This window comes from Clarias gariepinus, chromosome 9, assembly GCF_024256425.1.
Source record: "Clarias gariepinus isolate MV-2021 ecotype Netherlands chromosome 9, CGAR_prim_01v2, whole genome shotgun sequence".
Taxonomy (NCBI): Eukaryota; Metazoa; Chordata; class Actinopteri; order Siluriformes; family Clariidae; genus Clarias; species Clarias gariepinus.
Window position 1 is genome coordinate 7,452,247 of NC_071108.1, and position 121,896 is coordinate 7,574,142.

At 39.1% G+C, this 121,896-nt stretch overlaps 1 protein-coding gene across 1 annotated transcript; it reads left to right on the top strand.

The window, feature by feature from the left end:
* Positions 1 to 2,520: 2,520 nt before the first annotated feature.
* On the top strand, positions 2,521 to 114,858 carry LOC128529807 (fibrinogen C domain-containing protein 1-like). The gene is made up of 7 exons (XM_053503337.1): positions 2,521 to 3,115; positions 37,120 to 37,599; positions 52,779 to 52,950; positions 53,190 to 53,326; positions 87,470 to 87,566; positions 104,948 to 105,127; positions 112,639 to 114,858. The coding sequence occupies exons 1-7, from the start codon at positions 3,068 to 3,070 to the stop codon at positions 112,896 to 112,898; spliced, it is 1,374 nt and encodes a 457-aa protein (XP_053359312.1). The 5' UTR covers positions 2,521 to 3,067; the 3' UTR covers positions 112,899 to 114,858.
* The last annotated feature ends 7,038 nt before the right edge of the window (positions 114,859 to 121,896 follow it).

Here is a 121,896-nt window from a genome sequence, read left to right on the forward strand (position 1 = left end):
TAAATTGATTATTTACCCATTTTGTCAAGTCAAAGCAGGTTTTGCTTTTAATTTAGTTTGATTGAACATGAAAGCAGCCTCAGTTTAACATAGCAAAGGCACACATAAGTTTGTTTTAGGGAGGTGTGAGGAAACTCAAAAATCTGGGGGAACGCATATGGACAGAGGGAAAACGAACCTGAGGTAAATCGAACCTCAGGTTTGAACCAGGAAACATAAAACCGTGAGAAGGAATTGCTTTCACAGCGTGCTATAGTTGGATTATAGCATGTTTCTGAAATAAATCTGCACTGAGGAGGTCTATGGACTTTATTTTTCAAATAAAGGAGACAGTAAAAATCTTGCATCCCTGACTTAATCATAAGTGATATGCCTTATTTTAATTCCTACTTGCATTTAATTTGACTCATAATGTATTTAAACAAAAAAAAAAATTATAAAATAAAAATGTCGCAGTTACATTCAAAATCCTGTTTAATAGCTCAGTGTAGAGGATTGTAGGCTATAATGACCACCTTAAGCTTTAAAATCAGTTTTATTAGTTCATGATAAAATGCCTTAGTCAGTGTCTTAAACGTTTTCAGTAATTTTCAGGAAATGGTTTATTATAACCCTAAACAAAAAAAGTACTCATACTTTATACATCATTAACATGGTTTTAAACCTTTGATGCTGTTTTGTCCCATATGTTGTAAAACTTTTAGTAAAATAAACAGTTTTGAAAAGGTTCTGACAGTTTTGTTATGGGTAAATAATTTTTTTTATTTTACTAATGGGCCTTCCTTCCTTTTTATATAAAACGGTCAAATGTTGTACAAATGCGACCTTTCCTTATTACCTTATGCCCTTATTCTTGTTAGGTTTAGCCTGTTGTGTAATAAAATGGTATGTTGAATAACCATTCAATGACAAAATTTAAAGATAGAAAATTATGGATGGGCCATTTGAACAGAGTGGGCTATTATATTCCATAATTCCTTTCATTCTCTGTAAAAAAAAAAAAGGAGACATTTATTTAGTTTTTTGCCTTTAGTTGTGTTTTTAAAGATTTCTTTTAGTGGTCCCTCAGCATACAAATTTAATTAATTATGAATTAGTTATTAAGGAAAATTCATATTGTGATGTATTTTTTTTTTAATAAGAAATAATGTACAGTAAATGCAGATCATCTGTTGCAGGCACAAAAAAACTATTACCAATATTACTAATTTCCAACACTATAATCATATTGCTATGCTTTGCTACAAGCAAAATGCTAAAACTAGTAGGCTCCCTGCCTTAAGAATTTTCACCTGAACTGAAAATTTTACAAGAAATTTGCTTTGGCATACGAAGCATTTTGAACATATGAGCGAACGAACTGAGCCAAAGAAAATGCTAAGTTAAGCATACACCCGGGAGCCGTTTAAAACTTGTTTGCCAAGTGAAGCAAGTTTACATATTTAAACATTTCCCGCTGTCCATACATAAACACAAAAAAAACGAACAAAAAATCGGTTTCATATATATAGATAGATGGTTCTTAGGTTTTTTTAAAGGTTTAAAAGATGTACCCGACCAAAACATGGTAAAAATTGTGCTAAAAAGTGTCTAATCCAAAGTGAAAAGATTCATTTTTTAGATAGGATCATACTGTATAACACCATTTTTTCTCAATACTATAATTCTTCTTATCTCCTGATCATTTTTTATATGCATACACATTTATATTTTATGTAGTTTCTGTAATTTTTTTATTTGAATATTTTTTAATAATTTTAAAAAATTCTTCTTATCTCCTGATCATTTTTTATATGCATACACATTTATATTTTATGTAGTTTCTGTAATTTTTTTATTTGAATATTTTTTAATGATTTTAATTGTTATTCAGATTTCAGATGAAAAAGTATAGCCCAATATTCTAAAATGTAAAATTGTTAAAATATTGTAACATGAATTTAACATGGTTACGGACACTACACTGCTTTATAATCTTTTACCAAAAACCAATTAAAGCAACCATTTTACAGGTCATATGCTTCTAGAATTGTAAACCAATTTTAATATCAATACTTATAAAGAAATATGAGTCGCATTTTAAATTATTATTGTTATTGAAGTGAGACCGTATAACACTGAAAAATGGCAATTTTTTTGGGTTACGTATAAAATCTTGTCTCCAAAACGGCTGAAGTTAGCAACTTGAAAAAAATTTTAGGGAGGAAAGATTGGTCACTTCCATGTAGCATAAACTTCAGAATTTGTATTTTGCCAAACACGTTTACTAAAGTATACGTATAACATAAAAAAGTACAAATAAATAAACAAATCAACACCAATATTGTGTTTTGGCCGACTTTGAAATTGTTCCATCCTAGCGACATGAGTAGAGTTTGTTTAACACCCTGACTGAGGCGGTACAATCTGGCAACCCAGTTGAGGAGCCGGGCTGCTGCTGTGTGTCGGCTCGGCGCTTCACTCAGCGCGCGCGCACACACACTACAGAGACGCCGAGTGTGATGAGAGAGCGAGACACACACAGAGAGAGAGAGACATTTTAATGAATACACACGCTCTCTCATGGATGCTACAGGATGAATACGAACTGAAACACTGCTGTGGACACATATCTGAACCAGAATGTCGACATTTTCGTCTGTTTTTTGGTTTAAATCTGTTTGATCTTCTCACACAGAGGAAGTTTCATTCCTCACAGGAATATTTGTTTGAGAAGAAGCGGCGCGCGCATCGCTCGAACGTTTTAATCTTTAATCTTCAATCATTTTTCAAACAATGTATATAGTGTTCATCTTTTGAAGTCCGCTTTCCCCCCTTCTTTTAAACGAGTGTGCCAGATCTTCAGCAGGTGCAGGAGATTCTCTCTGGTGGACCTGTGTGTGTGTGTCTGTGTGTGTGAGAGAGAGAGAGAGAGATAGCTGCTGAAGTGGAAAGAAATTTAAATAAAAGTTGGGAATAAAGAATATTTTTGACAGTCCGTGAGGATTTATTTTTTCTTTAGGTTTGTTTGTTTTTTATTTGTTCCGTTATCTCGGAGAATTTTGCTGAAGGAGCTTTGAAGGGAATCATGAACAGCGTCACGGAGCTTGAGGACGGACCGCAGCACAAGGCTCAGGTACAGTAAATGAGCCACAGTCTCACTGTCTTATTTCAACTGCATTATTATTATTGTTATTATTATTATTATTATTTCAACAGTTGTATGGATCTCTTGTTTTAGGGGTACAGAGTGTGAGGTTGGTGACTAAGAGTGCTTGAATGCTTGTGTCACTTCTCCTTTCCATCCTGTGTTAGGCTGCAGCCTCATTGCCAGGGAGAAAAGAAATCGAATCACAAAAATTCAATTATTCCATGATTTTGACTTCATAGTAAGGTCTATCTATCTATCTATCTATCTATCTATCTATCTATCTATCTATCTAATTCAGCATTGTCTGCTTATCTTTTCAGGGGAAAGTAGCACACTCATCATGCAAAGTGATGTCACAGACTAATTTATCCATATCATTCATCATCATGATCATTTGAGTATCTAAACGTCTGGCACAACTCCATAGCAGTGCCGTCTCGCTCCCATTGGGTTGGCGGTTTAAATCTCGCATCCTCTTTACGAGTTGTCCTTGTGCTTGGTGGGTTTCCTCTGGTTCCCTCCACCACCCTCACAGTTCTACACACATGCGCTGTAGTTGATTGGCATTTTCAGATCACCCACGGTGTATTAATGTGTGTCTGTTCCTGTGAGTTGCAAGAAGGTTGGGGTTCTCAGCAATGACCTTTTGCATCGACCACTGTTAGCTGTAATGGCTTGAATGCATGGAGAGATGGATGGTGGTCAAGGACTTTTTTATAAAGCCAACAAGTGAAACCGAATGGCATAAAATTATATTATGGCTTAAAGGATAGCCCTGTTACTGTACGTATCACTTTCTGGGTTGGAGGTTTGAATCTTGCCTAGTGTGTGCTTGGAGTTTGCATGTTCTCCCTGTGCTTGGTTGGTTTATACTGGTTTCCCCCCCAGCAGTCCAACACACGTGCATTGTATGTAGCCTGATTGGCATTTTCAGATTTTAATGTGTGTTGTTCCTAAATATAGCAAGAAGGTTGGGGTCCTCAGCAATGACCTTTGGCATGAAAACATAGGTCATTGCATCAACAATTGTTCAATATAATGGCTTAAATGGATAGATATATGGATAGTGATCAAGGACATTGGAAGCTATTAATGCCAATTACAACAATGGCAAAAAAAAAAAATCTAATGGCTTAAAGGATAGGACGATGCCTCATCTGTGTCTGTGGAGTTTGCATGTTCTCCTTGTGCTTGATGGGTTTCCACTGGTTCCCCCTCCCAACGGTCCAACACACATGCTTTGTAGTCTGATTGGCATTTCCAGATATTACTGTGTGCCTGTTCCTGTATGTGGCAAGAAGGTTGGAGTCCTCAGAAATGACCTTTTGCATCAACCACTGTTCGCTATAATGGCTTGAATGGGGGGATGGATGGTGATCGAGGACATTTTCATGAAGGCAATTACAACAGAATGGCATACATGACAATTTTATAATGGCTTAATGGATAGCACTGTTGCCTAGCACCTCCATGGTTGGGGGTTCGAATCTAACCCTACAGTCTGTGTGCATAGAGTTTGTATGTTCTCCCCTTGCTTTGTGAGTTTCCCCTACAGTTAAATGACTTTGCATTTAAGGCTGATTGGCATTTCAAAATTCAAAACATTCTGTTTGCCCTTGTGATGGGTTGGCATGAAATTAAAGCTGTACCCTGCTTTGTGCCCCACATTCCCAGGGAAAGGCTACAGCCAACGCGATCCGACAGAGAATAAGAAATATAGATAATGGATAATTATCATACTGTATATTTATAGTGTATAATTTATATAATTTCATACTCAATTGTCTATGTCTTTATATGGTCCTCCAATGTTCTCCTATGCCAGTTAGATAATTTGATGCCTCTAAATGTCTCCTTATGTGAACAGAGAATAGTGGCTTGTGATAACCCGCCATCTGATCTAATTGTATTTCCAGTATTCCCAGGATAAACTCTGGAGCTGAAGCATCCCTGACCTGGATAAAGAGGTTACTGAAGATAGATGCATGAATGACTATTTCCCCATCAGTGCAGAGGCTGTGTCTTAGATTATAACAACTCTTTCTCTAAGAGCGTGAAAAACATAATGCAGTGTTTCACTTCTCAGTAAATGCCAAGCATCACATCTATTGTATACACAAAACCAGGCACATGTGGAGTAGAATCAGCAGTTAGACTAGACATAATCATGTTTCTAGGACATGCCTGCTGTACGAGCTGTATTACTGTCTGAAATATCCCTTTCTTTATGTGTCTCTTTCAGCTGCTTTGATATTGTTTCTCTCTGTCCTCTTTATTGATAACCCTAGTTGGGAAATAACATTTCGCTCTTGTCAGTGTTTATTTCAGCCCGGTCTTTGACAGAGTGTTGAGCTGAGGATGCATTTTCTTTGCATAGTGACGGCTACATATGGTGGCTTGGGTTTGCCATTTACAGAATAGAGAGGGCAGTGCCTAATGCATCAATAAAATGGATGAATTGTTACACCCATCTGTTTCTGTAAAAATGATTATTTAATCTGCACCATTTAGAACACTATTTTGAGCAAGTAGAGTTAAGAGAATCACCCTTGGCCTGTAGCTTACGAGGATAAAAGTAATATGTTTTTTATATCATTTTGCCTGATACACTCAAGGTTCAAACATTTTTTTTTAGCTTCTAGAGTTCTGCTTAGGAAGAGCTTATTTCCTCAGGTGGATAAAATAATAATATTTCATATAAATACTATAAAATAGGAAATGGCATTAGATTTATTCTGTTTATCTGTTTTATTTGGTCTTGAAAATAATACCCCACCCTGTTTTGACTATCCTACCCTGCAATACTACCCTGTTTGGGTTACCCTATCCTTGTTAGGCTAAATATGAAATGATAAAATCCGAGTCCACTTGTCTACTATGACAGTAATGGAAATTAAGGGCAGCCAAAGGTTAAATGCATGTTTTAACTTCAGGATTTAAATTTCTGCCTCCAAGACATTTAATTAATTATCTGATGCCAAAGATTAATCTTCTAAGTATTGCTATAGTTGTTCTGTGTGTAAAACACAATTTAAATCAGATTCTTTAAAATTGGATTAATTGTCTTTCCGGCATCAATTAATAGTGATTTGTAAATGTCACTAGGTCCAACTTCGCTGGTGCTCCTTTACGGAAATGTGAGCAGAGTCCTCATTTACATGTAGATATAAAGCTGACACGTTCAAAAAAAGTGAGTGTCTAATAAGAGTTTTATTTGAGCTTTTTTAGAGGACACTATCAAATGTGATCTACATATAAAATATTTGGCTAAAAAACTATTTACAGTAACCATGCGAATCATGCACAAATCAAGTATAATATAAAAAAGTGTTTATCATACAAAGGGCAAATACACAAGTCAATACTACTGTACCTTGTATTGACTATCGGACCCTGTAACACAACCCTATTTTAATTATCTCAATCAATGTCCTACCCTGTGACCGTACCCTGTTTTGACTGTCCTACCCTGTGACCCTGTTTTGACTTTTCTACCCTGTTGCTACTATTCTTACCTGTGATCCTACCTTATTTTAACTATCCTACTATCTGAACCTACAGTACATTGTTTAGACTATTAAAGCCTATGAGCCTACCCTGCTTTGACTATTCAAACCTGTGACCCAACCCTGTTTGGACTATTCTACCCTCTACATTTACTGTACATTTAGGCATTTGGCAGATGCTCTTATCCAGAGCGACTAACATTTTTTATCTCATTATACATCTGAGCAGTTGAGGGTTAAGGGCCTTGCTCAAGGGCCCAAAAGTGGCAACATGGTGGTTGTGGGGTTTGAACCTGGGATCTTCCGAACCGTAGTCCAATGCCTAAACCACTGGGCTACCCGTGGCCTAAACCTATCTTAATCAGACTTTTCCACCATGTGACCCTAACCCTAATTTGGATTAACCCACCCAAAACCCCTTGTTTGACTTTTCTACGCTGTGACATCAACCTATTTTGACTATTTAACCCTGTGACCCTACCGACCCTACCTTGTTTTTGACTATTCTCCCACATGATCCTACACTGTTCTTACTATCTGTACACTATTACAAAACAGATCCTTGCAGACAAATGCAACTGTGTGACTGCAGTCAGATGTTTAAACCAAAGCAACTTTAACTTTGAAGCAACATAGATTAAAGTGTCAGAAACATTTAAAATAGGTTCCAAGTGCAAAAGAAATGACACTGTGTGCAAATTGTTGCTTGTGAACCTAAACGGCTCCAGCTTTTAACATTAAAAAGTGTTTTAAGAGAAATTTTAACAAAATAATAGCTTTCATTGATTGATTTTTATATCTAAACATACTAAACAAGCAAGTTTGTAAAATAATAAGTTTATTTGTTTTGATGCCTAAATAATCCACTTACTTCAGAGGTCACAACTGACATTAAAGGACAACACTACAAGACACTGTGATTTTAAATTGATTTTGAAATTATATGACGTCCTAAGGGGCCATTCACATGTCACGTCTAAAAACGTGGAAGACGCCAGCCATGCTGCTTTCTCCTTCTTTCCAAAGCTCTCTGGAGCTTGTGCTTCTGTGGCATCTACTATTGCTAAGCAGCCATGAGCAGCATGCAGCATGATGATGAGGAAGTTGCAGAATATAATTGGATTTCCAGCACCGAAACTCTCTTGTAGTAGCTCTGCTACTGAATTTATTTGTGGACAAGATGGGAAAGAAACCTTAATGTGCTTAAGGTGCTTCCCATCCTTTAAGCATGAAAAAAACATGGAGACGGAGGTCATACACCTTTCCTTTGCATATTTGTATCAGGACATCCTCACCGCACAGGGGACGTAATGTTCACTGACGGAAGATGCTAAATTTAGGCTGTACGTGCCCACGTTACAGAATGTAAAAGCCTGTTAGTCTTTAGGTAAGTAGGTCTTTGAACAGGCACTTGTTAGCTAACCCACGAACTCTCTCATGTACTTGCCGGCTGTCAACGTTGCCATGACAATGATTACATTTAGGCTTAATCTCAGGCCAGGGTGGCCTTAATGATCTAACTTTAACTAACATTTTATTACGTTTAACACCCTGGGGTTTTGATTTTACAGTAGGAAACATAGATCACATTATATTATTGAACTACTAATTTGAGGTGTGTGGCACAGTGGCTTAGTGGTTAGCACTGGCGCCTTGCATGTCCAGACTCCGGGTTTGATTCCCGCCTAGAGGTCTGTGTTTATGTAGTTTGCATGTTTCCCCTGTGCTTGATGGGTTTCCCCCGAGTTAATTGCAGATTACAAATTGCTTGTAGTGTGTGAATGTGCCCTGTAATGGATTGCCACCCCATCCAGGGTGTACCCCGCCTTGTACCCTAAGTCTCCTGGGATAGGCTCCAGGCCCCTGTGACCATGAATCGTATAAAGCGGTATAGACGAGTGAGTGAGTAAGTGAGTGTAGTTTCAGGTGTGGGCTGCGTCTGGATTGAATTGCAATGCAGTTAAGATCAAGACTGAAGTCTGGACTTTGAGAAGCCCATATATCGTGTGTATATATATATATATATATTTTTTTTTTTTCCCCGACCATGAAACGTACACCTGATCAGATGCTGTCAGTGAGTTACACACAATCTCTCATTGTTTCCTCAAGGTTTCTCTCCTCCTAAATTAAATTGGATTTGTGACTCTAAGATGCCCCAGATGTGAACGATTGTGCTCCGGATCCACTGCAACCCTACTACAGTGGTGATTTTGCTGTGTGTATCTTTTTGTAGATTTTTGTCAGCCGTAGATGAAATGCTTTACATACTATCGAGCTCTGCTTGCCATCCAATGATGAGCTAAAGTAAGAGGAAACGATATTATGCATCCTATGCTTATCAACAATCATTAAACCAGAGTGTTGCAATTTTTTTGGCTTTGATTGCTCAGAGCATGCTGATGTTTTTTTTTTAAAGCAGCTAAGAAAAACAGTATGGCTCTTGAGTTTTTTTTTTGTTTTTTTTTTTTCAAAAATAATGTGTTCAAGTGTCAGCACTTTGCTCCCTTTTTCTTAATAAGAGAGTGTCCACCAGAGGAGTTTGCACTTTCCAGGGTTCTCTATATACCATGACAAGTTGTAATTGTTCTTTTATTAAATTTAAAAGAGAGGTAAGGGAGTGACTGTGTACAGTTATTATAAGGTAAGTGGTAACAGAACTGTTTTATTTCTTATTTCTGATGGTGGATAACAGAAAAGTATGTCCATAAAGGGTTTACACAGGAGATATAAAGCCTATGAGTATACGTTGCACTTTTCGTCCATCAGGAAATTCACTTGCAGCTGTTTCGTGACAGACGCCGTCACGCCGAGGAGGAAGTGAGGGATGATATTTCATTGCTAAGTGAGCGACTGAAGTGTAACAGCAACGTCCTTTTGTTTCACTCAGTGTAAAGTGATGGAAGTTGAATTAATATGCTTGAAGCCATGTACGATATAAGCCCTTCGAGGCCTAAACTCTCATTTTATTCAACGTGAATATTTCAGGCTGTCATTTTAACTGACATTTCAATACTATTTGAGGTCATTAAAAAACAAATACTACTATTTACTCACCTGTGTTCTGAATCCTAATGCCATGCCATACACAGGCAGCTTTGTGCTGGCTCATGCCACATCCTGCTCCTGTTGTACGCATCATAAGTTATTTCAGGGTTTGCCAATTAATCAGCGTGAATTCATCTGGCTGCCTGGTGTTTATTAATAAATTCCTCTCCCACTGGAGACAAAGGGACTCTCATGGGATCAATAACACTTTCCCGGAGTGGAGAAGTAGAACAGATCGGCTTAGTGTTTGATGAATACGTCCTTTACGTCCGTCTGTTAGAATTTTCCAGTTAGTTGCAAAGGGACAAACACGACTCTGACAGCATTTTATAGAAAATATATGGCCAGTTGTTGGTATTTCAACGCAGGCATTCCAGTACAGGCACACACTTATTTTGATCTATACGCTAATAGGCTTTTTTTATAAGCAGATGTTTATTAAAAAAAAAAAAAAAAGTCATTTGTTTAATTATCTGTTTTCCAACTGGTGACATGTTTACATGAAGAAAAAAAAATTCTCATTAAAAGACATTTGGTGTAGTGTGAAGGACATGAGCCAAAACAATTCAGAGTATACGACTTGGATAATGGTAGAACATTTTTACTAGGTGGATTAATTAGCATGAACAGCATGATAGACAATTTTCCAGAATCAGGGACATAGAATTAAAGTCAGTTGTTATACTATCATATGCTGCCTGGTGCGGCACAGTGGCTCAGTGGTTAGCAGGGTCACTTTGCACCACCAGGGTCTGGGTTCATCTCTCAGTCCAAAGACATGCAGAATAGGCTAATTGGCATTCCAAAATTGCCTGTAAATGAGTGTGTGTGTGTTTGCCCTGAATTGGCTCCCTGTCCGGGGTGTACCCTGCCTTGTGGTCTCCTGGGATAGGTTCCAGGTCTCCGCCACCCTGTATACAGGATAAAGCGGTATGGATGATAAATGAGTGTGTGAGTGAGAATATGTCTGTGCCATCAGGTAGGAAAGACTCCATAGATGTAATAACCTGGTCATTAAGTACAGGTCGTCAGTTGATTCTCACTGATTAAAATGAAGAAGACATAGGTTCATAATTTAATCGTTCTCGGGAAATGATCCCAGGACCCTAATGTGAAAACACCCAAAAAAAAAAAAAAAAAAAAGCACATCCCAAAGACATTATTTTTATGGTCAGGATTCTGCCACAAAACAATGCTGAGTCTAGACCTGACCAACTAAAGCAACCCCAGATCATAACACTGCCTCCAGAGGCTTGTACAGTGGACAGTATGCATGGGATGTGCATCTCTTCATGCGCGTCCCGTCTTACCCTGATGTGCCTATCTCTCTGGAATAGGGTCAATCAGCACTCATCAGGCTGTGATGTTTTTCCGTTGTTTCAAAGGCCAATCTTTATGCTCTGTAGCAAATGAAGCCTTTTTTCCCTGATGAGTCTCAATAACAATTGATTGTCTTATGACCACACATGCCTTTAGTCCCAGTCCTTTGAGTTCTTGCATGTCACACCATGTGTATTTAAATGCTTTTATTTTTCCTATTACAAATACTGTAGCTGTGATTCCCACTGTCTGATTGTCAAGGCTAACTAATAAAAATGATCTCCGCAATCACAAATTTGATTCACAAATGAGGAAACAAACCACCCCTTGTTGTTTGAGGAGTCTGAGAATCGAAGTGGATTTTATTGATTCATTTCCTTCTTATCTTTGAAGCCTTTATGCTTAAAGCTACTATAAACGGTTTTAAGACACAGTGCATGGTGCGACATTCTTTTCTTTGCATCAGGATAGCCATCAATAAACAGATGCTTACAAGAACACTAGTCAGCGTCAAAAAATGCAAGGAGGCTGAAATTCCTTCTTATCTTTTCTTTTTTTTTTCTTTTTTATTGCATTTCTTTAAAAGAGTAATCTACAGTATAAAAACAGGGTGTAAAACAATAGCTTGATGGCATACAGGACATGTATCAATTAAACATTGGAGTATGGTGAAGGTAGAGGTTTATGCATGTTATGGACTTAGTATCAAGGCCAAACCTGTCAGATTCATGCTAGTTTTAGCGTTGAATGGTATAGTTATAGCTTTACTGCAAATAGATGGCAGACTTGTAATTTAATTACGCTCATTCTAAGACATTAGACATTATTCCTACAATAAAAACCAGAACCTGGATGGTGAACGTTCAGAGTCCGGGTTCTTTATACCAAAACAATCTGTGGGAGACTGATAAGGAAACAATTGTTTAGGTTCGGCTATAGCATCAATGGTAACAGGAAGTAGATCCTTTGTGCAGTGGGTCATACTTGAACGTAGCTACTTGTCTGGTTCCTATCAAGGTTTCCTCTTGCCACCTTAGCTGGTGTCCTGCTCAGGAGGGATTAACTGATAACGTTAAAATAAATTGCACATTTCGCAATATATATCCAGAATTTTTATTTCTGTCAAGGTGCTATGCAACCACGTCTATCATTAAAATGTCTATAGAAATAGAATTGAATTGAAATCTGAATTTCAACTGACTTTTTATTAAGTCAAGCAATTAATTTCATAAATGTAGTCAATGATTATTAAGATTTTTTATTTAATCATGTAGCATGAAAGAAAAGCACTGCAGTTGCCCTCCACTATCCTTCCCTACCATGACTCTGTTATTGGTTATCTATTTGAAAGCAAAGCATTTTTTTTATATAATTTAGAATTTTATAATGGTTTCTATTAAACATGGAAAAATGGGTAAAAGAAACCATCTAACCAGGACTGATTAGGATGTGTATCCTGGTGAAACGTGGTTAATTATAGAAAACAGCCTCTTTTATTGGTTAAGTTTGGTAGATGTTAAGAATATCACTCACATCAGATTAAATTGTGGCAGCTTTTAGCGTTTAGAAATTGAACCAGGGGTGTAAACGGCCCCAGAGGCGAAATAGCTTTCGTAATGAAGTGACTTTTAAAGCTCTGGCTCAAGACAATGTCTGTGCTTTCTATTCATCAGCCTCCTACAACCATCTACAAATAATGCTCTGGGCTTAATTCACTCTTTTAGCTTAGTGGACAAAAAAAAAAAAAAAATCCAACCATTTGTGTGAAAATGTCCAGGCAGTGGTTGGAGTGAAAACCAAATTTAATCCAATTAATTATCCTACTGTGCAGTAAAAGTAAGCTTGATTGCATGGCTGGGCATCATGTTGCATGGGCTCTGTTTCCTGGTGTGCTCTAGTGTGATATATTGTGATTAAAAATCTTTCTTTTTTTTATTTTATATGTAAGCAAAATCTTTTGCTAAACGAACATGACAGTATGTTCAAATCTTACCTTCGTGCTCTAGGATTGTAATTCGCCAGCTGGAAAACATCAATTTCCAGGACCAGTTTTTACATATGGTGCACATTTTTTAAAGAAATATATGATGATATATTACATGCATTTAAAGTTAATACATAAGCAATATCAAGCTTGAGGTCATCCTGTTGTACTGAATATCAGTATGGAAGGCATCACAGCCCTGCTGATATACAGAACAACAGCAGAACCTGAAGGTGGAGGATAATCCTGATAAGCGATTTACTTTATATTTTCACTTATTTCGCTTTAGAATATCAGCTAACTTCTGGGGTCCTGGGGTAAATCCCAAACAGTGTAAAATGGAAAGATAGTCCCTTATTCCCCATACTAAGTAGTGCCCTTGATCCGAGGTTGTATTCAGATTTGTTTTAAACATCCCAGTGCTGTTATACTCTCTATATCATCACTTGTGGAATGCCTGTCGTCCCATCAGACGGAAACTAACTGTTAACCTGTAAATGCCCATATGATACATTTATGCATTTTGGACAATCATGTTAATATGGGTGTAATGGTCAGATGTTTGCATATCTTTGGTAATATAGGGTATATCCACTGCGAGCATAACCGAGATGAATTATGAACTAGAGGCCATCTGGCCAGACGGGTCCTCGACAAGCATTTATATAAAGTCTGATAGGCCATTGTTCTGCTACACGCAGCATAATGGATAAAACATAATGCAGTGAATGTAAAGTCACAGAATCTGAATTAAACTCGAAAAAAGCTAATTTGTGCCTGAATGTCCAATCAATGTGTGGTCGTCTGGGTCCCAACTGTTTTTAACTTAACGTGCCATAAACCCAAACTCAAACTGTGCTGATGAAAAGAAAATCTAAAAACAAAGCAGAAACCAGATACACTTTATTTTGTTTCCTGTGTGTAAAGTAGTAACGTGTGCATTTGATTTAGCATTTGTTGGTTCATTTGGCGGTCAGCACTTTTTGCATGAATCACTGGAGCCCTGATCCTAATCTTTCTCTGTAGCATGAATCTCAGGCCTCATTGGGGCTCAGACGGATGGCTCTAAAACAAGACCTGCGTGTATAATTAAGTCTTACGGTCTTGGTTTCAGCTGACTGATTATAGAGGAGTGTGAAATCTGGCTGAGTCTTGAGTCTCCAGCTGATGGAAGGCTTTTGCTCCTCTGTTGCTGTGTGTTAAATATCCATCATAGGAGCATGATGAAAGGGAGGGCGGAGAAAATCCGACTGAGCACACAAAGCAGAAGTCACAGGAGAATGACTGCAGGACATAAACAACTCTCAGGCGGTGATTGATTATCAGAACGGTATCAGTCTATTTCTCTCCACTAAGCATCTGATGTCATGTGTCAGGTAAATGATAAACTGTTCAGGGACGGGATGTTGTTTAGCTCATTAAACTGATGCACTATTTGATGTTTATTTTTAAACAAAATCACATTAATAACTACATTAACACCGTTAATAAGATTTGTTATTCATTTTGATTATTATACATAGTGAATATGTTTTTTTTTTAAGTCTATATTCAAAGCCATACTACATCAATTTAAATTCTTGAATCTGATTGGTCAGAAGTTGCTGGGTAACTTTGTACAACACCATGACCATGACATAATGTCAATAAGGCAAATGACGGGATTATAATAACATTCTCGTTCTAACCCGTTTTCAGGATAATTACAACTTGCACTGAGCCTTCTATTCACACTAATGGATTACAAAAAAATGTGTAGGTTTAATTAAAAAAATAAAAAAAAAAAAATATATATATATATATATATATATATATATATATATATATAATTATTTTAATCAGGGGTAACTCAGTGGTTAAGGCATTGGCCTATGGTTCTGAAGGTTCCTGGATCAAACCCCACCACCACCAAGTTACCACTGTTGGGCCCCACAGTAAGGCCCCTAACCCTTAACTGCTCAGATGTATACAGTAATAAGATAAAAATGTAAGTTGCTCTAGATAAGGGTGGTCACCAAATGCTGTAAAAGTAAGAAATTTATTTAACATTTAAAAAAAAAGTCTCCAACATTGGTACACTGTGTACCAGTTAGAACTGTGCGTCCTACTGTAGGTAGACTGTCTATTCGATACAATTCGCTTTTTCGGGTATCAACTGTGCTTTGTCACAATGAAGGATGTTAGAATTTGCAGTTTTTCTGTTCCATGGCAAGACAGGCTAGTAAAAGAATCACTATACACCAATCAGCAGTAATATGGGGGCCAGGGGAAGCTCAGTGGATAAGGCAGTGGACTACGGTTCGGAAGAACCCCAGGTTCAAACCCCACAACCACCAAGTTGCCGCTGTTGGGCCCTTGAGCAAGGCCGTTAACCCTCAACTGCTCTGATGTGTTATGAGATTTTTAAAAAATAAATAAATAAATTGTAAGTCGCTCTGGATAAGAGCGTCTGCCAAATGCCTAAATGTAAATGAACACCAAAAACCATTAACATATCTGTATAGGGACTACCTGTATAGTGCGTTTAAGAATGGTCATTGTCGCAAAGCAGATTTATAGAATCTAAACATTATGTAAATTATGTAATAACAGGAGCAATTATTATTATTATTATTATTATTATTATTATTATACTGTATAATAATAATAATCGGCATAATAACCCAGCCAGAAAAAAAAATATGCCTCATGTTTTTTCATGCATCGGCCATGAATCATGCATCAATCAGAACAGTCTGGTTTGAGCCGGCCTAATTTTAATAGCCATTTAAACACTTGATCTGATTGTTTCTTTCTTGTTAGAATAGATATACTCTTTCTGCTGGCCCATGTGATGGTAGCAGTAGGTGACATGAGTTGCCATGAAGGAAACTGATGATGCATCATCCAATTATACATACGACTGCATTCTTGACCTGACCTAAATAAACATTCTTCTGTTATATTTATTTAAAATATAACAAGAAAAAAATTTACAATAAAAAAAATTATATATATATAAAGAGATTAAACGCTTTGATCATGTAAATGTAAATTTTAACTGCAATAAATAACTATTTTCCATGTACACGTAGCTGTTGGTTATGTTTCTATGACAGCATCCCCATGTGCCCTATTTCTCACATGGTATATTCCTTCCCCTTATTCAACTGGTATGACAAATTACAATGTGTTAAACTACTTGTAAAAGAATTACAGGAGTCACCAATGGAGCCAGTCCTTTTCCCGTAGTGTTTTAAGAAGGTAAATATATTGAATAAATTCATAGTCTGAGTAAATCAAATTGACCCCAAACCTAGTAGAAGTGCTGTTCCTGAAATCCAGCAACCTGATCCTGAATTAGAGTTCCAAATTTAAGCTTCTTTATTTATCCAGAGCCAGAACCTTTCCCGAAGGAGACTCGGTGAAAGTATCTGTCTTTCAGGACCAATCAATGCGAGCAGGAGCTTGAGAGGGTGTTGGATCTGATTTCCATCTGTAAGCACCACTTTATCTCTCAAGCAGTGATGGAGAGCAGCATGTGGTTCCTTCAAGAGTGAATGCAGTAGAGGAGAGCAGGCGTGTCTAAACCGGCGTCTTCATTACAGAGTGCCACACATGTGTGCCGTACACCGCAGGGGAGCATAAACACAGCTGGAACCTGCTCCACAGCAGTTCGCCCTCTGTAATGGGGCTCAGTCTGTTGGCTCTGAAGGATTTGCTCATTAGGGCGTTTATATACTGTACCATGGCTCACACATGCACACGATAGTTCCCTTACACACTGCACCAGATCTTGTGCCAAGAATGAAATGAGTTAACCTTAATTCACACTTGATAGCAAACTGTCTATCTTTTGGAGTGAAGATTATGAAGATTTATGGCTACGGAGTACAAATACAGTATGTTGCAGAAATCCTGCCAGGCAAGGTAATGCTTAGAGCCGTCCAATTAAATGGACCACATGTTTTGTTGGTCAAATCGGAAATGGGCAGAAATCAAATTGAATCGACAGTTTGTCTTTATACGAGTCACGGCTCCACCAATGTTAGCTGGCTAACTGGTGCATGAAGGTATTAAAAAAGTGAAATATTGGCAGTAACATTGTAGGAAAAACTTGAATAATTTAAGGCGTTTTCATATTAGGGCCCATTATTGTTTCCGAGAACACTTGACCCCAAACTCTGGTTCATTTTAACCGGTGAGAACACGATTGCTTTACTCTCAAGAATTGTTGCCACTTTGAAAAAGGTGGTTGTGACAACGGTACAGTGTACTAAGGCATGGATCGAATCAGATATGGGAGAACAGAAGTACAGTCTCTGTTTAGCGTGTAGCTCATGACCATTTCATCCTCTGACCTACAAAGCCATAGCTGATGACGTAAAAGCCAGAGCATTGCTTTTGACTTTTTTTGGGGGGAAAAATATTATAATTGCACTGACTTCAACTTGACTAATATTCGGCATAACGCAAAGGTTAACTTCCTTGTTCTCTTCTTTTCGTGTTTAAAGTCGGTTCACAACGCTTCTCCAGTAGGTGCATGCTGTCACCTGCTGTTGTATCAGAATGTGTATTCTCCTGACTTTTACCAACTAATTAAATATTTAAATCCAGATATTAGTGGCCACTAAAGAGATGATGGTGTAAATAATAAGCTATGACTGGCACATTCACCAGATCTTAACGCCTTCTGTATTAAATACTTATGGACATTGTCCAGAGGCTTCATTTGCCACACGCATTTGCACACAGCAGCTGTGTAAACTTAACGTCCAAACACACACTTAGCCAACAAGCCTGTAGTTAGCCATTACTGGCAATTTATGCCAAGTATCGCATCTTCAACCCTCAGTTTATTTAAATGGTACCATCTTGTGCCACCTACATCTTATTTCTCTTCGAAAATAAGGATCAGAACATGCCGTTTCTGTTTTTCCTCATGATCGTGCAAGCCTGTAAAGCTGCAAAGCCGATCCCTTCTTTGCACAGCCATGGGCTCCTAGTTGAGTATGCTGAAGTCTTCAGACATGGCTCTCCACCACCATCGAAACTTCTTTTGAAAAAGTCCCGTTCATCTCGTTATGCACCAGGACGTATTGAAGCTGTTCACGTGGCCTTAGACATGCTATGTTTTTTTTTTCCTTCTTCTTTTGAATCTTGCCTGACTTGAAATGATTATCAATGGACCGTGACTACCATGGCTCTCCCTTATCTACAAATGTTGTACATTTAAATCTTACTGAAGCTGCAGAGAAAACAGACAGGCTTATGCTCGCACACTGCGTTTCACTTGGTTGCTGTAGAATTCTTCTACATTGAATGATTTTTCTGATTAAAAAAGAAAAACGCCTAGATGAAAAGCAGATAATCAAAAGTTTGTTTGAACTCTGTTTAACTGGAGGTTTTTTTATTTTTTCAGTTTGATTCACAAGTTTGATTGGCAGCACTTTTGTTTAATGCATGTTGCCATTTTTCAGTGCAATTTCCCGATAAGGCATCAAACAGATCCGTCTGCTGTGTTGCCAAGACAACCAATGAATTCCAAACTGATCAGAAAGTCTGAATTTTTACTGAGGCTCAATAAAGTGTACGGACCATTTGAGTCAAGCCAGGACGTATGATCGGAGCTAGAAATATCGCACATTGATTAATCCAACACAGTATTCGCAGATTCGCTCTAATTAAAGCCTCTGATTAGAATCGGTTATTGGTGTATGATATACTGTAGCACCCCAACTTTCAGTCATAGTGTAATGATTGTCTAAATTTCCAGTGGCCTGATTTTGGTGACTGTGGCACAGTTTTTTCATGCATTTGATTATTTCTGAATTACATAACATTAACATAAACATCTGAGATGTTCTAGATCTTGAGCTGCAAATATTAAAAAGAGCTTTTCAGCCTTAAATTTAAATTGTTACCAACATCATACATGTTTAATAAGGCTATGGTTCCCAACATCCAAACACGCCCACGCCCCCTCAAGGTGCACCAAAGATCAAAGTTGGTACGTGAGCCTGCTCTAAGGCTGTAAGATTGTTGGAATTATGTAGATTTGCCCATGTTAAAAATAAGATCATAATCAAACATGTACAGTATAATTAAAACTTTGCAGAGAAAACAATTTATAAGATCAATTTCTTCCTTGTTTTGTGTAAATCCCTGGGCTGGGCTGAGGTAGGTTGTTGTAAGAGGTCTCAGGTTTTCTTACATGCAAGCCAAGGTAAAAAGGTTGTAAACCCCTGCAGTAAGGTGTTGTCAAGAATGTCAAGAGGCAGTGAGTATTCCTGAAAAGATATGAAATGGTTAAGGATTGAACTGGTTTTCAGCATGGATATAATTTATTCTGTGCATATTGCACAAGTGCTTCCAAGTAGTGCAATTAGAAATGCATTCACTCCATCATCCAGAAATTGCGAGTTCTAATTCCCCTGCAACCATCTGTATCCGTGCGCTGTCATGGGAAGGGGTGCACTCTCATCTCAGTTTTAGTAGACAGTCACATGTGTCTTTGCTTATATTCTACATCATATATACAGTAGGGGGGGGTCGCAGCATTTTACAAATCTTCTATCTTGATAACCTTCACCGTCCCTGTTGATTTTTCTGTTGGACTTTATTTGAAAGGAAATGCTTTGAATGGTAACCTGGAGAAAGTTCTGTAACCTTGTGTCAAGTTTATAACAAAATGTAGCTATTTAATAGTCCCTGTTTGATTATATACTGTACACATAATTGAATTTTTTTATTAAAAGTTAGAAATGTTTGTATGCTGTCAGTCGTAGTTTTTTTTTTCAAAAAAAGAAAAAGAAAGAAAGAAAATTGCAATTAGCACGTCTTTTGCAGTTGCAATTAGCGTGATGTAAAGAGAAAGAAGAAAGAAATCAAACAAGTTTGTAGATGAAGTTTATAGACAAACTACAGTGATTAGTGTTTGGTTGTTGGAACAAACAATGATCAGTAATTGGTCATTGAGAACATTGGTAATTAGTGATTGTTCATTAAAAACAAAAGTAACTAATGACTCGTCATGGTAACAGTGCTCATTAGTGATTAGTCATTATAAAAAATAATGATCAATAATTGGACATGAGGCGGCATGGACACCCTGCACCTTCAGGGACCGTGTTTTAGCCCTGCCTCGGTGTACCAGGTACTCTGCTTTCCTCCCACAGTCCAAAGACATGCAGATTAGGCTGATTGTGTTCCCAAATTTCCCATAGTGTGTGAACGAGCGTGTAAATATGTGTGTGTGTGTATTTCGTAATGGGTTGGCACCTCATCCAGGGTGTACCCCACCCTGCGCCATAAGTACATGGGATATGCTCCAGGCCCCCATGACCCTGTATACAGGATGAAGCGCTATAGACGATGAGTGAGTGTGGGATGAGTGAGATTGGACATAAGGAATGATGTTAAGAAGTTGCGATGGACAAAATGTTGCCTTTCCGCAATAATCCCACAGGTGCAATCTAAACTATTCATGCACTGGCAGGCAGCACAGCACCTTGTGTGAAAGGAGTCAATTATTATTAAGTTTGTTTACAACGTTAACCAAATGCCCCGCAAAAATGATAGAATTTGGGATATTTATAAAATGGTGATACTAACAGAATCTCAAAACAAATTGAACTCGGAGACAGGAGAGCTGTCCCTGTACAACACAGTCACCAACGCAAATAACATCAATATTTAAAATAATAATAATAATATTAATTTTTAATTGGTCACCAAATGGAAGCATAAACACAGAGTTGTAATTTTCTCCTGCACTTGTTTACAGTTGTGCCCCTGAGTTTTGTGTAATTGAGTAAGGTGAAATAGAAATAGGTGTATTAATTTTATTACCTGATTTCATAATGGGAAATTGGTGTTTATCACTAATACATTTTTTGCTGGGAAAGTGAACATATCAATAAACAGGGCAGAATTATGAAAGTTTATTGCTATTTACTAGGTACTTATTGTGCTATTTGATGAAGCATGACGTTTCCAATGAACGACCCATTTGCACAATTACAGCTTCATCCAACTGTCAGGCCCAGGAGGCGAAAAAGCAGTGAAAAGTTAAAGGGTAATAATATCCAGACATTCCTGTAGTCATTAAACCAGGGCCAGTGGATTAATGAAATCTATTATTGAGCTCATCCATATCAGACTCTAAGGCACAATTGTAAACAAGTGCAGGAGAAAATCACAACTACTCTTTGTGTTTCTCTCCCACGAAACCTTGGAGCTGAATCTGGAGTCCTGATGTGCCTTTTATTCTTAGTTCTTTGTACACAGTGGTGGGAGTTCTTAAGTACATATTTCATAGATTTTTGGATTTGTAATTCACTTGAGTAGTTTTATTAGAGGATACTCCTTACGTTTACTCCACCACATCGTATAGCAAATATCTGTACTTCTACTTAGGTATATTTCTGCATGGTGTTGCGTTATATAACTACACTGGTAGTATTTGAAGCAGGAGTTTTTATTAACTATTAACTGTAATTGACGTAACAGGTGTTTAAAAATCAGAAGTGGACCTGGTTATAAACAATGACAAAAACAGTTCATTCTGTAGAGAGAGAGAGAGAGAGAGAATTGTTTTACTGTGAAAAAACCTACAGTGAGCTTATAAAAGCTCTCTACTATAGATACTTAATCAAATTTCAAGATGAGGATTTTATACTTTTACTCAAGTACACATGCAAATGGAGGTCTTGCACTTGTACTTTTACTTGAGTCATATTTGCCCTGGAGCACTGAAGAAAATACAGGAGACAGAGTTGGAGGTAGCAGAGCTGAAGATGTTGAGGTTCTCCTTGGGAGTGACAAGGATGGATAGGATCAAGAATGAGTTCATCAGAGGGACGACCCATGTTAGATGTTTTGGAGATAAAGTCAGAGAGGCCAGATTGAGGTGGTTTGGACATGTTCAGAGGAGAGATGGTGAATATATCGGTAGAAGGATGCTGAGGTTGGAACTGCCAGGCAGGAGGTCTAAAGGAAGACCAAAGAGGAGATTTATGGATGCAGTGAGAGAGGACATGAAGTTAGTTGGTGTGAGAGAAGAGGATGCAGAGGATAGGGTTAGATGGAGGCAGATGATTCGCTGTGGCGACCCCTGAAAGGACAGAGCTGAAAGACAAAGAAGAAGAAGAATACTTGCCCTGAGGAATCTCACAAAACGTGTGTACTTTGCCCACCTCTGGTAAATACAGTGTGATGTCTTGATTCCCCTCACATGGGTCTTAGAAATTGATATGATTCTTTTCAAAGCAGTTGGCATTGCGTTGTCTTTTCTGACATTCAAAAATTTGTACATCGAACACTGGAGATGAAGGCCGGAGCTCATATTTATTGCCGAAAAGGACAAAGAAAGGGAAGGAAAAGTGCTCACAGAGTTTCATACCACTGAATGACCTTGACAGCTGTCATCTGAGATTATAGACTCCTAGATAGAAATCAGGTGTGGACAAACCAATTAGTGGCAGCGTTCTACGGTCATAACGAGATGTCATTTCATCAGCCTGGGAAATACTAGTCCAAACCCAGCATCTTATTCAAGGACACAGGGAGCGCTGCTTCTATACCACTCGCTTCACTCTGCCTCTGTCAGATGTAAAACACTCATCAGTTTTCTTGGAAAATGAAGTAAATCTCCCGAGGCATCCACTTTATGTGGGAAAATAAAAAAAGTCTCAAATGGGTTTCCAAGTGGTTGTTTTCTTTAAACCAGAGTCCATAGGCAAGACCGCTTGCATTCAAGTCATGTAGGAAGATGATTACACAAGAATGCACACAAATGCACGAGACACATGAGGATATTGGGGTCTTGGTTCTCAGTGGAGCCAGCATATTTATGATGGAGATATGTATGCACGTGTGCCTTGCTAAGCTCAGATTGAATATGTATGAGATATTTTATCATTTATATAAATTCATTTTTTTTTGGTATTGCATTGCTTGGCTCTGTTGAGTGAAGAGCCCACATAATGTCACATGCTGTGGCGTGAGGGTGGCTCATAACTTCACTTCTACTCAACATTTTGATTTCATTTATGGCGCAGGTAAAACTTTAGGCAATTAAATTGTGTTGAGCCAGTTTGCGTGACCCAAAATCTGGTTGGACAGACATACAGACATGCAGACATGAAATTTCAGGTCCTTCAGCATATAAAATGAAAAGGTTTTATTGAATGAACAAATTCTGACCAATGTACACACAAAATCTTTGTTTTATTTAGATAGAAATTGTCCGCCTAAGCCACCTGAGATCCTAGCTTACTCTATTCTCCCTTAAACATGCTCAGAAGATTTACGTTAACCTACAGATAGACAAAAACCATCAAGAACAAAGCCTATTCTATAAGAAAGTATCAGATATATTAAGTCGTTTATAGAAAGCTGGAGTAAAAGTAATAAAACGAGTGATTGTGGTGTAAAACCTCCGTAGAAGATTGTGGAGGAAGACTCAGGAGGGAGGTGAAACTTTAGCCGTGCTTGTTTTTATACAGTGCACACAAAGAAAGGAAGAAATGAAAAACTTAACAGAAACAATATAGCAACAGGGAACGGGTCCATCCTGGACCTGCAGCTTTCGTTCTGTGTGTGTGTGTGTGTGTGAAAACTTCACATGTTCTGCCAAGCAGTCTCTTTTTATCTCTCTCTTTCACAACTGAAAGCATGAACAGACAAATAAGTAAACTTTCTGGAATACGGCACGGGTGAGCACCATCACCTTTTTGATGATTAAATGGTTCAACCTGCCTCTTGTCTGTCCATAGCTTAAATGTTTTAAGCCGTTATGCCTGTCTGATTTAGAAATAGACCAAATGAGGAAAACAGATTTGAATTGCAGTTAGTGCTCCTCTGTACATACTGTACAGTACAATATGTCTAAATGGGGATGTGATGTACCCAAAGCTTTTGAATCAGACATCCTGCACAGATACAACGTGTTTTGGGAAAAGGATGTCTACTTTTTAGAATATTTAACAAAGTACTGATGAAAATCATTTCAGGTTACTATGAACATGAAAATACTGACCCAGCTAAACTAAAAAGAAAAAAAAAAAGGAAATTCACCTAGCAAAGAAACTAAGGTGTGGGGGGTGCAAACATCTGCACTTAGCTGTATAGCATATCTCTAATCTCCCATTTGGCTGGAAGATGATGACAGAAGAAAAATAGAAGACAGCCTGAAGCATGAAAAAGAGCTCCCTGTGCTCACTTTAGTCAGCGTTTATCATCTCAAACCTGATGAAGTTGTGCTCCACAAGCTTTTCCTTACTGTCCTAAACTGTGTTTGTGGTGGGGTTTCTGCACACAGAACTAGCACTCACTGGCCGTAGGGTTATAGTATCACTATAGGCATCACTAAATGGCAGAAAATGGTCCAGATCCAGACCGAGTGACAGGTTCTTTCGGAATAATTAATATACCAGTAATCTAGTATATGCGTACATCACCTGAAGGTTTTTTTCTTATACACATTACGCAACAGAGCCTATCAAGGCAAAACCTAACCTTATATACTGTAGATAGATGTACAGTATAGACATAAGAAACAGATACAAAACCAAGACACAGCATGGCTTACACACACACAAAAAGGAAAGTAGACTATGAAAACCAACCCATCAGTGATGAAAGGAAAGATCTGTGTGTGTGTGTGTGTGTGTGTGTGTGTTCTTCCTGTTTGAAGTTTAAAGCCAGTTTGTGTCATACGTTCTGAACCTGTGGCGATAATAAAAAAAACAGTAATGTTAAGCGGCACTATGAAATAAAACACGCATCATTTGAGCAAGAGAACTCAAGGGATTGGGACTAAACAGCTGTGTATGCTTAAGAAAATCACTTAACGGTAAAGAGCTAATCTGAAAAACAGCTTACATTTTCTATATTCACAGCTTAAATTTTCTATATTCACAGCTTAAATGTTCTATATTCTATATTCATAAAATAATTTCACATCAATTTACAGTTCAGCAGCGTGCAAATAAAGAGTCACTGAAGATTTCTTAAAGATTGTTGTTTGTATTCTGTACAAATACAAGGAAATACACAGGGACATCAAAGACCAAACTTGTCAACATGCTTAAAAAAAACATTAAAATGTTCAGTAAATATTATTGAAATTTTAAATTGCTGACTTTTTTATAAACTTACAATGAATGCATGTACAGAGATTCTAACACAACCATAATATTCAGAACTTGGCTGAAAGAAACATTTATTGCCCAAAATTGTAAACTCAGTACCCCAGGTACGGTACAGTATATACTGTACAGGACTAAACTGCTTATACGGTATAGTAGGTCTGGGCGATAAAACAATCTTGAATTGGGATTGTGATCGAATTTACATGAATAATGACTATATGCTTTTGACATTCCACTCGATATAGAGAGATCTAAAAGACAGCAGACATAAAGGAATAACAGTCAATCAGCTTGCAGTATTTGGTTTGCACTTCAAAGTACATGCCTGCTTCATACCTCAAAGAGATACATTTAAAGAACTCTTTTCACAGAAATGGTTTTTCCCTCGTTTTCGCTGTCTTAAAATTTTTTACTGTTTTGCTGCCTTTTCTGGTTTATTAGTTAACATTAGCTGGCAAAACAACTATATTCAGAGTGATGCATATTTTTTTGCATGTTATGTTCAGCGTATGAGCTAAATTAACTAATACACCATTAAATAATGATATGAGAACATAGACCTTTCTACCTTCCAGCCAAAAGTAAGTCACCACCTAAATTTAACTGAGCGAATAGTTACGAGCCTTCTGTTGGATAATTACTGCTGTCATTAATATGGCCCAGTCTATAAAAAGTTATTTAACTTTAACTGAGGCAGTGAGTGGCTTCTCGTTTCTTGAACAACCATGTCAGAAGAAATATCTTGTGGTCGTAGTAAATTTGTTACTCTGTTTCAGAAGGGTCAAATTATTGCCTTGCATCAAGCAATGAAAAGAACTAAGGAGATTGCTGAAACTTCTAAAGTGGTCTTCAACCTGTCCAAGGCATTATTAAAACCAAAAAGCAAAGTGGTAAACCATTATTTTCCAGGATGAAATGTGGTCTAAAGTAAATTTTTGAAAATAAGAGAATGTCCCTACTCGCAATGCAAAGAGAGCGCAAGGGATTGGGACTAAACAGCTGTGTAGCCTTAAGAAAATCACATAACAGTAAAGCTAATCTGAAAGAAGGGTTTCGGGTTTATAGACTGTAAACAATTTACTGTGAAGCTTTGAAAAAAAATCATGTGGTCTAATGAGTTTAGATTTACTCTGTTCCTGTAAGATGGAAGCATAATGGTAAGAAGTCAGGTGGATGAAGTGAAGCACACATCATGCCTAGTGCCTACTGCATAAGCTTAAACAGTGTTATGATCTGGGGTTGCTTTGGTGGGTTGTACAAAGCAGAAGCACTGAATTGTGGTGGGCTCAATCGGTTCTGGGTTACTGGGTTGCTGGGTTGCTGATCAGAAGGTCAGGGGTTCAAGCCCCTGCACTGCCAAGTTGCCATTGTTGAGCCCTTAAGCAAGGCCTTTAACCCTATCTGCTCCAAGGGTGATGTATCCTGGCTGACCCTGTGCTCTGACTCCAGTTTTCTAACTGGGGTTTGTAAAAAAAAAAAAATACTATAAAGTACAAAGAACTGAATTTATTTATTTATTTTATACATTCAGGTGAGGTTATCTGGAAATGATAGTCATGTCAACTGAATTTCTTCTGTGTGATAATGGCACTTTAGCACAGATAATAAGATGACTGAGGGAACATTACCAGGTTTGCTGAACAGCAAGTTTCCAAAGCCTCTGGATGGAAGTTTGGATAAAGCCAAAGTTGTGCGGTTGAGCGATCTTTAAGAGGAACTAATTTTACAAGAATACGTTAAACATAAGATGTGGTGGTGGTTAAGGTTTTTGGTTGTTGACTTTCGGATCTTAGGGTCCGGGTTGAAGCCCCGCCGGCGGTGAGTTGTCACACTCCATAGAATCCAGCCACTGCATGCAGTGCCGTTCCTCTTCATAAGATTTTAATTTAACATTTGTTAACTGTTAATGTTTAAGATATTATAAAACGACATAATCTGTTTCCTCTAACTAACCTCTTGACATGGTTTTCTTTATTTTAACATTTAAGGTTTATAATGCGAATAAATCAGAGTATAACTGAGATTAACTGGATTAACATTTTTAATTGATTGACAGCACTAGTTTCAACCTAAAAAAAATGTTACAGTGTAAAACTTACAGTGGGGGGGGGTAGTGTGCGTCTCATTAATTATTGATGATTAATTGATTATTGATTGTTAACATGTTTGAGTATGGGATAAAGAAAAGTGTACAGAAACTTTGCAATCCTAACACTGAATTTTAATGTACTATATGCATTCTTGACCTGGATCTGCATAAATTCATGCAGTGCACCAGTCACACGATTGGCTGATTGAAGAATTGCATGAATGTACCAGTGTCCCTGTATAAGCATCTATAATATTTCTGAAAACTTAAGCATTTTACTAAACGAGAATGTTACCCTTTGGCATTGCAAGAATGTTACCTAGAAGTAAAGCTCTGATTACAGTTTGTTATTCCATGTAGCTATAATTATATGATTTACAGCATAAGAAATCGAAGTAAAGTTAAAAACTAACTTTATTTTTAAAAGACAAATAATAATGGCGAAAAATAGTACACATTGGTTGGTAATAGTATTAGATGATGGAGAGTTACGTCACTGTGATGTTTCTTTGTTTCTTATTACTATTCACAGCTATTCACAGAAAGCTATTTTCCACACCACAGCTAATCCATTCCAACTGTCCATATTCTTGTATGTATTATTATAAGAACCATATTACAATAAATGTCATAAATGAATTTGTGTGTGTGTGTGTGTTTTCAGAGATAGAGTGTAGACCTTTGGGTAATGCAGGAATGAGTGGCCTTACACTGGAGTCACCATAATCCAGGGCGACTCATGTTGCTTTTAGGGATTTGATCCCTGCCCAGGTCTAATTTACAGAGCAGCTGGAGCTTGACAATGTATTTTTATTTTTTCTCTTTGCCTTGGTTTTCAAGCACCGTCGGTGAGTCTGGATGACGCTTTGCTTTCTTTCTGAGTTTCGGAGCTTGTTCGGTATTTATAGCACATCCGATGCATTTCACAGATAGCTTAAGATTTCAGCTTTTATCAGTGCCAGTGCCATGCTACCTGCCAGATGCTGTTATCATATCAGTGTGCAGTAGAGCTTGGGTTTCAAGAACGCAAGAGGTCACTCCTCAAGCTCGGAGTTGCACTGCAGTTATAATTACATCACTTTTTTTTTTTGGCAACACTTTCTGACCTGCTTTTGTAAACTTGATGTCATGTAAATCCGTACGCCAGAGAGAAGAAAACACCTGCTGCATATGTTACCTCTCCCATCGCCCATCCCCCAACACGAGCACGTCTGAGAAAGCAGCTGGGGTGTGTGTTACGGCCTGATAAGACAAATACGCTGGAAATATAAAGCCTACATCATCCTAAGATGAACAGCACTCCAGAAGCTCTCCAGTTTTATCTGATGAAGAGGCGCTCTATCTTTAAGGTTTTTGTATTATATCATACATTAAAAACTTGGATACCAGTATATCACTGCGCTCTTTGAAAAATTGTTTTATCTGCCTGCTATTCATACATCTATTTTGTTCATGCTCGAATAAATGAAGGTTATTTCTCCTACGAGTCATCCGCCCACACGGTCATCTCCATTGCTGGCGAAACAATCCATTATCCAAATTCAGGAACATGAGTGCTAGCGTGAAAAAGAAAAAAATCCACAGCATTTTATTTTATGAGCAGGCATATAATTCGTCTTGTCTCTCCATAGTTTGGTGTTTGTTCTTCTGTGTTTTAACACGTACATTCATTCATTCATTCATTCTATTCGTACCACCATTGGTTTAACTGTTACGCTTTCTTTGTTGTTTTATACATTACTAGCGTAAATAGTTTGTAGAAATAGTTAAAATGTTACAGTTAAAAACAAGCTGATCAACATCTGGCACATAACTGCTTATAACTTCCCAAGGTTTAGCTTTACGTACCTTTTATTTTTTATTTTTTGGAGCAAGCCATGATGAGTCACACTTTCATGCCTGTGTATTGAGGATTTTGGCAGCTAGTAGGTGCCTTACGGTCATTTGTGTGCCTTCAGCGTACTCGGTCTATACACGGCAAAGTATCGTGTTGATTGTCTCTGTTGAGTGACGCGTATAGCTTCGATGGAAAAAGCACTATATTCATCCAAAAAAGCGTGATGTAATCTGGCACCAAATTGCTCATAACTTCAGTTGTACAGTAGTTAACATTTTGATTTCATTTATGGCACAGGTTTAACTTCAGGCAAAATTTCAATACATTCTGTCTAGCCAGCTTTGCGTGATGCTTTGACAAATTTGGGCTGGACAGACTTACAGATAGATATACTGTAAAGACATACAAGCATACAGACAATTTTTTTTCCGAGACTGGTTTTGAGTCCTTCAACGAACCACAAAGATATCATTGAAAATAACAAGTTCTGACCAAAGTACAGACAAAACCTTTCTTTTAATTATATTGAGTTGTTAATAGATCATGCACATACCATGCATACCACAGAAAAAGTAGTTTCAGCATGCAATACCATAAGGCCTTGCAGCATGTTCTACTATATCATTGTATGCCTGAACCTTATTTCTGGTCTTCCACTTATATCATCTGTAAGGGCGATGATTCCTTGATGATGCTGATGGTGGAAACATCAAAGTTTTTTATCAGATAGGGGAAAATAACCTCCTTGTCATTTGCTGATAATGACAAGGACAAAAGTGGATTGAGAAACAGAACACCAACCGAAAATATGCAATTATCAGCTGTCCTGTGGCTAGAAATGACACAGATAAAAGGCTAGATAATGATCTTGCCATGATAAAAAGTAAAGACATGTCATTGTCTGTTCCTGTTTACCAACATGATGGTGTATCTAATCGTTGCAAATTCCCTTCCTCAGCATTACGGTTCTCTCATTTTACATCATGTGTTTTGTTAACATGTGTTTCAGCTTCTGCTTTAGACCTGCCATTGCCTCTGGTTTGTCAGTGTTTCACCTGATTGCATTCACATTGAGTTTCATCCTTGATTAGGTTGTTTATTCATACCCTGCTGTGCTATAGTACCATTGTGAAATCTTATTGTGCATTCAAGGCATTAAGTCCAGGCCTTGTTGCTCTAATGCCTTGTTTTTTAGGTCAGTGTTTTCTGATTTGAACTCCTGCCCAGTTACTGATTATACTGATCATCTTTCCTTAATGCCTTGCATTAGGGTTGCAAACTTTTCTTAACCCATAGTTGGACATGTCAACGATCAATAATTGATTAATCATAAATTAGTAATGATGATGGGACTTTTTTCTTGTTTTAGATTTATTCCATCCATCCATCCATCCATCCATCCATCCATCCATCCATCTAGGAATATCTGTAGTCCAACTAGGGACTATGGAGGCTAATGGTGACCTTAGTATTTATTCCCATTTGTATGGCCTTGGTAGGACCTATTAATCACTATAATTTGGAAACGCCAATTAGCCTAATCTTCCCCACAGTAAATGTAAACTCTACTAGTTTTTATTTAAGGAAATGAACATCACTGTGTGTTCAGGCACCTTGCAGTATATTGAAGATCTATTGATTAGATAATGTATGTGTACATAGCAAATACATAATATACAGTATATAAAAAAATAAACATATCCAACTGGTCTGGAGTGAGTCATGTAAGTCCAGCTGCAGAAAACACTCGGTTTGATGTACCATTGTCCCTGAGATGCACAAATATTGCTTAGCCAGCCTCAGGGATCTTTCCATGCTTGCGTTCTACCATTTTTATTACAGGGATGACATCCAAAGGAGCACATTTCTTTTTTAGTATTTAATTCACTTGAGGAGTTCTGGTCCCCAAGGATCAGTAGCATAGCTGTAGAGGTCGCCACATCACTTAATGAAACGGCTGCTAGCAATTGTACCATGTGCTTAGCATTGGCATGTCATTTCTTCCCTAAAAGAAAAAAATCCAAGGTGTTTGTGGCAAGGGTCTAACATTGATGATACCAAGTTGAGGAATTGAATCTTACTGAACCAGCAAAACAGCTAAATAATTATTAACTCACAACCGGTTGGGTGATGGACCAAAATGTATATCTCAGCATTGTTGATACACAATATGTATCTTTGTATTTTCTACGAAATAATCAGTTGTAAGTCAAAGCCACATGCGATATAGCATTCAAAATATATGCAATAAGGATATCAAGAGCTATTAGTGGTGACACACTTGAGGGCTTCCCAAATTGGCGTTATACCCTCCATAAGCTTTCGATATTTATCCCTCTGTTTCCAAACTCTCCTGTCTTATACTGTGATTACTGAGCCATTAGAGATCACTGGGGCAATTGCCCAATGCTGCTCCAACAGTCTGTAAAACATCTCGCATCCCAAGTTCCATTTCGTTTTGCATGGTGGTATTCATAACCTGGCTTAATGTAGTTTACGACCTTATAATAGCCTGCACCATCTAGCATGTACAGTATAAAGGCATCAAGTCCTTTTCAATCATCAAGCAAAGCCCATGATTAATAGCTTCAGCATGCACATCGTCACAGCCCCTCCTACTGTAGCTAACAAAGACAGGATAGTTGGCTGAGAACACAGTGCTCCCTTTTCGTCTTGCAGTACAACAGTCGAGTGCTGGGTTTTTAGATGGCACAGCATTGATGTAGTATTTGAGTTTTACTTGAGTGAGCACTTTCCTCTTTTACTGTGTAATATTCCCACACCTGACTTCGTTCGGTCCACGGGTCACTTCTTCCTGCGATGCACACAGTGCCAGTAATTTATCTGAACTGCAAGCTCTCCCTCTTTGCGGTACAAGTTAATACAAATATAAGCCACTGGTAAAACATTATGCAAAACAAACATTACCAACACTACCTTGGTATTTGTTACTGATGGTAGTCTCTTTACACTGATGGTTGGATTATAGTGTATAAGACATTGTGTGCATAGCAGCAAAAGAGCTCCAAACTACAAACTGACCTAATAAGCTGACTGTAATAAGAACATTACAGCGTATCTGAGCTCATACATAAAGGTTGTAATCTTACGATCTCCTTTGTGAATTGTGATTCAGGTTGTCATGATGTAATTAAACTGGCTGACCCCTTTTTGTCTTAAAAGCATAAAGTATAATAGTGTACCTGCAGTGATTGAAACTGAGTGAAAACCTGCATTTTTGACAATGGCACAGGGCATCAATTCTTTTGCGGTTGAAAGTAATTCACTTGACCTTTGACCCTGAACTATGTGGAAGCTTTGCGACTTGCTTGAGCATTCTCAGTTGAGCAGAGGAGCGAGGCCCTCGATACTGTATATGGAAGCTTAGTTTTACTATCCTGCTGCATGTGGATCACGATGTGAAGAGTCAAGTAGCACATGATGGACAAAGGGTAATGTTTAAAGGGAAACTTAGCAACCGCTGACCCATAATTCAAGCTCACACAATGAATCTGCTTTTTCTGATAGGAAAGGAATTGAGGACACGGAGCAGCATGGGAGGTACAAAGGAAAGCTAAGGCTCTTTACCACAGCTATCCATCTCCTCAATGAACCCTTTTTTCTTCAAAGTGCACCACACTTTATTTAACTTCACATCAAAAAGCCAAGGTGAGGTGAATCTATGACTCGAGGCGTCTCTCTGTACTTCTACTCTTCTTGTGAACCTGATACTCTTACCTTTACCTCCCAGAATAAGTAATCATGACCACCGTAGTCTAGTCCTTACTCATGCGTCAGTGCAGTTGGCCTTCACTCTCATTATGGTTCTCCTACTTTCTGTGTCTTTCATAAGGTTTTATCGTTCCTGCTGACACATGAAGGTTCTTATAATCTTTAAAAGTTTGCGTAAAATAAAACATTGACAATACGTGCTCGAGCGCCAAACAGTCACCATTATTCGGGCCAACAGGAAGAACATACACAGTGTGTATTCATTGAATTTCTTTTGAATGCAACTTTGAGTTTGTTAGTAATTTGCATAAGATGCTAAAAATTTAAGTTAAGCTTTTATTTGTCACATATACATTCCAGCATAGTGAAATACCTTCTTCACATATTCCAGCATAACTAGAGTCAGGGAGCAGGGTCAGCCATGATACAATGCCCCTGGAACAGACAGGGTTAAGGGCCTTGCTCAAGAACCTGACAGTGGCAACATGGTGGAGCTGGGGATCGAAGTGCTGACCTTCCGATCCGTAACTCAGTTCCTTTGCCATCTAAGCCACCACTCCCCCCTTTCAAAATGTATGCAAACTAAAAGACTGAAGTCTAAATCAATTCTTCATATTAGATTAGATTAGATTAGATTAGGGCGGCATGGTAGTGTAGTGGTTAGCACTGTCGCCTTGCACCTCCAGGGTCCGGGTTCGATTCCTGGCCAGACTCGATTCCCTTCTCTTTGTCCATGGAGTTTGCAAGTTTTCCCCGTGCTTGGTTTCCTCCGGATACTCCAGTTTCTTCCCACAGTCCAAAGATATGCAGGTTAGGCTAACTGGCATTTCCAAATTGCTCGTAGTGTTTAAGTGTATGTGTGTGTGTGCCCTGCGATAAATTGGCACGCTGTCCAGGGTGTACCCTGCCTCGTGCCTTAAGCCTCCTGGGATAGGCTTCAGGTGACTCTGAATACAGGATAAAGCGGTATAGAAGATGAGTGAGCGAGATTAGATTAAACTTTAATGTCATTGTGCAAAATACATGTCCATAGCAAATAAAATGTAACACCAAACATTATGCCCAACTTTGACTCCCCATGATCTCTCGAGGGTGTGCTGTTGTGTCTGTCACCAGGAGGTTAGCAGAGGACCCTGTGGATGTTGTGGGTTGTGACTCCGTTCATTAGACTGGTTTGTCCATGTGTGCTCATTCAGATTGTGAGATCTGTGGGGTTCAGAGGCCAGGTTAGCGATTGAGGCAGGGTTAGGGTTAGCGTTAGGGTTAGGTTACAGTATGGTGCACTGAATATTCTCTTGCCTTTCGATCATGGCCAGCATTGATTTTTTTTTCCCCCAGTAATTTGTGCTGTTCTGGCATTTTTGTGGATTTGGCCCACCAGACAGGTCGACCTTTGGTCCCTAGAGGTCTTGTGGAATCAGATGCTGTAACCAGTTTCCTGGTATATGATTGATTGATAATCTATGTTAATGTATTAATGTTACAGTATGTGGTGGTAATGTTTGGTGGATTGGTGTATATTTTTTTTAGTGAATATGTGCATTTTGGGAATTCAGTCTTTTTTTTCTCCTCTTATCTAATATGTACACTTGATGTCATCACTCATACAACAAGCACAAAGGAAGACAAGCTATTTCTGACAGAAACTGCTTTTATTCCTCTTACAGAGACCCAGTGGGACTCTGCTTCTATTGAGTCGATCCTGAAGGTAGACATTCAGCTCGGCTGCTCTCAGCTCTTTCCTCTTCTAATCATTGCTTTTATCTGTGTTGAGAATTTCCTTATGCATTACTTGCAATCTAAAATCCTGCACATAATAATTGCTGCAATCAACATTCTTGCAGGTCATAAACCTCGAATTTACTTGATTTCTACAGTTTGAAAAACCTGTTGTATCAAAAGCCAATACATAGAGACGTACAAGTTCATGACCTTGATCTCTGAGCACTATAAGAAATGACATGCCATAATGAGTCCATGTAACCATTGTTTCCTCTTGTGGGCCTTCTACCCACAGTGTCTGCTGGGATATGTAATGATTTTGGCAGCCATTTCGTGGAAATCATTAGGTTCAGTGATTGATTCACGTGATCATATTATAGCCAACAAACATGAGGAAAATTTACATAACCAAGTGCACATTACAACAAACACTCTTTTCTAATTATGTTTTCATATTTTGGAAAAACACTATTCATCCTGCTTAGATTATTTAAGAGTGGCCTTTTAAACAATATGATGATAATGTTCACCAGTACCCACCAGGGTTGCTCAGTATTTTTCACATGTTTTCCCATGCACTCATGTCTTTTGGACTTGTGAATATGTGCGATAGCATGGTTAAGTGTAATGGTAATCCTTGTAAAGACACTATATATAAAAAAAAAAGGTATTTGGCCAAACCTGTTAATTATTGAATTCAGGTGTTTCAGTCGGGGCCCTTTTCCCCAGTGAAGTCCCCTTTTCTTAATGTTTCAGTGTATCAAGACATCTTGGGCAATGCCATGCTTTCAACTTTTTGGCAACTGTTAGAGCCCTTTTCTATTCCAACATGACACCAGTAAACAAACCATAAATACATGCTTTGATGAGTTCAGAGTGGATGAACCTGACTGGCTTGACAGACCTTCTCGTCTAATCTTGTCCAGTGCCTGACCTCCTAAATGCTCTACAGAATGAATGGGCACGAGTTTCCATAGAAACACTCAAAAATCTTGTGGTCAGCCTTCCACAAAGAGTGGAAGCTGCAAAAGGGGACTTGCACGTATTTGGATATACAATGTGTTTTCAGGTTTGGCCAAATACAAATGTCCATATAGTGTATGTTATAACACATTTATAGGTAAGTAGGTTTACTTGGTTTATTTCCAGTACTGTTTGCAGACATGTTGAAGTTTTGCATCTTTCCTCGGAGTGGTCGGTTTCTTGGTGAGTTTACTCCGGGTTTCTCCCATAGTCCAAAGACACGCAGATCAGGTTTATTGGCATTCTCAAATTGCTTGTAGTGTGTGCCCTGCAATAGATTGGCACCCTGACCAGTTAAATTCATAATACTGTACATTTTTTAAAGTATGTTTTTTTAAACTGCCCTCTACTTAAGCCTAAATTCAAAACCAAGGTACGTTCCAAACCATGATTATAGAGTATTGTTACACTTCTAATAGACTATAGTGATCAAAAATCTGTTATTAGAATACATTATGATCCAGGTAATTAAAATAAGGGGGTCTGTTTTATTACTGTATTTTCCAGCTACAGTGCTGGATTCACAACCCAACATTATCAAAGCTGTTAGGACTAATATGAGTTCTTAATAGCCAATTTAACTGTCTACTTACATTACAGCGTTTGGCAGATGCCCTTATCCAGAACGATTTACGTTTTTATCTTATTATTCATTTAAGCAGTTGAGGGTTTAGGGAGTTGCTCAAGGGCCCAATAGTGGCAACTATTTACCATTTACCTTTACCACTGAGCTAACCCTGACCCAGTTGAGTTGAATATACTTAACTCAACCCCCCATACTTGAAAACAAGTAGTCATTAACTTTATTATCTTATTTGGGGAATAAACGTCTGTATGGCGTAAGTAAAAAGGCAGAAAAGGATTGAAAAATGAGTAGGATTATACAGTACTCACAAGATAAATCTATACTGACAGGGTCAATGGAATTCGTTTGCTTGTTGAAGAGGTCTCTCGGAATTTCCTTTACAGATGAAGTTTGAGAACCCCTGCCGTAAACAATACTGCTGTGTGAATCTACAGAAATATAGGAACTGCTACGTACACCTCAGGAAGTTATGAAATGAGTTGTGCAGAACTTTAAACTAAATAAATAAATAAACAAACAGATCACAGATTTTTTTTTTTTTTTTTTGGCCATTTCGTTCTCCCTGAGCTTCGACGTTTGACATCAAATCTCTTTTCTCTTCATTTGTGACAGGCTGCCATTGTTTGTGTATGTACACACTGAGAAAAGAGTTGTCAACTCCAGGCACTTTACTGAAACGGAACGGATTGAGCCGCAGGCGTTGTATTAGTATCTTCCCTACTTCTCTCACATACTTTCGCCCTGGGGGATTTTTCCCTTACTGGAGGAGCTGCACAGACAAAGCATTTCGTGTAGTTTATTATTGGAGCCAAACTCTCACAGGCCCAGAGCAATCACAGAAATTAGCTTAAAGTCTTCCCTGAAGTCAGTAGTGAACCCGCCCGAGCTCATATATTAGCTTGCACCTGCGGCACATTTTACAGCATGCTATATGCAATTTTTGCATGTATGTATATACACATATGTAATAATTGGATCTCTTGGCTTTATCTTTTCTCTCTCTCACAGAGGAGGAGTTGTAGTTACCTCCTGTGCACCATCCTGCTCTTTATTGCCGTGCTCCTGGCTCTTACTGTAACAGGCACCATCCTCCTAATGAACCACTCCCAGGCATCTCCAGGTCCCGATGCTCCACCCCTCATCACTACTAATCAAGACGAAGGCAACGCCCTGGTGACTGTAGAAAGAGGCGATGGCTCCCGCATTAATATATTCATTGAACCCAACTGCCCCGACTACAACAGCAACTTCCTTCGACTGGAGGGGGTCCAGACATCCCTGCTGCACTCGCTCACCCACCACGATACTGACCTGAAGTCCGTGAAGGGACAGGAGCGTGGGCTTCTCGTCCAACTGGCAGAGGAGATCTCCAAGCTGTCGGCCCACATTAACCAGCTGAAGGCGGAGTACAGCGCTCTGAGGCAGGGCCAGAGCAGCATCAGTCAGGAGATCAGCATGCTGCAGTCTGAGCAGGCCAGACTCCTCCAGGTGAGACACTTGTGGAATAAGAGATGACACACAATGGTGTGTCTTTACCTTTAAACAAGTATCCAAATGTAAAGCAGGATCAATCAGGCCATGTGTAACCAAGGCTCGTCTTAAAATAGGCAAAGACATGAAAAGAAGCGTAGTCATGACCATGAGCACTACAGCAGAATAACAAAAGGTTTGCTATCAGGGGTACGGAATACAGAGCGCATACTTCACAATTAATGGGATTGCTTCGAGTCCTTTTGTAATGTGGAGTGTGATTGAGTAATTGAGGCTAGGTGTTTGCATTCAGAATGAAGATGAAGGTGAACTTGAGAGAGTCTGGGATGACTGTTGGGTGCGGTGTTCATAGGCTGCTATATCATAATACTGTATATGATAATATTATATGAGGTGGTCCCTATGTTGTAAGCGATTTCATTTCATTTAAAATCAAATAGGTTACATTATAAAAGGATGTGCATGAACACACACACACACACACACACACACACACACATGATAGGGTGTTTGTGTGCTTGTTCAATTTGATGGGTCGGCATCTCATCCAGCTTATGCCTTAGGTTCCCTGGAATAAGCTCCAGGCCTCCAGGCTACCCTACACAGGATAAGTGGTTTTGATAATGGATGGATGAAAGTTTAAGACCGAGGAACACAAGCGTTAACCTACAGATGTGTCTTGGGGTGGTTTCCGTTTTTGCTGTTTATATTCTTTAATTTAAAGAGAAGCGATACCTTGGCAAGAGCTCATATGCTAAACAGTCTATCATGATGTTAAAAATTAAAATACACCATACAATTTTCAGCTCATATTATTTCCTGATAAGACTCTCTGCATGTTTTTTTTTTTTTTTGTCTATTTATTTAGTCTAGAGGAAATTCACATGCTTTTTCTACCACCTGCTTCATAACTTGGGTTACTAGGAACAGCTTGAATAAGCATCATTGAACTTTATGTGTTGTGGGCTTTAAGATATGACCACAAACACACTGTGGGTACACTAATGATGCTCGATTAAAGATGCCAGGTCTCATGTCTGTTCGTCAATACGCTCATGGTGTTCTTTATTCTGTTTTCAATATTAAGGGAGACGAATTGTTCAAAAATTCATTTTTTAATCGTTTTTCGCCATTCAGATAGGGCTGTTGATTAAAGTAAGTGTTTATCTAAAGTATTTATTTCTCTTAGTTATACCAGTACGATGCATCCTCTGCTGAAGCATTTGTTAAGCACTTGCAGAATCGTAGAGTCAAGTGTTTTTCCCAGCTCCGAAACATCTGGTTGTCTCTTTACACTTCACAAACAAGTCCTCCAAATTCTGAAAACTTATTCCTCTAGAATTTATTTTGGGATTTCGGCTGGGCAAGGTGATGATTTCGAGAGCACAAATATAACCTGTAATAGCGTTATTTGAGGGCTGGAACAAGACACTGCTGGCAGACTGAGAGACAGATGGGACCAGCTGCCCGATCATTTAGATCAGCATTTTATGAATTCAGCCAGTGAAGTAGGATCATGCCTTCATTAGATTTCCTCAGACAGGCAATAAACACCAGGCTCTATCAGTTATCAGCCTGGATGAACTGTCACCCCTAAACCCATGTGGAGCGCTTGGTTATTGTTTGTCATGTTCTCTTAGGTTACTTTTATAATAAGCTGTAGATTCTTGTTTGAAGGACAGCTGAGCTGTATGGGTTTACATAAGATGTTTTTCTCACCTTGAAAAAAAAAAAGCTGACACAGGTTGTGCTACTGTAGGTATGAAGCAGTGACAGGATGTAAAAAAAAAATAAACAGTGCAATATAAACAGCTTTAAATCTGGCAGTCTTAATACCGTACTCTGCGCTAATCCCCATTCGAACCTTTAGCACGGGTCAGCTTGACATAGCATTCCGTCAAAAACGTGACCCTTCTCTTTAATGGTGTTCCTTTGGATGTCAAAACAGCTGAGTCACTGGGAGTCTGGAAAAAACTGATTTAAGACCATGCTGTTTAAAAAGCACTAAAATGGGTACATTTAAAATGTTAGGTTTAACATGCATTTCAGATTTTGTAAGGTTTATTCTTATCATAGGTATATTTTAAAGGATATAAGGACAAAAATCAAGAAAAGACGTTTTATAAAGGTTAAAGATTGATTTGCATTTCAAAAAGGAAAAGAAGTATTTGAACCTCAAGCAAAACATGACTTAGTACAGTACTTGGTGGAGTGGTTGGTTACCAGATTTGCACACATCTCAGGAGGGATTTTGGTCCACTCTTCTTTACAGATCTTTGAAAAATAATTAAGGTGTTTTGCTTGTCGTCTGGCAACTCTGGGCTTTTCAGCTCTCCACTTACACATCTCCTACAGGATTAGATCTGGAGACTGCCTAGGCAACTCCATGACCTTAATGTGCTTATTTTTTAGGCCACTACATTGTTGCCTAGCTGGTATTTTGGGGAAATTGTCATGCTGAAAGACCCATCCACGACCCATCTTCAGTATTCTGGCTAAAGGATGGAAGTTCTCATCTAAGATTTTACAATACATGGCCCCCTTAATAAGACAAAGTCGGCTTGTACCTTTAGGAGCTTCTCAGCATTATGTTTTTACCTCCATGCTTCACTGTAGAGATGGTGCTCTTAGGGTTATACAGTAGTCAGCATTTTTCTTCCTCCAAACACAGCGACTTAAAGAGCTCAATTATGGTCTTATCTGACCACCTCACTTTTTTCCAATCCTTCCTTGTTTATTGACAAACTTCAGACGGGCCTCAACATGAGCCTTCTTGAGTAGAGGGACATTTCAGGGTTTGCAGAATTTCAGTCTATGGCGTATTGTGTTAACAGTGGTTTGTTTGGTGACTGTGGTTCCAGTGGTGACTGTGGTTCCACTGCCTTAAGATCATTCACAAGCTCCTCTCGTGTTGTCCTGGACTTTGCTCTCACTTTTTTCATGATTATCCTTACCTCATTAGGTCAAATCCAGCATGGAGCTTCAGAATGAGGGCGATTAAAGGTTATTTTTTATTTTTTACTAAGCTCCTTGCTGATGGTCTTGTAGCCCATTCCAGCCTTGTGCAGGTCTACAATCTTGTCTCTGACATCATTTGACAGCTCTTTGGTCTTGCCTATGGTGGCGAGCAGTATTGTCAAGTGCATTTGCAAAAACCATCATGTACCATGATGAAACTGGTTCTTATGAAGACTATCCCAGGAAAGCAAGACCAAAATATACCTCTGCTGCAGAGCAGAAGTTCACTTAGAGTCACCACCCTCAGGAATCACTAATTGATAGCACTTCAGTTTAAAGCCATCAGGAAGGCTTTATAGAGGAGACACATCTTAATATCAACTATTCAGAGGAGATGATTGCATATTTTGGATCCTTTTAACATTGGTTTACAATGTAGAACATACACACAGAAAGACAGGTTCATAAATATTGGGGAAAAAAAAAAAAAAAAAAAAAAAAATATATATATATATATATATATATATATATATATATATATATATTATATGTGTTTGGCATCAAAATGTAAAGGCATGCACACACTCCCCTGTTGAGTATAATATAATATTTTTTTTTAGTAACTTCTTTATTTGTGATGACTTCTTTATACAGTAGGCAGGCCCATAGTTCTTGGAACAAATATAAGTATTTAGGGATTTGGCCAGTGAACAGTACACAACCACATTGACTTTGAACAACATTTGAATAAAAAAAAAAACTTAAGATTTGAGCGAATTCAAGACTAATTACAGCCAATTAGTAATTTTTAAACACGCATCAGAGTTTGGGTGGGTTTTCAGTAACTTTTTTGTGGCTTAGCACACACATTTTCTTTATGACATCTCCTTCTGTCTTTATAATCGTTAATAATTACAGAGGTTTTATTTGAAAAGTTGTTCTAAAAATTAATGTTAGTTGATTCCATCTTTTTCTTTGTTTTTAGATCATGCTTCATATAAAGAAACAGACTTAATAGTCAATTATCACCAGCATTCCATTTTTGTTACATTCTCTATCCTACTTTAAAAATGTCAATCCATAACACCCTTAATGAGACCTAAACCAAAAGAATGTTTCATGATCGTAAATGTAATAAGCTGTCCATGAAGACCAAAAGTGCAAAAACTCATCCCGAACCTTTTCTGTCCTCATCCTTCTTTTTCCCTTCTGGCAGCAGCCTTTAAAGCATTGAATCTCCAGATCCTCATATCCACTGTTGCTAGCTTGGACTTCAGAAGCTACATTCTGACCTGGCTTTTTCATCATAGCCATAAGATCGATCCTTCCCCAAAGCGCGTAGGTTTCGTTTCATCACCTCACAGCATTACTTCAGTAGTTGCTCAGGGCTTAGCTCTTGGTCCACTCTTGTTGTTTATACACACTAAATCACTGGGCAGAATAAACAGACTTTATGGTTACTCTTACTGCTTACTTCTTACAGGTTGCCTTCAAAAAATATTACATAGATTGAACATTCCAAAATCAATATGTTTGGTTCACTTGCTGTTTCAGTGGTTTGATTTTCTTACAGTACAGTATATGTGACCTGTCTTATTACATTACATTACATTTTTGATGATTAAAATTTTCAAAAACCTGGGTAAATAAGCTCCCTTTTGATGTTAGTGCATCATGTCTATTTACTGAGATAAGGCCAGTGTTGGTTTGTCATCCAAATTAAAATCCTGTTTTAAAAAATAAACAAATGAAGATTCTGTGTTGTAGTTAAAGACACCGGGATATCCCAGGTTCTCCTTAAACTAGCTTAGCCAGCAGTGCAGTTTTATAATAAATAATGCATGTTTACTATCACAACTGGAATAACCAGCTTGGATAGAGTTCATGGTGGTTGTTGGTCTTTTGGCCGCTACCGGCAAGGGGGCGCCACAGCGGACTGTTCGGTCCACACATACATGCTTGGCACAGGTTTTATGCCATTCCTCCCAACCCTCCCATTTTACCTGGGCTTGGGACCGACTCTGCAGCCAGTGGTTGTGGTTTGGGCACTGGCTATAAATCAAGCCCAGGCCTTACGCACTGAGCCACACCTACCACTGAGCCACCATTGCCTTTCTTGGAAAGTGTTCATTAAAGTGCTTTAAAACAATGTCTAGGATTAAAAATCTTATCAATTCCTGTTAAAGGATTTGGAAGATAAAGTATTTATCAAATTGCAGATTGGATACGTTTCACCTACCGCACAATATTGGCCATAGCGCAAAACTAACCAGTGCGACTTAATATCTGACTTCATATGACGGATCACATGTAAGTAAATAAGGCAAAATACTTTAGTTTTCTATTGTCTATCTATCTTTGGTCTTAATATATATATATATATATATATATATATATATACTGTATATATATATATATATATATATATATATATATATATACTGTATATATATACAGTATATATATATATATATATATATATATATATATATATATATATATATATTCAAAACAAAATGCCTGCAACACAAAACAGACGATATTATTTTTTCAGGTGATGCATTTGGATTAATTCAGTGTCACATCATATTCTCGCTGCAGTCCAACCACGCTCCAGTTACTAGTTTAGATTCTGTTGGATATGTTCTTCTTGGTCTGGGTACAGTGCTCTCACTTGCCCAAATGAATCACACTGAAGCAGAAAATGTATGAGGGTATGTATGATTCAGACAGACTGCATATGTAAAAGCACTGTTAGAAACTCTAGCACTGCCTGTCTGACAACACTTGGTCCAGAATATAAAAGCATCCAATATCACCAGAATCACAACCTTGGCGAACAGATTTGATCCAATTACCAGCTCAGAGCCCACCCATCTCCAACCTCTTAATCACCACCAACAGTCCATCCAGCCCACAAAGCTTGAAATATTCACATGATTTTAGAAAGCAAATCAACCACTAGGTCATACAGATTCCTCTTCACACAACAGATTGCTGAGCCTGCTCAAAGTCTCATACGAGCTCCGGCTATTTCCACACTTCACGACTTTCCATTTGCTGGCCAATTTCATATAATAAATCCCTTCTATGGAGCATTGTGGATTCTGCTTCCCTGCTTAATCACATACCCTCCCATGTGATCTCTAATTTATCCCTTTACTGCGGTTACTTGACTCACTTCATGTAAAACACGCATTAAATTAAGGATATTTTTGTAGGATTTTTTTTATACACTCATCAGCCATGGCATTGAAAAAAAACCATTATAACCACCTACAGTAGGTTTCGGGTTCCCCCTGTACAAATTTAAGTCAAAGGGGATTCCACAATCTTATGATAGCAACACGATATACAGTCATACCCATAATTCTAGAAACAAATATAAGTATTTGAGGATTTGGCCTGTGCATGAAGTCAAGACTTTATGCTTTATTTCAAGGGGTTTGACAAAAGTCTGGGACGCTAAGATGGCTTTGGGTCATCGCGGCACGGCTCTGATGGGGGTGCTACAGTACGAGTTGCTGGTGTCGAGGTGCTGTGGGTTGCGGAGTGAGTTTCCTTTTCGAGCTCATGGCTATAGTCCAGTAGTTTTAGACAGATTGTTTGCAGCTCTGGTTCATGTTCAGAAACCTGATCTACAGTCCATTATTTTGTTAGAGAAGTTTACTGGCTTTGCTACAGTCATTTTTGAGTGCTTTGTTCAATCTGCTGCAATAATAAATGGGTTCCCCGGTCTTCCTCTTGACAACTTGTTATATATATGCTGGCTGAGGGTAGTAACCTCATAACAAAGCGCAGAGGTTTGAACATGCACACACAAGAAAAGACCGCAACTAAATATCATATGATGAACAACATTCTTAGCAATGCATAATATTCCTTATAGAGAGAAAATATCATTCTCGCACTGTATTTCAAACTCTACTCAGACTTGTGCTATTAGTGACTAGTGACTGCTGTTGTAAATGTAGGATTTCCAAAAAAATTGGTTCCAAAGTATAAGGAATTTAATCAGCATTTCCTTATGCAAATGTTTCTTCTTATGCAGAGTAATTTGCATTCTGCTGTGCACATACTTAAGCCGGCAGTAAGATTTTCAAAAGTATTTAACTACACTGTCTGGCCCCAAAAAATAAAAAATAAATTAAAAACCTTGTCAGTTTCAGAATGGTCAAAAGATTACTGTAGCTCGCACCCAGCGAAGATAATATTACAATTACTGGATTTAAGTTAAGAATCTTCACGGATAAAATGACATCATCGTCAATTGTTAACAAATCTACAGTAGAAATCAAAACTCTATTTCTATAATAGTGAAAGTAAGAGCACTTGTTTATGCATAGAAAGTGATGAGAAATCAACGGATAGGGATGAAACAGCTGTGTGGCCTCAAGAAAGATCCAAACATGGGTAAGTTAGTAGCTAATCAGCGGAACCTCGGATTTTGTTTTAAAAAAGGAATATAATATGTTCGGAAATCTTTACCACAGCAAATTACAGGTTGGATTTGGGATCCGTCCTGTAAGACTGATTAATGCTAGTTAATTATGAGAGCGGCCTCATTAGAAAAAAACACCACGGGTTTCCCCCTGCCGACTCAGTCACCGTGCAGCGCTCTGTCACCTGGGGAGAAACCTTTTCTCTCAAACTCCACCCTTTTGCGCTGTCACTTTGGCACCTCCAGGCACTTGATATTAATGACAAATAAATTAAGTCTGCACTGAATTTTTGTTCATAAATAAACCAACGTTACAATTTTCATACTGTATTCGTCTGTTTTAATTGGAAATGTTTGAATTTTTTAGGATTGCTGCATATTTCTTTTTCCCTTCAGCTTTCTGTTTCACTCTTTGGTCTGCTTTGACAGCAAAATGAGATTCTGCAATTCTGCACTTTCGAGGATTTTTTTTTCATTTTTTTTTTCAAGTGAAGCAGTAAGTGTTGCAAGAGAATATTTTGTGCATGTCAAAATTATTTGGGTTACATACTGTAAGTGTGAATTTTCTGTGTTTTTTTAAAACAGCTATAACTCCAATAAATCTCCCACAGTTTTGGCACAATGGGTAAATCAGCCTGCAGTTCTATTTGTGAAATATATATATCATGTGTATATATAGCAAACTTGTGATTTTGTAGTGAGTCAAACTGAAAGTAACGGCAGCAAATTAGGTCGAGGAATAAGTGGGGAGTTTTTGTTGCACACAAAACCTTGTTAATTATAACGATGGTCAAAGATCATTGATGGAAACCAGTGTTTCCCACACATAGAGTTTACGTGGCCGAGCTGCCAAAGTATATTTTGGTGGCCGCACAGGTATATTTGCCCAACCTTTTTAAAAATCTGTTCAGGAGAACGATGCCATCCGCAATCTATGAATTAGTAGCGATCAGTTTCCTCTCATGCTACCGCTCTCGTACCTACAGGATTTATTCTTCTACCACAAAGGCACACTAAGAGCCAGTAAATGTAACGGATGCCAGCTGCCATAAAAAGAATAAGGAGGGCGTACTGACTGGTTGCGCATGCTGTTGCGAGACGATTAACCCTAAAAATACAAGTGGCACAGATTTGTGCGTGAAACACAGCATTGGTCAGTGACCAATAAAAAATAAATAAAATGAATAAAATAAAATAAAAACGCTTATTAGGAAGTCCTGCCAGAGTGTCTTGACGGAGGAGGCTGTAGATCGCAAAATCTGCATCTGGGTTTTTAATGTCATGTAGGACCAAATTTACCATTAGCTGTAAGTTTTACTGATACGGGAAAATATGAATGATGTCACAAAAATGCCCGTAGTGTGTGAATGAGAGTGTGACTGTGTGTGTATGTGTTTGTGCCCTCTTACCCCATCCAGGGTGTTCCCCACCTCGTGCCCTACTGTAAGTTTGTTTAAATAAGCTCCAGGGCCCATGTAACCCTGCATACAAGATAAAATGGTATAAATGATGAGGGATTGCATGAGGAGAAAACAACCGAAAACAACCACCAAAAAATGTGATCTTAGGAATCGGTGCTATTTCTTTGATTGTGTGGCACACTTTTTTTATAACTTGCTCAATTATGAAATAAAATTCAGTTCATCATATTGTATACTGTTAGTTGTGCTGAAAAAAAAGATATATTGCTATATCTTGACTTCATATATATTAATTAAAACACAGTAATGCAAAAAATGGCAAAAAAATGTTTTTTAAGGGCTATGTGCTCTGACAAACAGTACCATAATTTTTTTTCCCAAATTTTTTACATACATGTACAGTATATCAATATGGAGGGCAGTGTCTGTGTGTCAAATCTCTAAAATGTGAAATAATAAAATATTGTGTTAAAAGGTGTATTGTGTTAATTGTTGTGTGCGTGCATTTTTTCAGGAAGCAATGCCGCCCAGTTTGGTTGTCCACAACCACAAGTATACTTCAGACCTTTACACATAGTTATATTAAGTATATAACATGTTGTTCAATCAACATTTAAATCACACAGGCTACATTCACATTACAAGCCACATTGTTTTTCACATAATTTTTTCCTGATCAGATGAGATTTGCCTGTCATGACGGTTCACATTCATAATCACTAGTGATTTTTATCTGACTCCAATATGCACACATCACACCTGTCCTAAAAAACTGAAATCAAAATGTTTTCCCCGCAACATCTGGGTTAAAACACGTGATGAGTTCATGTGACCACTCGTTCATTTCGAACAATGGATGATGCTTTAGCAAAAATATACTCTGGGTTTTGCTCTAGAGGATGGCAAGCAGTTTGTTGAGGTCCAAAAGAAGAAAGAAATCCATCAAGCGCCCTATGCATGCGCAGGGGCAAAAGGTCACATAAATTCCTACAGTATCTGCCAATTCTCATTCAAGTTTGCATGATCACGTCTCGGATCTACAGTAGGATCTACAGTAGGACTACATATGAAAGTGGCTCAGATCCGAACTAAAAAACGTTCAGATAATCTGATCTGGGTCACTTCAGGCCGATAATGTAAACGAGGCCATAATGTCAGAGCCAGAACGTATTGCAGACATTATGTGGCACATATCTGTAGTAATTTTTTTTTTAAATAATAATTATATATTAATGTTTAAATGCTGAAGTATGTGTCTGTTTTAGCAGATAGAGAAGACTGTATGAAGTTGTTCTTTTGCCAGTGAAACATGCTTTGTATATGATGCCAGGGACGCATCATATTTTTCGGGATGCATAAAAATGATTCATTCTGTACTAAAATATACTTATATATTCATAGACTGTTGAAGTAACATTATATGTACAATTAAAGTGAAAATATAAATCACACAAACATGAAAAAATAAGCATTTTATACTAACCGCAAGATCGTAGACTAAACGCATGATCCCACTAGTAGCAGCATGGATTTATGGGTGTTCCGCAAAATATGAGAAAGATGCGGTTTGCGCATGCGCAGTGAGCGTGTATACGACGAATTCACAGGTTGATTTATAGAACATTGTCTGAAGACCAGATTGGTCAAACGGAGTCATGTGATTATTGTTGCTACGTTTGATTGGTGAAACACAGTCATGTGGTAAAAAGTATGCTGCAGTAAAACTACAAAAAGTTACTAAAATAAATGTAACAAAGTAAATGTAACTTGTTACTACGCAACTCTGGCTTCAACATTCTCCGAAGACTTTTTAAACACATTTAAACATACATGCAGCAGCCGCTGTGTCGCACAGTAAGTGCACGTGATTATTCTTCACTGATCACATGACAGAAAGAAGCATCATCATATAACAGTTTTCAAATTAAATATTTTATTATAGACAACCTTGTGAGTTAGAGAATAACAACTTGGGAAAAGTCTGAAAATGGCGTTTATCAAGTTCTTTTGTCAGACAAGAATGCACTAAAAGTTCAGCCAAAATAATGTATTCATATTTGATAACATCACTGCAACAGGAGCATGATAAGGTCATGATATCAGCACGGATGGAGAGGAAGTGCTTTAATATCTGAGAACTATGCCGTGTTAAAATAAAAACATCTACCACATCCTCTCGTGCTTTGTCTCAGTAATGACTTCAAATGTCATCTATTAATCCTGGACATTTCCTGTTTTAAAATGACATTTGGTAATAAGAGTAAGGCCTAATAGACTGTAGAGTTCACATCAGAGGCTTACGATCACTCATGCTTGAAAGTTTGAAAGTTTTGATAGATTTATTCCATTTCCACCGATGCTGTTGTGTTCATTAATCTTCCCTTCTCCGGCAAGCATCAGCTTTTTTCTTTTTTTTTTTTTTTTTCTTGTGTAAGTGGGCACCATGTTCCACACTCAGATGCCCACTACGTAAAGACGATTATTGATGATATGGAAGTCTGCAGGAAAATAGCACTGAATTTGTCGATGATTAATGGAGACAACTCGGTCAGCGAGCCAGCGTGTTTTAAATAATGTTCACGCAGCAGGCATCAGCGTCCTGCTCGATGCAGCTGATCGTCCATTTAAAGAGCAGACTGGGCAGCAGAAATCAAAGCAGGCTTTATCTAGCAGCAGAGCGCCGGCTGAGTGTTCAGGCCTGAATTATAAGTGAAATGTCTGAATCCTGCTCCAGTTATTTATGCAGCATTTGAAGACCCAGATCACAGTACAAATAGGACCGGTGCCTCAGGATGAGTGTAAAAGTTGTGAACTGGTAGAGTTGGAGTTGCAATAATTTAAAACAATGCAATCAATCCTAAAACTTTTTTCTTCTTTTTACTTTTATTAACTTGGCTCGTGAGTGAAATGCTCAGCGCACGAATTTAGACTTGAAAAAGTGTATTATTCTAAAATGTAAAATTCTTAAGATATTGCAACATGAATTTGACATGGTTACGGACACTACACCTTTTTTTTTTTTTTTTTTACGAAAAACCATCTCTTAAGTCGTACTGGACTTTTAATGTTATATCAGTTAATAATTATTGGGCAGATTACAAAAAGTAACTATAGTTTTCTATGTTTTATGAACACATAACATAAGGTGTGTGTCTAATTTGAAGCATTTAAACAAAACCACTGTTGTTAGTAATTTGGCACTGGATGTTTTAATATTTTTTTTTTACAACTTATATACTTCTAGAAGCTTACATAAATTTCAGTATCAATAAGCGTAACAAAATATGACTAATTCGCATTTTAAATTATTCTTGTTTAAAGCAGAAAGAAAGGCCATTTTTGAGGCACATTTAAGATCATCTATCTGAAACGACTAAAGTTACATTTTAAGAAAATGAAGATCAGTCACTTCCATGTTGCATGAACTTTAGAAGTAGCTTCTTTGGGCACATACATGTTTTTGAGTATTTTAATAGCCATAGCACCTTGCGATCATTTTTAAACATTTCATTCAGCCTGACTATCTCTCATCATCTGCACCTGTTTCTCACTGGTTCATGCCTTAAGGCTTTTTTTTATACTTGAATGATTTGTTGGTCACTGTCCTTCAGGAAACCTCAAGACTACTATTCGTCAAGACTGCATTAAAATACAAGAAAGTCTGGGCCTTTGGGGGCAAAATATACAGAAATAAGGGGTGGCTCAAGACTTTTGTACTGTAGTCTACTGTATGATCACACACACACACACACACACACACACATGTGGCTCCTCTCCAAATCGTTGGAACAAAGTTTGAAGCACACATTTGTCTAGATTGTATTTCTACCCCGAAGCATGAGACTCCTCTTCACTTAAACTAAAATCTGACCTGAACATTAGGACATACCTGGGATGAACTTGAAACTGTGCATAAAATACAGTGTATGTTTACAACCCAGGCTGCCTAAGACCATGGGGTTTGTTTTTGCGTTGGCTAGACACAATATCTGATATTCCATGCACTAGCCAGCTCTCCATGTGCTTCCTCTGAGACCAGATATCTTCCCTCTTCCACACCAATGCCCATAATTGACTAGTGTCATTCTGATTGACACTCCAGTGTGAGAGACCTGCTTTGTTCAGGTACAGGAAGTACAGTTGCTGTTGTAACCAGCACGGAAATGCTGTGTGTACAGCACGGTACATGGAGGGCCTTAAGCGCAAATGTTCCCACGGTATGCTCACTGTCAACTTCACCAGAAAATGGAATTCAAAACATGGCATTTGCACAAGTTTCAACTAACACATACACACACACACACACACACACACACACACACACACTAAACTACAGATTTGTTGTTTTAGGGTTTTATATGTCAAGAGGAAGCAGCAGAGATGATCTTTTATACGTAAAAAAGTTTGCTAACTGGCGATCGGGATTTACACAGGCCACTGTGGCAAAGCTGAATCACAGGACATGATGTTTAAAGCATGAGATGCGTATGATAGAGCACTACAGAGCTTCAGTCCATATTATGGACAGTAGAATCAGAATTCCGCTGCAGCACTCATCTTCAGGAGCACTTTATAACTTTACTTTTGAAAGTTTTTCTTTTCCTTTTAAAAAGTTGCTGTAAAAGGTAATGTCTTGAACGCTGCCGTCATCTAACACTGTGCAGAAATCAATTCCGAACCCTGTGAAATGGCAAAAAAGCAGCAGTGGTCTGTTAAAAGGGGTTTCGAGTTTCCAGTGGCTTATTTTTATTATTATATGATACCAGTATGATCAAGTGTGTGGCAGGAATTTATGTAAGATTTTTTTTTTATTATTATTATTACAATTTGCTCTAATAAAAAAAAAATGGTGGTAAAAAAAATGAAATAATTGATTAAGCTATAGACCAACACATTGAACTAGAGCAAGGAGGCGTGTCTATCAGCTTGTCAGTCATGTGTTTAGATGGTTTGGTTTGGCGCAAACACTGGGCTGGGCAGTGTTCACATCCTCTGGACAGGACAGCGTCTTTGCTGTTACTTACAAGGAACGTTTACGGTTTCTCCTCCCACTACATCAACTCATTACCCTATTACCATAAAGTATTGTAATGTCATGTTCTTGCATAGTCACTTTATCGCTAGTTAGTTTTTTGTTAATTTATGTTGTTAAATAATGTTTGTTCCACCTTGGTCTTGGAGGAACATTGTTTCGTTTCACTTTGTACTACACTGTGTATGGTTGAAATGACAATAAAAGGCTACTTGACTTGACTTGACTTGACTTGACTTGACTCACTCTTAGATGCGATTCAGGATGTGATGCAGCTTGTAGCATGTCTCATATCTTCAGGTTTCCCATTCGGATCCTGAGCTCCATTTACTGTCTTTTGTTCTCACCGTGCCTAAATGTGTCGATTCTTTCGAGTTCTCTGGTTTCCTTCCACCTTCCGGAAAAACATACTGGGAGGCAAACGGGCAACCATACAGTAAATTGCCTCTGGGTGTGAATTTGTGTGTGGATTGTGTCCTTCAATGAGCTGGAATCAATGCCTGGATAGTCCCACCTCCCACTGTGTGTTACAGTACTGCAACACTGCCCGGGAAAAAAAAAGAGGTTAATGAAGGTGAAGGAATTGATGAGAACAGCAGGTTTCTCTTAAATCACTGACTCGGTATGAGATTGATGAGAGAATTACTGTAGGCTACAATCTAAATCAGGTGAAATAATATATAGATGGGCGGCAACGGTGACTTAGGGGTTAGCACTGTCACCTTGCACCTCCAGGGTCCAGATTAGATTCCCGGCTCGGGGTCTGTGTGCATGGAGTGGGTTTCCTCTGTGTACTCCGGTTTTCTCCCACAGTCCAAAAACATGCAGATTAGGCTAATTGGCATTTCCAAATTGCCCGTAGTGTGTGAATGCATGAGTAAATGTTGACCACAGGTCCTGCTATGGTTCTAAAAATGGTCATAAATACACTGGTCACCAGTGGCCTCCCAAAGTTACCACTGGTCTCCACAGTTGGACTAAAGAAGTTTGGATGTACTATATACAGTAGATGAGAGAGAACAGCATTAAACTATGCATGTGTGTTTTGGTTGCAGGGATGCATTAAGAGAAGAATGTACATAAATAAATAAAAATGTAAATGAATAAATGAATGAATGTACATTTTGTATTCATATCGTTTTTTTTAAATCTCTTAACCTTACAGATCGTTTCTTTTCATATTTTTAACATCCTGCAAAAATCTATGATTCCTCTATTAAATATTAAACACTTAACGGATAATAAAGATGTCTCTTGTGCCTGAATAAAAGCAGAAGCTTTCAAGTGTTTTTTTTTTTTTTCCTTTGTTGCGTTCTCACTCCAGCTGTTGTCGGAGACTCAGATCAACATGATGAAGGTTGTGAACTCTCTGCGAGATGTGCTTGACTCCGTGCATAAGGACGGCGGCAGCGAGAGGGGGCTGCTGAAAGCGGATCTGCTTCAGAGGGCTCCGGTGCGCAGCAGTATCCGGCCCAAAGGCTGCTCCAGAGGAGACGGTAATGAAAAACCCTTATTCCCTCGCTGTCTTAAAGTGGCCAGTCGGCCATAATGAGCCTTGCCGCCTTATACCCTGTAGCCTTCCCTTAGGCTCTTCCTTTCTCTTGGCAGTCTCTCTGAGTGACTAATGCTATTCAGAGGCAGCATGTGAAAGAAGACACATGTCATGTCTGCTGTGTTAAGATGATAAATGATAATGTTATGCTTTTTTTTTTTTTTCTCCCTTTTTCTCTCGCAGGCTCCCAACCGAGAGACTGCAGTGATATCTATGCCAGTGGACAGCGCGAAGATGGGATCTATTCTGTGTTTCCTATTCACTTCCCCTCAGGCTTTCAGGTTTACTGTGACATGAGCACTGACGGAGGTGGCTGGACGGTGAGTCATATTCTTGAAAGCCAGGGTTTCCCCTTGTCAAAACCGAATATTCAGCACATTTAGGCTTTTTAACTTTTGAATCGTCTGGACTTTTGCTGCAGGGTAGTGCTTAATGAAGGACAGGAACTGGAACTGAATTGCTTAGTCTCACATATCTTGCAGTCTGTATCTAGTGATCTAGTGTCACTAATATGGACTTAAGTGGGCCATGTGGAAATCCGGCTTAGTTATGGATGGGGTAGCACTATCGCGTAACATGTAAAGGGTTGGGAACTAAAACTCGACTACAGTCTGTGTGTGGAGTGTACATGTTCTTAGTGTGTCTCAGATTGGCATTTTCGAATTGAGGGAACCGGGGTACCTGGGGAAACCATACAAATAACATGCACACAGAGACAGCACTTGAACCTGGTTGAGGTTTAAACCTGAACCCTAAAGGTTCGAGGCGACAGTGCTAACCACTACACCACCGTGCAGAATGGAATTTCCACATTGCACATTGCACAGTGTATGATTGTATATACTACTGTATGTGCTTGTGCTCTGTAATGGCTTGGCACCCTATCCAAGGTTTAACCTGTTTTGTGCCCTAAGTTCCCTTGGATAGGCTCCAGGCCCCCTGCGACCCTACACAGGATAAGCTGTACAGTTGGATGGATGAACGAAAGAAAATGTTAAATATCAGGATTTAGCAGTAGGTGCCCATTTAAATTTAAGTATAGTCATATTGACTAAAGATTATGCCCAAGCCTAATCTCTTCTATTAAAGCATGTGTTTAGATGACACTTTATTTTATTTTATCCAAGGCCATGTGCACTTGACCGAGGGTATTTTTTAAAATCTATTCTTTTCCTGCATGTTTTAGTCTACACGCAAACCAAGTTCACTGAAAATAGACCATATGGAAAACAATGTACAGGGTGAAGATACTTAGAAATTCTTGGAGGAATGGAGAAAGGAAAAAGGGAGGGAAAGAAGTGAGGGTGTGTACATACGGTACCAGAGGCAGTGCCCAGCTTGCATGTGGGCACTCAGCTGGCGAATAATGGCGGCAGGTAGAGTGGCATAGTGGACCCAAATGGGCAGCAGCTCCTGCAGGCTCATCAACGCGGCTCTCGCAGTCGCTGTTAACCGGCCCCGTCCAGCTCTTTTTGGGTGTGGCCACAGATGGAAGTCAAGTGATTGAGCACATTGCATCGCCCTGCTCACGTGCCTCCTTGTTCCCGAACTCTGGACCTTGAGCTAAGATTCCCGGCCACGCGTTTATAGACCAGTACAAGCCTGAGATCCATTACCAATTATCTCCAGCCAGCCTGTCCTTTGTTGCTAATTATTAAAAATAAATCCATTGCAGGGCACACACACAATTTGGGAACGCCAGTTAGTCTAAACTGCATATCTTAAGACTATTGAAGGAAACTGGAGCACCCAGAGGAAACCCACCAAGCACAGGGAGAATATGCACCCTCCAAGTAGTGGGAATTGAACCCAGGCGGGAATCGAACCCGAATCCTGACGATGCAAGGTGACAGAGCTAACCACTAAGCCACCGTGCTGCCTAAACATAAACAGTGAGGAGACCAGGCAAACAACCACCCACAACAGTACAGTCTGGGTGGCGGGAGGTTAAACAGATTAGTGTATCAGTCGGAGAAGTAACCAGAGGGGAACGCTGGAGAAGCCAGAGGAATCTGCTGCTCAGTTTGGTGGGAGCTGTTCACTGTTATCAAGTCATAGTCAAGAAAGAATAATTGCTCGCAACGGTGAATAAGCTGTGAAATTTAGAAAATTCTATTTGGGAAAAATATGTATCTTACAACAATTCATATGAATAACAAGTTTAAGCAAAACTAGTTTGAAACAAAAATAACGCTTATTAAATTCTAATAAGCTTGATTTGGAGTGGTGTGCCACGGTGCTGTCTTGACCTTCTAGTTTGTTCACTTGGTTTGTGAACCGGGACTTAGTATGAAATTTGTCTTGAATAAAGGTGTAAAACTATTTGACATTTGCATGACTTGAACCACAGTGTGGTGCTGAGACTTTAAGCTGAAGTGAAATGTTTGAATAGTGCAAACTCTTAAAGAAAACCCATATATCAGTGAATGTACCGCTTTATCCTGTATACAGGCTTGTGGGGGGTCTGAAGCTTATCCCAGGTGAGTTAGGGCACGAGATGGGGTACACCTTTGATGGGTGCCAGTCCACTTGGGCATGTATTTTATTATGTTGAATGCATTGTAACTTTTTAATAATTATATTCTGCCATTACTCTGCTATCCCAGTGTTGACACCAATAAGTGACAAAGCAACAGGTGACAATTAGTTCCATGAGAAATCCTACACTTACACTAGCAGTGACATGATGTGACAAAACAGCTGGAAGTTATTCAGTTGCAGCGTTAGTTGCAAATGGGAAGTGATGTGGCAGCTCACAGTGGGAGTGAGGAGCACTGATACACCTCCTTGATGTCTGAGAACAAAGTTGTGTTTTCGTCGTTCTCTTTGAGTCCATCATATGTTTAAATCCCGTTTATTATTTATTTTTGTCCTGGTAAATAGCAAAAATAGTGTCTATTTGTAGAAGGTAATGCATCATACATGTGTTTCCTTATGCTGTGGAACAATTATACAGCACTAAACTAGTGGCGGGATCATGGACACCCAAGGTTCACCCAAACCTACGAGGACCAAAAGCCAGCCCGTATGGTCCGATCCCACAAAAGCCAAATCACTGGATGCTGGACACAATATAAAGGAACCAGAACACCCAGTGCACCACAGCCAGGCACACGTACTGTAGGGTCCAGCGGTTTAAAAGCCCTAGGACACCAACCTGGCCTCGAACTCCCCAGATCCCTATTCGACTGGGATGCCCTAGACAAACAAGTCTTATCCACATAGTCCCGACCCTCAACCCACACTGCCAACATCCCTGTGCCATACAGCACAACAATACTCCAGAACCCCTGCACAGCTACGGCCCAAAGGGCCAGAGCCACACTGGTAGCACAAGATGAACACAGAACCTATGTGGTTTTATTCTTAATGCTCTGAATGAAATAGGCTTAGTGTCTTAGTGGTTAGCTCTCTTGCCTTGCACCTCCAGAGTGCCGGTTTGATTCATGGTCAGGTCGATTCCCACCTACAGTATGTGTGCATGTAGTTTGTATGTTCTTCCCTGTTTTGGTCCGTTTTCTCCCACCACAGCCCAAAGACATGCAGATGAAGCTAATTCCAGGCCCTCCACGATCCTGCAGTATAAAGTGGTGTAGACGTTGAAACTATTAAAAAATTCTCAACATCTTCTGACCAATCAAGAATTCTTGTGCACTACTGTGTAAAAGGAACAAAAGAAAGATGAGCCAATCCTTCCTTGTGCAGACGTGAGCGATTCCAAGCTGACAGCAACACATATTTTCTATGTTTGCCCTCTCTATTACATCTGAAAGGGGGACATATTGAACATGAGAGCATTTGCCCCACTCATCCAATCCTGAGCGTATCGTCAGCAGTAGGAGACCGTAGAGGAGGGAGAAAGCTATTTATCTTCGCTGGCCTTCAGCATTTTTCTTTTTCTTTCTTTTTTTTTCTCATTTTTTGATGAGGATGTGGGGCTTGCAGAAACAGATTGAGTTCAGAGAGCAAGAAAAAGAATGGAAAAAGTGAGAAAGGAAAGCAGAAGGTTTGTGGTGGTGGCAGGGAGAAGCGCGATGGTGAAGATTGGAGGTGCGACGGAAAAAAAGGAAGTGAAAATCTTTCATTCTCTATCACTCACACTGTTTGGCTTGCAGCCCCATTCATCACACGCATACAAATAAACTGCTTTCATGCCCTTCTTTTTTTTTTTGTCCTTTCTTCGATTCGTAGCTTATGTTCTCTTGTGTTACTTTATTAATTAAAAAATTCTTTGCACTCCATTTCCATTCCTGCCACATGGAGCGAGAAAGAAAAAGATTAAAACGACAGAGAAAGAAGCACAGAGGGAGGCAGAGATACACAGCAGACATCATACATACACAAAATCTGTCACGCAAAAGGCTCGAAAGAGAAAAAAAAAAACATGGAAATTAGAAAAGAGAAAGGGCTTAGGAAGGATAGGGAGAAAATGCTCAAAAAATCGTTGAAACGGGATATCTCTGTAACGAACAGTGGTTAATTGAAGCAGAAAGCTTTGGTGCCATAATCAGATGTATAAACATCTGTGGCACAGCTGTGACTGTCTGCAATGATTGTCCTCTGTGTCCACAATTATTTTACCCATTTATTTATTTTTTTTTCCCCCTAAAAACTCGATACTGGACATCAACTCGAGTCTGCTGTGATGAGGATCACAAGCTGGTTTGTGTTCCTGTGTAACAGATTTATCGTCATACTTTAAGAGAAACCGATTTTATCTCCATCATGGCCATGCATAAGAAGAATGATTCTGAAAATTACCGAAAGTCTATTCAGCATCACAGCATAAACATAGCCTCAATCTATTTCTCTCTCTACCGCGGCCAAAATGGCAGCGTGTGAATGTTTTGAGTCTGTTTAAGTCTTATGCCCTGCTTTCACTTGGTCTCGTCCCAGCAAATTGCCAGATGAACAGCTCTGGCGAGCGTTCACACATGTACGGGTGCAAGCGCACGTGTGAAAGAGGTTCGTCCTGCTCCTCCGCACAGAACCGGCAAGCAGGCGCTTACTGACAGCACGGGTTTAAAAAGCTTTTTTTAGATCCCGCACAGTCTGTGACGGGCGACAGGGTGTTTGAAAGTATTTGCACTTCATGTTGAGAGCTCAGTGGCTCAAGGACTGTTTTTTTTTCTCAGCACACTGGCACACTGCTTTTTCATCAGGGTGACGCCTGTGCTGAGCTATCCTAATATCCATGTGGGATGCAGCGCTGACATTTGGAGCTTCAAAGCTCATTTAACAATGAGAGTCTCGCAGTTTTTCTGTATCAGTCGCCTTCTGGTGTTTTTTTTTGTCAAATTCTGATCACACAGTGCTTTGCTTTTTTTTTTTTTTTTTTGGTCATTGTGCATGTATCTATATGGTCTTAGATGCATGTAAAGAAATTCTGTAAAATTTTGTAAGTATTTTTTCTTAATGTTAAGCAAGGTCAAAGTGGCTTTGTGGGTTTCCTCTAGATATTCTGGTTTCCACTCACAGTGTAGGCTGATTACCATGAAGAGGTGTACTTGGTCAGCAACAATGTTTAGGTAGGTGGTATGTGTCTAATAACATCCACATGAATCTCACAAATGAGCAGAATACGGTCCGTAGCATCACACTGCCAAAGACGGCTTCTCTCCTTCTCAGAGGCATCCTGGTGCCATCTCTTCCCCGGGTACGTGATGCACACACACACACACACCGCCATCCACATGATGTAAAGGAAAACGGGATTCATCTGTCCAGGCTAATCTTCTTCTATTGCTTCGGGGTTTGGTTCTGATCCTCAGCTGTCCGTGCGTTCTGATTTCTATCAAACACGTTAACTTTTTTTTTTACATTTAACATAATATACATTAACATTTTCAGCCAGTTGTGCTACAGTACACGAGCTCTCCTGTAGGATCAGACCACATGGGTTCTCACTCTCGATTCACTTCAATGAGCTTTGGGTCCCTATGACCCTGTCTCCAGTTCTCCAGTTGTCTTTTTTTGTTAGGTACTTATCATTGCAAACTAGGAACCCCAGGCAAGACCAGCTGTTTTGGAGATGTTCTGACCCAGTCATTTAGCAATAATGATTAGGCTCTTGTCAATGTCACTTAGATTCTTAGACTTGGCCATTTTTCAGTAGGTACACTGTCTGGCCAAAAAAAAAAAATTTTTTACCTTTTTACAATAATATTTGCTTCGCATAAATCAAAGAAAACAGCTTAGGGGAATTGAGTTAAGACCTATCCATCTCATTATTAAGGCCTGGAAGGATAGTGCGGAACTATCAACTTCATGTGGTTCGAAGAAAGAGTCATAAATAGTGATCACTTGAATGCTTTGTAAAGTTGCATTGTATACAGTTAAATACAGAGCATCATCATCCCAAAGGTGTTCTATCGGGATGAGATCAGGTCCAGTCAAGTTCTTCCACACCAAACCCGCTCATCCATGTCTTTATGGACCTTGCTTTGCACTGGTGCGCAGTCATGTTGTAAGAGGAAAAGGTCATCCCCAAACTATTCCCACAAAGCTGGAAGCATTAAATTGTCCAAAATGTCTTGGTATGTTGAAGGATTGAAAGTTCCTTTCAGTGGAACCAAGCGGTCGAGGCCAACTCCTGACAAACAACCCTAATCATAAACTCCCCTCCACCAAACTTTGAAATTAACTCAATGCAGTCAGACAAGTATCATTCTCCTGCGAAACACCAAACCCAGACTCGTCCATTGGATTGCTGGTCAGAGAAGCGTGTTTCATCACTCCAGAGCCTTCACTGCTCTAGAGTCCAGTGGTGGTGTGCCTTACACATCTGCAACTGATGCTTTGCATTGCACTCGGTGATGTACTGTAAGGCTGCTCGGCCATGGAAACCCATTCCATGAAGCTTTTTTTCCACAAAAAAGAAATTGCCTTGCAATCGACACATTTGCAGATTAAATCTAGTGGGAACATCTCAGTTTTTAATTATTCTTTTCCTTGAATTCATTCAAGCTTGCTTTTCTTGGTTGATAACTCAAGCGAGGAGCAGTCTTAAGTTCATGTTAGGTTGCTAGTCAAAGATAATATTAAATATACAGTATGAAGCATTATTTAATCTTTTACGTAGTTGATTTTCTTCTGTGCACACTGATGAGCTCAGAGGAGATTTTCACTATAGAAAAACTTTTTGAGGAATGTAATGTAAGATATACTGTACAGTTCTGTGCAAAATCTTTACTAAAAACTTTTTTATAGATTTTTTTTGGTCTAGAGCTGATTCCCAGCCAGACTCGATTCCCATCTCTGTATGCATGGAGTTTGCATGTGCTTGGTGGGTTTCCTCCCACAGTTCAAAGACCTGCAAATTAGATTAATTTTAAGCGTTTCCAAATTGCCCATATAAGTGTGTGTGTGCTCTGGGATGGATTGGCACCCCGTCCAGGGTGTACCCCACCTAATGCACTAAGCCTCTTGGGATAGGCTCCAGGCCCCCCGCGCCCCTAAATACAGCCTAAAGCGGTAAAGAAGATGAGTGAGTGAGGGATTATTGAGTCAGACCAAAAACTGTTCTGGATAACTGAATAGTAGTATTCCACCACAAACTTAAACATTACAGAAAAAAATATTTGTATGTCAAAAAAAGAAAAGAGCACATTATATAAGTGACTACTTTTTAGACAAAAACAAAATGTAAGATGCTAGATTTTGCATTGCATGCGAAAAAAGAAGCGGGTGCAACAGTCATAGTCCTCAGACGAACAGTGGGTGGTTCTGCATGATGCTCAGTAAAACCTTATTTCCTTCTAAAACTGCACAAAAAGTTACATTTAGGATAATAAAACATTTGCAAACTACTGGAAATTAAAAGTTTATAAAATAGTGATGATCTAGAGAAAGCAGGTTTCAGTAGGAGCATTGCTACAGTACGTGAGCAGATGTACACATCTGTACAGTAAGTGTAGCAGTAACTGAGTTAAGAAGTCTTAGAGGATCAGGCATCAGCTGAACTGGTTCACCTAGAAGTCACTCTGAAAGACAACCTGACATGGACCGCACCCGGAGCAACCGAGGGGGAAATTGCAGCAGAGTGCATGTCTTTCCTATTTGGAAGGGAAAAAGAGCATGTCAAGTGAATGAAATGTATCAATCTAATTTCAATCTAGTCTGAACCTGGAAAGCTTTATACGAGTCCGGCTTCCATTACAGCCTGTCTGTAGGTATCATCTGCTTTGCTCTGCTCTGTCGTTCCTGGTTCTCTAAGTATTGGCGGTATTGTATTACTGTGTGACACAGCCACATTTTGATGGTTTTGGGGAGATAAAAAGAAATGATCATACGATAGGAAAAGTCTTGCCATACATTTTCATTACTTTTTTCCCCATGTCTGTTTTTTTTTCAACAGTGCACAAAAATCTAATTTTCTATTGTATTACATGTACTGTACCTCGTCTTGGCAACCAGCAACTGATTGGTGAATGTTTTGTGTGTGAGCTGACATGTTCAATCCAACTTTAGTTTTTCATTTTCTTTGCCATCACGTTTTGTCCTTTGAATGGATCCTCAAGTGCATTCAACAAAATCATCAAACACTGTGATGAAACTGGCTCTCATGAGGACCGTCCCAGGGAAGGAAGACAAAGAGCTATTTCTGCTGCAGAGGATCACTTTATTGGAATGACCAGCCTCCCAATTTGCAGCATCTCAGATTAGAGCCCACATAAATGCTTTTCGGATTTCATAAAGCAGACATACTGTATCTTACCATCCACTGTTCAGAGTGGACTGCATGAGTCGGGCCTCCATGGTCGAATGGTGGTAAAGAAAGCATTACTTCGGAACAACAAGAGACAGAAAATACTTACCTGGGCCAAGAAACACAATGAATGGACCAGAGATCAGAGAAGAAATGTCCTTTGATCTGATGAATCCAAATTTGAGATTTGTGGTTTTACACGCCATGTCTTCGTTAGACATAGAGAGGGTGAACAGATGGTTACTGAGTTTGTAGTTCCCACTGTAAGACATAGAGGACGAGGTGTGATCTATAATTACACCACCAGTCAAAAATTTGATCACACCTAATTCCATGGTATTTCCTGATGTTTATTTCTCTTCTAAGGCATCCAAAATATGCACAGAATAACTAATATTGGGAAGTTTCTGCTACTTATGCTCTAATCTAAGGTGATGTTAATTGATGATTTTTCTGGGATGGTCTTCATGAGAGACATGATGAGTTTCATGATGGTACTGCACTTGACAATACTGGGCTTGGGACCGGCACTGCATCCAGTGGCTGGGGTTTGGGTACTGGCTGGGAATCGAACCCGAAACACCTACCACTGAGCCAACAGTGCCCATATATATACTGTATATGCACCTCCGGGGTCCAGATTAAATTCCCACCTTGGGGTCTCCCCTTGGTGCTTGGTGGGTTCCCTTTAAGTACTTGAGTACTCCGATTTCCTCCTACAGTCCATAGACATGCGGATTAGTGTGTGACTGGAGATCCTACTATAGTATTGTTGTAAAAATGGGAGTACGTACAATGGTCACCGTTGGCCTCCATGGTCCATGGTTGGACTACAAAGGTTCCTAGATGGGTGGATGAATGGAAGAATGGATTGATGGATATATACATACATTACTCTCTCTCTCTCTCTCTCTCTCTCTCTCCCTCTCTCTCTCGGGAGTTAAATATATATCTAAAGGTAAAGTGCCTCTTATGAAAAATTCACCTTGTCTGTAAAGTGAATTTTTACAAATGCTTGTTCACAAATTTGACCCTGGGTGCTCTCACAAAGTGCTTTTGCATTTATTTCCTTTTTTTTTTTTTTCAACCAGACAAACTTTATGGTAATATTTTGTGATTTATCGATTTTTGTGAAGAAAGACAAGTATTTTGATTCCCAGGAAGAACATATTGTGTTCTTTCATGTGCTCGGTAAAGCAGCGGGCCTTGAGGACATTACTGCTGTCCAACTTCATTATATATCTCCAGGGCCGGTTTCCCGCCGTTACCTTTCAACAGCTCCATTAATCCCAGAAGACATTAAGGAATGAGCTATTTGCATAAATCTGAGAGAAAGAGAGCAATAACAATGTACAGAACTGTAGTGCTCTCCTGGTTCGTTCTTTCTGAACCATTAAGCTCATATTCTCCAACTGTATTTTTCAGGAGTTCCCCCCTCCTGCCAGTTCTTCTTTCTCACTCTCTTGGTAATTAGTTGCAAATTAAAAAGTCAGATTTAATGAAGCCAGTTAACTTGTTGCCAGCTGCATCAAGCACAAGATCACATGGGAATTCAGCATGGTGATGAGAAGCGCCTCATGTCTCTGACATTTGAATAAATGCAAACAGGCAGCCTGCTGAGAAATCTTGTTGAGGGATGACTAAGCCTTCATGATCATGATAATGTGCAGATGTTTCACAAGTTGCTGGAAATTTATTAGCGACTAGCTATCAATAAACAAAATGCACGAAGATGAATATCAAATTGATCCTCAACCAGAGCATGTGGCTTGTAGCTACTGGCGGAAATCATTAATTATTGGATGTGAATCATTGGTGTAATTATCTGTGCATAACTTAAGTGATTAGTGCAATAACAACAATTATTCTTTACAGCATAAGGCAGTGTTTATTTTTTTGCCATTTTTTCATGTACTTTAAAGAACACTCACTGAGGTCTAATTAAGGTCGTGTTCTTTGTCTAAATTGTGCTTTATTAGACGCTTTACTTTTTTTTTTTCAATGGAAAAATCGCATTTTACTTTAACCTGCCAGCATGGGCTGATTTGTTTTGTCCCTTCACAGTTGTGCAGTTGTAACTGCTGATTAATTGTCATATAATTGTGAATAATGATTTCATTTTCTGCCCCATTTCTTTTCTTTTCTATTCACCTTATGGGACTTCACTAAAATATGCACAATATTAGTATAAAGCTACCACAGCCATATATCTACACTGCACACACACACACACACACACTGTGCCTTGCAAGTATTTATAGCCCTATGCATTTCTATAGGTGTGTAAGATACAGTATAATCCTAATTTAAACAGAGTTACTGTATGATCACAAGCACCTACAATATTCTAGTTCAGATCAGAGGTTATTTAATGAGATTAAATAAATATTATATAACATGATCGTTTTGTATGTGCCCTCTATCACATTCTCAACATTAGCTCTGGATGGTACTATATTTGCATCAGTAAATTCCTCATTCTTTATTTCATCCTTTAGTGCAACCCGTTCATGCTCTTTTGAGGATTAAATTAAGGCTTTTTAAATATACACTTCTAGGAAAATATAAGATGTACATTTTCTTTACAATTCTGGGGGTTTATTTAGTAGCTTTCTAGACTACCTACACTTCTCAGTCTTTACTAACTACAGACAGTGTAGGGGTATTTATCTGGGATGGTTCAGACCGGAAGGGCATCTATGTGTTTCTTCCCCAGGCATACTAGAGCTCGTTCAAACTTTGTGTTAATGCCCCAAATATTGTTTATTTAATAATATTATCAATATAATATTATTAATAGCACATTATATAATTGTTAATATGTTTATTATTATTATTATTATTATTATTATTATTATAACAATAATAGTACTAATCTACCATATAATAATAATAATATACCATAATCCACCTGCTCGGCAGGAGCTTAATTACATAGACACTGAAATAGCATTTTTGGAAGATGTGTGAAACAGAGGAAGTTTGAAACGTAAAATTAAATGCTGTTATTATTATTATTATTATTATTATTATTATTATTATTGTACAATTAAATGTTATTATTATTATTATTATTATTATTATTATTATTGTTGTTGTTGTAAAATTAAATGTTATTATTATAATTATTATTATTTTAATGATAATAATAATAATAACATTTAATTTTACATGTGTCAAACTTCGTCTGTTTCACACATCGTCCAAACATGCTATTTCAGTGTCTTTGTAATCGAACACCTGCTGATCCACAACTTCCTATAGGTAATTTTCTTATACGAGGTCACAATAAGAGGAAAAATCTAACTAGCTTTTTAAACTCGACCAGGGCGAAAATGGATGACAAAAAGCAGGGAATTTGTTTCTTGACATTTATGGTCATACACGCACAGTGGAAACCCATCTGAATGTCTATATTAATGTCTATATACTATAATTTTATCTTATATAATTGGTAACCTTTAGCTTATGGATAAATACATTTATATATTTAAACAGAATAAAACTACCACTACCGAACCCACTACCACCACTGTGCCACAAATATTTTTCATTTATTGTTTCATTAATTTATGTCCTGCTCTCTGTGTGTTTTATTACTGCTTGTCCATTGGAATCGTTTTTTAAGAGAAACTTATGTTATACAGATCTGGCAACCGTGGGGACCAGCCTTATTAAAACTAAGTCTTTGTTACAGAAGTCTGTAGTTTATGTCAGATAATGATATGTTCCTTAATCCATAATTATTCACACGCACCTTTTTGTTTAAAGTAGACCTCCTTTTTTTCATTGTGAAATGAATTAAAAATAGGTCCAGCATGTTGAATATGATAGCAAAGAAAGCAGCTTTTTTATACAGCACTAATGATTAATGCAGCTACAGTAAAAGAACAGTGACAAGTCTGTGCTAAGCTCGAGACTCGGAGTGTAAAGCAGCGTAAGCTAGAACCATTTAATAATGGCATGGAGATAAAACAGTCTGACTAAATAATGCCTTCTGTAGATAGTGAAAGCTCTTTTAAAAGCCATATAAAAGCATGGAGGAGTATGATACACTAATTATAACTGCCCTTAAACAAGATTTACAAATTCATTCATTCATTCATTCATTGCTTTTCAGTAATTTTTTTTTTTATGATGCAAGATGGGAGACTCGTGTAGCATTAGAAATATTAACATTATATCTAATTACTCACTCATTAGATTAAAAAGCAAGTATTACATGTACAATAGTGAAACTGTTTAGTTAGTGATGCACAATTAATTAACATAAAAAAATCACAATTAATTGCATTAAAAATGTAAGAGGGAATTTATCACAATTTATTACAGGTAATATACACTCACCTAAAGGATTATTAGGAACACCATACTAATACCAAATTTCTGACCATTTGAATGTCTCAACAGAAATCGAGACTCATCAGACCAGGCAACATTTTTCCAGTCTTCAGCTGTCCAATTTTGGTGATCTCGTGCACATTGTAGCCTCTTTTTCCTATTTGTAGTGGAGATGAGTGGTACCCGGTGGGGTCTTCTGCTGTTGTAGTCCATCCGCCTCAAGGTTGTGCGTGTTGTGGCTTCACAAATGCTTTGCTGCATACCTCGGATGTAACGAGTGGTTATTTCAGTCAAAGTTGCTCTTCTATCAGCTTGAATCAGTCGGCCCGTTCTCCTCTGACCTCTAGCGTCAACAAGGCATTTTCGCCTGCAGGACTGCCGCATACTGGATGTTTTTCCCTTTTCACACCATTCTTTGTAAACCCTGGAAATGGTTGTGTGTGAAAATCCCAGTAACTGAGCAGATTGTGAAATACTCAGACCGGCCCGTCTGGCACCAACAACCATGCCACGCTCAAAATTGCTTAAATCACCTTTCTTTCCCATTCTGATATTCAGTTTGGAGTTCAGGAGATTGTCTTGACCAGGACCACACCCCTAAATGCATTGAAGCAACTGCCATGTGATTGGTTGATTAGATAATTGCATTAATGAGAAATTAAACAGGTGTTCCTAATAATCCTTTAGGTGAGTGTACACACAGTCTGCAATTTATGTAAAGTTAATTAATAATCTATGTTTATTTTTTTATAATTTTAAGGTGATAAATAAATATTGGCAAACATCCTTTTAATGAGATAATTTGTCATCTGGCGTTACCCTAGATAAATACGTTTAAATGCTAAATAATAAATTTTAATAGTTTAATATCACAGTTCGTTGTTGTTGTTTATTGCTTTATTTGGAGTTATTAGTTTTTATTTTAGTTTTTTACAAAAATCTTTACGTTTTATTAGTGTCTTTTTTATAATCTGTTCCTATGTCTGCAGTTTGGGATTGAATTATACAGCACTTTGGTCAACTGTGTTTTGTTTAAATGTGCTTTATAAACAAATTTGACTTGTTTATAATAATACAGATTAGTTTCGTTATTTTGAAAAAAAAAATCTAACGAAAAAAAAAAACTAATTTTAGTGAAATCAAGTAAATACACAATTGAGCTACAGTTTAAGCTGTAGTATGGTGGTATTATTCGACCTGAGATAATATCATACCCAGATGGATTTATTTGGCTTGGTTTGTGTCAAAGTCGGTAGGGATTCAACACTACATAGGGGGATTTATGAATATGCATGCAATAATTTGAGTGAGTGAAAATACAATTATTTAGCGCTCAAAAGAGTTTTTTGCTCGGGAAATTGGTCTAGACATAACATCATACAGCGGCACTAATGTTTCACATATGTGTAGAACCATAGGGAGGGATCCATACGGTTCACAGATTAAGCCGTTATGCCAATATCGATAAAGGACTGACTCCTTCAGCTGGTTTCTTACCCAGGTCTTTGAAAGAACTTACAAACAAGGCAAGATTACAATATAAATTTTTAAAAATGACACCCAAATCCAAATCTGCTGCAAGTCCTGCAGCTCCATGTCCAAATCCATCCCAAACATTCTATTCACTCTGCACTCTATCACTCACTATAACAGTTCATTAATGTCATGTTTGATTAGCCTTTTTTCCTTAATTTTATGATTTTTTTTTTTGTCATCACCATTCACGTTGTGTCAAGTGTTGTTACATTTTGGCATTATTTTTGCATTTAGCTTGCATCCAACGCTTGCATTTCAAATACATCTGTGTTAACAGAAACTCAAAAACAAAATATGAACCACACTGTGCTCTGAGAGAGGGAATCCATGACACTGTACGTGTTTTCATGGTTTTCCCAGTGTTCCTTTTATGCACACCTGTTCTATTTTCCCCCTGTTGTGATATTCAGATGGAGTTTAGCTAGTTTTTGTAGTGTTTTTAGATCCTAATTCCCCCTTTCTTGCTGTGTTTGCTTGATTGATTGACGTCTGCGTTTTTTAATACTTCAACTCTGGTCCACACTGTTTTTGACCTCTACTGTCAGATTTTCACTTACTCACTCACGGTCTATACCGCTTTGTTCTCTATACAGGATTGTGTGTGTGTGTGTGTGTGTGTGTGTTGATTTAGGGCATGAGGTAGGGTACAACCTGGACAGGGTGCCAATCCATCGCAGGGCACACACACACACACAAACTCACATGCACACACTATCAGCAATTTGTGAGCGCCATTTAGCCTAATCTGCATGGAGTACCTGGTGGAAACTCACCAAGCATTGGGAGTTCCCTTTCAAAGGCTACACTCGATGCTGCGTGAAAACGCTATGGGAACATCTTGTCATGTTGCCGGTTGTGAAGCATGTGTGTACCAAACACGCCAAATTTTTGGCTTTTATAACCTCGGTCAGGTGACGTCATCTGATAGGACGCACCTGCAGGTTATAAATAGGAGTGAACCAGAAACATTCCTCAGATTCTTGTCTTCACCTAGTTGTGAGCGTGTGTGTCTAACCAGCAAAAATAAGTGTTTAAATTACCGATAATGGCAGAGTTTTAAATGAGATGTCCCTCCGTGTGTATAATCCATATCCGAGGGCGATCTCTACACTTTACGCATTCCTGGGGCTTAAACTCGTGCATCCGGCAGAGCAGTGAGAGACGGACTTAAAACTCCTTTCTTTCGCGTTCTCATCGGATCGGGAAATCCCTCTGTCCGCTCGCAAGCGCGCGCTGCGCTACTTGTGAATGGGCAAGGATAAACATCCTCTCTTGCTTCCGCGGAGATGGTAATAGGCTCTAAGCACTTAAAAATAAATAAATAAAAACATAGACGGCCGGGGGCGGAGCCTCAACGACGCTCTCTCCCCTTTTCTTAGCAATCTCCATATGAGTTAACCCTTTCATGGAGTAAGCTGTATTCATCCCGTGTTTTCCTGCCATCAACTTATTTATTTATTTAAATATAATTGAGGTAGAAACGCGGAGTTATATGATGACACCCAGATAGAAGAGACGCTTCCAGGCTATCTCTCTTCTGGGACATCATCCTTCCTGAAAAGCTATTACTTCCTTTCAAGCTGTGTAGACTTTTATCTTCCCTGGAGGGAAAAGCTTTTCAGGCAGCAGGTCAGGTTGTCGCATTGCACACCATGGCGGTTTTGCACGCCTACCAGGCTGACCTGCTGAGAGACTTGAGTACTGGCGGGGCTCTGCAAGGTAAGGCGTATTGGATTTACGCCGGGCCACAGACTTGTCTCTTCGTGCAACAAAGCAGACGGCTTGTGCTATCGGCCGTTTTATGGCTGCGATGGTCTCCGCGGAGAGGCACTTGTGTTTGAATCTCAGGGGCATCAAGGAGAAGGATCGTGTATTCCTCCTCAATGCCCCATCTCGCCTCCCGGCCTACTTGGCGATGTCGCTAACTCGGTCGCCACTAGGTTCATGAGGCGAAGTTATATAACAAGCCTTCGGGAAATTCCTTCTCCGCCTTGCTCAAGAGTCGGGACTGTCGGCCACCCAGTCTCGACTGGGTCTGACTGTTGCGAGGCATGAAACACACAAGGAGAGTGTTTTTGAGCTGGGCACCCCCTCGCAAGATTGGGGTGCGTCACGCAATCCGCCTCACAAGAGGTCAGACTGGCATATTGTCTTCACAAAGAAGCCCTGAGGTTCATGTGCCCAGGACCGTGGGGGGTGGCCCCCCAATGGGGAGAGGCACGCAGAATTCCTTTTAAAGAATGAAGTGTTCTCCCTGGCACCCCCAGGAGGTTGGTGTTCTTGCTCCGCCACCACTGGTGTTTCGGGCAACTCCAGTCTCCAATAAAATGTTAGTTCTTCTGGTTTTTCCTGCCGTGTTTCAGGATGCCGAACATCTAACATCCCCCCCGTTTAACCAAGCCGCTGAGCTTTGCCCCTTTCTGAGAAACTGGCAGCGTGGAAGCTACTGCCAATTATATATCCTTGGGCACTAAGCACTGTACAGAGAAACTACAGGATTCAGTTCTCACATCACCCTTTGCGTTTTAATGGCGTGGTCTCCACTTCCATGAAACCGGAAAGTGCAAGAGAAACGGGGGGCTACGTCCAATTTTTTAGATTTTGCGGGCTTTACCGCTATCAAAAAATAAATCAATGGAAATATTGCCACAACACAGGAGGTTCCTGAGGTTCGCTTTCGGGGGCGAAGCTTACCAGTATCGGGTCCTTCCATTTGGTCTAGCTTTTTCACCCGCACATACACAAAATACATGGATGTAGTTCTGGCTCTTACGACTTCAGAGCATCCGTATTGAATTACATGACTGGCTGGCCCAGTCTCAGTAGCTAGCGCTTCGACATCAGCATGTCGTTCTAGCCAATCTTTGTTTCCTAGGATTAAGATCCAATGCCATGAAAGCATGCTCTTTCCTGTTTAGAGGACAACATTTTTGGGTGTCACATGGAATTTGAGCGTAAGCGGGCACAGCTGTCTCCCGCTCGTGTCGAATCCATTCTCAACACCGTCAAGGAAATCAAGCTAGACCAGAAAGTGACCATCACTTTCAGAGATCTTAGCTCTCATGGCAGCTGTATCCACGGTGACACCTTTGGACCTTCTGCACATGAGAGCATTTTAGTTGTGGCTAAGAACCAGGGGATTTTACTCTAGGGCCAATTCCCAATAAGGGCTACGCGCCAGGTGCTTCGTACCCTTCCTATGTGGTTCAGACCCCGGTTTCTGACTCTGGGTCCCACCATAAGTTCGTCTTGTCGTCGCAGATGCTAACGACAGACACTTCCCTCATGGGCTGGGGTGCGGTCTTAAATGACCATCCAGCCCAAGGGAGCTGGAGAGACCACCTTTTTGCGCGGCACATCAATTGCCTCAAAATTATGGCTCTATTTCAGGCCCTAAAGCACTTCCTCCAGCAGTTGAGACTACCATGTCCTAGTGCGGGTGGACAACACTATGGCAGTCTCATATAATAATCGCCAGGGCGGACTGTGCTCGCGCCGCTAAATAGCTAGCGCACCAGATTCCTGTCCCTCAGGGCGATTTACATTCTGGGAAAATTTCATGTAGCGTAGGTGGACCTTTTTGCCTCGCAAGATCAGCAAATGTCCCCTTCACTACTCTCTGACTCTAAGTCAAGCTGGTCTTCCAGCCAGCGTAATTAAGACTATTCTAAGTACTAGGACTGGTGCATGACGAAGCAGGTAGACCCAGTCCACTGCCGAATTGTTTCAGTGCTGGAGTTTCTGCAGAAAAAATTTGTCCTCTGGCTTGTGCCCCTTGTTGAACCACTAGAGTCAGCGCCTCAGGTTTCTGACCCTTAAGATGTTTTTTCTAAATGGTTTACCTCTCTAAGAGGATCGGACAGCTATTGCCCTCTCCTATGAGGCGCGTGGGCTCACTTCGCCTCTAGGAATCAGGGCTCATTCAACCAGGGGAATCGCCTCATCAATTGCACTAGCAAGAGGTATTCCCTTGCAGCAAGTATGTGACGCGGAGGGTTGGTCCTCTCCGCACACATTTGCCAACGTGCATCCTATTGTTTTGAAGCCTTCTGTCCTCCGCCTTTACAGCTTTGGAGCAGGAGAGACTTCACTCACTGTGTCCAGTACGTGCTCTTCAGATTTACGTCCACCGCATCAGCCAGTGGCGTAAGTCAGAGCAGCTTTTACATGTTTCGGGGCCACAAGCTGCGTGAGAGATGCTATTGCCCTCTCCTATGAGGCGCGTGGGCTCACTTCGCCTCTAGGAATCAGGGCTCATTCAACCAGGGGAATCGCCTCATCAATTGCACTAGCAAGAGGTATTCCCTTGCAGCAAGTATGTGACGCGGAGGGTTGGTCCTCTCCGCACACATTTGCCAACATGCATCCTATTGTTTTGAAGCCTTCTGTTCTCCGCCTTTACAGCTTCGGAGCAGGAGAGACTTCACTTACTGTGTCCAGTACCTGCTCTTCAGATTTACGTCCACCGCATTAGCCAGTGGCGTAAGTCAGAGCAGCTTTTACATGTTTTGAAGCCGCAAGCTGCGTGAGAGATGCTATTGCCCTCTCCTATGAGGCGCGTGGGTTCACTTCGCCTCTAGGAATCAGGGTTCATTCAACCAGCGGAATTGCCTCATCAATTGCACTAGCAAGAGGTATTCCTTTGCAGCAAGTCTGTGATGCGGAGGGTTGGTCCTCTCCGCACACATTTGCCAATATGCATCCTATTGGTTTGAAGCCTTCTGTCCTCCGCCTTTACAGCTTCGGAGCAGGAGAGACTTCACTTACTGTGTCCAGTGAGTGCTCTTCAGATTTACGTCCACCGCATCAGCTAGTGGCGTAAGTCAGAGCAGCTTTTACATGGTCTGGGGCCGCAACGGGGGGTGGCCCATACTACACTGGGCTATTGCCCTCTCCCATGAGGCGCGTGGGCTCACTTCGCCTCTAGGAATCAGGGCTCATTCAACCAGGGGGATCGCCTCATCTATTGCACTAGCAAGAGGTATTCCCCTGCAGCAAGTGTGTGACACGGAGGGTTGTCCTCTTCGCACACATTTATTACATTTATAGTTTGGATGTTTATGCTACTCCGGGCCCACGGGTCCTGGAGTCAGCTACCCAGACAATGGTCATGAGACCTTCTCGGCCATGTGCGCACACGCTACACAACCTTGAAGTCCAGACACTTGCAGTGCGGCGGCGTTGGCACTCTCGTTCCCATAGCGTTTTCACGCAGCATCGAGTGTAGCCTTTGAAAGGGAACGTCTCGGGTTACTTTGCTGTAACCCTGTTCCCTGAAAAGGCGGGAACGAGATGCTGCGTCCCAATGCCGCACTGCCTATGTGACCGGACGTCCGTTCAGACAAATCAATTTAAGGAATGTTTCCGGTTCACTCCTATTTATAACCTGCAGGTGCGTCCTATCAGATGACGTCACCTGACCGAGGTTATAAAAGCCAAAAATTTGGCATGTTTGGTACACACATGCTTCACAACCGGCAACATGACAAGATGTTCCCATAGCGTTTTCACGCAGCATCTCGTTCCCGCCTTTTCAGGGAACAGGGTTACAGCAAAGTAACCCGAGACGAACATGCACACAGACCCTGAGACGGGAATCAAACCCCGACCCTGGCGACAGTGCTAATCACTAAGCAATCTTTGATTGCTGGTCCCTATCGTGTTTGTTATTTTGAAAAATGAAATTAAACTTACGCTTACCCCCCTCCCTCCCCCCCCCCCCCATCTAGTGGGTTTAGGAGTCGACAGCTTCGTTGACGATGCCAATCACTTTTTTTCTCTTTGCGAGTGTTTTTGTAAAAGAAATTATATCGCAGCAACCCAGAAAAAAGGTTTATTGCAAACAACATGTTTCTTATTAAATAAATGTTTTGTTTTTTTTAAAAGAGATGTATGTCAGATTCTTATCTCCACACGTCATTCACATGCAAGATTTATGTAAACGACTCTATTCAGATGTAAGTAAATGCTTATTGCAACGCTGTTTGGGGGGAATTTATGTGCTGATGCATGTCCATGTCCAACAGAACAGGAAGGAATAAAATAAAGAATCAAAAAATATTCATGTAAATATTATTATGTGCACATACTGTAGAGAAAATGTCTCGCTGCATGAATCCACACGAAGAGCTTTGTGGATTTTTCAGTGAAACAGAGGCTCTGCTGAAAAAAGACACATCAGTCACTTTACCCCAAATAAAAGGTCTTTTTGAGTGTTATAATTTAGTTGTTTTGCTATGGGCACACACCCTTTTATTTAAAAAGCCAGGTTGAATAAATAAGGGAAATTAATATTTAATTAATAAATAAGGGAAATGTATTAGCTACTATAGTGGTAAAGATCTACAGTACAAATCTAGACAAATTTAAAAAGAGCGCTAAATTTATTGCAGCTCTTCTAAAAGGCCTCGGACGCTTAAGGGTTTGAGAATCTTTTTTTGTTTCTTCAAAAAAAGGGACAAACCAAAGTGCCATTTAATGCATTTGAAGCAACTGTATAATCCTCCCGAGAGCCCTGTACTTATATAAGCTACATTTTCCTCGACACAAGTCGCTTCGGCACGAATAAAACTTGTATAAAAGTTCAATCCAGCTCGACATGCTGCACCCCTCAGAATATCTGCAGTGCCCATGTATGTGCCGCATGAAGAGTTAAGCATCCTGTGGAAAAAAAATAGTGTGGAGACACACTGAGTATCTGCAAAGTTGTTTCCCCCAGATGCTATCTGTATAATCCTTGATTGCCCAACTGGCTTTTATTGATTTGCTGAAGGAGAAGTTGCGCAAGTTCAATCCCACAGTTCAGTGTGCAGCTTATTAGCGGACGTTAAATTGCTGATGGGCTACAGATGGTCCCAGTGATTTCCACTTGCCACATTTCCCAGTCTCATTTAATTGGACAGATTGCATATTACATGATTAATCAGTATTTACAAATTATATTGCGGCTTAATTACACACAAGTCCTACGTATGTCAAATTTATTGGAGTTCTGTGGTTTCTGGGCACTTCAGATCTCGTCCCATGTTCAGGAATGGACAGCAAATGCAATCTGCTACAAGGTGTTATAACGAAGTGGAAGTGATTGGGAATGACAGCAACTCAGCCAAGAAGTGGTAGACCAGGTAAAATCACAGACTGGGGTCAGGAGATGCTGAGACGCATAGTGGACAGAGGTCGCCAACTTCGGTCAATAGCTACAGACTTCCAATCTTCATGCGGATCTCAGATTAGCTCAGTGTGTAGAGTTTCTTAGTTCTAGTGCAAGGAACTCTTAGTGCTTCAGCATAACAAGACATTTTGGAAATTATCATGCTCCCACCTATGTGGGAACAGTTTGGGGATGGCCCCTTCTTGACTCAACACCAGTGCACAAAGCAGGGTCCATAAACATGAATGAACGAGTTTGGTGTGGACGAAATTGACTGACCTAAACCTCCACCCGATAGAACACCTTTGGGATGAATTAGAGCAGAGACTGCGAGCCCCAAGCCTTCTCGTCTAACATCAGTGTCTGACCTCACAACTGCTCTTCTGGAAAAAATGGTCCCCATTCCCATAAACACACTCCTAAACCTTGTGGAAAGCCTTCCCAAAAGAGTTATAGCTGTTAAAGCTGCAACGGGTGGGCCAACATCATATTAAACCCTATGGATTAGAACTTGGATGTTACTCAAGGAAATACGCATGTGAAGCCAGGCGAGACAATACTTTTGCCAAATGTAGTGTATGTGTGAAGATGTTGCATGGACTCTATAAACACTCTCCAAGAACTGGAGGCAGTTGATGTAGGAGAAAATTCTCACCTGATGTCAACGTCCAGCTTTAGTTATTTAATCCGGAGCTAATTTCCTGCTCTGAATTAAGGCCTTGATCTCATTAGAAGTAAAATGGAAGTCCAATATGTGGAAAGGCTTTGCAATTTAAAAATAACTTTGCCACGTGGCGTTTGGTGTAAATATTGATGTTGCATTAAGACGAAGACATAGGTAGTTTATTAAAATTGATAATAATTCATTCATTTATTCATTCATTCATTCATTCATTCATTCATTTATATTTGCATGCTGTAAGACCTCTCAGGTTTCCAACCACCTTCAAAAACGTAGAATTAATAAAACCTCTAGATTCTGGTTGGGTTTTTTACTGAATCCAGAGGCTCTTCAGAAACTGTGGTGGTCTATAGGAAACACTATTTGTACGGTATTCATACAAATGTGCATTTTTACTATACGTCTTTGAAGGTTATGGAAATCTGAGAGGTCTTACAGCATGCAGATATTCCATAACCGGAGCTATGTATCACCCTGGAGAGCCAACAGTACCTGCTGACATTCCAGCGCTTTGAATGATCATTGAGATTTAATTTAGTTTATCTGCATTTGCATTGAAGGGTTTTTACTGAAGCATTCTACTGAAATCTCATTAGTGTCAGCTAAAAGATATCATGTAATCAATTAGACTTACCATGTAATTAGTGAAACATGAGTCGGCAGGGGGGCTGTAAATTTTTAGTAAGTAAGGACACGTTATGGCAGTCGACAATAGATTAGGTTACCAAGGAGCGCTCAAGTGGTATATTAAAGAGTTGTTTCAAAACAAAAATGATCCTTTATCTGATCTATTTTTTCGATTTCTCATCTGTGATTTACTCCGAACAGGAAATTTATTTGCCTAACGACGAAACAACTAGAACTTAGCATAAACAAAGCATAAGAAACTCAACCTTAGAAAATCTCTTTGTATTAATAAGCCAGGCAAAGAGTTCTGCACTAAATTAAATATAATTTTTAATTACATTTACATTACGGCTAATCAGGTTATTTTTAGCTTTAATCTTTTTAACTATTTCTACAATTTTTTTTTAAATCAACAACAGTTAATTACACTATTAATATTATTATTATTATTATTATTATTATAAATAATAATAATAATAATAATAACAATAATAATAATAATAATAATAATAATAATAACAACAATAATAATAATAATAACAGTAATAATTATATCTATCTTAGCAAGTGAAATATTTTTGAACCTAGCCAAACCTATCTACTCACTCACTTATCATCTCTACTGCTCTATACTGGATCGCAGAGGGCTGGAGCCTATCCCAGGAGGGCACGAGGTGGGGTACACCCTGGACTGGGTGACTGTAAGGGAATTATTTTATATAAAAGAATTTCTCTTTCTCTTTCTCTTTCTCTCCTGCTCATAAACCCAATATTAATATGTTAAATCTTCCATGCTGCTATCCTCCTGTCTCCTCTTACATTTGTTCTTAAGGTGCTAACGATCCCACGCTCACCTCCTTATTCTCTCTCTATGGCTCTCTCTCAATCTTAATCTCTCTCTCCCCCTAACTCGAACCAACACCTCCTAATTCGAAGTTAGAAGAACACCTATCTAACTTCCCCCCTTTTGTTTTTTAGGATTTTACCAGGACAATGCCTTTTTGCAATGGTTCATGTTCTTTATAGTAACAAATGTCGATGGCACAGGCTTTTGGTCAATCATATAAAAACTTAAAAAAAACTTTGACTAAAAACTTTGCTGTTAATAAACAGAGACCTTTCTGCCAGACAACATGTTTGTGTGTTTGACTGTGTTTCTCCTGACAGCAGAAAAGCTTATCGAAGCACATCGCACAGACCAAGCAACAGTGACAGTCTTTCGCATGGCACACACACACTTAAGCAATTTGGGGAAAGACAATTAGACTAATCTGCATGTTTTTGGACTGAGGGGGAAACTAAATTACCTGGATAGAACATACATGCACACAAAGAATCGAACCCGGTCCTGGAGTAGAAGGTGACAATGCTAACCAATAAGCCATCGTGCCACCCGAAACTATCTGTTATTTCTTAAAATAAGTTTACAACAAACCAAATGTAAAATTATTAAAAATTATTTCTAGTCACATGTTACTAAAGTGTAAGCAAAAAATCATCTTGCTCTATTGGCAGAGAATCAGCTTCTTTCAAGAAATTAATTCCTGAAAGAAGCATAACATCTTAGCTTAAATGTTTAACAGCATTTAATTAGAAATAATCTTAGATATGCTAAGATATATATTTTTTGCAGAGTAGCTCAATAAAGAGGTGACTGGTCATCTGTACAGGTGACAAAGATATTACAACGTGACACGGAAATTGTCAGAAACGACAGGAGAACCTTAATTGGTGCTCATCTTAAACATACAAAATTCCCTCCATTAGTATAAGCAGAATTTTGTACTTTAATTTTCGAAAAATGGGTATGTTCTCTGCTGCATGACAGCCTTATGATTAGCACTGTCACCTTGCGCTTTGGGGATTCGAATCTCACCTCTGGTCCTGTGTGTGTAGTGTGCATGTCCTCCCCATGCTTGGTGGGTTTCCTCTGGATACTTTGGTTTCCTTCCCCAGTCAAAAACATGACGTTGGCACACGATCCAGGGTGTACCCCACCTTGTGCCCTAAGTTCCCTGGAGAAGGCTTCAGGCTTGTTGTGACTCTAAACATGATAAGTGGTCCCCAGTTTAATGTCCAATAACAAAAAGAACTCATTTCTCTCACATTCTCACATGGATCTCAGCATATTACACAGTGTAAACAGCATACTACGCTGTCTTTAGCTCCGTCATTCCCTCATTTAACATGTTTGTCCTATTAATCTCTTTTGTTTGGTTTTGTCTTTATCCCTGAATATGCACAAATAAATAGCTCTTTATCTCGGGATCAAAATAGAGATGGAGTAAATGTAATTCATTGATTTATTTCTCTTTTAATTATAATAAAAACATGATATAAAATAGAATAAAAAAACGTAATTGTACTCCCTAGTAAACATGCCTTCATTAGAACTTTTAATTTGATTGGTTGTTGATTTAACACATTATTTTATTTTTTAATTTGATTAAATACAGTAGGATGTTATTCCAGCACTGGACACTTTGCTGTGTAGGAATGTATTTTCATTATGTAGACAAAAAGAATCTGTTTATTGATTGACCCAGATTTTGCCATTATCTGATTACTTAATGGGATGAAAATTTATTTATTCTACAAATTGCATTTTCCCCCAAATCAGATTATTTGCCACTCTGTAAACACACCCACTGGCTCACTGGTGCCAAGCAGTCTTCAAGATAAATAACAAAAGGCTGATGAGGGAGTAATAGTTTATAGCTTTTATAACATATTTAATAACAGGAACTAATTGAGCTCATGGACATTATACAGAACTTAGACAATTCCTGGAGAAATAGTGAAGTGAGGGCACAATGAAACCATGAGCCTGAATACTGCCTGTGATTCCAGGTAGTGTGTGAGAAAGTCCAGGGGGCGTGGTATGGGCCACTCTTTGCTCCTGCCCCTCCCCCTATATGCAAAAATTCAAAGGCACAGACAATGTGCTTTAACTTCAAAGTCAAAGGAACTCCCATGCTACTTTTACTTCTATGAGAGGAACCATAGATGCTAGAGCATTGGTCCTTAGATTGTTTGACAGAGGACTGTTTTTTATATAGGGGTCATTTCAGTTCAGGGTCATTTTTAAACATTTTTTTCATTATTATTATTATTAGAGTTAGAATCTAATACAGTTTTTAAGCCCTTTAACATACTGTGTCTTGTTTTCCAAAGAACCAAAACTGAGACAGCTACAGTAGAAGTCATTGGATCAAAGTGGTTTGGAGCAGATACTAAACAGGTGCATTTTGCTCCAAGATCAGGGTCTAGGAAATTCTAGTGTCAGAAAAACAGGATTTTTGCTATTAGATTGTGAAAGTATCGGTCAAATACCTTAAAAAAAAGTAATAGCACACCATCCCCAATGTGGAGCTCCTACTAAGCCACTTTTGTACCAACGACCCAAAGAATTCTTCTTTGTAAAAAAAACTTAACTTTTTGCTTTTAAACAATCACACATTTTTAATTTATTTATGAAACAATGTTTGGGCACTGGTGGCTCAATGGTAGGTTTTTCGGCTGCCATGCGGAAGGCCGGGTTCGATTCCCAGCCACTGGATGCAGTGCCGGTCTCAATCCCAGATAAAATGGGAGGGTTGCGTCAGGACAGGCATCCAGCGTAAAAACCTATGCCAAGCTTGTACTGTATGTGCAGACCGATGGTCTGCTGTGGCGAGCCCTTGCTGGGAGCAGCTGGAAGAACAACAGCATTTATGAAACAACCTTTAAAATAACACACTCACATGACAGACTCTTTTTTTTTTTTTGTAGTGAAACCTTACTCTCTCAAAATCCTTTTTATCCCCGTATACCGCTATCTGCTCAATTAGGGGAAAAAAATTCAGTACCTACTGTACATAGAACAACAAAAACCTTTCTGTAAAACATAAATTAAAAGTACTTAAATATAAAAGTTGTTATATATATATAAATAAATAAAAGCAGTGCTTGTTGTGCCTTGCCACTGGGAAACCACTGGAAGTGCATAGTGCTGATGTTTCTCTTGAGACACAGGAATACTCTCGCACAGTTCACATTTCCCGGACACATGCCCATGTTGGCGGTGTTGTTGGCAGTATTAAGGGATTTGATAACCTGTTGGATATTTTCCAGGACTGCAGCTGTTGTCCGAGTCAGACCACAATTTAACAACATTGACTACTGGCATCAGTGAATGTCATTTTATTTGCCAATAGGCCGATCCAATACCAATATATGACAGATAAATCGGTGCGTCCCAAACGTGTTTTTACAACCTACAGCACAGACTGCTGTTCATTTTTGCAGTACTGAAGTGTTCACAGTGTAGGTTTTTTTCCCCCCTTATGTGTCATAATAAGGTGATAAATTGCATTACTATGTTTTCCAAAAGCACCAAATCACAATGGATGATAAAAATAATCTTTTCAAGTTGCATGTCATTATTTTCATCTGTTGTACTAGCTTAGCACTTCTATAATCTTCTCTGTTAATCTCTGTTGCGCTCCGACAAAAAAAGGATTTTATTAATAAACAGAATTTCAGAATGACAGAGACGTATAAATGATATCACATTAATGAAGATTAAGGATACAGCCCCTACAATATGTTATAGAGCTTTAAAGGATTTTTAAAGATTAGAGAACCCTGAATTTGTACAAATATCGACTCCTGCGCAATTTGGCACATTAAACTGGGGGGAGAAAAGTGCTTCAATAGCGATGTGCATCAGTGTATTTGTTTCTATTTATCTCTATGCTGCGATGCCTGTGGATTAGAGAGCAGCAGAGGAGATGCGGTGGATTCCATCGGTGAAAAGCTCTGTCTTCGTGGCAGATTGCTGTCATTGATGGAGCTGCGTAATTTGGAGTGTGCGGGCATCGACGGAGAGGCTGTAAATTGGAAAGCAAATACAGGCTTTAAAGCAATATCTTCAGCCTGCTACCTAACTGTCCTTTTCTCATCACATCTTTACAAAATTGACAGATTTTAGGGCCATGAAATTTTTGCTCCTTTAATGGACTAGATCTATGGCTGCAGTCACCGGACTCTGGTGTCTTTGTTGTACACTGTGGAGGGCTTCGGATTGCCTTTGAACCCCTACAGAGAATGCGGAGCTATGCATTACACACTATACATTAGATACAAGGCACCTATTGGATTTCTTGATCTAATCGTTTAGGAAATGACTGTGTGTACAGTTCTTAAAGACAGATGCATCTATTCCTCAAGTTGGCGACAAGTTATTAATTGATTTTCAAGGATCTGTTAAAAACATTTGCACTTTTCAAACTATAATTTGCTTGGATACGATCAAGGCAGAAAAATTTCCTAGTACGCAAGCGTAAATGGCTTTGAGCGACGTGAGGAATGTACCGGGATGTGGCAATACTGTAACGCCCATGTTATGTAAGGGATGTAATGTGCAAGTGGTTATGAACGATTGTGTATTTACAGTAGTTTTCACATTTTTAAGAATCAGATACTCCTTTTGCTGAATACTTGCGGAAACGACTGCGGTGGGCTCTAAACCACCTCGGCCTGCATCGCCATGTATGGACTCTGTATAAAATGTGACATCATCACAGTGTCTATCATCCCCTGAAATACACATCCATAGCTGATGAAGTAGAAAGGCACACAAGAGGGGTGTTGTTGACTTTTTTTTTTTGAAATATCAATAATATTAGCAATTACATAAAGGATTTCATAGCACTGTGGCAAGATATGATATCACCATTCTTAACTGTCTTGTTGTTATCTGTTTGTTGTAACTGTATAAGTCACTAGTATTTGACGTCACGCCACATTTACGACAGTGTACCCACGCTAGCGCCCGGTATAGTTACAACAGCAACCAATGCACGTACAGTAGGTTAACAATGTGTCGGATGTACAGTAGGCTGCCAGTCTGAATAGAGCTGAATCTGTTCTGAATCTGGGCCTTTTCTATTCCAACATGACTGAGCTCCAGTGCACAAAGTAAGGACTATAAAGACATGATTTGATGAGTTTCGATGTGAAAGAGCTTGCCCGGCCCGCACAGAGCCCTGACCTCAACCCCATCATTGGGATGAATTGGGACGAAGATTGTAAGCCAGGCGTTCTTGTACAGCATCACAAGATGACCTCATAAATGCTCTACAGAATGAATTCCTACAGAAACACTCCAAAGTCTTGTGGACAGCCTTCCAAGAATAGTGGAAGCTGTTATACCTGTAGCTGCAAAGGAAGGGACCAACTCCATATTCAAGTGTATGAATATGGATACAATATCATTGCATGTTTGGCCAAATACTTTTGTTCATATAGTGTATAATAAAATATTAACATGTGGTTTGCCTTGCAGCTAGAACTAGTGTCAGAGCTCCTGAACGTTCTGACTATTCAACAGCTTCCTGGTGGGCTCTCATTCCTAGAATTTCGAACAAGGTCATCCATCCGCGTTGAAGCCTTTAGACAAAAGCGGGTCGGCGTACATGGCCAAGCAGTGTAATCTGCTGCGGAAGCTCATCTGGTGTCAGCTATTGTGTGCTCTGCTGCCAGTGGACATTCGTTATATGGAAAGAAATTGCTTTGTGGACACACCGTGTAAAAGCTGAAGCAGATTCATGGTGGCTGTTGAAAAAAAAAAAAAAGCCCAAGGAGAAAACATCACATACCCATTTCCACTCAATCTAATGCCGTTATAATTTTCTTTTTCTGTTTACCCAGTATATCGAAAACTACAGTCAGCAGGTTTGCAGCGGATATATAGTATCACCCAAAACTACATCTTTCAATCATGGCCAGTTTCTCATTCCCTTCCCCAAAGCCTTGTCAGTTTCCACATCTTTTTCCACATGCCATCAACATTTTTTTTTTTTTTAACCGTAGCAAATTTACAAGGTCCTGTTGAGAATTTTCATACCTGTCCGGGTGAAATATTTATCAAAACATGAGAAATCTCTTGTTTTTAACTGCCTAAATTTATACTCTAGGTGCAATAAAGATTTAGAGCGCTTCCTGCTTAAAGGTGACTCAGTAAGTACTTACAGGGATTATTGTGAATAATTAAAGCTCTTTGGGTGCTCCGTGGATTGAACACGGATTGGAAGAGAGGATTTATTTAGAATCGAAACGCAGCCGTTCATTTCAAACGCGGCCCCGAGCACAGGCTCAGACGCGCTCGCATGTTTTATTAAGAGGTGCGCTGTGTTTTTTCAAGATCTCTCGCCTGAAAGGTACAGCTCCCGGGCCTCACTATGGGATCGGGATTGTATGCTACGTATCTTCATAGATCAAAATGCCTTCAGGTAGCCACAGCTAAACCACACTAATGGCAAAGCTTTACTTTGAAATGGGTGCCAGATGACAAGGAAGCTTTAGATCTCTGACACACACACACACACACACACACCCAAGGAGACAATGATATTATTTCTCATTTAGACCAGAGGATGTGTCTACATCAGTGTGCATTTATTTTTCTTAAGGAAGTGATGGGGAAGCGTATCCCAAGGTGCTTCTTGCATGTCTGTGTGTTCTTGCCAAGTTTTTTTTTTTTTTCATTTTCCTGGCATTTTTATCAATTCTTGATTCGATGCTTTCTGGTTTAATCTTCAATAAGGACAGAAGCCGTCAATTACTGCCTGAATTATGTCCATGTCTTACCTTCACACGCTTGCCAAGACAAGCTCCCTGGACAGACATGTCTGATAGAATTTATGTCCTTTTACAATATTGTTTCTTATTAATCAGTGATGTCTTGTTGAAAATTGTTTCTGAGAATAATTTATGTGTAATATTTCCAAATTCTGGAATCTACCAGCACATAACATCAACTCTGACAGTATTACCTGGTTTAATTCAAGTTATGCAACACTTATTGCCGACTGAGTAATTTGACTGGACCGAATGTAACAGCACTGGGACGTTAAACTATATGCATCACTCTGCATCACAGGTGTCCTAACAATTGTTAGATACACTAACTGTCAGTCACCAGCTTGGATGAAAGCAGGTCGGTGCAATCCGTTTTTCGAAAAACCCACATTCGAAACGAGTCAGGGAAGCACTTGCAGCAAGAAAATGTCATGTCATGTGATCTTAAACAACACTTTGTCTCCTTAGTAATTTCTTCTAAGTCGTTCTGAATTGCCCCTGAACCGTCTGTGTTGTGTTTCACATCTAACCAGAGCTACTGTACAAAGTCACAAGGCTGAATCCCAAATCTGTCTCTAACAGCTGGCACAAGTAGGGCCACATCAGTGTGCTGATATTCACTACAACAGCCTTCCCTCTTATGTGATATTGCATAATTATAAATTTTGAGCATGTTCAAAGACTTGTATAGTCTATGCATATATAAATTAGGAAACATATAATTTGATAAAATTGTGTCTATGACATTTTTAAGGTTTCTGTGTTGAGATATTTATATTTTATGTTTGGAATAAGTCTCCAGTGTCAACGCTTTACAATAAAAATGTGAATCTATATATTTTAGAAGATGTTAAGTTTTGCAGTTTTTCATTGACAAGCCACATCTTTGCTCAAATTAACTTTAATAGTCGAAGAAGGGGTCAGGGGTAGCTCAGTGGTTAAGGCATTGGACTACGGTTCGGAAGATCCCAGGTTCAAACCCCACAACCACCAAGTTGGGCCCTTGAGCAAGGCCCTTAACCCTCAACTGCTCAGATATATAATGAGATAAAAATGTAAGTCGCTCTGGATAAGAGCGTCTGCCAAATGCCTAAATGTAAATGAAAGAAGGAATGTGTGTTTGCTGTAAGAGTAGTGATAAGGCTAAATGGCATTGTAATGAAAGAGAGGCCTAGGGATGTCTCAGAAGACAAGAAGAGAGGGCTGATGAAGAATGTTAATAGATGATCCATTAGTTGCTCTGTATTAGTTTCATTATAATCAGTATTTAATTTTTCTTATGATGCAGCCAGTATTACTTTGTATCAATAGGCAAGGCCAAAGTTGTGCATATTGTGTTGAAAAAGCTGTATGGTTAGTAATAATAATAATAATAATAATAATAAAAGTAGAAGTAGGTTTGACCAATCACAATACAGAAGTGAGTCATGTGTTTGTTTGCAAAGAGAGTTGGTGAATTGCATGTATTTATTGGTCAACCTGATTCGTATCATTAGCAGAGAACAGTTTATAACAATTCATATACTCAACAATGAATTATAGAGCTTTACATTTTCACGGCATTTGACAGACCCCCTTATTCAGAGTGACTTATATATTTATCTTATTATACATTAGCAGTTGAGGGTTAAGGGCCTTGCTCGAGGGTGGCAACTTGGTGGTTGTGGGGTTTGAACTTGAGACCTTAGACCAGTAGTCCAACACCTGAAACACTCAACCTTAACCCTGCCCTATTATTAAGGCACCTAGTGAATATAATCTTCTACAGAGTACAGTATCATGGCTCTGAGCAATTCTTATTTATGAGTTCCGTCTGATACTGTGTGGTGAAGTGCACAATCAGGAACTATAGAAAACCTTCATGATGATTTTGGTTATTATATCAATCTAGTCATCTGGACTGAATGAAGGTAGAACTGGAGGTTGTGTAGAGTATGTACTGCACCCTCACGACAACTGGATCGCTCAGGGTTACAAGGATGGAAAAGGGAACCAGTGGGGAATTTTCATTGCTATAAATATGGGATCAATCTTCAAAAATTCTGAAACGTCATCACTTCTTATTAAAAGAAAGCAATTCAAAAGAAATCAGTAAATAAAGATAAATAAGACAGTTTGCAGGATGGTGGCTCAGTGGTGAAATCATGAGTCTGTGTGGGTGGGGAGTTTGCATGGTTTCCCCAGGGTACTCTGGGTACTCTGGTTTCCTCCCACAGTCCATCTCTTTATGCTGATTGGCATTTCCAATTGCCCATAGTCTATTAATGGGTGTGTAATTAGTGTGTGCATGTTTCCCAAAGTCTACCTTCTGCATCCTCTTTTCTTAGCCGATGTCGATTAAAAGCTACTAAAAAGCTATTTTAAATGCTAACTGTTGTTAAATTCTATAATTATCAGGCTGTTCATATATAAACTTTACAGGTTGCACTGATTAGATGCATCGTTAATAAAATAAAGTGCTACCTCGTCATACAGTATGAATGCCCCACCCTCAGTTAAGAACTAAAATTTGCCTCGGCATACGAATAATGTTCGTCCGGGAGCCGTTCAAAACTTGTTTGCATTAGTGGAAAGTCAAGGGAAGCGAGTTTACATACTTTTTTTTTTTTTTTTTGCATTTTGTGCAAGATTTAGTGAGGAACAGCACCATGGGTCCCCAGAATGTTAACAAGGGCAGGAGTAAGAAAAGTAGGGAGCCACTTTCGACAGTTCATAAATTAAGATGAAGTAAATAGGTTTAATGTCTGTTTACTTTATATTTTACTTCATTTACTTCAATTCTTTTCTAAACATTTTGATGTTCAAAAATATGATTAAATGTTGGAAATTGGCAATATTGGTACTGTAATACAGGTGCATCTCAATAAATTAGAATATAATCAAAAAGTTGGTTAGTTACCGTAATTCAATTTAAAAAGTGAAAGCCATATATGGTACAGATTCATCACACACAGACTAATATATTTCAGGTGTTTATTTCCTTTATTTTTGATGATTATGGCGTACAGCTAACGAAAACCCAAAATTCAGTATCTCAGAAAATTCTAATATTATTTGGGGTTTAGGTCGGGTGAGTTTGCTAGTCCATCAAGCACAGGGATACCATGGTACCAGGTATTAGTACTTTTGGCAATGTGGGCATGTGCCAAGTCCTGCTGGAAAATTAAATCTCCATAAAGCATCTCTATAAAGCTGGTCAGCAAAGGGGAAGCATGGAAACATTTTTGCCATGCATCCCCTTTTTCCTTACATTCAACTTTCTATTAATGTGCTTGGATACAACACTCTGTAAATAGCCAGCTTCTTTAGCAAGGACCCTTTTTGTGGCCCACTGAACCCGACTAAGAGAGCATTTAAAGACTCAGGAAACCTTTCCAGGTGTTTTGAGTTAATTAGCTGATTAGAGTGTACAGCTTTTTCACAATAGCTGTAAGCCATAATCATCGAAATTACCCAAATAAACAACAATATCAGTCTGTGTGTAGCGAATCTATATAATTTATGAGTTTCACTTTTTGAAACGAATTACGGAAATAAATCAACTTTTTAATGATTTTCTAATTTATTGAGATGCACCTGTATTTTTGGATGGTGGAACGGAGTATGTTTCATGTGAATCACATATTCCCATAGTGATCTTAATGTTAAATATTGTGTTATTATTATTTATAACTGATTTTTCCAGCTGTACATACTTAACAGTACATTTGTATTATTAATGTTTTATGCTTCTATGCTCTTTAAATAAACACGATTAATTCTAAAGTTTTGACTTTATTTTCATTTATGTCCACCAGGTGTTTCAGCGCAGAGAGGACGGTTCTGTAAACTTCTTCAGGGAATGGGCCGCGTATCGCGAGGGCTTCGGGAAGATCACGGGGGAACACTGGCTTGGTAAGGCATCGTGGTCTTTTTTCGGTGCTTTTCAAAAGATAAGTATAAAATTAGCTTCATTTCGAACGTGCTGTAATTATTGGCTGGAGTTCATTGTCAATAATTACGCCTCAAAGGTTAAAGGCTGAAGCAGGTCTTGTTAATTCCCTATCATGTTTTGTCAGGTACTTTACTCAGCCATTACCGTTAATTAAAAATTATTTTAGGAGGATGATGTTAGAAAGCAACAGTGTGAATGAATAATTATTTATGACACACCCAAAACAGATTACCTGTAATGAACCGCTCTGATTTATTGTGGAGAATTTAGAAAGGAGTAATTTAATATGGAGCACCACGGCAGAAACAGATGGTGGTGGGTGCACAGATAGCCAAGACAGATATGAGATATGAGATGTGATAGGTGTGAAAAAGTTGTTTTTTTCGTGGGCTTCTGTGACAATGTTTTAAGTTCAGTTTCTTGCACAAAGCCATGTGTAGGTTTCTGACTGTCTGTCACTACCAGGTAAACTATTTTATGGCAGATTAAGGGCTTTATTTTTGTTTTTGGCAAGGTTCCTTTATATCAGAACAATAGGGAAAAAATCCACTGTCTAATGAAATATGTGCACTTGTTCTTGGCACCAATAATGAGGAATGACAGGTCTGTCAGTGAATGTCATCTCCCTCAGTCTGTTGGTGTTTATCAGAAGACGAATGATATTTCCCACAGCAGGTTATAAAAAAAGCCTGGCCTTTGACACTGACCCCCCAAGTCTGGGAAACTGCCAGATATTTGTTTGGATACCAGATAATATGTTCTCTGTCATGGGCTAGAGAACCCAATGGTTCTGCCTGATGGTGGCGCTCTGGGATGCCACTACCGTTTATCAAAATAAGTCTAAAGCACTTCTGATCTCTGATCAAAAAGCCACGAGGAAGCCGAGAACAATTAACCTATGAGTTCAAAGAGATGTAGGGGAGACAATAAGGAGTTCACCGGCATGAAGATAAGGGGACGGAGAATGAAAAGACAAAGACAAACAAAGACAAACTCAGCAAAGACAAACTCATAGCAGAGACGCAGCTCAGCTGTAGGACCGAGGGAGTGACTGTTGACGTTGTTCGTTAGCTCACTCACTCATTGTCTATATCGCTTTAGCCTGTATACAGGGTCATGGGGGGCTTGGAGCCTATCCCAAGCATGATGCAAGGTGCACCCTGAGCAGGGTGCCAGTCTATTGCAGGGCACACACATACACGCTCGCACATTAAACGCCAATTAGCCTAATATGCATTTCTCTGGACTGTGGGAGGAAACCAGAGTACCTTGCGTGAAACCCACCAATTAGGACATGCAAATTCCATACACACAGACCTGAGACGGGAATCGAACCTGATGCTGGAGGTGCAAGGCAACATTGCTAACCACTAAGCCACCTTGAGGGAACTGCAGTAAAAACTAAATCTTGAACACAGATGAAGGATGTACTTCATACATGTGGAGGCAGGAATCTAACCCGGGTGGGAATCAAACCCAGAACCTGGAGGTGCAAGGCGACATTGGTACCCACTAAGCCGCCATGCCCCTGTACCTTAGCTATCTCCAGTAAATACAGACACGCCAAAAGATAGCTCTTGATTGAAAAACCTGGTACAGGGCAGTCCTGAATCAGAAGGCTTTGAATTTACCAAAACAGGCCAGTCCACACTCCAGAGGCAAAGCCTTTGACGAGGTCAGAGGTCATTTTGTTGTCACAGCTTTTTCAAGTTAAACACAATTAAAGGTGTATCTATCACTTCTTAATTATATCTTTCTGGTTAGAAATGTCTTGAACAGGAGATGTTACTGCAAAGCAGTCATGCATTAATGAATCTGATGGCGTTTCTCAGGATATTGAGCGGAAAGTGACACCTCCGTGCTTATTAGCGACTCTGCTGAATCTTGAGTATCCTCTCACCCTCCTTGTAATATTAAACGACAACATTCAGCAGCGTGATTTCATTATGCACTGTCCTGTAACATGTCAGAATCCTTCATACTCAGCTAGGGGGGTTTGTAAACTTTTTACTAGTTTTACTAGCTCTTGGTTTGTTAAATTAAGTCAATTGCAGTGATGCGAATGAATAAACTGGGATGAATGGGATAAAAATAAATTAGCCATACCCTGCAGGGGTGGAGATATTTAATTTCTTTAGGTAGCCGGAGTGAAAGCTCTAATATACTGCCTAGTCCCAAATTATGCAAAGTAGTCTAATTAACGAGACCTAAAAGTTACCACTAGCCATTTTTTATTTAAACTATGACAAGCAAATTATGTGTACTATTGACTATGACAGACTATGAACCTAGACGAGGTAACATAATGTAGAGCCTTAATTCTTTTTAAGATAAAGGGAGAAAAAGTCGGGGAAAAATATAGAAAGGCTGATCTTTCTGCCATAATCGAATATTATTTAAGCTAGTTAGATTTTAAGTGTGTGATGAATGATTGTTGTGCTAGCATTAGTGACACAGTAATAATGCTTTCACTGCAGTGTGACACATGTTCTCATATTCTTTAGTCTTGAAATTCCATTAACACACCATCACCCCTTAAACAAAATCCACCTGCACATTTCAGACAAACACAACTGGATATTTACATTTATGCATTTGGCAGACGCTGTTATGCAAAACAACTTACATAAGTGTGTTGAAGCTTTCATGATGAAGTATCTCCTTACAATTCACAAGGTTCACAAGGTTACTAACTAAAGGTTTCATCTGTCAACCCTGTTGGAAAAAGTTTTATTTTATTTATTTATTTATTTATTTATTTTTTACTGTAAGAAACAGATATGTCTTTAGTTGTTGCTTAAAGATTGCCAGTGAGCTGTATGGACGTCTAGAGAAAGTTAATTCCACTACCTGGGAGTCAGGATAGAAAACAGTCTAGATGCATGTCTTTCTTGATCCCTGAGAGATGGTAGAACCAGTCTAGCAGTGCTGGAGGATCAGACCTGCAGACTTCAGACAAACACACATGCAGACTTCAGACAAACACCTGCAGACTACAGACAAACACCTGCAGACTTCAGACAAACACCTGCAGACTTCAGACAAACACCTGCAGACTTCAGACAAACACACATGCATAATTCAGACAAACATGCCTGCAGTATTTAAAGAAACACACAATTCATTTAATACAATTAAACAAAACACACCTGTGCACATTTTAAACAAAATATTTCTGTACATATCAGACAAAACACACTTGCATATCAGACAAAACACATTTGCACACAGTAAACAAAACACACTTGCACACACTTTAAACAAAATACCTGCACCTTTCAGACAAAACACACCTGCACGTTTTAGAGGGAAAAAACCTGCACACTTTACACACACTTAAAAAAAAATCATTCATACTAACAGCCAGTCCAGAGTATTCTTAAGGGATTCAAAAAATAGAACTGATGCTTTGCATCACAAAGACAGATGTGAACCAGCTGGAACATATTGCATTTAAACTAACATGAAAATCAAGAGGAAGTTCCTCTTAGCAATCTCTAATGCTCTCTCTCTCTCTCTCCCCCCTACACCTCTTTATGTTCGGTCAAAGCACTTAGTGTGCTCATGTTTCTCCTCCCCTACCTCCTTTCATGTTTCTCCTCCTTCACCTTTTCTCCCGTCTACTGAAATCCAGTTCCTAAGATCTACAACGCACACACTGCTGACAATCTTGGCTACTTACTGTATGCATCTTATACACTCTGTTCTCTCTTCCCCATATCTTTATATCTTATGTTACCTACCTTAATCTGTCTATTGGTTTATGTGTGTAAAGGTGTAAAGTTCTGTGTTGTGCCATTTCACAATCGTTTACTTTCAAAGAGCTGGCTGGTATTGAATGACCTCCTTAATATTTCACTGTTTCGGATTTTTCAAGAACAGGTAGAATCCTTTAACACTTTTTTTATGGGGTGCAAGTGTGACAAACAGAATGTGTTAATACACCCTGAATGCATCGTCCTCTGAATCGTAGGCAGGAGAAAGAATTTAGACTGTATTTGATTTGGAAATTTACACCTGTACACAACATGTATATCTGCACCTGGACACCTCACAACAAGCACACATGTACAGCTCTAACAATACAAATACATGAAACACCTAAGGCAAATACTGTACAAAGAAGCTTAATTCAGACTAAACACATCTGCCTACACTTCAAACAGAAATGCATATGCTTTAAACAGTACACACCTGCAGACAATCCAAACAAATGACACCTGCACACATCAAACAAAACACACCTGCACACTTCAAAGAAAGAAAAAAATGCACATATCAAACAAAACACATCTGCACACTTTAAACAAAACACAAATGCCCACTTCAAACAGAAATGTATATACTTTAAACAGTACACACCTGCAGACAATTTAAACAAAACACACCAGCACACTTCAAACAAAACACGGATGCACACTTCAAACAATACATACCTAACACTTCAAACAATGCATACCTACACACACTTTAAACAAAACATAGATGCACACTTCAAACAGAAATGTATATACAGTACTTTCAACAGAACAAAACACACCTGCACACACTTTAGAAACAAAAAACACCTTCTCACTCCAACATTTTTTAAACAAAACACACCTACACACATTTAAAAAAAAACACCTGCAGACTTCAAACGAAACACACCTGCACACTTCAAACAAAAAAACACCTGTGCACTTCATACAATACACACTTGCACACTTTAAACAAAACACTCTTGCAATACACAACTGCATGTACTTTAAACAGTACACACCTGCATGCTCCAAAATAAACATACCTACACACACTTCAAACAAAACTGACCTGAACATTCAGTATAACGTGTATCCTGTAGGCTCACAGGAGGCCAAGAGCCTCGGCCAGGGGACTCGTTGCACTAGTCAGGGTACACTCTGGACAGGGTACCAGTACATTGAAGGGCAAACAAACGCACACACGCTCACACACTCAGTCACTCACTACAGGTAATAATTTGCGTAACCTGCATGTCATTCGACTGTGGGAGGAAACCGGAGTACCCAGAGGAAAACCCACCAATTCGCCAGTTCTAGATGACACAGTGACAGCCAGGATGCAAATCAAACAGGATTTTTTTTTTTTTGTCATCATGTGTATACAGTGTGGAGTCAATGTTTTATAGTAGGCAAAATATTTAGAGTTCAGTGTGATCAGTCCAAATGGAGTTCAAATAAGGCATGTTAATCATTTTGGTGAGTGGCAGGTGTTGGGTACCTAGGCCACCCAGGGAACAAAGCTGTTACAGAATCTAGCTGTGACAGCCCAAAAAATTTGTCAGACAGCAGGGGGATCGCTAGTAATAGCCTAAGAGAAAAGAGCTTCTGTCTTGCTAATCACGCTGATTACACCCAGTGTGATAATGAATACTTGGTTGTTGATTATTGATTTAGCAGAAAAAGTATAATAAGGCCGGGGTGTAAATTTGTCTTTCATTAACGGACCCAAAAGGTAATTGAAGGACAATTTATTTGAAATTTATGGATCCTGTTGGTCCGGTAGTAGTGTAAATTTAATCAAATGTTATTAAACATGCACAGTAAAGTCTGAACCTTCATATTGATACCTCGGTTGAAATGCCCAGTGAAGCCTGTCTGTCTGAATTATTGTTTGGACTGTCAGTAGAAAGTCAGTGTGAAGTTTACTGAGACAAAACCAGAAAGGTGTCAAAGTTCATAGCAGGGGGGCAAATCACAGCGGACTTTTTAAAGTGGATCAAATCTATAATCATAAAAAATGGTTTCAAGGTGGTATAAAGCATGACAGGATTTTACAAGATCACACAGAAAAACAGAGGACTTGCACATGCTGATGCGAAGGAAACAAGGCGTAGGTGCAGGTAACCAGGGATGGGGGCAAAGAATGAACGCAAAGTAACAGAGTGCAAAAATAGTGAAATATTGACAGACTTTTGGACTAGTGTATGAAGAAGGATGGGTGTGCGGGCTTTGATGGATGGAAAAATGGATGTATAGATGGATGGCTAAATACATGTACAAAAGAAAAGATGGATGGATGGATGGATGGACAGATGGCTGGTTAGATTGATGGAAGAGTAGATGTTAAAAATGGATGAATAAATGGAAAAGTGAATGGACAGATGGGTGGATGGAAAAATGGATGTATAGATAGAAGGGTGATAAACAAATGGAACACTGGCTGGATGGATGAATGGAAAAATTTATGAATAGAAGGATGGACAAATGGATGGATGATGGAGTTGATGGATTAATGGAAAAATGTATGGATGGAAAAGTAGATGTATTGCTGGATGGATAAATGGAAGGATGGAAAAGTAAATAGATGAATGAATGGATGATTGAAGGCACGATGGTTATGGCGATAGAAACGTGGATGTATAAATTGATAGATGGAGGAGTGGATGGGATGACACGGTGGCTTAGTGGTAAGCACTATTGCCTTGCACCTCCAGGGTCAAGGTTTGATTCTCGCCTCAGGGTCTGTGTGCATGGAGTTTGCATGTTCTTCACGTGCTTGGTGTGTTTTCTCCAGGTCCAAACAGTCCAAAGCAACCCTGTATACAGTATAAAGCGGTATAAACGAATAGGACGGATGGATGGATTAATGGAGGAGTAAATAAATATCTGGGTGTCAATATTAGACTCATTACTTCGATGTGTTAAATAATATTTTGGTTAATTTTTGAATCCATAGAGGGATTTATTAATAAAAACTTCCACCAGCAGAACACGATAGATCTCGGGTGGATATAATTCATCAGCCTTCTTGTTTTTGAGGCATTGCAGCATGAAGGTATCGATCATGGGGTTGTGATTTTTACCCTCGTAAAAGAAAACAGGCTCCTTAGCTATGCTTCATAAACTCCACTCGATTACACACGTAATCCTGGAAGACGCCTTTGATCTCACTCCTTTTCTCCTCAGCATTGTGGATTACGTATGTATAGATTGATAAGAGTAAAACTCCATTTCAGCAGGTAGAGACATAATACCTCCAGACAACACTGCAGTCCCCACTGAGACGTCATGCACCATGAACATAGTGGTGGTTAGAATGTGGTCTTTATCTGCGATCTATCTGCAATCCTGATCTTCCTGAATAAACCATGAATTCTTTCAACATCCGCAAAGCATTCCATTAATCCTCGCTCTTATTGTTTAAAGCCGCCTACTTATCTTTCTCCGCTGGATAATACTGAGACACTCCACTTGCATTAATGTGCTACACTTTTATGCAGATACAGAGAACAGAAATGAAAAAAACAAAACATACTTGTCTTCTACTTCAGTGGAACTCTTTTTTTTTTTTATTATTATCCAGATGTTCTGCTATTCTCAAACCACAGCAGTACTTTATGCTGAGAAATGTGATGTGTAAATTAAGTGAAATCCTGAACCATACTATACTTACAAAACATGGTATTGCAAAAAAGGAAAATTATCTCAGGGCTCAAGAAGCCAAGTATGTTGCCGTGTGATAAGACTGCTGTTTTGCAGGTAACTAGGTGCAATGTAGTTTTAAAATAAAAATATTTTTTTTCCTTTTTTTTTTTTTTTAAGGCAATTAATTTTATAGTCTGTGCTACCTTCTGGATACACCACATGTCTTACGGTCCCAAAGAAGCTATTTGGGTAGCTGGACCCAAAAGCAGTGATGAACAGTAATGTGTACGATGTGACACTTTTCAGAGGAAAAAAGCGGAAAACAGATGGAGAGGGTCAAAAATGTTACATAGAGAAGCCGATTAACATGATTTTTGCTGATAGAGATGTGAAGCGTCTGATGCTGTCAGAATTGCTGACACTTGACCAGTATGCAGAAAAGTTAACTTTATAAATCATTTAGGAATCATTATACACATAAAGAAAATTATGAATTTAAATAAGCAAATACTTGATTGAATAATTAATGCAGTAAGTAATATGTTTCGGCTGGCAACGGTTCTTTTAAGCTTAACTGATGCAATGAGTACCTTGTCATTAAGTATAAGTTATATATGTTTATACACATTTTATATCTTTTATATATTTCATATGTTGTTCTTTTTTTATGCAGCTAAGTTTTTCCATATTTTATTCTTATTCTATTTTATAATTTATTTCTTTTTGATAATCTTGATTGAGGAGTCGTACAGTATAAGCATTTCACTGCACATCGTACTGTGTATGTGACAAATAAAGTTTAAATTTGATTTAAGTTTCTTTTTTAAAGCAGCCGGTGCCAAAAGGAATCATAAATTAATGTTAAGTAAGGTTTAATGTCTACTTAAAGGCTGTTTATGCCTACAACATTTGCATGTCTTTTCTATATGTTTATGTAATGTGGGTAATCTTTTTTCGGTGGCTTTAACGCATTACCTGCATTTACATTATTTCCTAGGGGGAAAATTTTGCCTTAAGGACTCGCCTCCGGGACGGATTAAACGGATTAGACGTACTATATGTCGAGGTTCCATTGTGAAGAAAAAATGTGGAGGGATAAGGGGTCAATTAAGTACCACTCGGACACTTGGTGAAGTTGCATTGTAAAAAATGGCCTGTAGAAATCAAAAATAAAGGGCATTTCCGTGCACACGCACTATGTGACAAGAAGCCATGTTTAAGAGGATTGGGTCTAAACAGTTGTGTGGCCATAAGAAAACCACTTGTGAGTGGGACTGAAGTGCTTCTGTTTGTTAGGGAGCCTAAAGATTGGACTTTGGAGCAATGGACAAAGGTCATGTGGTTTGATGAGTCCAAACTGACCCTATTCCAGACCGATCGGGTTGTTTCTGGGTAAGCGGGGAAGCACATGGAGTGGTGCACTCATCATGTATAGTGGCAACTGTAGGTTATCACGTTTTTGGAGTTTTTTCTCCGTGATGATCTGACCATAATCAGGACCCAAACTGGTTCTAACCTGAACCCTTTGGATCGTGGTGGAGAAGACTTTATGGAGTGGTTCGACTCAACCATCATCGATACAAGATCTTGGCCAAATATTAATGCTGTGAGGGTGTGTAAGGATGTCAAAACAATGGCATACTGTAATCAAAGATGAAGGCATGTTTTGTTTGTGTGTATGTGTGTGTGTCTCTGTATGTGTGTGAAAGCGCTAATATGTCTGCGGCCTGCCAGGGTTCAAAGACCCCATACCAGACCTGAGTGCTTACAGGCACAACACACTCGCCTTTAGAGAGAAAAAGAGAGAAAGTGTGTCTGTGTGTGTGTGTGTGTCTGTCTGTCTGTGAGCTGAGCTTTTATCACCTTCCTTCTCCCTATTCATCTCTCCTCTTTCTGCCAGTGTGTGACAGAGTGAGAGAAACACCTTCATATATGAGACACTTTTCCCAAAAGGTCTCCCCTGAGCAGCCACACAGACGGTGGACTGTGATTAAAAATTAATGACCCTGTTTTGTTACATGGAGACAAAAGGAGAGTAAAGCTGACTGTCACGTTGCTCCTCTGTAAGACACGTAGACACGTCTTATTCAGACAGAACAGCTCTATTTAATAACTCTCACGTAAAGTAGACCCGGTGTATTTTAGGTTTTTACAATCGCTCTGAATTATTTGTTTATTTATTTTATACATGCAATGGATTCCTTTAGTACAGAGTTAATAGAAGTTGAGATCATATATACATATATGCTAATATGCATGTCTTTGGACTGTGGGCGGAAACCCACCAAGCATAAAGAGAACATACAATTTCGAGGCACTTAAACTGAATGTAGGAATCGAACCCCGACCCTGGAGGTGCGAAGCCACAGTGCTAACCTCTACACCACTGTGCCATCTGTAGATCAAATATATGGGCTGATATTCAAATAAACCTTGATTAACACAGGCTAACATGTTAATTTGAAAAACACAGTTTAGTATAGATTTTATATTCACATTCCAAGACATTTAAAAGCGTTTTTACAAGTTATGCCTATTATGTAAAATGAGGTTTTATTTTCAACTGATAAGATCAAATTACTAAAACTGTAACTCCACCCATACACTAAGCTTATATCCGACAGTGTGCTATGACAGTGAGATTCTTGCGAGAATAAATTAGGCTTCCAAACAAGCGAACTGTTTGAACAACAATGGTGTGTTCAAATATTTGCTACATTTGGATAATATATCGATGGAGCTGTGCGTTCTTATATTCAGGCAAGCCCATGGCTATGAGTGCTCTGAATGGCTAAGCTTGAGGCAAAGAGATCTTTATAATCTTCAAATATATACCCTTATTTATCTGAGTTATGAAATAGAATAAAGGCGTGTGCCAGCACGCGTTTCAAGAGAAATACCAGTAGCGTAAAATCAAGCCACATGTCTATGGTATTATGTTTACGTCAGGGGCGATTATGTGATCAGAACGTGTGATGGAGGAGAATGTGTATGTCTTGCTATTAAAAGTACTTTTTTTCATATAATTTCATTGTGTGTCCATCACACCTGGTTCTTCTTGCTGTCTTTCTTGCTTTCTGCTGTGTTCATCCTGTTCTCTCTCTCTCTCTCCCCTGTTCTCTATTAATGTATAATTATTAAAAGCTATACATGCAATTAGTCCAAATGGGTTAACAATATTTTTCTAGCTGGTTGTTGGATCAAAAATGAGGGTTTGTTATAATCTGTATACCTGTGCTGTGTTGGACAATGAAACTGAAACACTGGCCAATTTAATGTTGGAGGTTTCATGGCTAAATTTGACCAGCCTGGTGGCCAATCTTCATTGATTGCACATTCCACCAGTAAGAGCTGAGTGTGAAGGTTGAATTAGCAGAGTAATAGCACAGTTTTGCTTAAAATATTGCGATGCACACAACATATCTGATGACATGGTGACATATCTGAGTTCAAAAAAGGAAAAATTGTTGGGGCGCGTCTCTTTGGCGCAAAAAGACAGCAAGTCTTTGTGATATATTAAGAGCCACGGTATCCAGCGTAATGTCAGCATACCGCCAAGAAGGATGAACCACATCCAACAGGAGTAACTGTGGACGCAAGAGGAAGCTGTCTGAAAGGGGTGTAGATCTTGAACCAAGATTGTATGCAAAAAATATAAAACCACAGCAGCCCAACTCACTGCAGAATTAAATGTGCACCTCAACTCTCCTGTTTCCACCAAAACTGTTCATCGGGAGCTCCGCAGGGTCAGTGTACATGGCTGGGCTGCTACAACCAAACCTTTGGTAACTCATACCAATGCCAAACATCGGTTTCAATGGTTCCAGCAGCGAAAATCTTGGGCTGTGGAGAATGTGAAACATGTATTGTTCTTTGATGAGTTCACCTTCACTGTGTTTCCCACATCCAGGAGAGTTACGGTGTGGAGAAGCCCCAAAGAAGCCTACCACCTAGACTGTTGCAGTAAAGCAAGGGGTGGATCAGTGATGGTTTGGGCTGCAATATCATGGCATTCTCTAGGTCCAATACTTGTGCTAGATGGGCGCGTCACTGCCAAGGACTACTGAAACATTCTGAAGGACCATGTGCACCCAGTGGTTCAAACATTGTATCCTGAAGGCAGTGCCGTGTATCAGGATGATAATGTACCAATACACACAGCAAGACTGGTGACAGAGTGGTTTGACGAACATGAAAGTAAAGTTGAACATCTCCAATGGCCTGCACAGTCACCAGATCTAAATATTATTGAGCCACTTTGGGGTGTTTTGGAGGAGCGAGTCAGGAAACGTTTTCCTCCACCAGCATCACGTACAGTAGTGACCTGGCCACTATTCTGCAAGAAGAATGGCTTAAAATCCCTCTGGTCACTGTGTAGGACTTGTATCTGTCATTCCCAAGACAAACTGATGCTTTACTGGCCGCAAAAGGAGACCCTACGCCGTACTGATGAATTATTGTGGTATAAAACCAGGTGTTTCAGATTCATTGTCCAATTATATCAATTTACTAACTAAAATAAGGATAATCAATAATCATAAAGGATTATCCGCAACAGGCAACAGTCAAAAGAAAACAGAACATGCAAAAAAAGTAAAAATACAAGAACAAAAAAAAACCTTGTTAAGACTTTGCAAGGCTACAAAACAAACATCAGGACATACTATACAATGTACAAACTATTTATGCACTTACACAAAACAGGTGGATACAAAGGACAAGGAAGCTAACTTGGACCGTAAAAGCACGTGCACTGGGCGTCTGTAACCATGGGAACCCTAATCCAAATGAAGAAAACTGTAACATGCGTACATATAGAGGCTTATTATTTTATTTATTTGTTAATTGCCTTGCTAAAAAAAAAAGACATGCAAATAGACAGAACATTTCAAGTCATTTTAATTAACATTTTTAACTTGGAATTACTGAATATAACCTTGTGAATAAGTGATAAATCACAAATTTTAGGCTGTATTTAATGTTTAAAATGTAATAAAGATCTGCCACAGTTTTGATTTTACAGCACAAGCAGTTTGCTAGCAAAATCTTTATGATGCCTCTAAAATGTTGTAGACTGAAATCAGTAAATGACTTGAAATAACGAAATGGTAACAAGCCACTGGGTACTGATCCTCACATTTTATGTGTCATGTTGTAAACCAAACAGCCTCGTGATTATTAACATCTTTTTAGACTCAGGCGTCGCACCACCAGCCTTGGGTTTAAGAAAAAAAAAAACCTTTAGTAGTGGAATTTAAAAAATAGGAGTGATTTTTGAGAAAAGTGTAGACACTCAATTGTAGGACTGAGTTTAAAGGAAATCAATTTGAGCAACAATGATGTGCCAAATGCAAGTTACCAGAAATACCCATATCTAATCTATGAGTAAACATCTTAAGACTTCACATTCTCCAAGTGTGATTGATGATATATTATTTATTATATAATTAAATATTTTTTTTTACATTTAGTTCCCACTGGGTTGCATAGTGGCTTAGTGGTTGGCACTATCACCTTGCATCTCTAGAATCAGGGTTCGATTCCCGTTTGCATGTTCTCCTCGTGCTTGGTGGTTTTCCTCCTGGTTTCCTCACTCAGTCCAAAGACATGCAGATTAGGCTTCTTGGCATCCCCAAATTCCCCATAGTATGTGTGTTTGTGTGTGTGAGTTCCCTGCGATGGCTTGGCGCCTCGTGTCCCAGTCTCCTGGGATAGGCTCCAGGCCCCCCGGAACCCTGCATACAGGATAAAGCGGTATAGACAATGAGTGAGAATTCCCACTGAGTGATCTGATTGGATGAGGGCCGATGAGTGGTATCACTTTACATCACAGGTGCGGTAACAGTTATTAATTACACTAACTGTTGGTCGCCAGCATGAGTAGGTCGGTACGGTCCAAACTACTAGAAAGGGGCAGAGCAGTTCCCTGCCAAAACCCACATTCAAAACCAGTTCCAGAATCGTTTCACCAACCAATGATGTCATCCTAAACAACACTTTTCTTCCTAGTAATTGAAGAATAGCCTCAGAACCATCTGTGTTTTTCAGTTCACAGCTAACACATGCTACAAAGCTAACTAGCTTTTAACACACGGCTGAATCCCAAATCTCTCTTTAACCACTGATCCAGGACAGTACAGTACTGTGTGTGTGGAACAAGGGATTGTACACCCTACATAGTGCACTAGCTTTTCTTTTTATGCTTTTTGGGATTCAACCCCAAACAGCAGATATTCTAAAGTGGAATAAGTGGAAATATAAAGTAAATCTCAGGACTGTCCACCACCTCCATAGTTTACCCTCTTCACCTTTTGGCTACGTAGTAGTACTGGAAAGAGATTGAAACTACTTTTACTGTCTATTGCTAACTGTTGGTCAAGTCGCAAAATGAAATATGTGTTGGCAGATCAAAACATCTGGATAAATAATCAAACCAATCATAATCTGCTGATAATAAATGGTGTTTGTAGGAACTGTTGCATAATAGCTACTGTATGTCACGTCTATGGCAGCATAACAGCCGTGCTGATGTTAAGCACAACAGCACTCAGTTTAAGTAAAGCTTTAGATCAGAATATTATTTCATATTTTTTTAATAGAAAAGAACAACCTTACAGCAATAAGAAGTTTCCACGTTTGCTTCCTTGTTTCCTTAAGAGCCCCAATTGAAATTAAATTCTAGCCTTATTGATTTTGTGTCCTGATGTTATAATACAGAAACGCACGCATGCATGCACACACACACACACACACACACACACACACACACAGTACCTGGTCTGCCTAGGGAATTCATGTGTATGCTTCATGCTTGCTCTCTGAAGCCAGAGTTGGGAATATTAAATGAAAAAAATGTAGTGAAGTTGCAGCCTTCATGTCAGAAAGCTGGCTCGAATTCTTTGGAGTGCTGCTTCACCAAGCATGTTCTTAACTCAGAGTCGGTTTGCAGGCTTAAAAGCTGCCACGTAAGGTGCGGAAAGTTTAGCTGTAGAGATGTAGAAAAGCTCATGTCTAATATGATTAGGAGTGATTATAAAGATATATAAGTGAAGTTCTTATTAAAGAATGTCACATCTGTAAGTCAAGAGTGAAGTGGACACGAATACAGCTGTTATGCTCCACTGTATAACCACTTGTGGAATGCGTCAGATTCAGATTTCAACTATTATATAAACATCTACAGAGAACTCTACGGAATGGTCCGTCTGGTTGTCTATCGCTTAATCAGTTGTGTCAAGTTTTTCTGGAAGTAAAAAACCCTACTTTCTGTTGCCACCCAGATAAGAATGGGTTTGATTTTGACTCTGGTTCCTCTTAATGTTTCATCCTCATCTTGTCTAGTGTTGGCACCATTACCTCGGGCATGCTTGTTTATGATGGATTATAGTTTGATCTTTGGATCCCTGGATGGCTGCTTTGTGATAATGTCCATAGTTATACATATAAAATGTTGTATAAAAACGAGTTTGTTTGATTTTTGGCACCATTTTGTCATAAATAAGGAATATCTGCACTGACAGAAATAAAATCATACACCTGACAGTCTGTGTACACCGTTCAAAGGGAGGAGTCAGTTCGCACCTGCTTTCGAGAGGCGCGTGATAATTTCCTTTAAAAGTATATTTTCCTTTAAAAGTTTAATACTGTATGTATTCAGTCTCATTTTACTTTTTAAATTGCCGGCTTTCTACAAAGCAATCAAGATTTGCCTGTTTATATGTGAAAACAGGTGCAGACAGCTTTATACATCCATGATGCATGTACGGTAATGTGATGCATCCTAATTCAGTGCTTCTTAAACATTCAGTTGTAATTGATCAATATAGTCCATTTGTCCATTATCTATGCTGTTCAACCTGTGTCGGGTCACAAGGCTGGTTACACCCTGGGCAAGTGCCAATCTATTGTAGAACACACACTCGAACACGCAATACACTACAGGCAATTTGGAAAAACCAATCAGTCTACTTTACTGTTCTTTGGATTGTGGAGAGAAAACAAGAGCGGCTGCAGAAAACCAGCCAAGCTTGGGGAGAACATGGACACACACACACACACCAGAGGCAAGATTTGCACCCGCAACCAAGCAGCCTCTAAGTCATCTTGCCGTCAATAAGGATAGTTTTGTGGATTTTTTTTCTTTAAACTTCAGATAAACATAATTCTTACCTTTATGGCTCACATACACCAATCAGCCATAACAATATAAACATTAACATTAAAACCACCTTGGTTTCAGGTTGGTAGCACTGTCGCCCTGCACCTCCAGGGTCTGGGTTCGATTCCCGGCCAGGTTCAATTCCTGTCTCTGTGTGCATGGAGTTTGCATGTTCTCCCTGTGCTTGGTGGGTTTCCTCCGGGTACTCCGGTTTCCTCCCACAGTCCAAAGACATGCAGGTTGGGCTAATTGGCGTTCCCAAATTGCCTGTAGTGTGTGAATGAGTGTGTGAGTGTGCGTATGTCCTGCAATGAATTGGCACCCTGTCCAGAGTGTACCCCGCCTTGTGCCCTAAGTCTCCTGAGATAGGCTCCAGGTACCCAGTGACCCTGAATACAGGATTAAGTGGTATGGAGGATGAGTGAATGAGTGAGGTTTCAGGTTCTCCTTGTGCCGTCTGAGCAGCTCTGGCCCCTCCAGGTGTGGCGCCACAAGACCTTTATGATGCCACACTTGGAGGGTCCAGAGCTAGATTGTACTCAGAAAAAGTCCCTGAGATGACAATAAAAAGGCACCTTAAGAGAAACCAGATTCAATAGAATGGCAATACATCAGTCTGCGCTAGCGACTGCAGTCACAAGCCATGACAAAAAAAATAAATTTCTGCATGAGCCAGAGTCCAAGACCATCTTCATGGTCATTGGGTGAAATGATCAACAGTCACCACATGCATCCCAAGCAGACCACATGACGGCATCCTCAGCAGAGGGCCTGGGGCCTCTATGTGCTAAGAATTGAACGCAGTAGGAGCAAAAGAGGTTGAAATTCCTGGCAACTCAGTGGTACCATACCATGTATTGACAGAGAGAGAGACGGGATCTATACAGTATTTAGTGCAGAGTGCAATCAGGGACCTCAGCAGGACTAACTATGCCAGCATAACTGAAAAGAAGAGCCAGAAGGTAGCACAGACATGAAGAGTCCCTGGGAAATGAAGCAACCAGTCACTCCACCAGGAACAAACCTGAGTGATCAATGAGAGTGAAGAAGACAGCATCCAAACATTCTGTACCAGTTCACTAAAAAACGTTACGTCCATCTAGGTCTCTAGTCCTGCAGATCCCTTTACCTACAGTATGACACATGTATTCACAAAAGGATTTCAGGTTAATTCATAGTCTTAATATTATGGGGTGTTAATGTTTCATGGCAAAATTGGTTTTATTTGTAAATATGGCTTTCACCCTCATTATTTAACACAACTTATAAAATGGTAATTGATCCAGCACATCCAACAATTGGCACAAATGCACACAGCCTTATGAATCTACAAGACACTGGATCAATGAAAAAAGCATTGGTTTCCAGCATTCATCATTTGTGTAGTATTTGCATTAGGTATGTGTGTGTGTGTGTTCAATATGGCCTAGAATTGCATGCCCCTTTGTTTGAGTGTGAATTTCTGTGGTGTGTTGATAACAAAATGCTGCTTAATTTTATACTCCCCCTAGCCCTAGAGTCAACCATGTAGATCATGTACATTAAGAGTGACTACAGCTCTGACCTCCTCCTGAACCGAAGAATATCTGATTCCATTGAAATAAAGTTGCATGAAGCTGTTTATTGATTGGATGCGCTGGGGTACGAACTGAATTCCTAATGATGATGGTTCTCATGGAAGTTCATGTCCGCTGCCAGGCACTTCGATCTAAACTGTATTTAATTCCTTTGCCACCACTTTTATTGTTTAGTTTCTCTCATCTGACTCAGCACCTTCTCCCTCTTCATTTTTTAGGCCTGACCCGGATTCATGCTCTGACCATTCAGGCTAATTATGAGTTAAGGATCGACATGGAGGACTTTGAGAACAGCACTTCCTTCGCGCAGTATGGATCCTTTGGCGTGGGATTGTTCTCAGTCGACCCGGATGAGGACGGCTACCCGTTGAGCGTTGCAGACTACTCGGGAACCGCCGGTAGGTTCTTTCTTCATCCGGAAGTCTTTTGTATTCAGCGGGTATGGCTGTACTGTATCTCAGGTGGAATCTTTTTGGAAGATTTATGGACAAGAAGGAAGCTTTTAGACCTGTATTATACTGCACTGCTTTATGGAGCCATATTGTACAGAAATGTAGAACATACTCGCTTTTTTTTTTCACTCTCTCTCTCACTCTCTCTGAAGCCAAGACTTTAGTTTTAGGCCAACATTTACTGTGCCCTACTTGTACAAAAATGGTTTATCTCAAGATTATCAGAATTTATGGGATGGCCACCCATTTAAAGGTAAACATCCTTACTGGGGTATCATCCTGTGACATTGTCCAATCACAGGCGGAACTCTTGCACCATTAGAGAAAACTTGAACCAAGGTTTTGATATGTGTAGTAAGTTATGTGATATAAAGGGCACTGTTTAATATCATGAATTACATCAGGCATTTTTAGGCATTATAGTGTTCTGCACAGTAAAATTGAGTTAATTAGAATTTTATAAAAAATTGCTACAGTAGCTTATAACAACATACACTGCCTGGCAAAAAAGTTGCACACCTTAAGCTTCCAAAAAGTCACCCTTAGCTTTGATTACAGCGCACGTTGTGGTGGTCAGTTCATGTGCGAAGATGATTCCTAATGTTTCACAATTTGAGTCCTTTGCCATCAGGTAAGAAAAATTCAATCAATGTGACTCTGGTCATTCAGTATATTGACGTTATGACCTGACTTTATTTTATTGCCACATAACGTTGCTGTTACGTTATCTAGACCAGACCAACTGGAGCAACCTCAGATCCTACTGTAACACTAGCTCCAGAGGCTTGTAGAGTGGCCACTATGCACTTTGTTTAAGCCCACTGGCTTTGTTGTATGAGTTCTGGGAACTTTATAAACATGAATACTTACAAGACAGATTATTAAAAACTTAATTAGCATTCTCTCCTCATCCTCGGTGGGTTTCCACCCATGGTGCAACGACATGCAGATTAGGCTAACTGGCATGTCCAATGTGATTGAGTGTGCATGCTTGTTCCCTGCAATGGATTGGCACCCTGTCGAGTGTAACTGGTGCCCGAGTCACCTGGGATATGCTCCAGGCGACCCTGTACAGGATAATCGGTATAGAGAATGAAATAAATCTGATAGTGTTAAATAAGGTCTACTTCTCATACTACAGTACACACTCGGCTTACTTTGCTCCTTGTGTACACTGCTAGTAGGAAACATAAATAAATTTGTGGAATGAACTTCTTTTCATAAGGGAAAGTAGGTGCTGAAATGAAATTTAGAATATTGTTTTATTTACCATTCAAACGAAATCTTTTCAGTGAATTTTAAACAGTGGGTACTTTTGCGCTATGGTGGCTCAGCCTGCGTTGCTGACTTTCTTATTTCATTTGGCCCATCTTTAGCCGCCTACTGCAGGAGGAGCTGAGCAGTGTGTATGCAGGAACATCACTACATATTGATGCAGTATCTGCTCCGTGTTACCTTTCAAAGACCCTATGTATAGGTGTAGTAAAGTTAGCTACTGGACTCCGAAGTTCCAAAGTCTGAGGAGATCAGGCATAAGTCCGACACTAAGTATAGGAACTGTCATGAAATTTAGCACATTTTATTTTTTAAGCCTCCCATCCTGTAAATCCTGAAAAAGTAAAGTATATGTGCTGCTTATCTCGGTGTGGCAGAGAACTTTTACCTACACTGCCCTCAGGTCCTCTGTCAAGCGTTAATTGGTTTTCTGCAATCAATCTGTCCCAGGTTCCTGTCCTCTGCCTCTGGCCTCCTCACCAGGTCGGACTCACCGGGAGGAGCAGCGATAATGAGGCAGTGTGACACGTCTATGGCATGCCATAAAGGTGGACAGTTTGCTAATTATGTGAAACAAACACACTTTATAAATATAAATCAGGGGGGAAAAACAGGCATTCGCTCTGCTCTAATTAACCAGCACAGCTTTTCCAGTGAGTCCTAATGGCGTGAATGCTTTATGGTGCTTACTTGCTGGTTTCGTTGTTGTTGTTGTTGTTGTTGTTGTTGTTGTGTTTTTGTATATGTTTTACATATATCCCTATGAAAAATGTCCATAACGCAGGTGGAAGGAATGCAGTATCATTTAAAAAGCCCTGCATCCTAAGGTTTTTCTTTTTTTTTTTTTTTTTTTTCGGAAAAGTGTTGTGCCGTCAAGTACTTTTTACCACCAGGTCTATCAACTCACAAGAAAAAAATAAAATTTTCAAAAACCTGCTGTTCTATGCAGTATTTTGTTTTAGAGACATTTTAAAGGGAAGATTCCAACAACGGCGACGTAACTAGATTATATAATACACGCGCCATAAGTACCCTATGGTTATGAACTGCTCCTGTTTCACTTCGGATACATAGCCCGGTCTAAATGCCATCTAGCTTTGCACGCTCATTCCTAATCTTGTATATTTTCACCTGAGAAGCTTCTCTAAGCTGGCTAAAAAAGAATCAGATTGTCTGATACCCGCTATATACTGTATACTGATACTGTACGCTCGATGGACACCCATCTCATTGGTTCTCAATTGTGAATTTATTGAACAATGTACAAAATGAAAAAAGTATAATTCAGTCCTTGAATTTCATAAAATGTCTTGATATATTTGTAATTTAATATGTACTGTGGGAAAACCGTCCGCAATATGACATTTTTATATTTCTCTACTAATTCAGTGGTTTATTTTCTACATTCTAGAACAAGGGTCCGTTCTTCGTACGTCGCTTGACACATCCGTGATAAACTGACACATCTAAGATGAGATCATTGTGCTAATTACGATCCGGCTAATTGGTTCTTCGAGCTCACCGGTTGTTGATGATTAGTATAGCTGGATGGAGTTGTCTAGGATTATTGCACGTTCGTGCGTTGGCTTAAAAGGCCAAATGCATCGACAGTAGAAACACTGATCACAAGCCCTTTGATTGGTTGACGAAATAAAAAAAGAGCGGCTCAACTTTTTTTTGTAACACTGTTATGCACTGAAATGCCCCCCTGCCATGGATTGCCCCCCCCTACATAATCGCTATCAAATATTATATTAGAACATAAATTCATAGATTAATGGTTTACAAATTACATGAGACAATAAAATAAGCAAAATGAAAATAAATATGTTGTATTTATAAAAAATGTAAATAATAATAATAAAAAATTAAATACAACATGTATACGTTTATATTGTTTATTTTATAATAAAATTAGGTTCGTCCAATTTATCATTATAAATTATTATTTTTAATATATATAAATATTTATTTGCATATTTTTATGACAAACCCCTGAAAAATAAATGTTACAAAATGAACATACAAGAATTTGTATTAATGGTCTTGACGGCTGTCTCGTGCCTAGGGTTTATTATAAAAGTAATATCATATTTGATAATAATAAACCTATGAATTTATGTTCATATATAATATTTGATAGCGATCATGTGGGGGGGGGGGTCCATGGCAGGGGGGCATATACTTTTCTTCTTCCCACATGAGTCAGTCCGCGTCAGTCATGCTCTTTAACCAATCAGATGTGACCTTGCCATTTTAACCAATCATAACCCGCCAGGAGCGCAGGCTAAATCCTGTTTACATGAAATAAACCTGCTTCCGAGCAGGTTCAAGCTTACAGATATGTTGCTATGACAACAAATGCGAGAAGCGCATCGAAGAACGAAACAATTCAAGATCAGGACAAATCCACAACAATCAAATCCAGCTTACTGAGTTAGCGACGTACGAAGAACGGATCCCAATACTGGAGATGAAATACCACATACGACAAATAGAAATCGAGTCAATTGTTACTCTTTCGACACGTAGGTCAACCGTTCTGGAACCGTTCTTGCAAGAACACTATTGTCAAGTGACCCATCAAGCACCATATTTTTTATTTTTTGGTCTGTTTGACCAAGTTCACAGTGAATGTATTTTTCCTGACCACTACACATATTATTTAAACCTTTTCTTAAAGCATTTTGTAGCAAGTAATTCTCTGTCCTGCAGCCACACCGAAATAGGAAACGAAAAAACGAGGGCAGTGAATGACAACCTACAGTTTAATGCAGTTGTTCTGCTATATTCCCCCTCGGGCTTTCCCTCGAGAGCCACATCGTTCCCTGCATTGCTTCTTGTATGTGAGTACTGTAGTTCTGTGGTGGCCAATCAGATTTTTCCAGTGGCACCTTTGTTTCATATGCCAATGTTTTGTCAATAAGAAAAACAGATATTCAATTCTGATTGGTCAGAAGATGCTGATTCGTGATTCATTTTCTATAAGAGCGGCAGTATGGTAAGCGGAACAACTGGTTATAGCTGATATAATATGTTCTACGTAGTATGGACTGTCTTGTTTTGCAGCATCTTTCCAGCATTAAATGTATATCTTAATATGTGTAAAAATTCATTTGATTGATCAGTATGGAGGCAGCATGATGGCATCGTGGTTAGCACTGCCACCTTGCGCCTCCAGTGTCCTGATCCGATTCCCGCCTCGGGTCTGTGTGCATGGAGTTTGCATGTTCTCCACGTGCTTTTTCCTCTGGGTACTCCGGTTTCGTCCCACAATCCAAAAACATGCAGATTAGACTAATTGGTGTGTCTCTGTGTGTGTAGATTTTTTTAAGTATTTAGAAGTTATTTTAAAAATGATAAAATAATTCTAATAGTGCCCTGCGATGGATTGGCACCATGTCCAGGGTGTACTCTGCCTCGTGCTCTAAGTCTCCTGGGATAGGCTTTAGGCCCCCCCGTGACCCTGTATAGAGGATAGAGCCGTATACATGGTGAGTGAGTGAGTCATTTTAATGGTTTTTAGTCATTATTTTAAAGCCAAGAAGCCCCTCAATTGCAAAAGCGTACATAACAAAAATGCTAAATTTAGCAACATTATGCCAATTTTCATTGTAAGGCACAGAATGCACGTATGGTTTGTGTAATATTATAACATGCTTTACCGTAAAATAGAAAAGATTATATTTTTAAAGGGAAAATGAGCAAAAAATAAATTCTCATCATCAACAGACATGGAATGTAGCCGAAATTACAGAGTGACTCACTGGCTATCATGCCTGGTTATAAACCGAAATGTCCAATACGCTTCATTTTCCTTTTGTAACTCCATGTTGTTTTCATTGTGAATTTGATGTCATAACCAGTAAGTGAGCATCCCCAAGGTTGTTGTATGGGTTATTACAATTTCGTTCGAAATGGACGTTTCACTGATATTAGGACATTTAGTGAACAAACCACATTAAATAAAGCAGAGAAGAAGCTGATGTATCCACAGAGAAATATGGATTTATAAAAGTGCCTCTACTTTAGATGATGTGATATCTCCTTTATTTCTGTAAAAGGTCTGGTGTGATTCATCCATGTGCTGGAACAGGCTGATGTCATCAACCACCATGGAATGCCATTACATTGAGCACGGCAACATTACATTTACGAGACGTGTAGTCCATGACACTCACAACACAGCAAATGAACCTGTTACGGCAAATTAAACACTTCTCCTCTTCTGTGTTCTCTTCTCGTCAGTTCTATTCTCATTTCATGTCCTCCATACGTCTCTTCTCCTTTCTTCTTGTCTGTTCTCATCTCTTTTCCTTTTGTGCTCTTCTGCGTTGTCTGGAATCTACATTGTTTAAAAAACTTCTAAGCTAATTAACAACATTTTACCAGATTAAGTACAATGTAAAAACCTTATTTAAATGATGGGCTTTGGCATAATGAATTACACTCTGTACTTGGTTATTATAAGTAATTAAATATCATAATGGAATAGGATGAGTTGTAGTTATGTGATTATTATTTTTTTCTTCTCACATTGAAGCTTTTACAGCTACAGCTCCCTTGCTCTTGCTGAAAGGTTAAGGACGAAGTTAATGATTGTTTGCAGTGTCAATCAAACAGACACTTCTTGTTGAAAGCAGGTGCTCATTGGCCATGATTAGGGACAAAATGTACCAGACTCTGTACAGATAGTTTGACGTGAGGTTTCATGAACTTCAGTTCTTTCTAGGTCCGTATGTCCTAAAGAAATGCCCAACCATCGCGTGACAGGAACACTTCATAATAACAGGAATCAAATTGGCCTAAACAGTTAAGCTTGACACAAACGCATATAGATCCATGTACATTCGAGGTTGTGTAATATTTAGAAGCCTGATTTGTATTCTGTATCACACAGGAGAAAAGAGTTTAATGAATTATATCTAAATGCAAATCCAATACCTGTGATAAATCTCACCTAATTAATGGATATTGAAAGTGTAAATTACAGTGGCTAAATGTAATGTCATTTAATCTACTCTGAAACCAAAGAGACTAATGTGCAAAATTGCCAATCAATATAGTTCTAAAGGCAAAGGCAACACAAAATCCATTGTTAATAACCAGTGTGTGAAACTCTTCAAAAACCGTGTGATAGTTGACCTGGTTAAGACTTCACATTTCTCTAACAAATATTCTTTATCCTACTGATAATGATGTATCCAAAAAAAAATCGTTAAATTATTCATTAAAACAGACTACAAGCTATTTAATTAACTACCGTGCCTTGCAAAAGTATTTATACTCCTTGAATTTTTTACGCATTTTGTCACATTGCAACCTTAAACATACAGTAAATGTAAATTGAGATTTTATATCATAGACCAACACAAAGTTGCCCGTAATTGTAAAGTAAAAGGAAAATGATACAGTAGATCAAAGCACATTCATGTGTTAGAATGGCCCAGTCAAATTCCAGACCTAAATCGAAGTGAGAATCTGTGGCACGACTTCAAAAAAACGCTGTTCACAGACACTCTCCATCCAATGGGACTGAGCTTGAGCTACAGTATTTTGCACTCTCTAGGTGCGCAAAGCTGGTAGAGATATACCCTAAAAGACTAGCAGCTGTAATTGCAGGGAAAAAAATTGACTCAGCGGGGCTGAATCCAAATGCACGCACCATTTATCTTTTTTTTTCTACGTGACAGTTATGTACCACTTTGTGTTGGTCTATCACATAATATATGCCAATAAAAGTAGACAAGTTTAAGGGGTACAAATACTTTTGCAAGGCACTACAGCTAGTACTAGCTATTATAGATTTCTGTTAAATACTTTTATTTGATCCCTACTCGTTTTCAAGAAAGAGTTTATATGAACCTACTGTATGATTTATACATCAACATTTACACCACATATGCAGTAAACCAACCAGCAAACCAAAACAGCAAAAAACACTCCAATGATCATCACTAGCTAGCAGGTGAACACAACGTTAGAAAAGTAAGCACCACCCACTGGTTGTTTAAAATTCCTGTGAATTTTTTTTCTGCCTCAAAGGTCAATTTTCCCTCAATAAAAAATGGCAGCCAGTGACAGTTTTATAAGTTTGTCTAAAAAGTCGCTCTACCTTTTATTGAATTATGTAATAATCATTGTTCTATTTGCTTCCTTTATTGTCTTTTCTGTTCCTTTAGGTGACTCATTGCTCAAACACAATGGCATGAAGTTCACCACAAAGGATAAAGACAACGATCACTCGGAAAACAACTGTGCCTCCTTCTACCACGGAGCCTGGTGGTACCGTAACTGCCACATGTCCAACCTGAACGGGCAGTACCTCCGCGGCCAGCACTCGTCCTACGCCGACGGCATCGAGTGGTCCTCCTGGACGGGATGGCAGTACTCGCTGAAATTCACGGAGATGAAAATCAGGCCGACATGTGACGAGAATTAGTGAGCACAAAGACATGGAATGAATGCTTATAATTGGGGAAAAAAATTTAGTGGGCTCTAAATGTTACAACCACTGACTATGGAAGAGAAGCGTACAATGACATTGTGATCTCATTGAAAACTGTCTGGACAATGATTCTCAGAGCGATTAACTCCGTCTGAAATATTCCTCACATTGACACCTCAATGGAAAGAGCACAATTACTGAGACTTCGACCAGCGAGCGGTGATCCTGCGCCCTCGTTCTTTAAAAGGAATTACTCACACTGAACCTAAACAAGAACAACATGCTGAAGGAATCGCCATATCAATGGAAATGGTTCTGATATGAAAAACAAAAGTCCATTTTGATTGGAGGTGTGTTTAACTGCTCTCTATGAATGACCTTATTATTTGTTAATGGAGCACAGTGGACTTTTCACAGTATGTGCTGCTAAGTCTTTCAGCAAAATCATTGGCCTCTAAATAGTTTAGCAATCCCCAGAGCTTGGCTTTGTTCATTTTGTAAATGAATATCTCCATATTCACTTCTGCATTCATCGGGGCAATGATAGCCTTTTTCTATCAACAGTGTGTTGGTGCTGGTTCAGAAGCTGTTATTTTTTTTTTACAGAATCACTTACAGGATCAATAGCTAAATAAAAAAAACATTATCATCATCATCATCATCTAACTTATCTTGAACATAGTTGCTGTTGTGTACTCAGTATAGCGATTGAAAGATGTGTCTATAGAGGGTGATGCATTGGTACTTAGACGGTAAGCAATTAAAATTTTTGAAAATTGATCAAATTGGGAGTAAAGTACCAGTAACTATAAAACAAATTCATTTTCAATACCTGGGATAGGACAGTTTCTATTTGGGACAATGTTAGTTAGCTGTGAAGCTTCAGTTATGATTGTGTTAGTGGGGAATGCAAAGAAACCCACAAGAAACATGTAAACTCACTTTGCTTGCCTTTTCCCTGCCTCAAACAAGGCTTCTGGACATACGCTCATACACTGGACATAAATTCTTATAGCAAGGTGCCACTGGATTCAGATTGAATTACAAATTACTGTACAATATAAACAGGTTCACACCGTTTGTTTTATTTCCTTTTTTATCTTGCCTGAAATCACCTTCAACTAAATAGGATTTGCGAAAGTGCTCCAATTAGTGTTGGGAGTCGATAGCCGTTCCAAAATTGATTGTCAGTTTGAGTAAACCAATGCTTCATTAAACAATGCTTTTTTTAAAGCATGCCAATCAAAAACGAATCAAAATTGAGGTGCATATAAGTACATTACAATAGGTCTTTGTCATCCTAAGTGTTCCTGTTCTGCACACCGACCATCAAGTTTGTCAGCCACAACCCTTGTTCCATGCAAAAATGCATTCCAAAGTTTAGACTCATATGAAGCTTGAGCTAAAACCGGGTGGTGGTTACTGTGTACTTAGTACAAATTTAACTCTATCCTTTCCTGGTTAGCCATACGTCTAAATGGCTGGTTCCCAGTTAGCCGTACGGCTAGTTCTGTTTCACGTCCGTAGCTGTGTTGTGAGCATGCGCAGTTATCGACTATACGCATGCGTGTTTCCGCTACCCAGCAGTCGCAAATGCAACATGGCATATTTTAGGAATTTTTAACGATTAGAACTGATTGATATCTTTCATATTCATTCTGTTGAAATGCACAGGAAATCAACATGATATAATATAATACCTACAGTACTGTATGCGGGTGCCTCATTTATAACACGAGGCAACTGTGGAGAAACCAACAGTCCTATATAGACACCTGCAAGTGCTTGGAAAGAAGCAGAAACAGAGATTATATATGGCTAGAACCCTGGACACTCCACACAGACAGCCTCAGGGTCAGTAAAGTATTAATTCATGGACCCTGGATATGTGAGGTGGAATACTACCTCTTGTACCACTGTGCTGTCCACTTCATGTTATGTAAACTTCTGTAAAGAGTACATACAGAATATACATATATATTTTTTTTAATATATTTAATTTTGATGATTATCACTGATTAATAAATTAGTAATTGGTCCCAGAAATACACTCATGTCCTTATTACTTTATTTCCATAGACTCTTATTAATTATGTTATGCTTACGTATTGACTTTTCTGTTAAACTGGTGTACATGTGGGACTCTTTCCTAAACAGATCACCGGATCGCTGACCCAGCACCTGCTACAGCACCAGCACCAGCAGTGTGTCAGTGGAAAAGGGGTATCACTTGCTAGCATTTTACTAGCTAGTCTTTTGGCTATCTAGTAAATCTTACAGTAAGACATTCCCATTCATGGCATTTGTTGCACTTCTGATCATCACGTGTGAAGCAGAATTGAAACAAAGCACAAGTTAACTGATATACTTGGACCGGTCTGAACTTGAGAATCAGTATGACTTGTTGAGAAAAAAAACTGAGGTCTGCTAATTTTCTTTCCATACATCGTGATGTCTTAAAAAAAAAATAATAATAAGGCACAGTGTTGTGGGCATTTCATGATATTTATGTTTGTGTCATTACATTGCATTTGTTAAAAAATATTGTCAAATAAAAATGATTTTAGGAGTTGTGTTGTCTACTTTGTTTGAGCCCTACGCTGTACTCCAACAAAGAGCTTGTACAGTATTTCTATGTTTCAAATTCTATATAGTATATTTTTTATATTATTGTTGTTGTTGTTGGTATTATTAAAAAATCAGTGGCATGCTGGTTAGCACTGTGGCCTTGCAGCTCCAGGGTCAGGGTTCCATTCCCACCTTGTATCTGTGTGTGAAGTCTGTATGTTCTTCCCATTTTTGATGAGTTTCCCCCAGGTACCCCAGTTTCCTCCCACAGACCAGAGACATGCAGGGTAGGCTAATTGGTGTTTCCAATCTGGCTGCAATGAGTAATTGTGTGCCCTGCGATAGATTGGCAAGGGTATACCCCGCCAAGGACCTTCTGCGACTCTGTACAGGGGAAGCAGTAAAGAGAATGAATAAGTGAGTGAATTATTCCAGTATGTATTAGCTCATCACACCATCTCTTTATGACACTTATTATAAGACATAATCATATGTTTTGGTTTTAACCCTCGACACATGTTTTAAGTACAGAATCCAGGTGCCAGCTTTTTTTTTTTTAATCAGTACAGTTTATGTACTGAGTGTTGATGGCACACTTTTGCATTTGATTCTGCTGCTATTGCTTAGAACTCGGACAACACAGTTGTTCAGTGTAACTTTTATTACTATATGACATTTTAGGTCATTCAGCATTTTCAGTAAACACAACATCTGTACTGTATATGCAAGGAGTTCTATTATACCAAATATAATACTGCAATATCCACATGACATCATTTATGCGTGCAAGAGAGCCAATCAGTGACTTGTAAACAGGGTTACCAGCGTAACGTCTGTAGGCGTCTGTGGTGCATGGTTTTCCGGCAGGCTGGACGCAATGTTTAAAGTCAGTGTAAATTCCTTAATACTGTATATGCACATCTGGGACTACTCTACATCTTTCACCTGGAGGTATGACTGAAATACGCAGAATGCCTAAATCCTACTTTGCCAGGAAAATAAATTTAAGGGTTTATTGATCGTGTCTGTCTTTTCCGATTATTGTGGAAATAAGTGGGAAAAAAGGAATAAACGAAAAATCCGAAGAAGATTCTTGAAAGAGGTATAGAAAAAAAGAAATGCAGGGTTTTTTTTGACACTGAAGAAGAAGAAGCTTTATTATTGCGCTTAACATTTCACCTTCACCCTTGTGCATTGAGATATTAATGATAGATCTGGATTCAGGGATCTGCTGCACTGATTTTATTAGTTTTCTTGCTATCTTGTTTCTCATCAATGCACTTGTTATTTGTCGCAGAGATGCCAAAACTTCATGGGCAAGAATATCACATATGCTTTGGTGAAAAAAAAAGCCTGTTCTGTCTCTGGAAACCCCTATTTTTTGTCCATTTGTTGCTTAGCAACGAAGCTTATTCTTAACAGACTCTACTGCATGGTGAAGTAATTGTTTGTTGCAAATATTATTAATAACACTTTTAAGCACATCTTCTCAAAGCTTATTCCTTTTATCACAGTTGATTAAGGGGAACCCAAGTAGCCAGATCGCACTCATGCCTTGATTCCACACTTGTGCCTTAATTGTGTTCGTTTTTTCTTTATTATTATGTTTTTGTTTGTTTGTTTGTTTGTTTTATCTAACCACAAATATAGAAGCCAAAAGTTTGCCAGATCATGCTGAAACAATGACAGGACCTGAAGCTATGGTCAGAAATTGTAGCACATCGGCAACAAAAATCTAGCATATTGACAACACTTATTTGAGGTGAGTTTGGTGTAATCTGGATCTTTGGCTAAAATGACTTTTTCAGGAATACAAGCATACTCTATAAATCCACATGAAACTGGGCAAATGACAGAATTAGGAATTAATATGGCACCTGACCAATATTATTATAAAAATCTGTGGTGTCTGTCACTAGGATGTTGGCAGCAGATCTTTGGTTGCTGTGGGTTGCCGGGAGTGGCCTCCGTGGGTCGGACTTTTTTGGCCGGTGCATTCTTTTGGGTGCTCGATCACATTGTGATCTGGTTTGTAATTGGGCTCATTGCTTGCTGGACCCCATGCATGGCAGGCTGTGGTGCACTTTGCGTTTTTACTTTCTATCGTGGCCGGCATTGATTTTTAGTAGTGCTGCATCTGCTTTTCTGTGGCATCAAACTGGACCTGCTGCCCTTTGGTCCCCACTGGCATGAGTGAGCCTTGGGTGCCCATAATCCTCTCCCCAGAATTTGATTATCAATGGTAATGTGTTAATGTTATGTGATATAAAAATGTCATGGCTGATCGGTATATACAAGAATGTCTGTACAACCTGTAGAATGTGTTGCACATTTAAACGAACAAGGATCATTTTGTGTTTTTTAAAAGCAAAAAGATGATTGTTAACTCAGGCCCCAAACCTAACCTTGTTTTTCCCATTTTCATATTCATTTTATATTCATTTTGTACATTTTCATATGGCTTTAACTGTACAAATCTCTACAAATGTGCAAGTGTAAGACCATCTTGTACCCGTAATTACCCCATACTCATCGCCAATTACTCATGTTTGTTGCCCAAGATGCAAAGTGTCCAGAAATGAAACTCAGAGTGTTTTCACACTAGAATGTCATCCCCTAAATTGTTTTTCGAAAAAGCAGCTAAAAGGTCAAAATGTTCCAAGAATAAATGGAACATTATTTTCCTAATAAAAAGAATGAACGTCAGCAATCACATTACATAAAAAAATGCTTTTCATTTTACTTAAAAGCCAATATTCATAAAGGAAAAGCTAACTCTGTTATACTTACCAAAATAAATAAATAAATAAATAAATAAATATGATTAATTGTCATTTGCTTATCAAAGGCAACGCACTTACTGTAGTATGAGCTGACTTTTTTTATTCCGATTATGACAGATTAACTCTCAATAAGTAGAGCCTAGGGCTTTAGCTAGCAGTCACTGCCAGAGAGATGGGATCATTTATTAAAGATGAGTACATTAATGGAACGGGTCTGACAGTTACATTTTCCCCTCAGACATTGGTGGAGGTCTGTGAGTGCTTTGGATGTTCTCATATTTTGGCATGTGATGACAAAGCTAATGCCATCAGCCGGGCCATTCCACTGGTGTGAAGAGAATGAGATGATTTATCATTTCTTTCACTGTGAAATTAAAGTAGTATATTTCACCAGTGTTACTGCAGCTCTAATGGCACTATTACTGTTAGGAGATCATTTGACAAGTGCTAATTGACACCGAATGCTGATTCTTTTAAAGACGGGAGAAAAAACTGTGTGCTGTTAAGAGAAAATAATCAACGTCTGGATTTGATGTTTCGCACAAGGCCATTATGATGATAAAGTAAAATATTTTCCTATAACTGCATTTTTCTATCCATCCATCCATCCATCCATCCAGAAACCTCTGTAGTTCAACTCGGGGCCGTGAAAGCCAATGGTGACCATTGTATTTATTCCCATTTTGTATGACCGTGGTAGGACCTCTGGTCAACATTTACACGCACATACGAACACTACAGGCAATTCGGAAATGTCATCTGCATGTCTTTAGACTGTGGGAGGAAACCAACCAAACACAGGGAGAACATGCAAACCCCATGCAGACAGACCCCAAGATGGGAATCGAACCCAGGACCTGGTGGTGCAAGGTGACTGTGATAAACCACTGTATCCATAGGTAGTCAAATAACTTTGTGAACTTTGTGGATTCCTATGAAAAGTTTGAATATGCAAGTAATTCGAGGTGGATTTTCCTGAGATGTAAATAGGAGCTTCATAACAACTGACATAAAAAAAGCATAATTCTAACAGGTATTCACAATATTACAGAATAGGATTAGAAAATCATTAATTGTTTAAAAAAAATGTTTTTTTTACATTAAAGTCAGAAAGGCACAATTCTGAGAAAAACATGAGAATACTGAGGAATAAAAATGTAAGAATTCTGAGATCAGGTCAAAATTTGAAAAAAAAAAAAAAAAGCCATAACTCAAATAAATTGTTTATGGTGGCCCTAATCCTTTTCAATATCCATACAATATAGCCATAGTGCACGTCATATAAAATGGCCTTGTTTTTTTTCTCCCTGCATTTTATTACTATTACATATTAAAGAAGTGTAAATGGGTTTGATATTGTGAAGTGCATATGAGAGTGTATTTGGCCTCTTTGCTGAGAATAAGCAGCTCTTATTAAAATTCAGTCTTCAGAGATGAGTCATCTGATCCACAGCACTGACTAAAAGATCTCAGGGCACTTTTAAAAATTATTACATTTTGATTCCAATTATGCTTTTCTATATTGCGAACTGAATATGCTTTTCAACATGCTGATGCATCTTGGATCCTCAATGTCATATGAGCAAGACTGGCTTTATTTACGCCAAATTTATTTATGTATATTGGCTCAGTCTTGTGTGCAGGGATTTAAATCCCCATATTACTGAGACTCACATCTCAGATAGGAGGATCCGAGACTGAGCAGAATCCTCAAAACATGGAAGTGCTATGTCAATATTTTGACTTAATATCTGATTAATCTTACTTAGTATCATAAAATTAAAATGAGTGACAGCATAATTATAAAATAATGGGTGTAATGAAGGTGGTACAGTATAGTGGTTGGCACTGTTGCCTTGCACGTCCAGGGTCCAGGTTCAATTCCTGCTGAGTTTGCAAGTTCTCCCCATACTTGATGGGTTTCCTCCCTGCGCTCCGGCTTCCTCCTACAGTCCAAAGACCTGCTAATTAGAATAAACATCACATAATGCATGATAAACATTAAACACATATACTGTATATACACTGATCACCTATGGCATTATAACCACTAACAGATGATGAGAATAACTTAATTATCTTACAATGGGTTTGATTGATCAAACCTCAGGTCTGTGGTTGGTGGGTTTCTTACAGGTACTCCAGTTTCCTCCAACAGTCCAAAGACAGGCAATATAGGCTGTAAACTGGTGTTCAGAAATTCCCTGTAGTGTGTGAGTGTGTGCTTGTGTGCCCTGCAATGGACCATCGATGGACCATCCAGGGTGTAACGCACTTTGTGAAATGCTCCCCCTAGGATAGGCTCCTGTCACCCTTCCAGAAGTGCTCACTGTCCACATCAAGCTGTGCTGGACTTTAGCTCTTCAGGACTGCAGTTGAAGAACCCTGATGTAAAGAACTTCCAAAACACCCATGATTCAACGAACTTGGGGGAAAAAAAACTGTTTAAAAGATTTTGTGATCTTTCAGACCTGGTACGTCACTGATCATGCAAAGTTATTCCAAGAAGCAGATGAATTTTTTTTCACCCACTAAAGCTTTAGATCTGCTTCAATCCCTTACTGTTTTGGTCCTCAGCATGGCATTAGTCCTCTACTCTATTTAATGTAATGGAAAACTACATGGCCAAAGTTTGTGAACACATGACCATCATATGCACATGTACTGGACTGTATCATACCCATGCACTGTAACACCCCGCTCCAGATTTAGTACACCTTTGCAGATTTAGTACTCCTTATACTTTCTCTAGGAAGGCTTTGCACTAAGTTCTTTAAGTGTTATTATACTTCATCCATCCATCTATGTTCCCACCAACTAGATACCGTGGAGGCCAATGGTGACCATCGTATTCTCATTTTTACAACCGTGTTTATGGAACTCACTTTGTTCACAGCATATAAAGACATTCTGTACAATGTTGTGCCTATATCTTTGTGGTAAAATGTGGGGAAGAACCTTAAAATTGTGATCGGGCTCCAAACTAAAATGTTTCCCATTATTTCTGAATCCTTTAAGAACAGCAAAGTTTGTTAATTTCCCTAATGTAATATTTTTGTTACGCCCTATAATCGACTGCTGAAGGACTCAAGTGGCCCTGAGCATGCACATACAGTATACAGGACTCAAACCGCATCACCATGGGCTCGATGACTCTTACTGTGGTGTGATTTACACATCTCATCAGCATATCTCTGACCTCAGAACAGTGTTGGAACATGTTATCTTTCTGTATCTAAATCCTTCCAGCTGCTACAACCTGCATGACTAAGACCTAAACCGCTGCTGTGCTCACAACAAGGGAGGCATCTGAGTCATATGAAAGGAAAACAAGTCAGTTCTGGTAATGATTCACAGTGTTATTAGTTTGCAAATTTAGTCAACCCACATGCACAGGATTTTAATTTCATATTGCACATCACTGGAGGGCTGATAGAGCCAATATGAAATAAATAAATTATATAAATACAGTAATTCGATAGTTTCGGTGTGATTTTCTTGTCAGCTGTACACTGAATTGCATTAGAATTTACTGTAAGGCCTTAAGTATATCTCAAATTCTATACTTTGAGTAAGAAACTAAGTGTGAGGTGATGGTCACTCCTCTTTACCTAGCACACAATGTTCTTAAGAAAAGGATT

What these genes read in the sequence shown, in the direction of transcription:
- LOC128529807 (XM_053503337.1), top strand. Translation starts at nt 3,068, where the DNA reads ATGAACAGCGTCACGGAGCTTGAGGACGGACCGCAGCACAAGGCTCAG. An exon ending in CTGACGGAGGTGGCTGGACG is followed by an intron (nt 53,327 to 87,469) that starts GTGAGTCATATT and finishes TATGTCCACCAG; the next exon opens with GTGTTTCAGCGCAGAGAGGA. An exon ending in CACGGGGGAACACTGGCTTG is followed by an intron (nt 87,567 to 104,947) that starts GTAAGGCATCGT and finishes TTCATTTTTTAG; the next exon opens with GCCTGACCCGGATTCATGCT.